The sequence below is a fragment of the Lemur catta genome, chromosome 1 (genome assembly GCF_020740605.2).
Source record: "Lemur catta isolate mLemCat1 chromosome 1, mLemCat1.pri, whole genome shotgun sequence".
In the NCBI taxonomy this organism is placed as follows: Eukaryota; Metazoa; Chordata; class Mammalia; order Primates; family Lemuridae; genus Lemur; species Lemur catta.
Window position 1 is genome coordinate 106,649,070 of NC_059128.1, and position 122,964 is coordinate 106,772,033.

At 58.3% G+C, this 122,964-nt stretch overlaps 8 protein-coding genes across 11 annotated transcripts in view; 6 read left to right on the top strand and 2 right to left on the bottom strand.

Moving 5' to 3' along the window:
- TPGS1 (tubulin polyglutamylase complex subunit 1) overlaps nt 1-5,638 on the top strand; it is a 7,514-nt gene extending 1,876 nt beyond the window's left edge. The window contains exon 2 of the mRNA XM_045542231.1: nt 3,810-5,638. Coding sequence (XP_045398187.1) covers nt 3,810-4,347 — 538 coding nt within the window. The 3' untranslated portion in view covers nt 4,348-5,638. The remainder of the gene's footprint in view (nt 1-3,809) is intronic.
- Nucleotides 5,639-10,404: 4,766 nt separating this feature from the next.
- On the top strand, nt 10,405-21,415 carry CDC34 (cell division cycle 34, ubiqiutin conjugating enzyme). Its single transcript, XM_045542239.1, has 5 exons — nt 10,405-10,800; nt 13,652-13,738; nt 13,864-13,961; nt 14,604-14,738; nt 20,702-21,415. The coding sequence occupies exons 1-5, from the start codon at nt 10,624-10,626 to the stop codon at nt 20,910-20,912; spliced, it is 708 nt and encodes a 235-aa protein (XP_045398195.1). The 5' UTR covers nt 10,405-10,623; the 3' UTR covers nt 20,913-21,415.
- Nucleotides 21,416-25,313: 3,898 nt separating this feature from the next.
- Nucleotides 25,314-29,926, top strand: GZMM (granzyme M). Of its 2 annotated transcripts, none has more exons than XM_045542246.1 (5): nt 25,314-25,442; nt 27,673-27,832; nt 28,646-28,787; nt 28,931-29,191; nt 29,607-29,926. In XM_045542246.1, the coding sequence occupies exons 1-5, from the start codon at nt 25,388-25,390 to the stop codon at nt 29,781-29,783; spliced, it is 795 nt and encodes a 264-aa protein (XP_045398202.1). In that variant the 5' UTR covers nt 25,314-25,387; the 3' UTR covers nt 29,784-29,926. The 2 variants fall into 2 exon arrangements, with proteins under 2 accessions (XP_045398202.1, XP_045398204.1); XM_045542248.1 differs by having other exon boundaries at nt 27,676-27,832.
- A 12,798-nt stretch (nt 29,927-42,724) lies between these two features.
- On the top strand, nt 42,725-52,487 carry BSG (basigin (Ok blood group)). Of its 2 annotated transcripts, XM_045542266.1 has the most exons (9): nt 42,725-42,865; nt 47,506-47,853; nt 49,047-49,203; nt 49,762-49,844; nt 50,015-50,151; nt 50,266-50,542; nt 51,272-51,296; nt 51,529-51,597; nt 51,691-52,487. In XM_045542266.1, the coding sequence occupies exons 1-8, from the start codon at nt 42,799-42,801 to the stop codon at nt 51,590-51,592; spliced, it is 1,158 nt and encodes a 385-aa protein (XP_045398222.1). In that variant the 5' UTR covers nt 42,725-42,798; the 3' UTR covers nt 51,593-51,597; nt 51,691-52,487. The 2 variants fall into 2 exon arrangements, with proteins under 2 accessions (XP_045398222.1, XP_045398215.1); XM_045542259.1 differs by lacking the exon at nt 47,506-47,853 and having other exon boundaries at nt 42,730-42,865.
- A 5,881-nt stretch (nt 52,488-58,368) lies between these two features.
- HCN2 (hyperpolarization activated cyclic nucleotide gated potassium and sodium channel 2) lies at nt 58,369-80,101 on the top strand. The gene is made up of 8 exons (XM_045542271.1): nt 58,369-59,086; nt 68,464-68,887; nt 69,713-69,874; nt 71,056-71,274; nt 73,299-73,445; nt 76,285-76,525; nt 76,784-76,948; nt 78,752-80,101. The coding sequence occupies exons 1-8, from the start codon at nt 58,434-58,436 to the stop codon at nt 79,435-79,437; spliced, it is 2,697 nt and encodes an 898-aa protein (XP_045398227.1). The 5' UTR covers nt 58,369-58,433; the 3' UTR covers nt 79,438-80,101.
- Nucleotides 80,102-80,177: 76 nt separating this feature from the next.
- On the bottom strand, nt 80,178-94,560 carry POLRMT (RNA polymerase mitochondrial). Its single transcript, XM_045542280.1, has 21 exons — nt 94,420-94,560; nt 93,815-93,913; nt 90,999-91,627; nt 87,779-87,909; nt 87,473-87,659; nt 86,026-86,175; nt 85,571-85,735; nt 85,317-85,487; nt 84,849-85,073; nt 83,750-84,538; nt 83,253-83,375; nt 82,700-82,822; nt 82,310-82,489; nt 81,999-82,085; nt 81,782-81,895; nt 81,656-81,708; nt 81,482-81,580; nt 80,720-80,792; nt 80,516-80,607; nt 80,362-80,438; nt 80,178-80,278 (listed from the first exon to the last, which is right to left on the bottom strand). The coding sequence occupies exons 1-21, from the start codon at nt 94,505-94,507 to the stop codon at nt 80,229-80,231; spliced, it is 3,705 nt and encodes a 1,234-aa protein (XP_045398236.1). The 5' UTR covers nt 94,508-94,560; the 3' UTR covers nt 80,178-80,228.
- A 6,286-nt stretch (nt 94,561-100,846) lies between these two features.
- FGF22 (fibroblast growth factor 22) lies at nt 100,847-104,141 on the top strand. The gene is made up of 3 exons (XM_045542286.1): nt 100,847-101,087; nt 103,602-103,705; nt 103,782-104,141. Exons 1-3 carry the CDS (start codon nt 100,868-100,870, stop codon nt 103,974-103,976), a joined length of 519 nt encoding a protein of 172 aa, XP_045398242.1. The 5' UTR covers nt 100,847-100,867; the 3' UTR covers nt 103,977-104,141.
- Nucleotides 104,142-107,180: 3,039 nt separating this feature from the next.
- RNF126 (ring finger protein 126) lies at nt 107,181-119,034 on the bottom strand. 2 transcript variants are annotated; one of them, XM_045542294.1, is made up of 9 exons: nt 118,806-119,034; nt 111,651-111,709; nt 110,874-110,937; nt 110,094-110,338; nt 109,136-109,204; nt 109,000-109,069; nt 108,529-108,622; nt 108,246-108,361; nt 107,181-107,900 (listed from the first exon to the last, which is right to left on the bottom strand). In XM_045542294.1, exons 1-9 carry the CDS (start codon nt 118,878-118,880, stop codon nt 107,751-107,753), a joined length of 942 nt encoding a protein of 313 aa, XP_045398250.1. In that variant the 5' UTR covers nt 118,881-119,034; the 3' UTR covers nt 107,181-107,750. The 2 variants fall into 2 exon arrangements, with proteins under 2 accessions (XP_045398250.1, XP_045398258.1); XM_045542302.1 differs by lacking the exon at nt 118,806-119,034 and adding an exon at nt 117,592-117,681.
- Between the last annotated feature and the right edge of the window lie 3,930 nt (nt 119,035-122,964).

Consider the following 122,964-nt stretch of genomic DNA (forward strand, 5'->3'; position numbering starts at 1 on the left):
CTCTGATGTGCCTCCGTCATCACATGGCCTGCTCTGTGTCCCTCTGTCCTCTCTTACAAGGACACCAGCCACTGGATCAGGGCTCGCCCCACTCCAGTGTGACTTCGTCTTAACTAGTGACATCTGCAAAGACCCTATTTCCAAATAAAGTCCCACTCTGAGGTTCTGGGTGGACATAAATTTGGGAGAACTCGTCATGTCAGGACAGGCCATTGGGGCTGTTGGCTGGAGGCAGTTCACAACAGCCGGGGAAGTCGGAGGAGTAGCAGGGCTAGCGGCGGTGCTGGCGGCAGACACGTCTGGGCCCCTGGGCTCATGGGTCTCCCCAGAGACGAAGCCAGGGGTGAACTCAGAAGACAGCCTCACCAGGCCTCAGCAGCATCTGGTTTTGTGCTCACGGGAGCCAGGCCAGCTCTTGTCCTCCCAGCGGGCAATCAGGAGCCCCTCACCGTCACCTGGCAGGCCAGGAGCAGAAGCCGAGAGCCAGGCAGCTTCACCGCCACTCTGCTGGGCATGTGCCCCCTGGTGCTGAGGGGTTGACTGAGGCTGCTCTTGGTCATCAGATTTGGGGAGAAGTTGCCCCAGATCCTCTCTGCCCGTGTGTCTGAGAAATGGAAAGTAATAGCCACATCCCTGTCAGCCTCTAAGGCCACCCCCCCCCAGCACAAACACAGATCTAAAGTGACATGCTGAAGGCCAGACAGCACCAAGGCACAGCCGGAGTCAGGCCCAAGAAGTGCAGTCCCCAAGGCCTCCTCCTGAGCCACCAAGTCGCTCTTGTAGCACCGATAGCTGCACTGTCCCTGTGCACACAGCACCAGCAGGCCTAGGCCAAGGTCCTCAGCCTCAGTCGCTCTCTGGGGCGGCGTCCTGGGCACTGCAGAGGGCTGAGCATCCCTGCCCCCACTCCATGCCCAGGGCACCCCCCAGCCCAGCAGTGACAACCACAGGTGTCCCCAGACATCACCCAGGGTGTCCTGGGGGCAATATCATCGCCCCTTGAGAACTGCTAGTCAGGTTAAAGGTTAAAAGCACGTCTCCCATGTCTTGTTCTGGAGACTTTCCATAAACATAATTTTTTTTTCCTTAACAAATGCTCACATGCTTCACAGACTGCTCTGTGTAGGCACTGACCCAGACGGAGCCCTCCCGAGTGCAGACAGGGGACCCAAGGCCCAGAGACCAGGGTCACATGGCAGAGCTGAGTTCAGGCCCAGGCTTGCGTGAGCCCAGAGCTCGCTGCCTTCCCCCGAGCACTCAGAGTGGAGCCCCCAGGCACAGATACTAGCAGCTTAGAAGTTACGTCTTCCAAAGTCCCTCTTCACGGGTCTGACCTCCCTGGCTATAATCAGCCCATGGGGCCAGGAGCAAATGACAAACAGCATTTGTACAGCTGGCTGACCCCAGCCCTGGTTACGGCGTGCAGTGCGCACAGGCACTGTCGTGGGCACCTGGCACAAACTCCGATCTTCCGTCCTCACGAGAATCCCAAGGTGCAGAGATCAGGACCCTCACCCCTGGGTGTGAAAGCTGGGCTCAGAGAGGCAGTGACTTGCCTGGAACTCAGCGAGGAGACAGGAAAGGGAAAGAGGGATGGTCGAAGGCAGGTCTGGGCCGGGTGCAGAGCCCTGCACACCCAGGTGCCGCCTGCAGAGCGAGTGAGTCAGTGCCCGGTCCTGGCAGGGAGGCCCAGGGCGCAGAGTTAGGTGAATCTTGGCCACACACAAATCAGTGAGGAGGGGCCACGTCACACCACAGTGACAGCCCCAAAGCCCCGGTGGCTGTATCACAGCCAAGGTTCTCTTCTTGCTCACACCACAGGGTCAGTGAGGGGCTCCGCTCCTGCTGTCCTGACTTGGGCTTACACAGCCTTGGCAACGAGGAATAATTCAATGGCTCTAGAAATTCCCACTGGGTGTGGACCACACTTCGCTGGCACTCACATTTCCATGGCAAAGGAAGTCCCATGGCTCAGCCCAACTTCTAAGGGGTGGAGAAGTTTGTGGGAAGACTTGGTGGGCAGTGCCATGGGTACCAGCCTTCAAGATACCCCCGGGAGCCTCACCTCCTAGGGTTCAGTCCCCGCCACGTTGAAGCCACCTGCCACAGCAGGACATCGTGGGCCTTGCTCGGGGCAGCCAGCCACATGGCCTAAGGAAGCCCGAGGGGATGGCCATGAGTGAGGAACTGAAGCTCCTGCCAAGAGTGGCCCCAGCTCAGCCTGCGTGTGAGTGAGCCACCCCAGAAGTCAGACTTCGGGGGACAGTAGCCACAGCTGATGTCCTGACTGCAGCCATATGAGAGGGACCCAGAAGCCGTGTGACAGGACATGTCTGTTGTGGTTTTCAGGGCGCTAGGTTTGGGGGTGTAATCGCAGCAATAAATCAGTGACTCAAGGCAGACATCCTGAAACATCCTTTTCCTGGCGGCATGGGTTAACAGTCCCAGCCCCTGAGAGGGTTGTGGAGAGGCGTCAGTGGGCTGCCTCGGGCAACCGCACTGGCGTCCACAAGTGCCCAGCACTGCATGAGGGCCGTGCGTGGGGCCTTTAATACTCGGGAAGAAAAAGGAGCCTGTAGCCAGCTGGTCCCGGAACTGAGTCCTGGCTGGGAGGGAGATACCCAGGCCCCTGCCCTGGGCTGCAGCAATGGTGACCTGAGTGGCAGTGTCCACCCAGCACCCACCTGGGTGGGCCGTGGAAGGTGGCACCTCGGTGTGAACCTGCCCTCCTCACCGTGGAGCTGGGCGCCTGGAAAGGATGAGTGCCCGCCTAGGGGTCGACCACTTCCTCACTGAGACCCATGGCCAGACCACAGCCTGCCCTGAGCCTCAGTTTCCCTGTATGTCATAGTGGAAATGACAGCAGGGCACTAGCACCGGACACTGTACAGTTAATGCGATGAGGGGAGTGAAGTAGCCCCCCACTAACCGCTGTGCTCCCTGCCACCCTCATGCCCTCCACAGGATGCCCACAGCACAGGTGTGGCACGCAGTAGCACCTCAGGGAGGCTCAGGTGCCCACCTTGGAGCTGGCAGCCGGGCTGATGGGCTTTTCAGTGGAGGGCTAGAAAGTAAACGTTTTCAGCTCAGTGGGTAATCTCCCTCGTGACCATGTGACTCTGCTGTCGTAGCGTGAAGCAGCCACAGGTGACACGTCAGTGAGCTGGCGTGGCTGTTCCAATAAAATTTTATTTACAAAAGCAGGCAGTGGCCGGATCTGACCCCCGGACTCCTGCCTGTGGGATGTGGGGAGAGAGAAACTGACCTATGATAAATGCTGAGCAGCCACTCCACATGTGCAGCATGGTTGCTGCAGGGGGCAGACACCCCAAACAGACGCCTGGTGGCGGATTCAGCAGGGGCTGATTGGGCACCCACTGTGTGCCGGGCAGGGTTCTAGACAGGAGGGCTGTGACAGTGACTGACAGATTAGTGCCCGGCCCTCATGGGGCTGACGATGCTAAGATTTAGCAAGTCAGATGGTGAGAACTGCTAGGAAGAAAAAGGCAGAAGGCCAGGGGCGTGGTGGCTCACGCCTGTGATCCCAGCACTTTAGGAGGCTGAGGCAGGAGGATCACTTGAGGTCAGGAGCTGAAGTCTGCAGTGAGCTGTGATACCACTGCACTCCAGCCTGGGCGACGGAGCAAGACCCTGTCTCAAGAAAAAAGAAAAGAAAAGGAGGGAAGGGGATTGGGGAAGGCAGCGAGCAGGGCAAGGGTTGGGAGGCTGGAGCGAAGGGCAGGAGGAGGAGGGGGTGGGAGGAGGAGGGATGCTGGCCCTGCAGCTGCCCAACACCCCCTCCCCTGCAGGACTGCCTTCAACAACAACGTTGGTGTGGCCTATGAGTGCCTGAGCGCCAGCGGGCGCAAGAAGAAGCCAGGGCTGGACGGGCGCACCTACAGCGAGCTGCTCAAGCGCATCTGCAGGGACGGCGAGGCCCCAGAGGAGGTTGTGGCACCCCTGCTGCGCAAGATCCAGTGCCGCGACCACGAGGCCGTGCCACTGGACGTGTTTCGAGCTGGCATGCTCACCTGCTTCGTGCTGCTGGAGTTTGTGGCGCGGGCCAGCGCCCTTTTCCAGCTGCTGGAGGGCCCAGCTGTGGCTGTGGCCGACCGCCGCGTGGGCCAGGCTGTGCTGGACACCCTGGAGGGCGCCCTGCAGGCCAGCGACAACAGCGCTGCGCCCGCCTGCTACCTGGAGGCCGGCTCACGCCTGGGGCCAGACAGCCTGGCACTGGCCATGGACCGTGCCATGTCGGGGCGGCGGCCCAGCTCCCCCATGACCCGCGAGGAGTTCCTGGAGAAGGCGGCTGCCCTCTTCATCGCCAAGGTCAAGCCGGTGGGCTAAGCCCTGCCTGGGCCCAGCTAGGCCCCTCCTGGGCAGAATATGGATTCGGGACCAGGGCTGGGGCGTCCCTGCAGGCAGGGGGTGCAGCGCCTCCCCCTCACCCAGATCAGGATGTGGGCCAATACCCAGCCCTGGGGAGGAGGCCGGGCTCCCAGGAACAGAAGCTCCCTCCCCACACAACTGCCTGCCTCCCCAGCCCCTCCACCCACGCAGGGCCCCTGCCCAGCAGTAACAAAATCCATTGCAGAGGCTGACCCTGGCGTGTGTGCACGTGCTCCCACCTCCCAGCCCCATCCTTGATGGCAGAGGACACCCCTCCACAGCAGCTGGAGGAGGCGCCAGGGTGCCCCAGCAAGGTCCTGCTGGGGGGCAAGGGCTGAGTGGCACCACCGGCTCCTCTGCAATACAGGACCTTGTCCCTCCAGGGACAGGACCCTTCCCAAGGGTCCTTCCTGGGCCTCAGTTTCCCCAGCTGTCAAACAAAGAGGTCAGCTTGACAGATGACAGCAACATTGATGACAGTAACAGCTCAGACACCTTCGGGCAACCACAGCATCTTGCCCGACTCTCACCACAGCCCCGTGGGGAAGGTAAATTGCTGCCTGCACTTGGCAGACTGGTGGAGGGTCACACCCCACCAGTGGCTGGGCAGGGATTTGAGCCTGGGGTCCAGAACACACACCCATGCTGCCTGCTGCTGGGCCCATTGGGACCCCCGTGACCCGTGGGAGCCCCCTGAGCCTCCACCAGGCACCCTGGGTGCACCCCCACCCAGTGGGACCACTTGGACAGAGAATTCTGTAGGGAGCAAGAAGGGCCAGTCCGGAATCGGATTCCCAGCTCGGAACAGTTCCTGGCAGATGACGTCACACTCTGCCTCAGTCTGCCCCTCTGTTACATGGGCTCATGACTGCCCCTATTCTGACTGAGGGAGACCCCAGGGAACACAACCTTTACAGTTTCCACAAGCTGCACAATGGCAGGGACCCCCCCCCAATATTCCTGTTCCCAGCACCAAGAAAAGGGAGGCAAAGTGTGGGCAGTCGATGAACCAATGCACGACTGGATCCTGGAGGATCTCGTTTCCCAAAAATAGCCATGATGATATTTCCATTACTGCTCTTCCACAGTCCAGAGGTAGAACTCGTTTCTCATCCTCTCGGCCGCCAGCGGCTTTGCCTGGCTTTGCCTCGGGACTCGTGTGCCGAGGAAGCCCCTGCACGGGCGCGTGTGCCAACCGGCAGCTCCTGCTTTGCAGATTAGTGAGCTAAATAAATGTTGTCGTAACTTACTAAGTTTCAGAGTGCTTTGTCACACAGCACTAGGTGAGTATGAGCAAAGAGCACCCACTCCCTAAGTGTCACCTGTTAGGACTGACATACTGAGCGCCTGCACACGGAAGAGCTGGGAACAACGTGGCCGATGTCCCTGCCCTCCTGGAACCACAGGCAGGCCGACTACAGTCAGCTCTCAGTACTGAACTGTTCTAGACACCAGGACAGGGACGCAGGGCCCAGGAGGCTCCATCCACCTCCTGGGGCAGACGGCAGACAAGAGTGGCTGGCCAGGGGATACACAAGTTGGTCCCACCCTGGTGCAGCTTCCCTGCACCACCTGTGGCACCTGGCCTCGGGGCCAGAAGTCCCCATTTGTGGTGATCCTGGCTTGGCCCTTGCCAGCACAACCGCAGGAAGCTGACCTGACCTCCCTGGCCTGGCCCGGCCTGACTGCAGCATTGAGCCCTGCAACCTGCTCTGGCAACACCATGTTCCCAGCCCCCCGAGGCCCCCTGGGAAGATTCCTCTCTCTTCCCAGCTTCTCTGGTGGAAGTTGCCCTCCAGGCTCTGTCTAGGGGCCCCTCCTCCCCTCACTCAGAGCTCACCAGCCTGTGGCCAAGAACTCTCAGATTCACGTCTAGGGCCGAGCGCTGATCTCCTTGAGAGCCTCCCCCCCGCAACCTCCTAGCTGTCTCCATGGGGAATCCCAGGCCCTCCCGGACCCTGGGGCTCCTCTGGAGTTTCTGGTCTCCATGGAAAACCCTGCCCGAGCCCACCACACACATCACACATCCCACATCGTAACTTCCTCCCACCTGCCCGGGCCCTGGAGGGTCCAGCCGGCACGCTAACCCTCCTGGACCATCATCACCCCCCTGGCCAGTTGGACATTCCGGGCCCCCAGCCTCAGTGGTGGGGACCCCAGCCACCCCGGGGCTCTTTCTGGGAACACAGTGCTGGGGCTGAGCTGGGAATACCTGGGCCTTGTCCCCACGAGGCCTGGGAGCAAGTTGGCACATGGGAAAATGGAGCTGAGAGACCACCCCCAGCCTGTTTGTGCCTCTGTCCCCCACCTGGTGTCCAGCCACACCAGCCTCCAGCAAGTCCAGCTCGTCCCTGCCACGTGGCCTTTGCACATACCGTTCCCTCTCCCCGTGACACTTCCCACAGACCCACACAGACCACTTCCGCACTCCATCAGGTCTCTGCTCAGATGTCACCTCCTGAGAGATGCCTTCCTGACTCCTACCCAAAATACCCTCCCTCCTGCACCCTCCCTACTGCTAACCCCTGGAATACTTCATTTTCCTTCACAGAAATTACTTGTTTCTGGCCTGTGTTCTGAGGACAGGGACTTGTTTATTCACTGCTGCATGCCCAGACCTAAATTGGCACGTGGAAGGCCAGGAAGGGAGGGAGGGAGGAATTTTCCAGAGGGATCTGAAACTCATTGAGGTGTGTTCAATCCCTATCGCTGCTGTAACTAATGCCACAAACTTATTATCTCACAGTCTGGAAGGCAGAAGTCCTGAAATCAGGGTGTGGCAGGGCTGGTCCCTCCTGGGGGCTCTAGAGGAGAACCCGTCTCCCACCTTTCCCAGTGTCAAGCAGCCCCCCAGCGTCCCTCAGCTCGGGGCCCTTCCTCCCCTTTCAGAGCCAGCAGCACAGCGTCTTTCAGTCTCTCTGCCTCTGACCCTCCTGTCCCCTCGTGGAAGGACCCTGTGCTGACACTGCCCCCGCCCCCAAAGTCCTTAATCCCATCGGCAAAGTCCTTTTTGCCATGCAATAACAATCACAGCTTTTGGGGATCAGGGCGTAGTCATCCTTGGGGCGTTATTCTCTCTTCCATGGCAAGTAATGCCCCCAGATTGCACAACAACAAGGGGCAGAGCAGGCCTTGAAGCCAGTTCTGTTGCATTCAGAGTACACGGGCCCCACGGCCTTTGTCTTTTTTTTTTTTTTGGAGACAGAGTCTCACTTTTACCCAGGCTGGAATGTAGTGGTGTCATCATAGCTCACTGCAGCCTCCAACTCCTGACCTCAGGTGATCCTCCCGCCTCAGCCTTCCAGAGTGCTGGGATTACAGGCATGAGCTGCCGTGCCCAGCCATAGCCTTTGTCTTCTGACTCTGTCATACGAGTCCCCTCTGCCTCCTGAGGCCATAGCTTTCTTCCCAACAGGGCACAATAACAGTAAGATGGTGTCCTGAAAGTCTCTATGACCACTTGGGCTTCACACTACACTTTTCACACACTATCTCATCTAATCCATTTTGTAGATAAAGAAAATGAAATTTGGTTTAGCATTTGAGGAATATTTCCACAGTCATAGTGAAAACTACATTTGAGTTTAGGGCTCTTCTGTGGCATGTGATGGCAGGCCCAGCTCAAACTGGCTTAATTAAAAAAATAAAGAATTTATAGACTTGCATCATTGGAACCTGCAGTGGAGCTCAGATGTGGCTGGATCCAGGAGCACAAACGAAATTATCAACATTTTCTCTCTCCTCAGTTGGCTCAGCCCTCCTGAGTGCTGACTTTGTTTAAGGCCTTGTGGTGAAAAGATGGCACCATAACTCCAGTCCCAGGTCCTCCCTGCTCAGCCACCCCAGCACTGCGATCCCAGAAAATGTCCCAGGGCCACATCTCCTCCGATGGTCAGGAGTTTCACCCGTGTTCCTTTAACCAACTACTGCAGCCCAGGGTAAGCAGGGCCAGGAACACTCCAATTAGATGACCCATCTGTGCAGCCAGGACTTGGGGTCAGTCCAGTTCAAACCTTTCAGACTGAGTAGGGAGTCCCCAAAAGAAAATTAAGTGCTGTGGCCAGAAAACTAGCAAGCAAAACCTCAGCTGTTCACCACTCCAGGTTGACCTAAAGCCAGAGAAACAGGCTTTCCTGGAGGCTGGGGCCCAAGCGGGACCAGTCGGAGGGACTAGTAAACCCGGTACTTTCCTCTTCCTACCCAGTACCTCCCAGGACCTGGGTGTACATAGGAAAGGCGATCTTGGGAGACCTCAGAGGAAGAATCATGATTAATTCTAATTACTATGTGTTGACAGCTGCTGCATGCCAGCTCTATGACATTGGCACTACTGACAGCCATGTGGTACAGAAGAGAATGAGGGTCAGAGGGCACCAAGAATACCTGGCGAATGGTGCCAGAGGGCCCCACAGATCTAGGCACACTCGTTTCACTCTGGGCCGGAGAGAGGAAGCCCAGAGCCTCCTTACGAACACAAAAGCCAAGGCCCTGGAGGTCACGGGAAGCAGCGGCTCTTTCTGAGACCCCTCAGTCCCTCCCCACCCTAGATGTTCTGTTTTCCTTTTGCTAGACAGGCCAACTTGCCTGTCCTTGGCTGGGACACTAGACTCCAGAGGCCAGGGGCCAGGTGTTGGGTGTCTGTGGGAAGCAGTCACCCTGGGCCCAGCCCAAAGGGTTGGTGCAGCTGTGGGCAGCCCAGGACGAGAGCCAGCAAGGCTGCAGGCACAGGGGCCACGCCCACCCCCGCTGGGGACACTCTGCTAAACTGTCCTCACTACATCCTGCTCTCCTGAGCCAGTGTCCAGGCGAGGGCCCAGTGGGTGTCTAGGCAGAGACTCAGCTGGGTGAGAGCCCAGGTGGGGTCATGGCGGAGCTCAGGTTCAGGGCTCAGCTGGGGTCAAGACTCAGGTGGGGACCAGGTGCGGTGGCTCACGCCTGTAATCCTAACACTCTGGGAGGCTGAGGTAGGTGGAGCGTTTGAGCTCAGGAGTTTGAGACCAGCCTGAGCAAGAGCAAGACCCTGCCTCTACTAAAAATAGAAAGAAATTAGCTGGACAACTAAATAAATATATATATATAGAAAAAATTAGCCGGGCATGGTGGTGCATGCCTGCAGTCCCAGCTACTCAGGAGGCTGAGGCGGGAGGATTGCTTGAGCCCAGGAGTTTGAGGTTGCTGTGAGCTACACTGACGCCAGGACACTCTAGCCTGGGCAACAGAGTGAGACTCTATCTCCAAAAAAAAAAAAGATTTAGGTGGGATCAGAGTTCAGCCTGAAGTGAGGACACAGCCAGCCACGTTCAAAGCTCAAGTTGGGGTGGGGGCTCAGAGTGGGGATTCTGGCTCCGTCAGGATGGGGACCTGTCCCGGGTCAAGTGCTGAATCGAGACTCATTTCCTTCCCAATTTCTCTGGAAGGAGCATCTTGCCAACCTCTCACGACTCCAGTGTCCAGCCGGCACGCCCGCCCCCTGGGGTCCCTCACTGACCCCGCCCTGACCTTGGCCCTGTTCTCAGCCCGGCTTCACGGGAAACTGAGGCACCGCCCGCTTTGTGGACAGGCCGAGCTCTCGGCCCACGTCCCGCTCTGCTTTTCCAGGGAGACCCACGAGAACAAATCGCCCTTTCCGGGCGGGGAAGCCAAGCGGGGACCAGTCGGCCGCCGCCACCCGGCGGGGACCCCACCCCGCCCGCGGCCCCCGGCCCCCGGCCCCGGTCCTTCCCCAATTCCCCGCCCGCGGCCCCGCCCCCGCGGGACGTCACAAAAAGGCCCCCAAAAGCCGGGCGGCCGGGCTGGGCGGCGCAGCCTAGCCCTGCCGGTCCCCGCGCACGGGCGTCCAGAGCAGTCGCAGCGCGGTGGCGGCGGCAGCTCGAAAGCGCCCGGTGCCCGCGGCCCCTCCCTGCCGGCGCGCAAGCGGGCGGGGCGGCGGCGGCACTTCCCGGCGTGCCCCGCGGGCGGGCGCGCAGGCGCAGTGGGGCCCGGCCGCGGCGCGCAGGCGCAGCGCGGGCGGGGCGCGCGGGCCCGGCCGAGGCAGCGCCGGCAGAGCGAGTGGAGCGCTCCGGGGCCCCGGGTGGCGGCGGCGGCGGCGGCGGCGGCGTCGAGGAGGAAGGCGGCGGCGGCCCCAGCGGCTCCCTCCCGGCCGGCGCGCGGCCCGGCCCGTCTCGCGAGCTCGCGGCTGCCCCGCGGCCCAGCGCGCCCCCGACCCCGGGCCCCTCCGCCGCCGCCGCCGCCGCCATGGCCAGGCCGCTTGTGCCCAGCTCGCAGAAGGCTCTGCTGCTCGAGCTCAAGGGGCTGCAGGAGGAGCCGGTCGAGGGCTTCCGCGTGACGCTGGTGGACGAGGGCGACCTGTACAACTGGGAGGTGGCCATCTTCGGGCCCCCCAACACCTATTACGAGGGCGGCTACTTCAAGGTGAGCCGGGCGGGCCCCGCAGCCTCCGGCGGGCGGCTCAGCTTCCCCGCTGGGGGCGGGGACTCTCCGTCGCTGCTGCAGTCTGGCCCCAGCACTCCACCAGAACCCCCAGTTCCTCCGGGCACCGAAGGCCTCGCTGTCTCCCGCTTAGTCCGCCGGCCCCGCCGGGACCCTGCCAGCTTTGTCCGGCTTTGGAGCTCTTGCTTACCTCGCCCCCGGGAGGGCTCGGGCCGCCACCCCTCCTTCGCCCAGCCCCTCGGGAGAGGCGAAGGGAGAGCCCGGGCAAACTCCAGCCTTTCAGCTGCTTCCCCGCCCCCTCCCCAGAGGAGACAAAGAGGCCTCCCCAGAACCGGCGAGTAGCTATTGTTGGGGAGCTCAGGGCCGGTGGAGAAGGGAGGGAGGCCAGCCAGGGGTGGCTGGCGCGGCCACTTGCTCGGGTTCCAACAAAGGCCCGGATGAGGCCTTGGCAGCCGCGACCTGCTTGGAAAGCGGCAACTCTTGCCGATAGTAGCTGGCCAGGCGCTCCGTCCTCATCCGCAGCTTTATGTAACCTGTTCTCCAGGGAAGGGTGAGGGGGGGGCGGTCCCTCCCACCCTGCTCCCTGGAGCTACCCTCCAGGCCCCTGCTAGCGTCCTGGACCCCGACCTCCAAAGCTTGGGGCTCCTCTTTCACTTCACCCCAGCTGGCGTTTCTCAGATTCCACTGAGCAGGGGGCTTCTTGGGACCCAAATCTCAGGTTCTGGGCCATTTCTTCTGCTCTCTGGTGATTTCGTTCTCAGCACTTCACTGTTTTAGTAAGTTGTTGGGAGCAGGGAGACTGTTTCTGTCTGATGTAGAAAGGACTTAGGCCAAAACCAGGGCAGTTTTCTCCATCTCACTGTCTGAGCCCAGCCATAGCCGTGGACTCCTCAGAGACACAGGACCTTCTTAGGGCCAGAGGGACAAGGCGAGGGGTCTCCCTGCGTGTAAGATGGGGAGCCAGCCCCCATGCAGGAGTCTGCTGCCATCACCGCTTGCCAAGAGCCCGGGCACAGCCTGCTTGTGCCTTGGCTGGAAGGCTGGGCGGCAGCAGAAACCACAGCCAGAGCAGGCTGAGGGGGTGGGGCTGAGGGGGGTGATGCTGCCTGGACAGATGTCTTTTTGCGCTCTGGGCTAATGTTTGAGCTGCGCCTCCTCAGTAGCTGTGAGGTCAGCAGCCTTGTCTGGGGGGCAATTGCTGGGCTGGTGCTGGGTTGCAGCTTGGAGTGGGATGGGACAGCCTTGGGTCCTGCATCTGGGACCCTGCCTCCCCAGGCAGGGAATGGGGTTCAGGGGATGTGGGCAGAGCTCTCTGGGCTGGCATGAGGGGATAATCCCATCTTCCTGGAGGAGAACAGCATGAGGGGCCTGCCAGACCTCAGCCACCTGTGCACTCTCCTCTGAAGCCAGTGTGGGACCCAGGGTGGCTCTGCCTGATCCGAGTGTGGTTGGGTGGGGAGAGGGGTGTAGAAACACAGTGCTATGCAGTGCCTGGGGCCACTGCTGCTTCCCAGCCACTTCTTCAGGCCTTGCTCTGGCAGCCAGGCCTCCCCCACTTCTCTTTGAGCCGAAGGAGCTGTGCTGTGTGCTGAAGGGTGCCCCAGAGATCCTCTCCACAGCTAGCTTGCTCTGTGCCCTCGGGCAAGGTGCTGTCATCTGAGACTCAGTGTGCTCAGCAGTGAAATCTCTGGGCTGCTTAAAACAAGAGACGTGGTGGGACTCGGTGCAACTGAGGCCACATCTCCCTGCTTTGCTGTTGAGGCCTTGGCTGTTCTCAAAGACCTCTGCTTAGAACCCAGCACTAGGCTCAGGGAACTTGCGGGCAGGTACTGAGACCCAAGTTTTAGGCTTGCTCTCTGTGGTCATGGGCAAGTTACTTGCCTCCCAGGGCCTCAGTGTGTTCAACCACAAACAGAAGCATGCCCCCTGAGTGCCCTCTCTGCCCAGGGGGGTTTCTCTAAAGAACAGCGTTTAGGAGGCTGCAGCAAAGGTGCCCCCCCTCAGCCCCTTGGAGCTCAAAGTACCACCAGGACCTCTGGACCAAACCCCCAGTGCCTGACACTGGGGCTCACCAAGTCTTCCTTGTTTACCTGCTGATAGTCCAGGAGGGCAGTGGGCGGGTATCACAGCCCAGGCCAGAAGCCAAGGAGCTCTGTCACCTGGGTAAGTGGCTCAGCTTGTGGCAGCCCTTGGCCCAAAGCCCTGAGCCCCCAGGGCCTGGTTAGCTGTCAGGGGAGGTGCCGATGTGGAACAGGTCCTGCCATACTTCTGTGACCTGTCGGTCTGCCTGCCTGACCCTCCAAGACCAGACACCTAAGGGCAGACAGCCCATGCTGAGTCACCTGCCAGGGCCTAGCCCATGGCAGGTGTTTGAAGTGTTTGCTGAGTGAGCACACATCTCTTCTAACCCTTCCCACAACCTGGATGCTGCAGCCCCAGAGGTGGAGCCCCTACCAGTCCGTTCAGCTGACTGCTGGGGCGTGCTTGCCGCCTTGGTCCCACGCACCTGGCCTGGGCTGCCAGGGGCTCAGAGCTGCTCCAGCAGCAGTGCCCCATTCCCTGGCAGGTGCGCTGGCCCAGCCCCTGGCCACCTGGACTGCTAGGGGCTGGGATCAGCTCCAGTGAATCCAAAAAAGCCTGAGGCAGCCTTTCGTGGACCTGACCCCAGACCCGTCCCTGCCATGGCCAGAATGGGGCATCTCTGTCACCCATACGCCCCAAACACCAGCGCTCAGAGAGTGATCAGCCCAGGTCATCCTGTGAAACGGGGCCCTGGCAGGGGAGGGGGCAGGCTCCAGCTGAGGCCCCCTGCTTTTTGCTCACCCCACCACAGGCACGCCTCAAGTTCCCCATCGACTACCCTTACTCCCCGCCAGCCTTTCGGTTCCTGACCAAGATGTGGCACCCTAACATCTACGAGGTGAGCCAGCCTCCCCCCACAGCCTGGGGTCTTTGTCTGCAGACCTGGGCAAGTGGGAACTGGGTGTGGGGGGAGCTGTCACAGGAGTTCAGAGGCCGGTGCTGACCTGTCCCCCTCTTGCACAGACAGGGGACGTGTGTATCTCCATCCTCCACCCCCCAGTTGATGACCCCCAGAGTGGGGAACTGCCCTCAGAGCGGTGGAACCCCACCCAGAATGTCAGGTAGGCTGGGCTCCCTGCCTCGGGGTGGGGAAGTCTGCCCCACTGTAATGTTTGCCCAGCAGGGTGCCCAGGACCCCTGGGGCCAGCCCCACCACCTCATCCTGGGATCTCCCTCCCTCTGGCCCTGTCTCCAGGAGTGGGCTCCCTCATACCACATGTGCTGCCCACAGCTAGGTCCCTGGGTGCAGGTATCTTGCATTGTTGCCTGCCCGGACTCAAGTTCAGCCCAGGCAGGACGTGCAGGGGATGAGGGCAGCACCTGGGTATGAAGGAGGTGGTCTGGGCTGACTGCCCCCACTCGTCTTGGCACAGGAGTCAAAGGTGGCGGGGAGACTCGTACAGGTCTGGCTGGAGCTCAGCCGCTCCCTGCTCCAGCTCCTACAGTCCTGGGGGCCTGGAACACAACCAGAAGCTGTGAGAAGGCCAGGCAGACATCTTCTGGTGGTGACGGGGGTAACGGTGCTCCTGGCCATGTCCACAAGTTCATGGTGCCTCTCAGGGCCTGAGAGAAGCCAGAGGCTCAGGTTCCCGGGGCCATGTTTGGCCTCCTGGCTCCCGTTTGCGACGTTGGATGTGAGCTGGGTGGTGCAGCCAAGGCAGAGCCCACGTGGGCCTTCCATGCCTGACTCAGTCTCTCCCCAGGACCATCCTCCTGAGCGTGATCTCCCTCCTGAATGAGCCCAACACCTTCTCGCCAGCCAACGTGGACGCCTCGGTGATGTACAGGAAATGGAAAGAGAGCAAAGGGAAGGACCGGGAGTACACAGACATCATCCGGTGAGGGCAGGCAGGCTCCCTGCAGACAGACTCCTGCACAGGGCGCAAGCCGGCCACCCGCTCCCTGCCACTGCTGCGGCACAACAGGCCTGGCCCAGAGGGGCTTCCTGGGTGCTGCCTCTTTATGGGGTCATGTCTGCCCACGGGGAAGCCAAGCCCACGGCAGGAAGGGTCCAGCCGGGTTCAAGCCCAGCTTCTGGTCTCTTTTCTTCTTTTTTTAGAAAATTAGGTGGTTTTTTTTCTTTTTTGTATTACAAAATTTTCCATTCGTACAATAGCATGGTGTAAACGTAGCCAGGTATGGTGGCACATGCCCGTAGTCCCAGCTACTCAGGAGACTGAGGTGAGAGGATCCGTTGAGCCCAGGAGTTGGAGGCTGCAGTGAGCTGTGATCGCACTGCTGCGCTCCAGCCTGGCACAGCGAGACCCTGTCTCTAAGAGATAAGCAAGTACACATAACAGGACGTGTACTGTACAGGTGTAGTAAGTGTAATGTGCATACACGTGTGTGTCCACATACCAGCAATGGCGTAGAGTAGGAGCAAGCGCCCACTGCCCGCCAGCTGCCAGCGAGGCTCTACCACCGTGTTTTGCTTCCTAACTAGACACCAGACATGCCTCGCCCTCCTGGTGTGCTGTGTGCCCCTCCTCACCCCCGCCCAGCTCATCCCCTGGTTTATGTTTGGGTCCTTGTACTGTGGTGGTGCCTGTCCGCTGTAAACCGGAAGTCTGTGTCCATCTGTGCGGGAGCCACCAGCTCCGTGGCTTTGTCAGTCAGCCTCGGTTTGGGGTATCGTTGAGATCATGCCTCACACACTGTCTTGGCAACTTGCTGTTGTGAACATAAACACGTTTTAATAGTTTGCTGCCTAAACATCTCTTATGTTTGTGATTTTGAAACTTAGAATCATTTTCCAAAGGCAGGAAAATACTCTTTTCCGGGTTATAAAAGCAGAGCATTGATTGTGGATTTCCAGAGTCAGCCCTTCCCCTTGTTTCTCTTTGAGTTGTTTCTGGTTTCTCCCTGTGTGAACACATGGGTGAGCATCCCTGGAAAGGGGCCTCCTTGGAAACAGGTGGGATTTTACTCCAGGCCTGGACTAGGGGTGGGTGCGTGCCCCAGCTGGCCCGCACCCACCCCCTGGCCCATCCCTGTCCTGTTCTCTCACACTCTGAGATGCTGTGTCCTTTGTCCATCGTCACTTTCAGCTAGGGCTTACTGATCCATTTAATGACAAACTTAACCCTTTAGTTGGTTTTTTTCCCAAATGTTTTCTCAGTTTGTCATTTACCTTTTAATCGAATAAATAAAAAGTTAGGCACACACCTGCCTGGGGGCCCAGCCATTCCATTCCTGAGTGTTTGAGAGAGATGGAGGCATGTGTCCACACCTTTAGGCACAGAAGGGTTTACAATGGCTTTGTTTCCAGAAACAGGCAACACCCCAAATACATATCAGTAGGTGAAGGTTGAGCAGACTGTGGCCAGCCTACATGGAGGCATGAACCAGTGATCCACACACCCACGTGGACTGTGCAGCGTTGTGTTGCTTGGACACCTCCAGGCAGAAGGGAATGCCAGTGCGGGTCCTGTTAACAGGGTGTCTGGGGTACAGGCGGTGCCGGGCAGCAGGGCAGGCAAGTGGTGGTTTGAGAAGAGTGGGACACCCTGGGGCAGCGGGGCTCCTGCTACAGGGTGGGAACTCTGCACGCCAGGCCTCAAACACAGCATCCCCAACCTTTTTGGCATCAGGGACTACTTTCATGGAAGACAGTTTTTCCACAGATTGGGGTGGGGAGGTGGTTTTGGGATGATTCAAGTGCATTCCATTTGTTGTGCACTTATTTTATTTTTTTATTATTATTTTTTTTTGAGACAGTCTTGCTCTGTTGCCTGGGCTAGAGTGCCATGGCGTCATCCTAGCTCACAGCAACCTCAAACTCCTAGGCTTAAGCAATCCTTCTGCCTCAGCCTCCCGAGTAGCTGGAAATACAGGCATGTGCCACCATGCCCAGCTAATTTTTTTCTATATATATTTTTAGTTGTCTAGCTAATTTTTTTCTATTTTTAGTAGAGACGGGATCTCACTCTTGCTCAGGCTGGTCTCGAACTCCTGACCTCGAACGATCCTCCTGCCTCGGCCTCCCAGAGTGCTAGGATTACAGGCGTGAGCCCCTGCATCTAGCCTGCTTCTATTGTTATTGCATTGTCACGTATAATGAAATAGTTATACAACTCAGCACAATGCAGAATCTAATGCGGCCGCTGATCTGGCAGGAAGCAGAGCTCAGGTGGTGGTGCAAGGGATGCGGAGCTGCTGTAAGTACAAACGAAGCTTCTCTTGCCGGCTTGCGTCCTGCTCAGCTCTTGTGCAGCCTGGTTCCTTCCTAACAGGCCAGGGCCGGGGAGTTGGGGACCACAGCTCAAACACATACAAAGCTGCAAGGACAGCACTTTGTCGAGAAATTAACGTGTTCGTGATAGAAAATTATTTTAAGGGCCAGGTGCAGTGAATCACTCCTGTGATCCTAGCACTTTGGGAGGCTGGGGCAGGGGGATCCCTTGAGGCCAGAAGTTGGCGTCTGCAGTGAGCTGTGATGACACCACTGCACTCCAGCCTGGGCGACACAGTGAGAGAGACCTTGTCTCAAAAATAAAAAATAGGCTGGGCGCAGTGGCTCACGCCTGTAATCCTAACACTCTGGGAGGCCGAGGCGGGCGGATTGTTTGAGCTCAGGAGTTTGAGACCAGCCTGAGCAAGAGCGAGACCCCGTCTCTACTAAAAATAGAAAGATTATATGGACAGCTAAAAATATATATAGAAAAACTAGCCGGGCATGGTGGCGCATACCTGTAGTCCCAGCTACTCGGGAGGCTGAGGCAGGAGGATTGCTTGAGCCCAGGAGTTTGAGGTTGCTGTGAGCTAGGCTGACGCCACAGCACTATAGCTCAGGCAACAGAGTGAGACTCTGTCTCAAAAAATAAAATTAAATTAAATTAAAATTAAAAAAGAGAAAATTATTTAGGTACAAATAGAAATGAAAATCATGTAGTCCTAATACCTAGTAGTGGATGTCTTGGTATCGTTTTCCACGCTTTTTTCAATTTATATGTGTATATGTATTTATCACAAAGTGGGTGTGTGCCATAAATGCTTCCTTGTGACCGACCTTCTAGTTAGGAGCATCTTGGTGTTTACATTTGGTGAGTTCATCCATCTCGCAGCCCCTAGCATGGGCAGAGCAGCGGCAACGCCCACCACAGCCACTGGGCTCACTGTGCTCCACGGACTGGGGCCTGCTGTGGCGGTTGCTCCTGCTCTATCTGAGGCTCTTGCATGTGTGGCCCACCCCACGCCTTTCCCTGTTAGGTGGGCTTCATTTCCCAGAGCCCCACAGCTCATCAACCTGGGCATTTGTGGTTTTTATGTGTGTGTATGTATGTGTACCTGTATCCCTGCCAGTTCCCGGATCTCAGAGCAAAGACACAGACTCTGTCTAGGAGGATTGACACCTATAGTTCCCGCTCTTGCTGTTACATAGTATCTCTTGCTGTTTGTTTCAATTTCCTTTTCTCTGAGTGAAATTATGCACGTAGTTTCCTCATCTAGGTCTCACCTATCTTTGTTGGTGGTTCTGTGATATTTCGTGTAAGCAGAATTTTAAAAACAACTTTTAAAATATTGCACACAGTGGCTCATGCCTGTAATCCCAGCACTCTGGGAGGCCGAGGCAGGAGGATCACTTGAGGTCAGGAGTTCCAGACCAGACTGAGTAAGATCAAGACCCGGTCTCTACTAAAAATAGAAAAATTAGCCAGGTGTGGCAGCACCTGTAGTCCCAACTACTTGGGAGGCTGACGCAGGAGGATTGCTTGAGCCCAGGAGTTGGAGGCTGCAGTGTGAGCTGTGATAACGCCATGGCACTCCAGCCTCGACAACAGAGCAGGGCCCTGTCTCAAATAAGTAAAAAATAAAATGTTGCTCACATAATCTGTGTGCCTTTCCCTTGCCCAGATCCCAAGGGGGGACCCGTGAGCAGATGGAGCAGTCTTGCCAGCTCTGCCAGCGTCCTCATGTCATCCTGGGCAGCAGCCCAGTGCCAGGCGGTCTCGGGCAGTGCTGTGCCCATGCCTGCCGACCCCTCCACCCTTGCTGAGCAGACGCCCTCACAGGCCATATCCCCTCACCCCCAAGATCCCAGTGCAGAAATAAAAGCCAGAGTATTTTTTTAAATTTTCACAGGTACATAATAGTGCTATGTTTTTATAGGGTGCCTGTGATGTTTTGATATAGGCATACACTGTGTAACAGGTCAGGGTCATTGGGGCACCCATCACCTCAAGCGTGTGTCATTTCTGTGTGTTGGGAACATTGCGATTCCCCTCTTAGCTATTTTAAAGTATACCCTGGCTTTTTGACTGCCACTTTGTTGTGCTGTCAAATACTGTTCACTCTAACTATAGTTTGTACACAGTAACCATTCCCACCTTATCCCCCCTCCCCACCACCCTTCCCAACCTCTGGTAACTGTCATTCTACTCTGTCTCCATGACATCAGTGATTTTAATATTTAGCTCCCACATGTGGGTGAGAACATGCGAGATTTGTCTTTCTGTGCCCGGCTTATTTCACATAACGTAATGTTGGGAATGGCAGGGTTTCGTTCTTGTTTATAGCCATGTAATATTCCATTGTGTACATGGTGCACGTTTTCTTTATCCTCACCCATTGGTGGACACGTCGGTTGACTCCAGTCCTGGCTGTTGTGAACAGTGCTGCAGCAACATGGACACAGTTATCTTTTTGATGTACTGATTTCTTTTGGACATATACCCAACAGTGCATTGCCAGGTCATATGGTACTTCTATTTTGAGCCCAGACTATTTTTATCCCTCAAAACTCCCTGTGGGCCGGCTCACATGTCCCATGTGGAAGGCTGGGGTCCTGCTGTCTGCCTGTTTTCGAGTCCGTGAATGCATGTTTTGACCTCGAAGCAGCCTGTGTGTCTCGCTCAGTTCTGTCGGGGCCTGGCTGGGTCAGGAGCCCAGGATCGGACGGCACTGCTGGGGTGATCAGAGGTCATCCCGGCTGGGGGCAGATGATCTGGAAAGCCCAGAGGAACCGGCTCATGCATGTGCTCTGCCATGGATGCCCCAGAGGCTGGAGGCAGCCCCTCTTACCGGTGGCACCCTGTTGCTGGGCACCCCTACTTGGTTCCTCACAAAAAGCTACTGGGCTGGGGTCGGTGTCCGTCTGTCCGTCCCCGCCCTAGGGCCTTGCTGTGCTGGTGAGTGGCTGTGTACTTCCGAGAGCTGCACCTCCTGGCCAGGTCAGGGCCCCAAGCCCCATCCCTGAGGCTGTGGCCTCGTTCTTGTTCCTGTCAAGCCGGTGCATTGCGCACAGCTGGCAGCAGCGATTCGGCCTGGCGTGGTGCACGTGTCCCTGGTAGGCACGGCCTGGCAGCCTCACCCTGCTGTGCTGACACCAGGGTGTTCGTGACATATCCTGGAGATGGAGTTGGGGACAGGCCCTTTTTAGGGCCTTCAGGGTATGGTGCCCTCTGGACGCTTGTGCTGACTTGGCCTCCCTTCCTCCCAGAGGTGCAGACAGCCCAGCCCAACTAGATCTTAAAATCCTAACGAGTGCTCAGAGGTTTCCTCCCTTGCCCTTGGCCTTCTCTGCCCTCGCAGGCGCTGAGCTGCCTTCCCTGCTCCTACGTGCTGGAAAGCCTGCCTGTGGGGCGAGGGCAGGTGTGGCTCAGCATGGCTCCAGCGTCCATGCTTCCCCACCTGGGCTTCTTGCCTCTGCTGAGTCCTCGCCCCTGGCGTTTCCCCCTGGGTTCCCACCATGGCAGGGTGTTATGCTGCCCCCTTAAGAGGGCCCTGAGCATTGGGCACGAGCGTGCCGTGGGGTGGGGTGGGGTGGGTGTGAGCGGCACCCTCACCTACCCTGTCCCCCCAGGAAGCAGGTCCTAGGGACCAAGGTGGACGCAGAGCGCGACGGTGTGAAGGTGCCCACCACGCTGGCCGAGTACTGCGTGAAGACCAAGGCGCCCGCACCTGACGAGGGCTCAGACCTCTTCTATGATGACTACTACGAGGACGGCGATGGGGAGGAGGCGGACAGCTGCTTCGGGGACGAGGAGGACGACTCTGGCAATGAGGGGTCCTGACAGCGCGCGCCCCACCGAAATAAACTTACAGAGTTTTACCTCACTGGGACTGGACCGAATGGGCTTCTTAGGTGGCAGACTCTACCTCACGGGAGGTGTTGTGTTGGATCCCACCCCTCTGGTTGTTTCAGTTTAGGTCTTTTTTCCTTCCCTGTATTTGTTCTGGGTTTTCCTCTGCTTCAGAGAAGAGGGGCCGCCTGCCTTGCTCTGGGACCCTGGTCCGGCTGTGGCCACTGTCTCCCCTCGGGAGGGCAGCATGGCCCTGACTGCTGCTTGGACGCCTTGACTTCGGGGACTGGCCACAGCCCAGAGGAGCCACATGGAGCCACAGATGGGAACGTGTGGGCGCCAGCTCCCTGCCGCCACTGAGGGCCAGGCAGCTCCATGGCCTGGAGCCAAAGACTTGGTGTGTTTCCCAGCTCATGAGTGGACGGATTAGCTGTGGCCGCCTCTTCTCTCTGCTTTGGTTTGTTTGAAATCTAAATAAAACTACTTTATGAGAAGACAGAGAACCTCTCCTTGGGAGGGAGAGGCAGCCATGAGGTCCACATGTGACCAAGTGCTACTGGCGCCTAGCCTTGGGGCAGGGTGGCCAGTGCATTCGAGGAAGGGGCCGCATCCTCAGATCTGCGGGGTCTGAGCAGGAGGCGGCTGGTTTGCTTTGCGTGTGTTGAATGAACTGCTGCCATGGGCTGGTTCTTGTGGTCCAGGGTCCGCAGGGCAGAAATGACCCCCAGCCTCGGCTGCCTACCCATCCAGGCTGGGGTCACCGCAGCCCTGGGTGCACACAGTCTGGCCTTGTTTGTGCAACTGGAAAGTCCAGGAATGGCTGGACTTCAGATCCTGGTGCCATCAGGACCAGGTTCCCCCGAGCATCAGGCTCTCCTGCCTCTGGGCTTCCAAGACAGTCCGCACCCTTCAGCCTGGAGGCCTCCAGTTGCCCAGGGGTGGTTGTGTCACCGCTGCCACAAGACCTTGGGCTGCGTATGGGTGGAGGTAGGGCAGGGCAGGGTCCAGAGGTGAGGGTGGGGTTGGGGTGGCCAGTGCTGAGAGGGCTGTGTGCCCTCCTCCCAGATCCTGGCGGCACCCAACATCTTCTGCTGGCTTTTCCTACATGCACAGGGCCCTGGCCCGGCCAGTCTCGCCTGGATAGCCGTGTGCCCTCTGCCACCTCCTTCCCCATTGCCAGCCGCTCTGAATGAGGAGCTCGACAGTGTCCCAGCCCTCACAGCATCTGGGGGGTCCCGGGCCCCTGCATGGAGAGCCCCTCCAGACACTCAGCAGGTGCCAGCTCCCTCAGTCGCCGCAGCAGTGACCCAGCAGGCAGAGTGGGATTCAGGGTGCCCGTGTTGTATGTAAAGTTTGTCAGCACAGTCACACCTTTGCTTCACATGCTGTCCCAAGGGCAGAACTGAGCCACTGCAACAGTGTCTGGCCCTTTGCAGAAGTTTGCCCGCCCACCCGCTCTCCCCAGGGCCTCTTCTCCCTGTTCCCACAACTGCCTAGTGGCTCCTGCCGGTCAGGAGCTAGTTGGGCCCAGTGGGGGCTTTTCTCACACCCCTGGGGTGATGCAGACCTGGGGTGCTAAAGTCACGGGAGGTGTTGGGCTCCTGGGCTGGGGACACTCCCAGGCTGTGCCCCGCATGGCTGCCAGCCAACGCACCCCCATGTGGCCTCCCCACGGCACTTGGGCTTCTGGGTGGCATAGGCCAGTCAGGCTCCAAGCTGAGCGGCCAGGAGCTAGGCCATTTCCAACCAGCCTCAAGCCACACGGTTTCCACCCAGATTTGAGGGGAGGGGACACAGGCCCCACCTCTCAAGTGGTGCCCCTGGAAGGGCCAGTGGCCAGGATGTAAAACCGCCACTCTGGCCTCCCCCTCCCCTCAGACTATGCCCAAGATGACTCCCAAAGGACCGTTGGGACACAGAGCTGACACCCTGATCTGCCGCCAACTGTAATTACTGCAGTTGGCCACTAAGTTGAATTTCAGATAGACAACAAATGACTTTTACTCTGTGTATATCCTGTGCTGTATTTGGGACGCATAGTAAAAAACTGTTGTCTATCTGAAATTCAGATCTAACTGGGCACCCTGTTTTCAGTTGCTTAATGTGGCCACCCCGATACTGATGGAACTGCCTGCTGGGGTGGTTAGGATTGAAGGAGATAGAACACGAACCCACTCTGTAGAGTTAGTGTTGCTTAAGCTCAGCCCTGGCCTCACCCTCTGGATAAAGACGGAACTTCAGAGTGTGACTGCAGGACAGGAGCCATCCCGTGAACAGGTGGGGGTTTCTCCAGAGCCCCCAGCACGCAGCAGGTGAGTTCAGCGCCTTTTGTGATCAGTTTTTCCAACCTTCTGTAATTTATGTAATTTACGTTGGACCCTTCCAACTGCAAGTGACAGGGCCCAATGCAAACCAACACGAGCAAACTGGGATTTGTTTGGCTTCCATGACTGACAAGGCCAGAGAGGGGTTTCAGGCATAGCTGGATCCAAACACTGGCTCTGTCCAGACTTGTCTCCCCACACCTGTGGCCAACAGAATAACAGCTCCCTCAAAGATGTCCACAGCCTACTCCCGGGAATGTGTGAATGTGTTACCTTACTGGCAGAAGGGACTGTGCAGATGGGGTTGAGGACCTATGAGACAGGTCACCCTGGATGACCCGGGGGCCCAGTGTCTGCACAGGGTCCTCCCAACGAGGAGGTGGAAGGGTCAGAGGCAGAGAGACTGGAAGACGCTTCGCTCCTGGCTCTGAAGGTGGAGGAAGGGCCCCAAACCAAGGGATGCGATGCCGGCAGCCACTAGATGCTGGGAAAGGCGGGAGACAAGCTTTTACCCTGGAGTTCCCAGGAGGGACCAGCCCTGCCACACCTTGATTTTAGCCCAGTGAGGCCAGCCCCCAACTTCTGACCTCCAGGACTGTGAGAGAGTAAGGTTAGGTCACCATATATATAATACTTTGCTACAGCAGCAAGAGGAAGCTAATACACCCCCAGCTCCACTTCCTGTGTGGGCCTTATTCTCAGGTGGGCTCCTCTCTCCCTGGGAGCACCCCCAGACATCCTTACGGCTCCAAGTCCAACGGAGGGTGAGGGCTTCTTTAGAAAAGTTTGGGCAATCTGAGCCATGGTTTTCATGAAGCCAGCTCAAGTCAGATCCTCTTTCACCCCAACCCTAAGATGGGGGCATGGGGCACTCTGATTGGCTGGTCTAGGTCATGTGGCATGAGGAGGGGGTGGAGCCAGGGGATGGCCCCCCCAGAACTTGTGAACACCTGCCCAGGGCAGACATCACCAACCAATCACACTGCATGCACAGAGCCTGCTGTGACCCCCTAGTGTGCAGCACCTGCAAGTGCCCACAGCACAGGCGTCTCAAGTGTCCACAGCATCTTCACTCATGATAACCAAACACTAGAAACGGCCCAATCACCCATCAGCTGAAGAATGGACAAACATGTGGTCCATCCACACGTGGAATATCACTCAGCCATGAAAAGGGATGAGGCTGTGACACAAGCCACAGCGTGGATGGACCTTGAGGACATCGTGCTCGTGAGAGACACCAGGCCGGGCACAGTGGCTCACGCCTGTAATCCTAGCACTCTGGGAGGCCCAGGCGGGTGGATCGTTGGAAGCTCAGGAGTTCAAGACCAGCCTGAGCAAGAGCGAGATCCCGTTTCTACTAAAAATAAAAAGAAATTATATGGACAACTAAAAATATATATAGAAAAATTAGCCAGACATGGTGGCGCATGCCTGTAGTCCCAGCTACTCGGGAGGCTGAGGTAGGAGGATTGCTTGAGCCCAGGAGTTTGAGGTTGCTGTGAGCTAGGCTGACGCCACGGCACTCTAGCCTGGACAACACAGTGAGAGACTGTCTCAAAAAAAAAAGGAAAAAAAAATGGAAAGTGAGAGACAACAGACACAGAAGGGCACATCCTGTGTGATTCCACTCACAGGAGTTCCGTGGAGTTGTCAGATTCACAGAGACAGAAAGTAGGATGGGTGCTAGGGGGGAGGGGGTGGGGAGAGAGTGTTTTATGGGGACAGAGCATTAGTTTGGAAAGATGAGAAAGTTCTGGAAACGGAGGGTGGTGATGGTTTCACAACCACGTTCATGTACTTCATGCGGCCGAGCAGTGCACTTAAAAATGGTTAAGACAGTGACTTTTATCTGTGTTTTGTCATAATAAGAAAAAGGGGCAAAAAAACAATTACACTGAAACCACATGAAATATATGATATGAGGATTTGAACACTGTATATTAGGTGAAAATTTTTGTCACATTTTCAGGTGTGATCATGGTGACATGGTTTTATCTGACAAGTTATCTTTCAGAACCACTTTTGAGAATGTTTGTGGGTGAGAAAGCCGTGGGGCGGAGCCTCAAGCTGCCTCCCCCACAGGAAGCACCAGCGGGGATCTGCAGCGGTGGCCACCCTGTGCTCTGCACCCGCGGCAGGATGGAGGCCCGCCAGTGCACGCTGCTAGCGCTGGCCCTCGGGGCCCTGTGTGCAGGTGAGTGGGTGCCAGGGCACAGGGGAAACAGGTCAAGAGCCCTCAGGGGGTCCACAGATGCCAGCATCCTGGGCAAGAAAGCAGAAGACGGGGGTGGGGGGTGGGGGATGGGAAATAGGTGAGTTTTCCTTTTGTTGCTGTTGTGAGGGGCGACCCTGAGACCAGAGGGCGTCCTGAGCTCCCCGGACATCCCAGGACATGGGGAAGATGCAGGCTGCCCACCTGGGCTGTCCACCTGCTCACTCTTCCATCCTCCCAGCTGGATGCCCAGGATTCTGGGTGGGCCAAGTGAGAGTAGCTCCCGAGGGATCAGGGACCCGAGAAGATGGGCACATGAAGGGGCCCCGCCATGCCCCTCATCCTCCCGTCCATCCACCTGCGTTTGCTGAGCCTACAGTATCCTAGGCCCGTTCTAAACACGACAGGCCTGGGCCCACCCTGGTGCTGCGGGTGGACTGTATGGAGAGCCAGCAGGGCGAGTCTGTTTGCCATGCTGCCTGGGGGGACGGGTTGGGGGCAGTGCTGGGAAGAAAATGGAGCAGAGGAGGGGCAGAGGCTGGGAGAGGCGGTTGAGCAGATTCCTAGTAGGAGGTCAGGCTCAGGAATGTCTGGGGGAAGGGCACTTCGGCAGTCCCTAGCACGTGCAAAGACCCTGTGGTGGAGTGAGGAGAGGGAAGGAGGCCACTAGGCCATGTGTGTCTTGGAGGTTGTGGGGAGTCTGGATTTTTTTTTTTTTTTTTTTTGAGACAGAGTCTCTCACTCTGTTGCCCAGGCTAGAGTGCCCTGGCGTCAGCCTAGCTCACAGCAACCTCAAACCCCTGGGCTCAAGCCATCCTCCTGCCTCAGCCTCCCGAGTAGCTGGGACTACAGGTACCACCACGCCTGGCTAATTTTTTCTATCTTTAGTAGAGATGAGGTCTTGCTCTTGTTCAGGCTGGTCTCAAACTCTTGACCTCAAGCGATCCTCCCACCTCGGCCTCCCAGAGTGCTGGGATTACAGGCATGAACCACCTCACCTGGCCCATGTTCCAGAACATTCTTACCACCCAAAAGGAAGCCAACCCCAACAGCAGTGACTCCCCATCCTCCTCCCCAGCCCCTGGGGACCACAAATCCACATCCTATCTCTGTGGAGCTGCCTGTTCTAGACCTTTCATGTAAATGGAGTCACACACTGTGTATTCTTCTGTGTCTGGCGTCTGTCACTGTGCACGATGTCCTCGGATGTCCTCAAGGTCCATCCACGCTGTGGCCTGTGTCAGAGCCTCGTTCCTTTTCGTGGCTGAGTGATATTCCAGTGTGTGGATTCACCACACTTTGTTTATCCACTCGTGTGGATGGACGTTGGGTTTTCTCCACCCTTTGCTGATTGTTATGAGTCATGCCACTGTGGACATTGGTATGTGAGTTTCTGTGTAGAGATATGTTTTCATTACTCTTGGGTGTGTACCAGAGTGGAATTCCCAAATCATACAGTGACTGTGGACTACATTTAACATCTGGGGAACCCCTGCAGTGGCTGTGCCCCCTTACACCCCCACCTGCAGAGTGTGAGGGTCGGTTTCTTGGCTGATTTACATTTTATTTTATTTTATTTATTTTTTTTTTTTGAGACAGAGTGTCACTTTGTTGCCCGGGCTAGAGTGAGTGCCGTGGCATTAGCCTAGCTCACAGCAACCTCAAACTCCTGGGCTTAAGCAATCCCACTGCCTCAGCCTCCCAAGTAGCTGGGACTACAGGCATGCGCCACCATGCCCGGCTAATTTTTTCTATGTATATATTTTAGTTGGCCAGATAATTTCTTTCTATTTTTTTAGTAGAGACGGGGTCTCGCTCTTGCTGAGGCTGGTCTCGAACTCCTGACCTCGAGCGATCCACCCGCCTCGGCCTCCCAGAGGGCTAGGATTACAGGCATGAGCCACCACGCCCGGCCTGATTTACATTTTAAACAACTCCTCTGGCTGCTGAGTAGAGTCTGGGCTGTGGTGCCCAGTGGGGCTTAGGGTAGGGGTAGGGGAGAGAGGAGGGAGGGTCATTTGCTGGGACCCGGGGTCAAGGGACAGGAGGGATCCAGGGAGACCCCCACGTGCCAACCTTAAAGTTTCAAGGAGCACCAGGGACTTTATTAGGATGGCAAGTTGGGGTCCAGGGCCTCTGAGCTGCAGAAGGAAGACCATGGTGGGGGTGGGGGACACCTAGCCCTAAGCGGGCTCTCTGTCCCCCTCCCCAGTAGGCAGCACATTTGGGGCCCAAATCATCGGAGGTAAGGAGGCTGCCCCCCACTCCCGCCCATACATGGCCTCACTGCAGAAAAATGGCTCCCACAGGTGTGGGGGGGTCCTCGTGCACCCACAGTGGGTGTTGACAGCTGCCCACTGCCTGAGCACAAGGTGAGTCACCCTGCCCTCCATCACCCCAGGAGTCCCAAGAACCTATCACATGGTTCCCATTTTCACCAGGGGGTGGGTTCTGCAGGATTTACATCAGCCATGGGGGCCCTTGCCCCTCACTAATAACCGTGGGGATCCCTGGGGAAGGTTTACTTTCTGCAAGAGGCACAGGAAGGGCTGGGTCCTTCTAAGGGGCCAGGTGGGGCCGCTGTGACATTTAGGGATGCATTTGCTGCCTGTGGCTATGAGGATACAGATGGCCTCCCAGGGCAGCAGCCAACACAAACCTAGCCCCTTCCAGAAGCCACTGATAAGCCCATCCTGGAGCTGCCCTACCTCTGGACTGGCAGCAATGGAGACCAAGAGCAGACTGGTTGAAGTAACCAAGGGCATCTGTCGGCTCATGTAACTGAAGGGGTCTGGCTTTGGATGCAGCTCGATCCAGGCACCCACGTGAAGCACCCAGGAGCCCACCTGTCTCCTGGCTGTGCCACCTTCCTGTTGGCCATGTTCTTGCATCCTCAGGAAAGCTTCCACGTGGTGGCAAGGGCGGACCCCTCAGTCCTGCATGAGAGGGCTTGGTTCTCTGTCATCTGGGCAAAGTTAGGAGGGCTGGTGCGTGCCAACCTCTGGACAAATCACCGTGGTTGAGGGAAGTTCCCAGGGCTGGTCCTGCCCTGGGGGTCGGCATGTCTGGACACAGCCCTGGGGCAGGAGTCTGGGTCGGGGCATGAGAATAGGGAGGGCTTCCTGGGGGGTGTTGGGAAGACACAAGGAAGGACAGACTGTGCCCGACCCCCCTGCTGCCCGCAGGCCACAGCTGCTGAGGCTGAGGCTGGTGCTGGGGCTGCACACCTTGGGCCAACCCAGCCTCGCATTCCGCATCCGGGCGGCCGTGCAGCACCCCAACTACAGGCCTGCGCCAGCCCTGAAGAACGACCTCCTGCTGCTTCAGGTGCTGGGGGGGAGGGTGATGGGGGGACCAAGAGCCCCACCCCCACTGCCCTCCCCCTTCCCCACCCTCCCCATACCCCTCCCTCGCCACCCCTCCCAGCCCCCCTTCACCAGCCTCCTCCCGGCCCTCCCTGCACCTTGTAGCTGGAGGGGAAAGTGAAGCCCAGCAAGACCATCCAGCCCCTGCACTTGCCCAGAAGTCACCAGGTGGTGGCAGCAGGAGCTCGGTGCAGCGTGGCCGGCTGGGGGGTGACCCACCAGGGTGGGCAGCTGGCCCGGGCACTGCAGGAGCTGGATGTCCAAGTGCTAGACTCCCGGATGTGCAACAACAGTCGCTTCTGGCAGGGTACCCTCACCCCCTACATGGTCTGCCTGGCTGCTGACAAGAACAAAGCCCCCTGCAAGGTGAAGGGGTGAGGGGGATGGGGAGGGATAGGGCCTGGCAGGAGGGCCCGGCTGTCCACCTCCAACAGCCCACAGCCAGGGTAGGGAGTCCTGGAGGGTGGTACTAGCATTAACCCCACTTCTCAGATGCAGCAACTGAGGCACAAAGAGGTTAAGCACCTTGCCCAAGGCCACACAGGAAGTGGGAGAGCTGTGGTTCAAATTCTAGCAAAGATGACATGGCATGCAGTATGGCTTGTGCAAAGGCCCTGGGGTGGGGAGGAGGAGCAAAGAGTGTTAGAACAGGAAGGGAGCAGGGATGGGGGTATGTGGCTGGGAGGGGCCCCAGGGTCTCACTGAGCCCCAGGGGTGACAGGCTGGGCTGGGGCCTGCCCCTTCAGTGGGCACAGAGGCTGACCTGTGGGTTGCCCTACAGGGTGACTCCGGCGGGCCCCTGGTGTGCGGCAAAGGCTGGCTGGCTGGAATCCTGTCCTTCAGCTCCAAGGTCTGCACCGATGTCTTCAAGCCCACCGTGGCCACCACTGTGGCGCCCTATGTGTCCTGGATCAAGAAGGTCATCCGCCACTGGCAGTCTCCACCTCCAGCCCAATGAGCCACCGGGTGCCTGGGACCTGCCCCCCAACACAGCTGGGCAGAACCTGCCCTCCAGGGCTCCAGGGAGGGTCAGGGCAGGGAGCAGGAGGGGACTGGGCATGTCTTGGAGGACCAATAAATCCTGATGGAGAAACCCTCTGAGCTGCTGGACTCTGACCCCGCCTCTGTCCATGCTGGCCTCAGTTTCCTCCCTTATAAAATAGAGGTTACACCTCCAAAGACTTCTCCCAGGAGGGGCTCCAGGGCCAGGAGAGCCAGGGTGTCGGCGGGGGCGGCATTGGCGGCCGGCAGAGGGCGTGCGGGGCGTCTTCCCACTCAGCGAGCACCAGCGTTTCAACTGTGCACCGGCCAAGGGTAGACACTGAATACGCCTCCCGGAATGAATCATCTTCTTTTTCAGTAACACCTTTACTGAGATATAATTCATACTCCATGCAATTCACCTGTTTAAAGTGTGCAGTTCAGACTTTGGAGGCTGAAGCAGGAAGGTCCTTGAGCCCAGGAGTTGGAGGCTGCAGTGAGCTGTGATGATGCCACTGCACTCCAGGCTGGGTGACAGAGGGAAACCCTATCTAAAAAATAAACAAGGCCAGACACTGTGGCTCATGCCTGTAATCCTAACACTATGGGAGGCCGAGGCAGGAGGATCGCTCAATGTCTGGAGTTCAAAATAAGCCTGAGCAAGAGCAAGACCCCCTCTCTACTAAAAATAGAAAGAAATTAGCTGGCCAACTAAAAATATATAGAAAAAATTAGCCAGGCATGGTGGCGCTTGCCTGTAGTCCCAGCTACTCGGGAGGCTGAGGCAGAAGGATTGCTTGAGGCCAGGAATTGGAGACCAGCTTGAGCAACATAGGGAGACCCCATCTCTATAAAAAATAGAAAAATCAGCCAGGTGTGGTGGTGGCACATGCCTGTAGTCCCAGCTACTTGGGAGGCTGAGGCAGGAGGATCACTTGAGCCTGGGAGTTTGAGGCTGCAGTGAGCTGTGATGATGCCACTGCACTCCAGCCTGGGTGACAGAGCAAGACCCTGTCTCAAAAGTAAATAAATAAATTAATATGTGCAGTTCACTGGGCTTTAGTACTTTCACAGAGTTGTGCAACCATCACCACAGTCAATTTTAGAACATTTTATTGCCTTGGGAAGAAAGCACATCCCTATTAGAAGTCAGCCCTCATCCCTCCCCAAGCCTGTGGCACCCACAAATCCATGTCCGGTCTCTGTGGATCTGCCTGTTCTGGACATTTCATATAAATGGAGTCACACACTGTGTGTCCTTCTGTGTCTGACATCTCTCATTGAGCATGACATCTTCAAGGTCCATCCACGCTGTGGCCTGTATCGGAGCCTCATCCCTATCACGGCCGAGTGATATTCCACATGTCGATGGATGGACCATCCTGGGTGTGTCCATCCATCCATCTGTGATGGATTCTCGGGCTGTCTACACATTGTGTCTATTATGAGTTGTGCCACTGTGAACGTTCCAGTGCGTGTTTCTGTGTGGATGTGCGTTTTCCTTCCCCTAGGTTGCAGACTTGGGAGTGGAGTTGCTGGGTTGCATGGTACCTCTATGTTTTTCTTTTTTTTTTTCTTTCTTTTTTTTTTTTTTTTGAGACAGAGTCTCGCTCTGTTGCCCGGGCTAGAGTGAGTGCCGTGGCGTCACCCTAGCTCACAGCAACCTCAAACTCCTGGGCTTAAGCGATCCTCCTGCCTCAGCCTCCCGAGTAGCTGGGACTACAGGCATGCGCCACCATGCCTGGCTAATTTTTTTTCTATATATATTTTTTAGTTGGCCAGATAATTTCTTTCTATTTTTAGTAGAGACGGGGTCTCGCTCTTGCTCAGGCTGGTCTCGAACTCCTGAGCTCAAGCAATCCACCCGCCTCGGCCTTCCAGAGTGCTAGGATTACAGGCGTGAGCCACCGCGCCCAGCCACCTCTATGTTTTTCATTTTTTGTTTTTAATTTTTTTTGTAGAGACAGGTTCTCACTATGTTGCCCAGGCTGGTCTTGAACTCCTGGCCGCAAACGATCCTCCCCCTCAGCTTCCCAAAGTGCTGGGATTAGGTGGCTTTGGATTTGTTTAGCATTCCCATTCTTTCTCTCTCTCTCTTTTGGACACACAGTGAAAACACACAAATCGAAGTGTGTGCCTTGCTGTGTTCCAACAAGTGCAGACACGTGTGTAACTCAAGCCCCTGCCAAAGCCTCCGGCGTGACAGTCTCCCCAGGAGGCTCCCTCAAGCCCAATCACAATTGCGTCCAAAGTCAATTTTTTTTTTTTTTTTTTTTTTTTTTAGACAGTCTTGCTCTGTTGCCCGGGCTAGAGTGAGTGCCGTGGCGTCAGCCTAGCTCACAGCAACCTCCAACTCCTGGGCTCAAGCAATCCTCCTGCCTCAGCCTCCCCAGTAGCTGGGACTACAGGCATGCGCCACCATGCCCGGCTAATTTTTTCTATATATATTTTTAGCTGTCCATATAATTTCTATTTTTAGTAGAGACAGGGTCTTACTCTTGCTCAAGCTGGTCTCGAACTCCTGAGCTCAAACCATCTGCCCGCCTCGGCCTCCCAGAGTGCTAGGATTACAGGCGTGAGCCACCACGCCCAACCCAAAGTCAGTTTTTTGCACAGTTATTACTGCACACAACAGAGACGTTAAAGGGTCAAAAGGCTGCCCAAGGGGAAGAATGTTCCTGCCTCACCCTAGGAAGCGATCCTCCCTCCTCAGCCTCCCCAAGTGCTGGGATTGCAGGCGTGAGCCACCGCGCCCAGGCATAGTCAGGATTTATTGTAGGACACCCCTCAACTGGGCTCTGGCTGATGTTTTTCTCATGACTGGACGGGGGTGATAGGTTTTTGGGAGGGGCAGGTGCCTTTTTAATCTTTAACTTTTTATGGGGGCATCAGCTACAAACAGAACATTCCGAGGTCACCAGGGAACGGCCTGACCACTTTTCACAGGCAGCACCTGTCGCCAATGTCAAGTCAAGAGACAGGACAGGTGCACGCCCCGAGGCCCCCCCATGCAGGTGCCCACCCCAAGTCCCCTGTCCTGCAGACCAGGAGTCTCACCCGAAGGAGGCAGTTCCACCCCCAGGGGACACTGTGTGATGTCTGGGAACCTCTGTGGTTGTCACCAGTGGGGGAGCTCCTGGCATGGGGTGGGTGGGGGCAGGGAGGCTGCTCAGCACCTGCAGTGCCCAGGACGGCCCCTCCCCAGAGAACTACCCTGCCCCAGATGTCTACAGTCCCCAGGAGGAGACCCTGCGGCAGAACGACATTCTGCTTGTTTCTGAAGTTTGAGGCTCTTACAAAGGCCTGAGCTGGGCCCTCAGAGGTGACCGACATTTCCCAAGTCCGCTCCCGAGAGCGGAGGACTAGAGAGCCTGGCCCCACAGGCACCGACACCCCGTTGTTCCTCAACATTTCAGCGTCGCATTTTCAAATATGCAGAAAAGTCAGAGATTGTATAGAAAACAACTGCACGTCCTGCCTCCAGGTCCATAAGTGTTAATGTGCGACATTTGCCCAATCCGCCGTGTGTGTCTATAATGTTGAGGCTGAAACACTCAAGAGTAAGTTGCAGACCCTTCACCTTCCACTATTGCCAAGCTTCCCAGGAAGGAGGTCACCCCTGCATCACCCCCGGTGGCTTCCCTATGTGCCTGCACCTGGAACCCACCTCTAATTTCCCGGGGACTTTTCTCTTTTCAGTCTCTTAAAAATTGTGGCGAAATTCACATACCATTCAATTTACCCATTTAAAGTGAACAATTCAGTGCTAATTAATGCGTTCACAACATTGTGCAACCACCACCTCTAATTCCAGAATGTTCCATCACTCCAAAAGGAAGTCCCGTCCCCATCAGCAGTCACTCCCCACCCCCTCCCCAATCCCTGGTGACCACAAATCCACGTCCTGTCTCTGTGGCTCTGCCTATTCTGGACATTTCATATAAACAGAGTTACACACTGTGTGTCCTTCTGTGTCTGGCATCTCTCACTGAGCACAATGTCCTCAAGGTCCATCCTCGCTGTGGCCTGTGTCACGACAGCCAAGTCAACCTCAGTGTCCAAGGACAGATGAATAGATAAAGAAACCATGGCATATGCACATGATGGAATACTACTCAGCTGTAAAAAAGAAATCCTGTGGTTCACAGCAACGTGGATGGGACTGGAGCACATTGTGTTAAGTGAAACAAGCTAGGGCCGGGCGCGGTGGCTCACGCCTGTAATCCTGGCACTTTGGGAGGCCGAGGCAGGTGGTTTGTTTGAGCTCAGGAGTTCGAGACCAGCCTGAGCAAGAGCAAGACCCCATCTCTACCAAAAATCGAAAGAAATTATATGGAAAACTAAAAATATATATAGACAAAATTGGCCGGGCATGGTGGCGCATGCCTGTAGTCCCAGCTACTTGGGAGGCTGAGGCAGGAGGATCGCTTGAGCCCAGGAGTTTGAGGTTGCCGTGAGCTAGGCTGACGCCAGGGCACTCTAGCCCAGGCAACAGAGTGAGACTCTGCCTCAAAAAAAAAAAAAAGAAGAAGAAGAAACAAGCTAGAACAGGAAGTTAAACCCCTCCCAAGTTCTTACTCTTGTGTGGAAGTTTAAAAAGGTTGATATCATAGAAGTGAAAAGTAGAACAGAGGCTACTAGAGGCTGGGGAGGATGGGATGAAGAGAAGGCTGGGGAGAGATTTGTTAAATGATTCAAGATTACATCCAAATATCAGCTTTTGATTTAAAGTGAGAAAAAAAGAAGGAAAAAGACTACAGCCAGACAGGAGGAACAAGTTCTATTGTTCTACCACTGTAGGATGAGTATAGCTACCATATAATAATATTGAGTTTCAAATAGCTAGAAGGAGGATATTGAATGTTCCCAACACAAAGAAATGATAAATGTTTGAGATGATGGATATGCCAATTACCCTGATATGATCACTTTACCTTATATGTATCGAAACATCACCACATACGCCGTGAATATGGACAATTACGTGTCAGCTACAAAAAGAGGCTCAGCGCAGTGTCTCATGCCTGTAATCACAGGCCTTTGGGAGGCCAAGGTGGGAGGATCACTTGAACCCAGGAGTTTGAGACCAGCCTGGGCATCATAGCAAGACCCCATCTCTAAAAAAAATTTAAAAATTTTATGGCTAGGCCAGGTGGCTCACGCCTATAATCCCAGCACTTTGGGAGGCTGAGGTGGGTGGATTGCTTGAGGTCAGGAGTTCAAGACCAGCCTGAGCAACATACTACACCCGTCTCTATTAAAAATAGAAAAATTAGCCAGGCATGGTGGTGCACACCTGTAATCCCAGCTACTCAGGAGGCTGAGGCAGGAGGATTGCTTGAGCCCAGGAATTGGAGGCTGTACTGACCTGTGATGATGCCACTGCACTCCAGCCTGGCGACAGAGCGAGACCCCCTCTGAAAGGAAAGAAGGAAGAAAGGAAGGAAGGGACAAAGGGGAAAAAAGTATCCCAGGGAAGAAAAATTGGGCAGCCGTCTTCCTGGTACAGATGTTTTGCTAATGTAGACTTACTTTATAGATGTGCATTTCTTTTCCAAAGGGACAGCTTTTCGGAGGTAGTCCTGTGTCCACAGTTTCTCAGAATAACCAGCCTGAAATATACCAAGCAGCACATTTTGGGGAGGCACATTCTGGTCACATCTTGGGGTGCTGCGTCCTGAGCCCCATCGTAGAGAGGGGCCGTTGTGTTTGTCCCTCACCCTGCAGGGACGTTGGGGCTGTTTCCGCCTCTGCCTGCTATGCACTGCCGCTCTTTGTGTTGCTTCCTGCAGGAGGGAGCTCCCCTCACCATGTCCCAGCCACAGCCAGCCCTGGCTTCAAAGGAGCTGCAGTTTTTGTTGTTCTTTGACATCTTCAAGGGAGACCTTGATTCAGAGGCGGTGAGTCTGGGAGGAGGGGGTCAGAGGTGGCCCCGCCCCCTCAGCAGGGTCCTGGGGTGGGTCCAGCTGGCCTGGATCAGAGAGGCCAGGCCTGCAGGGTGGAGCTGCCCTCAGGGAGGAAGCTTATCTCCAGGCCACAGATGCTCCTTTCTGGACCAGGGCCTCCCCACCCCACTCCAGCCTGTGACCCCAGCAGCCTTTGCCTGGGACCTCAACACCCTGGTGTAAAAGGAGGACAACTGCAGGCAGCAGAGCAGACTGCGCTCTGGTCATTGGACCGAGATGATGACACTGGATGAGGTGTCCCCCATGTCCAGGCTCCCCCTGACAAATGACCACAAACTGGCAGTCCTGGAGGCCAGAAGTCTGAGATGAGTGTGGGTGGGCAGGGCTGCTCCAGGGAAGGGTCCCGCCTGCCTCTTCCAGCTCCTAGGGGCTCCAGGTGTCCTTGGCTTGTGGCCTCCTACATTCCAGCCTCTGCCTCCCTCTCCACGCGTCTTCCCTGTGTCGGCGTCCAAACTTCCCCCTTCTCATAAAGACACCAGCCACTGGGTAATGACCTCATCTTAACTGACTCCATCCGCAAATGCCGTTTCTCCAAATAAGGTCACGTTCTCAGGTGGCTGTGAGTTTTGGGGGGACACTGTCCCCCACAGGACAGACACAGAGGCTTACTGTCAGCCCCGTTGGAACACCAAACAAGTCCCAGCCCAGCCTACAAGCACCCTAGATGGGGATGCAGCTGTCCTAGTCCCCAGACACGTCCCGAGAGGGTGTTGGATTCAGGGCCTAACCCCGACGTCATACCCAGGAAACGTCAGACAACAGGATGCCCGCCCCCCTCCATTGCCGAGCAGCCTGGCGTCCATCTGGAATGTCAGGCACAGCAGGTGCAGGGCCACTGCACCCAGGCTGGCTCCAGGATCTGCAAGGAAAAGTTCCTAAACGTTGAGACAACCGGGACCTCTGACAGGAACATAGATTCAATAGAAGTCTGTGGCCATACATCCTTCTCAAATTTGATTGTTTTCTCTGATATCTTAGGAGTATTTAGGGTTGAAGAGTCATGATGCCTGCAGTTCACTCCCAAGTAGTTCTGGAAGAAAAATTGGCCAGGTGCAGTGGCTCATACCTGTGAACCCAGCACTCTGGGAGGCCGAGTCGGGAGGGTCACTTGAGGCCAGGAGTTCAAGACCAGCCTGAGCAAGAGCGAGACTCCCCGGCCCCCTACTAAAAATAGAAAAATTAGCCGGGCCTGGTGGTGCACATCTGTAGTCCCAGCTACTGGGGAGGCTGAGGCAGGAGGACTGCTTGAGCCCAGGAGTTGGAGGCTGCAGTGAGCTATGATGATGCCACCGCACTCCAGCCTGGGTGACAGAACAAGTCCCTGTCTCAAAAAAAAAGAAGAAAGAGACAAAGGCAGAGACACAGAGAGCACGAATGTGGCAAAACCCTCCCACTTGGAGAATCCAGGCGAGGGGTTGTTGGGTGTTCAGGGTGTTTCCCTTACAACTTCTCTGTAGTTTGAGGATTTTCCAAAATAAATAGTTGAAAAAGGAAAAGAACCCTCCCATTATTTCAGCATGGCAAAGTCACAAACACAGGAGTGACTAAGCCTTGAAACACCAGGAGATCTTAACGCCCAGCTCGCCAGAGGCTGGTGGAGGTTCCCCCACTGACAACGGCCCCCCAGAGGTTCCCGACATTGCAAATAACCACGGGTGAAGCTAAAAGACACTTTTCTAAGTCATCGGTGGCAACAGCAACAACACATGGGGGCGGATGGAGCTAGGGGGAGGCTGACTGACCTCTCTTTACATATTTGTATTTTAGTTTTGATTTATTTCCTGTACTATCTACTGGCGCACAGGAAAGATCACGCACTTGTGGTCCCACGGAGAGAGAACCCCCGCGTCCGCAGCCAAAGGTCCAGGGATTACGAAGGTGTCAAGTCCATTTGCAGCAACCATCTGTCCTTTTTCTGGGAAAATATCAGTTTGGTGAGGGAGGAGTGAATGGGGGTGAGAGGGCAGCTGCTCCCGTGAAAGCCTCCCGGGGTGGCTCTGGGAAGACAGCCCGATGCCAGCTCCACCCGCTGGGCCGAGCCAGCTGTAAAGCCCGGCGCCCGTTGGCTGGCCAGGCGGCTTCCGTTCACCGCGCAGCGGGCACAGGTGCCGCTGGGGCCCACCCAGTTCCCAGCCTGCCACGGAGAAGGGTCGCTGCCCACCCACAGCCCCCACACCCACACCCCTCTGCCCCACCAACCCAGTCAGCAGAATCCTGCTCCTGCCCCAGTATGAGTCTCCTGGGCTGCAGAACAAATACCCACAAACTGGCTTCAAACAGCAGGAATCGGTTCTCTCCAAAATCAAGGTGTCTCAGGGCCGTGCTCCTGAGAAAGGCTCCAGGGGAGGGTCCTAACCGCCTCTCCCAGCCCCTGTTGGCTCCAGGCGCCCGTGGCTTGTGGCTACTTCGCTCCAGTCTCTGCCTGTCTCCTCTTCTGTCTCTTAGGACACTTGTTATCGGATTTAGGGACCACCCTAATGCGGGGTGATCTCATCTCAAGACCCTAACTTATTCACATCCGCAAAGACCCTTGTTTCAAACAGGGTCAGAGTCACAGGTTCTGAGGGACGTAGCTTCGGGGTCCCATTCCACCCACCACACCCCTCTCTGTGTCCACCGCTGTCTCTCCTGCCTGGGCCTGGGTGTTCTCCGCACCTGGACTCTTGACCCTGGCGGTCTCTGGTGTTTGCTCAGCCTTCTCGACACACCTCTCATGGGGCGATTACCCTGGACTGCTCAAAGGCCTCCCAGGGCTCCCAGCACCCTTAGCAGTGAATCCACACTCCTCCCCACCCATCACTTGAAATTGCCTCAACCGCCTGGAAAGGGGCTGGAATTCAAAGGCCCCACCTGTCAGAAAAATGCACACAAAGGAGTCCTTCAGGGATGGACAGACCGGCGTGGCACAGTGTGAAACACAGTCACAAAGCCACAGGATGGGCCTGGCATCTCCTGTCTCCTTATGTGTGCGTCTGAAAGGTTTTATAAGAAAAAGCAGAAAGCAAACCAACTGAGACTGACACCTCGTGATGTGTCCCTGACTGTGAGGCCCCCAAGACAGGACAGAGCAGCCTGTGCCAGGAGAGGCGGCGCCAGGCAGCCGCCGGGGCAAGAGTGAGCCTGGCACAGGCACTGCTTACCGGGTCAGCAGGGCCGAGCCTGAGGGAAGCTGGGAGGACTTTGGCTGCCGGAACAAAGAAGGAAAGGTTTTGGGCTCCCCTCCAGGAAGCCTGTGAGTCTCCTTAAACGCTGGCTCTAACCTGGGGAGGCCATCTCCTACACAGAGCAAAGCTGGGGAGAGGCCAGAGAAGAGTGGCTTTCCTTGCACTTCTGTTTGAGAAGGATGTCCAGCCCTGAAATCTGGGGGCCCCCCACAGAGCCTGCAAGCCTGAGGCCAGGGTGGGAGAACCAGTTGACAATCCCAGGCGATCACCCACCCCACAGCTCGTTAAGGGCCCCAACAGCAAAGCTGGAGTGACCACCACAAGGAGGGGAATTATACGGGGTGGTGGGCAAGGAGAGCCAGCTGGGTGCCCAGTTAATGAGAGTTTCAAATAGACTACAGATAATTTTTAGTCTAAGTATATCCCAAATACTGCATGGGATACACTTATGCTAAAACGTAAGCTATCTTTGTAAAATCTGAAATTTAAATTTTATCGTGTGCTATTTCTACTTGATAAATCTGGCCACCCTCCACGAGTGGCCCTGGAAGGCCTCTCCTTGGAAGTAGAAGGAGACTGGAGGCTCATGCCATGGGGCCAGGACTGAGCACAGCCGGGATTGGGGAGGCTGCCTGCCAGTTGAGAAGGCTCTCCAAGGAAAGGACCAGAAAACTGGGTCTTCAAGGCAGCCAGCCTTTATTCTGTAAATATAAACCAAGGTCTCCTTGGGGCCCTGAAATTTCCCACCGGCCTGCTCTCAGCCCACCCTCAGGGATTTGCCAGGGCGGGACTGGGCAGGGGCAGGAATTCTGCCGGTCCTGTGGTTGTTTACCACCCTGAGAGGGGCTCTGAAGACAGATGGGGAGGGGGCCTCATCTCCTGCCCTCGTTCTGCACTCTGCACATAGCTTCCACCACCCTCCATGGGGACTTTTCAAACCCGATGGCCCCTGGGGTTGGGGTTCTTTGGCTCTGGGCATTTCTGAGTCTCCAAGGGTCCTGATGCCAACTGTTCCTGCAAGTGGGTCTCCCAGAGTGAAGCCTTCAGCCCCACAGCTGTTTTGTTTTGTTTTATGTATGTATGTGTGTATTTATTTATTTTAAGAGCCTGAGTCTCACTCTGTCACCTGGGCTGGAGTGGAATGAGTGGCATCATCATCACAGCTCACTGCAGCTTCCAACTCCTGGGCTCAAGTGATCCTCCTGCCTTGCCCTCTGGAGTAGCTGGGACTACAGGCATGAGACACTGAGCACAGCTACCTTTTTTTTTTTTTTGAGACAAAGTCTCACTCTGTTGCCAGGGCTAGAGTGCCATGGCATAAGCCTAGCTCACAGCAACCTCAAACTCCTGAGCCCAAGCGATCCTACTGCCTCAGCTTCCCGAGTAGTTGGGACTACAGGCACGTGACACCATGCCCAGCTACCTATATATATATATATATTTTTTTTTTTTTAGTTGTCCATATAATTTCTTTTGTTTTCTTTTTCTTTTTTAAAAAATTTCTTAACTATTTCTGCTTTTATTTATTTATTTTTTTAAGTCGAAGAGTCTTTAAACCCATGTCCATATAATTTCTTTCTATTTTTAGTACAGACGGGGTTTTGCTCTTGCTCAGGCTGGTCTCGAACTCCTGAGCTCAAAGGATCCATCTGCCTCGGCCTCCCAGAGTGTTAGGATTACAGGCGTGAGCCACCACGCCCAGCCTATTTTTTAATTGAGGTATAATTCACATGTCATACACCCACTCATTTAAAGTGTACAGTTTAGTGGTTTTAAGTATCTACACAGAGTTTCGCAACCACCACCATGGTCAATTTTAGAACATTCTTATCAACCCGAAAGGAAGCCTTGTCCCTATCAGCAGTCACCACCCCCTTCCCCAGCCCCTGGTTCTGGACACTTCATATAAATGGAGTCACACACTGTATGCCCCGCTGTGTCTGGCATCTCTCACTGAGCACGATGTCCTCAAGGTTTGACCACGCTGTGGCCTGTGTCAGAGCCTCCTCCCTTGTCATAGCTGAGTAATTGTCCATTGTATGAATGCATCACATTTTGTTTATCTTTTCATCGGCTGAAAGACATTTGGGTTGTCCAACTTTTTTTTTTTAAGGGCTGCCCTGAGTTGTCTAACTTTTTAGCCATTGTGAATCTGCTGCCGTGAACATTTGTGAACAGATTTTTGTGCAGACATTAGTTTTCATTTTTCTTGAGTGGAATTGCTGGATTAAATAATGACTCTGTGTTCAAGGAACTTTTGAGGAACGGCTGGCCCTCGTTCCCAGCTGCCCCAACATTTTACATCCCCAGCAGCCATTTCAAATTCTCACCAAGGCTTGCTATTACTTCCCTTTTTCTAGCCCACTTCAGGGTGTGAAGGAGTGTCTGATTTGCATCTCCCTGAGGGCTAATGATGTTGAGATCGTTTCCTGGGCTTGTTGGCCAGTTTGTGTATCTTCTTTGGAAAGATTCGTATTCAGATCCTTTGTCCACAGCTAAATGGGGTTATGTCTTTTTATTATTGAATTTTAAGTGTTCTGTATATATTCCAGATGTAAGTCCCTTGTCAGATATGGGATTTGCGAATATTTCCTCCCGTGCAATGGACTCTTTTCACTTCCTTTTTGGACAAAAGTTTTTAATTTTGATGAAGTGCAATTTTTTTCTTTTGTTGCTTGTGCTTTTGGGGTCAGAGCTAAGAAAGCATCATCCAACCCAAAGTCAAGAAGAGGACACCATGCCCCTGTTTTTGCATTTATCGCTCCTTGAGATTATTTCATCATTTGTTTAATTATTCGTTGTAAAATGTGGGAACCCCGAGGTGGGGCTGCCAGACAAGATGCGGGGCTGACACCCAGTGAGCCCCACTTTCAGGTAAACAGGGAAGGCTGTCCCTGTGCAACGGCATCCAGGCACTACACAGGGCACTTACACTCAAATTATTTGTTCTTCGAAATTGAAATTCAACTGCCCTCCAGGTGTTTTTTCTGGAACAGGGGAAACAGGGGAAGTAACTAGCTTTAGCCTTACTTAATACTCTTTTATTGTGATAAAATTTACATAATATAGAATCTACCATTTTAATTGCTTTTTTTTCTTCTTCGAGACAGAGTCTCACTGTGTTGCCCAGGCTAGAGTGCCGTGGTGTCAGCCTAGCTCACAGCAACCTCAAACTCCTGGGCTCAAACAATCCTCCTGCCTCAGGCTCCCAAGTAGCTGGGACTACAGGCATGTGCCACCATGCCCGGCTAATTTTTTCTATATATATTTTTTAGTTGTCCACATAATTTCTTTCTATTTTTAGTAGAGACGGGGGTCTCGCTCTTGCTCAGGCTGGTCTCGAACTGCTGAGCTCAGATGATCGGGCCGCCTCGGCCTCCCAGAGTGCTAGGATTACAGGCTTGAGCCACCGCACCCGGCCTTCTTCTTCTGTTATTCCCAGGCTCTAGAATAACCAGCTATTTCTTCTTCTTTTTTTTTTTTTTGCCTTTTTTCTTTCCTGATCAGACCACCAAAGCCACGTTTTAATTACTGCTAAGCGCTCAGTAACTTCGAAACAAACCGCGGGCTGCAGCCCCGGCCTCTCACGCCCCGCCCCCGTTTTCTAGCAACGTCAGACACTCCGCCCAGGCCAGGAGCGTGTCCCAGCGCAGTCACCTGCCGCCGCCGCCCAGCTTCCGTAGCGCGAGCTCGCGTGCGCCTGCGCGTGCGTGCGTGCGCAGGCGGGGAGTCCGGCGTGCCCCCGCGCGCGCCCGGCCCCCCCGTCACCGCCCTTCGTGCGCGCGCCCGGCCCGCGTCCCCGCCAGTTATTATAGCGGCCGCGGGCGGCGACTGTTGCTTCGGGGTCGGCGCGGAGGGCGACATGGCGGCTGTGCTGCTCGCGCTGCTGGGCTTCGCGCTGCTGGGCGTCCAGGGCGCCGCCGGGGCTGGTGAGGACCGGGCTGGGGTCGCGGGGCCCCCAGCCGGGGCTCTGGGCCGCGGAGCCGGAGCAGGGGCTGAGGCCGGCGGGCTCCAGGGAGAGTCAGGAGGCCGGGACGGGGGAGAGCCGCCGGCTGTGGGATCGCGACCCTGAGGGCGCCTGGGGGCGAGGAGACCCCGACCCGGGGGCCCTCCGGGGGCGAGGGGGACCCCGGCCCGGGGAGCGGCTGGGGGCGAGGAGACCCCGGACCCTGGGGGCGCCTGGGGGCGAGTGGACCCCGACCTGGGGGGCGGCTGGGGGCGAGGGGGACCCCGCCTGGGTGGGCGGCTGGGAGCGAGGAGTTCCCGACCCGTGGGGGGGGGTGGCTGGGGGGCGACCAGACCTGAAAGGTGCATGGGGGCCAGGGGACCCCAACCCAGGGGAAACCTAAGGGCCTTCCAGGCCGGGGTGGCGCCTGGAGGTGAAAGCAGGAAGCTGAGGTGTTGTGAGCAGCGACATTGTTTGGGGGTAAAGTCCCTGAAGTTTTGGGGGTTCTGGGGGTCCCGGAATTCCCAGAGGTGTCTGTGCTCTGGTGTGTGTGAACGTGAAGCCCCAGGCTTGGGGAGCAAGAACTGACGGGTCCCAACCAGGACGGTGTTGGAGGTGAACATCCTGATTTTGGGTGGCCTGGGGAGGTGTCCCTGGCTCAGAGGAAGGATCTAGCTGTCCCCTGGGTGAGGGCGTCTGGGGAGCAGGTTGGAGGTGGCCCACCTGCCCTGCCCACTGACCCTAAGCCTGGCTCTGTAACTATCCCCTGTGGACTGCAGCTGGGTTGGGGGCTGGTCTGGTGCCTGTCCAGCTCTTCCACGGACTGGACCCTGAAGGGCTGGGGAGGTGGCCTGAGAATGGGGCCTTGAGTGTGGCCCACTCTTCCTGGGGAGTATTAGGGCAAGAAACCCCCCACTGCAAGACTCCCTGGAGCCCCTATGTGGCCTGTGCTGCCCGAAACGGTGACCTTGGCACTCTCATCTGGAAAATGGGCTGTTGTCCTCAGTGGACACGAGACCAGGCACACATGAATGGCCCTGAAGTGGGTCAGCTCCCTGGCTCTGGATGGGATTATCATTCTTCACAGGATTTGGCCCAGGCGTCTCACCCGGCTGTGCACCTGCTCCCTGGTGTCTCCGGGGCACTAAGCCCTGGTCAGGCTCTCCCTGGGGAGCCCTGCCTGGGAGGGAGGCAAGAGCTCCCTCAGGGTTAGCCTGCACTGCTCTCTGAGTTTGCTGGGTTTCAGGGCACAGAGTGAGATGGAATCCAGTACCCCTCCTGCTGTGTAAGTGAGGAAACTCCAAGGAGGGGGGTGGACATAGCCCAAGTTTGCCTTGGTCATGTCCTTTCTCAGCAGAGTCACGCGGCATTCAGTTCTCAGCAGCATTCAGTTCTCAGCGCCATTTGCTGGGGGGTGGGGGGGAGGATGTGTTTTGGGGGTGGGCAAGTGGTGAGAAAAATGCTCGCCAGAAATGGATTGAGGGGTGTTTTTCCAAGAGAAGAGCAAGACAGCCTTTCTTGCTCGGTAGAGAGACATTTTCTTTCCTGATTGGGAACCTCTGTTCTATTCTGGGTTAAAATTTACAGTGACTGTCACATAGGGAACAAGGAGCAGAAGCAAAGGGTCTGGGCTCTCGGAGGGGTGGGAGCAGGGGCCACAGGGCGAGGTAGGGCTGGGGAGGGGGCACCTCTTGTACAAGCTTCAGCAAGTTATTCCTGGCCCACTTGTAAGATTGCCTCTTCCCGAAACACCAGGTGGCCCTTACTGAGCACCTCCCAGGTAAGGGTCTTGGCCCAGCTCCGGGAAGACACAGATAGGAGCCTCCGGCAAGGTGAACACAGCAGATAAGCTTCTGTCTCTGAGCTGTCTAGAAATAGCCCTGACTGCCCAGAGTTGGCCGCCCTGTCTGGGTTCCAGGAGCAACACTGAGGTGATTGGGACAGCCAAATGGGTGAGGGACCTTTGGTCTCCCCTGCTTGGTGGCACTGGTCACAGTTTTGTTCTTATGTGGGAGACTGAGCAGGGTTCCTGTTAAGCAGAGAGCTTAGCACTGGGTTTAATCGCCAGAGGCCAAGCCTAGGAAGTAAGTGGAGCCTGCCATGCACCTCTGGGGCTGTCCTTGCACCGTGTAGCAAAGCGTGCGCACTGGGATTTGTGTCTGAGTTCACATGGGCAGGTGTTTGTGCTTTGTTTTTCTTTTTCTCTTTTAATAGCTCCACCTTTTCTAGGGACTCTTACAAAAATCTGAAAGTCTGGGTCATAGGGCCGTGTCCTACATGGCACGGACACTCCAGTTTTCCCTGTGGGTTAGTGACCATGTTGGCCTCTCCTGGCCAGGATGGCTCTCCAGAAACTCACTTCAGGGGCTCCTGCTGGAGGTGGATGCTCCCCAGCTTGGCTTGCCAGGGGCAGGATAGCGCCTGGCTGGGGGTGGGGGGGAGGTTAGAGCAGGGGCGGGGGCCACGGTCTGGGTAGGGGCTGCCTGTGGCCTTCTCCGGTAGGGCTCCTAGCGTAGGATTCCTAGCGAGGCTTGTTTACCATGCGGCCCTGCCTGGCCCCATGCCCTGGCCTGGCTGCCGAGTGGGCAAGGAGGAGGGGTGGCTGTTTTTAGATGAAGGTGACTTTACTTGAGAACTCTGAGAATGTGGGTGACTGATCACATGGCCAGAATCGAATTTTAACTTTTTTGAGGTGGCAGGCAGGGGTCAGGCCTTCACTCCGTGCTCTTGGGTGGAAGCTCTTGGTGCAGGGGTGTTGCCGGGGTCACTGGAGGGCAGGGCTATCCACCATTGCCCCCTGAGAAGCTTCTGGAGACCCTGCTTCCCTAGTGGCCCACCCTAGCAAAATTTTAATACACAGACGTTAACATCCCCTGCGACTACAGAGGGCCACCATTGTTATGTCTGAGACCAAGTTTGTCCCCTTGGGAGTGACACTGCCCCATTGAGAACATGTGCCAGGACACACAGGTGGTCTTGAGACTGAGTCGAATGGGCTTCCCCCAGGGCCAGGCCTGGTCCCTGCTGTGCGGCCCTCGGGCCTGGGGTAGGGGGTGTCCTGCCCGTGGGTCCTCAGAAACGTGAACATGGACATGGGCATGTTAGCCAGGTCCCAGGGACAGGCATCCACACTCTCCTCCTCCGAACCCTGGGCTGGGGGTGGGTCAGCAACAGGGCCTGCCTCGGGCCTTCCCTCTGTGGCCCTGAGAGCTGAGTCCTGACCCCCTGCTCCCACCTGGAGCTGGCGTGTGGAGACCTGGGTGCAACCTCTCTTCTGGCACTCTTGGGTGAAGAGGATGCTAGGCCCAGACAGGGTCCCCAGGCTCCAGGATGGGGTAGCCTGCCACCCAGGCCCAGGGAGAGGAGCCGCAGCAGGGCAGGAAGGAGCTTGCTGCTGGGCCACCTGGGCTTCACTTCCTGCCCTGACTCACTGCTCCCAGCTCCGCACGTAGCTGCTGGTTTTGCAACCTGGGAAATCTTGACTCCCGAGGAATGTAGGTTACCAGGAGGAATCCCTCTGTGAAAGTGGCACTGCCAAAACTGGTAGGGGTGCCTGCCCCTAGCCATCGGTCCTCTGAGCCACCTTGGGTGGTCAATATGAATGTCCCCAGGACCCTGGGGCCTGTGACTTGTGCTCTGCTACATGGCCTTGGAGCCATGAGTATGTGTGTGTGCACATGTATGTGCTGTGCAGGCGTGTGTACAGACGCATGTCCTCAAATGCAGGTGTTGGAGCAGTGCCCGAGGTGCCTGCCCTCAGGATGTTTGGGGGGTGGCTGTGAAGCCCAGGCTGGGGGAAGAGGAGCACCTGGTCCCGCACCGCCCCTGGGCCTGGTCATTGCAGGCCTCCTGGGTTTGGAGTTCTGAGACCTTCTGTTTCATCTAGGGCAAGAAGCAGCGGGTGGCCAGGGGTGAGGGGCAGTGAGGCCCCCTGGCCCAGCTCCCTCGTCTGCGCAGGGGCCAGGTGGCTGTTTTCAGAGGCATATCAAGAAGACGGTTTTCTACATGTGGGCTGTGCTCATAGCAGTAGTGCTATGAGGTTCCCAGATGAAGGCTGCCTACCCTTTGGGTTTTGAGGTTTATTTTCTTGGTGACTGACCAGGTCTCTAGTGTGGACAAAAAGAGTCACACACACAGGACTCCATGGTGTCAGGTGTTTTCCTGGGTGGGGAATCAAGTGGAAGTCGGGACACTGCCCCCGGGGTGAATGTTCCAGGCATTAGGGTGACTGCAGGCTGGGGCTTCTGGCAGCAGTTCTGGGCAGCCCTCAGGCGGGGGTCGTGACCTCTGATTATTCTGCCCACTTCCACTGTTTTGTTTTGAAACCGTGTGTGGTTTCACAGTTGTGCTGTCGGAAGTCACTGTGGCCGCAGAGAGTACCAGGGGTCCGGGGCAGGGGACACCCATCACTGCCTGGAGCCGCCTGCTTGGCCCCTACCTCCCCAAAGCTGGGCACATGGCCTTTTTCATGTCCTGACCTCACACTGCCACCCTCCCACAGACTGAGAGGAAGACAGCTCACCGGCCAGCCCTGGGCCAGGAGTCCTGTGGGGAGACCTTCCCCCGGGGCACCCCATCTCCTCTCCGGGGCACTGACAAGGGCACTGACCCTCTCCCCTACAGCTGGCTTTGTAAGGTCGCCCCTGTCGCAGGAGAGGTGGGCAGGGGGCAGCGTGGAGCTGCACTGTGAGGCTGTGGGCAGGCCTGTCCCCGAGATCCAGTGGTGGTTTGAAGGGAGTGGTCCCAACGACACCTGCTCCCAGCTCTGGGACGGCGCCCGGCTGGACCGCGTCCACATCCACGCCACCTACCGCCAGCACGCGGCCAGCACCATCTCCATCCACAAGCTCACTGCAGAGGACGCAGGCACCTACGAGTGCCGGGCCAGCAACGACCCGGACCGTAACCACCTGACCCGGGCACCTAGGGTCAAGTGGGTCCGAGCCCAGGCGATCGTGCTAGTCCTGGAACGTGAGTGGTGGGCGCCTCCCTCAGTTTCCCTCTTGTGTCGCTCACTGCCTGGCTTCCGCTCGGTAGAACCCGGACACTCCTGCCCAACTCCCTCCCACTCTTCCCCCACTGGGGACCCTCCTGCCTGGACAGAGGGGCTCGGGTCTGGACACGGGTGGGCTAGGTGTCCGCGTGGCTCTGTCCCTTAGCAGTTGGGCCCTTTGTTCTCCCCTCGGCCCCCCTCATTTCCGTCCATCCGGTCCTTGGTCCAATCTGTTCAATCCGTTCCTTCACCCAATCCAGTCGTTCGTCGTATGCGTTCGATCCGGTCTTTCACCCAATCCGATCCTTTATGCAAGCCGTTCGATCCGTTCTTTCACCTGATCCAGTCCTTCATCCAGTCCGTGTGATCTGGTCCTTCGTCCGACCCAGTCCTTCCTCCAGTCCATCTCCACTCCTGCTCCCCTGAGTGCCTGCCCTGTCCCCCTGTGTGCGCTTGTCCGGTGGGTCTGGGGTCCACACAGCAAGCCTGAGGACCCCCTAGCTCAGCCCAGGCGTGCAGCTCTCTAGAGGCTTCCTGTGCTGCTCAGTGTCTATTTCTAAATGAGTTCTGAGTTTGGATTCCTAAAGGGAACACGGAGAACTAGCCGAGAGGTCTGTGCTGTTGGGAACTGGTGAGAGAACCCAGCAGCTCCCTGGGCTACTGGGGGTCCTTTGGGAAGCCGGTGCCTCCTAGGAAAGGGGGGCCCCCTAAAGGGGCTGCCTGTCCCCCCAGAGAGAGACTCTGAAAGACCATTGAATGAGGGCGCAGTGCCTGGGTGGTACAGTACTTGTTTTTTACAAAGGAATTCCTGGTGTGTGGTGGGGCTTCCTCCAGCAGGTGGATGCCTTGACTCCTGTTCAAGGACTTGGGGTGGGGTTTATCTGTCTGTTCCCACAGCCAGCCCCGAGGCAGTTAGACACATCTGCGGGGAAGCACCAGGCCCTGGCCCAGCGGCGTAGTTGGGCCTAGCCCAAGGCCTGCCTGCCCTGTCAGGGAAGGGTTCCTTCCAGCAGGGACTCACTGGAAGGCTGTGGCCTCCCTCTTCCAGGAGGGGCTGGTCAGAAGTTCTCCATGTGGCCTCAGTTCTCAGGATGTCTGGGGAGGAGTGGGCTGTGGGGAGTGGTCCTCCCTCTCCCCTGGGCCTGACCTCGGCTTGTGGGGGGGTCTGCAGCCGGTGCAGTGACTACTTCTGTGGATGAGGCGGATTCCAAGACTGTCCTCAGCTGCTTCCTAAACCACAGCGCCACAGAGATTGCTGGCCACCGCTGGGTGAAGGCGGGCAAGGTGCTGAAGGAGGACTCGCAGCCCAGCCTGATGACCCAGTTTGAGTGAGTGACCTGGAGTGGCGGGTGGGCAGGTGCCCACCACACATTGGTTCTGTGAGAACAGACCAGTCCTCGGGCTGGATTCAGGCAGAAGTTGGAAACAAGCTCTGCTTAGAACCCCGACCACCGGAGGTCTGCCAGCCCTGACCTGGAGCCCCTGGCCCACTTGTTAGGGTCCCAAGCGCATGTGGAGGCCTCGGCAGCTTTGTGTTCCTGACACAAAAGAACTCGGACTCCGATGCCCAAGTGGTCAAAGCCTTGTCCTAATTGGGGCTCAGGCTGGCTCTGAGCACAGAGCCCTTTTGTTTCTAGGCTGACTGGGCAGGTGGTTCACAGGGTGAGGGGTGCAGAGCGGGTGGCCAGAGGTGGGAGGTTCCTCAGTACAGGCAGGGGCTCTCGCACATCCTGCAGGGTGACGGGTTCCGTCAAGGTTTGAACTCAACTTGGGACAGTCTCCCTTTTTCCCTGCGCCGTGGTTGGAGCCCTGGAGAACCCTGGTTCCTCTGAGGTGAGACTGCCCTATCCTGCGGCTCACCCAGCTCCCTACTGCTCTCGCTGCAGGGTGGACCCGGATGACTACTCAGGAGAATACTCGTGCATCTTCCTCCCCGAGCCAACGGGCAGGGCCAACATCCCGCTGATCGGTGAGTCCTGCAAGCTGGGCACAGGCGGGCGCAGCACACAGCCAGAGCCAGGGTGTGGTGGGGGCAGAGAAGGGCCCCGGGAGCCCTGGCCTGTCTGCTCTCGGAGTGAAACAGGTTCCCCTGCGGGGCCCTGTAGTTTTAGGCTCCTCCCTTGTTTGGTTTCCCCTTAGGGCACCCCAAGGTTAAGGCCGTGAAGAAGTCGGAGCATGCCACCGAGGGGGAGTCGGTCACGCTGGCCTGCAAGTCCGATTCCTTCCCCTCCATCACAGAATGGAGCTGGTTCAAGACAGCCGAATCCGGAGACCAGGTGAGCCCCGTGGCTGGGTACAGCCTCTGTCCTCCAGGGACCAGGTGGGGACAGGTGAGGCCCATGGCCGGGGGGCACAGGCTCCACTCTCCAGTCACAGACAACCCCCTCCAGGTCATTGTGAACGGCTCCCAGAGCAAGTTCTTTGTGAGCTCCTCTGGGGCCAAGTCAGAGCTGCGCATCGACAACCTGGACATGAGCTCCGACCCTGGCAAGTACGTGTGCAACGGCAGCAGCACACAGGGCTCCGACCAGGCCGAGATCACGCTGCGCGTCCGCAGCCGCTTCGCCGCGCTCTGGCCCTTCCTGGGCATCGTGGCTGAGGTGCTGGTGCTGGTCACCATCATCTTCATCTATGAGAAACGCCGGAAGCCTGACGATGTTGCAGACGGTGAGCTGCCCACATGCCCTTTTCTTGGGGTGGCTGTGGCAACAGGGCCAGGAGCTCAGGGAGAGTGTGGGAGCCCCGAGGGAGAGTGTGGGGTTATGGTCTCCGGGAGCTTGGGGCTGAGCCCCGATTGCTCCCAGCCCCTTCCTGTGAGCAGGCTGGGGGGATGCTGCCCGCACACAGCCTCACCACATTCCCTCCTCCCCTACTTGGCTGCAAGCTGGTGTCTTCCACGGTAAGCGCCACCCTCTGCTGTGGGGGCCTGGGCCGTGGGCGCCACACGGGCCTGACTGCATGACAGGCCCAGGGAACTTCAGGACCCACCTTGGCAGCCGCTCTGGCCCCTGGCTGGCCCTGGGGCCCAGCTCCAGACCTGCATGTATCCAGCGTGGCTGGTCTGCCCTGTGGGGCCTGCATGAGCCAGGTGTGTGGCCTGCAGCGCGTGGCCTGTGGTGGCAACTCCTTGAACACTGGCAGGGCAGGGACAAGACCCTCAAGGCTGTGGCTCCAGACAGCTCATTCTGGGGTGCACACCCATGGGGAGGCCAGTTTCCCCTGCATTGCTCTGCCTCAGAAGACAGGGCAGGGCAGGGTTGGTCGGTGGCACTGAGCCTCCCCCTTGGGGAAGCTGAGGCAGGGCAAGCAGAACAGATGCCCCCTGCATGCGGCCTCATCCAAGGACAGCGATGATGGTCTGTTCTCCTCTCTTCCATGCTGGCTGTCCGTCTCCAGACGACGATGCGGGTTCCGCACCCCTGTAAGTCCTTCTGGGGGGTTTCAGGGGTCCAAGGAGCTGCCCACTGCCCTGAGGCCTTTAAAACACAAAGGCCAGGACTCAGGGCTTCCCTGAGCCTTAGTGCTCACGTGTCCACGGGGCGGGCCAGGGACTTGTGGGGTGGGGAGCGCTGGGTGTGGCTCGCTGTGGTTGGGGCCCAGGCCCAGGCTGCTGCGGCCTCCTGAGCACTGACTGCTGCCCCTCGTGCCCCCAGGAAGGGCAGCTCGCAGCACATGAACGACAAGGATAAGAACATCCGCCAGAGGAACTCCACCTGAGCCAGGTTCTCTGCTGCAGGCTTGGGGGGGCGGGGGGGGGAGCCGGGCCGGGTGCCCCAGTGGGGGCTGTCTTCTGAGCGTCCCTCCCTTGTCTCCAGGTGGACTTGGGCTGAGCTCCCCGCCATCATCTGTCTGCGGCATCACCTCCTGCCAGCATCCATTCCCAGCGTTTGCAAAGTTCTAAATTCTCTCACCCCTTAAAGAAAATCCACCCCAAGAGCAAACCAATTGTAGATTCAAATCATATATTTTTCTTTCTTTCTTTCTTTTTTTTTAAACTAAACTAGGGTTTTCTATGTATAGAATTCTGTTCCTTAGGGTTTTTTTTTCCTTTTTAAATGTTTCACGAGAGCCCCAGGGAGTTGCTGTGGTCCTCGAGGCCTTCGAGCCATCCCTGTGGCTTTTAGCCACCGGGTCTGAGTCACGGTGGGGGCAGGGGCAGCCCTCTCCGCTGGCCCAAGTCAGTGCCAAGTCCCTGCCCTTTGCGGAAGGTCACAGGTCATGCGAGGTGTCCAGCATCCTGCCTGTCTGAAGCCAATGCTGTCTAGTCGTGCCCTGCCTTTTGTTTTATTTTTATTTTCTGAAGGCCACAGGCCTGGTGGCTCTGACCTCTTGGCTGCAGAGGATGCACCCACCCGCACTCAGGGTGACCCCTTCACAGCTCCCAAGTGACACCCAGGTCCCCTTCCATGGCTGTGCATCCGGTGGCGGGGCTGTCGGGGCAACTCTCGGGGTTTGCCGGGGAACTGGTGCTGCAGCCAGGGCTCCACAACTGCAGGAACCTCCTCCCAGCTTGGCCCACAGAGGACAGCTCTCTCTTCACTGTGTCAGGGCTCATGTGGGAACCCCCTTCTCCTGCCGACCCCTCACCAATAAATACTGACCCTACCTTGTCCTCTCCTGTCTCCTGTCCATGCCTGGGTGGGGCCGGGTTTCCCAGGAGAGCTCGTGTCCACCCTTCGCTGGGATGGCTGCAGCGGGGCCTTGGGGTGTGTCCTGGTGCTAGGACCCCATGTGTCTACTGGGACCCCACGTGGGGTGGCCACAGCAGAGTGTGAGTGTTGGGGCACCGGCTGGGGAAGGCATGGGGCTGACAGCTGGGCCGGGAACTCCTTTCTCAGGGTACAGTGGGGACTAGGGATGGGCCCTGAGAGGAGGGACTGGGAGACCACCCCTGCCTGAGAGCCATGGAGGGCAGATGCTGACCTGCTGGTCCTCTCTGAGCCTTTCTGTTTTTTGTTTTCAGCGTGTTTTGGGCCTGGCAAAGCTGAGGTGTCCTGCCCACAGGAAGGGCTTGGTGGCACCTCACTGCTGCCCAGCCAGTGCCCACCCTTCCTGGGCAGGATGCTCAGTGCCACCTGCTGAGGTTTGAGTGGTCCACCGGGACAAGGTGGGCAGAGGAGGGCAGCACGGCCACTCCAGAGGCCTCATGTGCGCCTGTCTCCACTCCTTTAGGCTTCTGGAGCCCGAGGTCTGATCATGGAACTTTGGTTCCAGCCAAGAAGAAACTGAGCCTTGGAGGAGGGGGTCGCTTGCCATCTCTGCACCCAGCACAGCCTGGGCCCTGACAGCTGGAGCAGATGGGGTGGGGGGAGTCCTGGGGAGCAGGCATAGGAGGGTGGAGGTTACCAGAGGGTGGGCAGGAGGGGAATGAGACAGCCCGTAGCCCTCACTGGACGTCAGGAACAGGGGCCCAGACCTGGACCCCTGAGCAGGCCTCCTGCTGGTCTGGGTGAGGTTCTGGGATGGTACCTGCACCTCAGGAGGAGGCAGGGGGCTTGGGGAGCCTTGGGCCAGCTCTTCTCAAGTTCCCCAAGGAGCCAGAAACCCAGGGTCAATTTTCAATCTTGTGGAGAAATCCAGCATTTTAAACAATGCAACAGAACCTAAAAACACACATGACCCCTGGGCCACCAGTTTGGGACACAGCGGAATTGAGTCAAGCATGTCGGGACTGAGGTCGGACTCAGTCCAAGGACCTGGCCGGCCCGCTCCCTCCCCTGTGCCCCCGTCCTCGTTCCCGGCTGTGCACCCGGCAGGGGCGCTGGGAGTGTGGCCCCCGCTCCCCAGGGGAGCGCAGAGGACAGCGGGGGATGCGCAGTGCACCGTCCAAAGCCGCCGCCTGCCTCTGCTCTGCGGCCCGGGGAGCTGCCCGCCCAGTGCTCAGGGAGGGGCCGAGGCCAGCTCGGGTCCCGCGGAAGCGCAGCCGGGCTAGGGTGGGGGGTTGGGGGCTGCAGCCCGCCCTTCCCGGAGGCCGCCACCAGAGGGCGCCATCCCCCCACCGTGGAGCACGCCGAGCCCGGGGTGCCTTCGGGGAGCCCTTCACCTGCAGGCAGGCTGCCATGGGGCGGCCTCTCTCCCGGGACACCTGGCGCGAACGTGGGGCACCCTCCCTCCCAGGACGCCTGGCAGCGCCATGGGCTGCACCTGCACTGGGACACGCTTGGGTTGGGTTCTCCCCGGCTGTGACCCTGGGTGGGCAAGACAGGACACCTCCCTGCAGTCCTGAGGGCACCACCCACCCAAATATTTACTCAGTGACATTCATTCAAAGACACTGATTAGGCGCCTGTGTATACTTGGCGCTTGGGATTCTGCATGAACAGACGGAGATGCCCATGGGGCTCCTCGAGAAGGACGCGTCCTGGGTAGGAGTGGCCTGGGCACACGGAGGTGGGCCCATCCTCCCAACTTGCCCCCGCCCATGGTGACAGCTTGGCCCTCTCTCCTCCCGGGGGCTGGGCACAGGCACGCTGAGGCTCGCACTCTACCAGGGGGAAAGTGGGGCTGCAGGGCAGGTAGGCAAGGGCTTCCTAGCAGGTGAGAGGGCAGGGTCTGGGTCCCCAGAGACCTGATAAGCAAAAGATCCCTCTACATGTAGCTGTGTACACCTTCCTGCAGCGCTAAGTGTTCTTGTTCACCCAGCAAGCATTTAGTGAGGGGCTGCAGTATGCAGCCCTGTGCCCAGTGCAATGGTCACTATGTTCTCGGTGGCAGCTGGCTGAAGCCTGCCTCGGTTTCCCTAGAGGTGAGATGGGGCAGCCATAGCTGCTGAGTCTCAGGTTTGGTGAGATCATCTTTGTCAAGTGTCTGGAACATTCAGGAAATGGCTGCCAGCCTCCCCTGGGAACCTTGGGGTCTCGGGAGTCCCAGCCCCCAGCGGGTAGAGGGGCAGGGCTGGGACAGCTGTCAGAGGAAGGGCTCATTCCTGGGCTGAAGCTTGGTGGCCAGGCTGCACTCACCTCTAAATTGGCCCCTCCTCTTCCTTACCCACCCCCTGCCCCGGGGGTGCCGTGGGGCGGCCCGCAGGGGCCAGCTGCTGGGACTCTAGGCAGCACCTCCCACTTTATGGGCCCAGAGCAGGGACAGTGACACCCAAGTTCCCACCATGTTTGGGAACAGAAGGCCTTGAAATGGAATTGGCCAGGGTTGGGGACCATCAGACTTTGGTCTTCCCACCAGGGTGCTGGGGCAGACTCCGCAGGGAAAAGAAAATCCGTGGGGATCCCAGTCAGCAGGACTGAAGGCCCCACTCTCATTGTAGACACAGAAACAGGCCAGGGAAGAGCTGCTCAGGTTGTGCCCCTGTGAGGATGGCATCTGTGTATGTAGCTGAGACCCAGGATGAGTCACCCCCTTTCTCTAAGCCTCAGTTTCCCCAGCAGTAAATGTGGGGTCCTGGTCCTGCCATGCATGGCTGATACCCCCACTTTTTTTGAGGCAGGGTCTTGATATGCTGCCCAGGCCGGAGTGCAGCAGCTATTCACAGCCGCGATCATAGCTCACTGCAGCCTTGAACTCCAGGCTCAAGGGAGCAGCTGGGCCCACAGGCGTGTGCTACCACGCCCGGCTCGGACATTCAGTATTTATTTCATGCAGCAGTGGATTTTCCAGTCTAGCTCAGTGCCTGCCCTGGCCTAATTTTGTCTTCCTGGTCTTAAACTGTTTTTCACTCAGAAGGCCCCCAAATTATGTAAGCTTCAGGGCTTCTGACGTGGACCTGCCCCTGACCAAGTGGGAAATGTGGGTCTGTGGCTGGCCAGTGCTGTAAGGGATGCCTGCAGTGAGGCGGGAGGCGGGAAGTTGGGAAAAACCCTGCCGGAGGGGGCACCACCAGGGCACAGGCCTGAGCTGGAGCAGGGCTGGTGGGGGGGGGGGACTCAGCTGGAGGGGTCTGCGTGCCCAGAGCCCAGGGAAGGGGCACAGTGTGCAAAGTGGGGATGGCAGGGAGGGCTGGGATTTTCTTCCAAAGGTAATGGGGAGCCATGGGTGGTTTTAGGCAGCAGATATAAACTGACTAGAGAGGGTTTTGGGTTTTTTTTTTTTTTTTTGAGACAGAGTCTCACTCTGTCACCCAGGCTTGAGTGCCGTGGCGTCAGCCTAGCTCACAGCAACCTCCAACTCCTAGGCTCAAGAGATTCTCCTGCCTCAGCCTCCCGAGTAGCTGGGACTGCAGGTGCCACCACCATGCCCAGCTAATTTTTTCTACTTTAGTAGAGACAGGGGTGGTCTTGAACTCCTGAGCTCAAGCGATCCTCCTGCCTGGGCCACCCAGAGTGCTGGGATTACAAGCATGAGCCACCTGCCTGACTGGAGACTTTTTATGTCTGTCCCCTGCCCCCTGCCCCAACTCTCTGCTCTCCTTCCTCATCTCCTGCCCCCATCCCCTGGGCCCTAGATTGAGATGCTCCTCCCACAAGTCAGGTGTAGTCCTACCTCCAGGCCTTTACCCGGACTATACAGCCTGTCCAGAATGCTCTTCCTGCAGAAGTCCCCAACATGGTTCCTCCCCTCCCTCAGGCCTTCCCTAGGACATCACCTCCTCCCCTCACCACCTTCCTCATCCCTCTCCCTGCTCCAGGTTTTTGTACAGCACCTACCACCTTCTAGCAGACATATCATATTTGCTAGATGTGATGTCTGTCTGTCTCCTCTGCCTGGTTCTCAGCCCCTGGATCAGGTGCTTAATCAGTATTTTTAAAACAAATATAATAGACAAATGCAAAGAGTGCTGTGGCCTGGGCAGGTGGCCGAGTCAGTGTGGTGACACCAGGGAGGCTGGGGCTGGTGCCTGTGCACACTGATGGTGGCCTGGTCTGGGTGGGGGATGTGGGCTGGTGAGGAGTGGCCAGGAACCGGTGACAAGGAGCCCCAGGCTCAGAGAGGGGCTGGGACCCTCCCTGAACCAGGATTGCCTTTCTGCCTCTCCTGCTGCTGGGCATGGTGGGTCCTCAGGCTGGGTATGGGTCCCACCTCCTGCCTGCTCTCAGCCACAAGCCCCAGGGCTCTGGCGACCTGCCCAGCCTGACATCTTCCCAGGGTGAACATAAAAGGTCCCCCTTCAGCTGGAACATGCATCTGCCCTCGGGGCGGGCTGCAGCCTGGCACGGCCCCCTCTGCTGAACCCCATCTCCCGCACCACCTCAGGACAGCTGCTCTGCCTACCTGCAAGGAGGTGGCAGGTGGCGTTGGGGCTGGCGTGTGGGCACAAGGGTCCCAGGGTATGGGGCAGTCTGGCAGGGGTGAGAGATGCTGGGCTCAGCCCTCCATTGTCAGATGAGAGCAGGTAGCCAGGTGGACCCATCCACAGACACTGCCAAGTGCCTACTGTGTACAGGGGTCTCCACACACATCTCCACCTCATAGCCCTGACATCCGGGTGGGCGGAGGGCACCCCACACACTCAGCATTAATGACCAATGTGATGTCAGGTCCCAAACTGCTATGGAGCTAGGGCCCAGGAGGGCCCAGGAGGGTGGCCTGAGGCCTGCCTCCTGCCTCCTGCCTCCCAGGTGGGAGTGTTCTTCCCGCTGTTTTTGAGCCCCGTTTCTTTGTGTGGGTGTCTTTCTGCCTCTCTGTCCTGCCCTCCTCCCCCATGCTTGCTGCTGGAGCAGGATGGGGATGGGGGCTAGGGCTAGGCCCGTGCGTCACCCAGTGCCAAGCAGCACCTACCCCAGCCTGGCTCCAGCCATGAAAGAGCCTCAGGCTGCCTCTGGGGTAGGAAGAGCCTGTGTCCCCAAAGCTGGGGGGCTCAGGGACGGGGGGACAGTTGGGCAGGGGCCAAGGGGACAGGGAAACAGCCTGTGGGGCTCCTGGTGGGCACTGGTGGGAAGGAGGTGGCAGGCTCTGGGTCTCCCTATGACCTCAACCTGAAGCCCACCAGACTACAGGAGACTCCAGCCCCCGACACCCTGGGGCACTGTTTGAGGGGTGGGAGTCCCCAACACCTGTTTTCCTCATCTTGCGGGCATGGCCTCAGAGTCCTCATACGCAGGCCAGGGAGAGGTGGTGACAAGACCCCAGACTCTCACACACACATGAAGAAGGGTCTTTGTCCAAGTCCCACAAGGGACAAAGCAGGGGCTCTTGTGACCTTTAAAAACACCCTTTTATTATGGAAATCTTAAAACCTCTAGAAAGAGGCTGCCACTGGCCAGGGCCCTCCCCGTGCTGCCCTTCAGACAGAGGCGAAAACTGAGGCTCGGAAGAGAAGGCCCCTGCCCGCAGCTGGGCTCGGTGACCTTGGGCGCGTCCTTGCACTTTGCGGGCCTCAGTTTCCCCTCCTGGGAAGAGGGCGGCGTGGATCTCCAAGGCCTCAGGCCCCATGACCTTGAGCTGCCCCCGACCCGGCGGCCCGAGCTTCTTCCGCGCCAGGCCCAGGCGGGGCGCGCGGGAAGGGGGCGCAGGCGGAGGCGGGGCTCCCGCCCCCACCCCTCCCCCGCAGCCGAGGCTCCGCCCCCCGCGGCTCCGCCCCGCCCCGCCCCCGCCTACCCCCTCCCTCGGGCTCCGGCCGGCGGCGGCGGCGGCGGCTCCGCTCCGCACTGCCCGGCGCCGCCTCGCCATGGACGCGCGCGGGGGCGGCGGGCGGCCCGGGGAGAGCCCGGGCGCGACCCCCGCGCCGGGGCCGCCGCCGCCGCCGCCGCCGCCCGCGCCCCCCCAACAGCAGCCGCCCCAGCCGCCGCCGCCCGCTCCCCCTCCGGGCCCCGGGCCCGCGCCCCCTCAGCAGCCGTCCCGAGCAGAGGCGGCGCCCCCCGAGGCGGCGGATGAGGGCGGCCCGCGGGCCCGGCTCCGCAGCCGCGACAGCTCGTGCGGCCGCCCCGGCACCCCGGGCGCGGCGAGCACGGCCAAGGGCAGCCCGAACGGCGAGTGCGGGCGCGGCGAGCCGCAGTGCAGCCCCGCGGGGCTGGAGGGCCCGGCGCGGGGGCCCAAGGTGTCGTTCTCGTGCCGCGGTGCGGCCGCGGGGCCACCGCCGGGGCCCGGCGCAGGGCCGGGGCCGGGGCCGGCAGATGAGGCGGGCAGCGAGGAGGCGGGCCCGGCCGGGGAGCCGCGCGGCAGCCAGGCCAGCTTCATGCAGCGCCAGTTCGGCGCGCTCCTGCAGCCGGGCGTCAACAAGTTCTCGCTGCGGATGTTCGGTAGCCAGAAGGCCGTGGAGCGCGAGCAGGAGCGCGTTAAGTCAGCGGGGGCCTGGATCATCCATCCGTACAGCGACTTCAGGTACCGCCTCCGGGAGGGGCCGGCCAGCGCGGAGGGGGCCCGGCGAGCGGACGCGCGCGCGGGGGCTGTCCTTGGAGCGCCTTGGGGAGGGCGGGGCGGCGCGCCCGGCCGGTGACCTCGGGGGCTCCTCGGTGACCTCGGGAGTGCCCGGGACCCGCCCCAAAGTGACCCTGGCTCGCGAGGCTCCTCCCTTTGGGGATTCTGGGGGGCGCGCGCTGGCTCCCAGGGTGACCCCGGCGGGCCCCCTCCCACGCACCCTGACATCCCCGGCCCTGCAGCGCGGCGGCTGGGGTGGGCGCACGTCGAAGCCCGCAGGGCCAGGGTCTGAGCACTGGGGGGCGGAGAGGACGAATAGAGGGGAACGTGGGCACCAGGGAGCAGCGGCGCAGGAGCTAGGAGGAAAGAAGGGCGCCCCGGAGGACGCGGCCGAGAGAGGCCGACGGAGAAGGGGTTAAGCGAATTCGGGACGCTCTCACGGTCTCCATCTGAGCCCCGCGCCAGGAGGAGGCATGTCCGGGGTCCGCGGGCCTGGGTTGCGTGCGAAGAGGAGGCGCTGAGCGCGTGGGGTACCCAGGCTGTGTGTTCTATGAGCCCCTCAACTCGAGCCGGTGGGTGGTGCGCCCATGTGTCGGTGGGTGTGTAGATGTCAATATGGATTAAACTGGTTAATGCCTGGAAAGGCTTAGAGCAAGGCCTGGCGCAGAGCCACGGCCTCATGTTTGGGGTTCTGGTTCCTGGGAGTGCGTTGTGTGGCTAGTGAGAGTGAACAGGAGCATGTGACTGCGGGGGGCAGGGGTTCTGGGGGCCTGGCGATCTGGGGGGAGGCGTGTCCCCAGGGGTGTGTCTGTGTGATGGGTCACTGGTATGTGTTCCAGTGGTGTGTGTGCGTGCATGTGCGCACCCGTGTGCAGGGTGTGCCTGTGTCGGTGGGTATGTGTATGTTGGTAGGACGTCTGATTTGTGTGTATTGGGGAGAGGTGGTGTGTGTGTGTGTGTGTGTGTGTGTGTGTGTGCACGTGAGTCAGTGGGCAGTGGTGTGAGCTGTGTGCAGGTGTCAGACGTGGAAACATAGAATTCTGCGTGACCGGGTGAGCCAGAGGGTGTGTGTGTGTTTGTGTCTGGGAGTGGGGTGTGAGTTGGGTGTTGAGGGTGTGGGTGGGACGTGCGTTTCCGCCAAACCCGGGCACTTGGGGCAAGCGCTGTTTCAGCACCGCGGACAGCGCCCCGGCCTTGGAGATCCTGCCGGCTCTTTTCCCGCCCTGGTCTCTCCTCCCCCCAGGCCTGAGCACCCAAGATGGGGCCCCGTTTGCCCCTGGATCCCCAGAGCTGGACAAGGGGGCTGTGGAATCTCCCTTTCCCTGGCCCCTCTGCAACTCCCATGCTTGACTGGGGACCAGGCCCAGGGGCACACAAGTCGGACAAAGCCTGGAAGAAACCCCCAGATTCCAACTCCCCATCCCTGAGGGCTTCCTGAGAGGTAACCACTGGTCCTTCAAGAGAGGCCAGGGATGGAGGGACCTCATGAGGGGCCTAGAAGGATTGCCTCTGGGCCCTCCCACCCTGCATGTGAGGGCTCAGCATTTCCCTGTGGGTGGCCAGGCTGAAAGGGCTCTGGTCAGTGTCTGGGCTCAGTGTTCCAGTCTGTGAAGTGGGGACAGTGGGGAAGGGTGGACTGTGTTTCCAGGGCCCCCTGGTCTGCTTGGCCCCACTGTGAAGGGGGTGCTAGTGCCAGTTTGCCAGAGGGACATAGGGGACCTGGTTGGCAGGGGCCTGCTTGGTCCCCTCCAGCATGTCTGCCAGCAGTACCTCCCCACCCCCACGCTAGCAGCCCACAAGGGGTGGGTGCAAGGCTGGTGCTGGGAGCTGGCAGCTCTGGGCTTCTGCTTGGCTGCAGAGGGGCAGTGTGAGGCTTGGGGGGCAGGTGGGCCAATCCTGGGGTGGATGGGGGGAGAAGGCTTGTAGGAGGAGTGACGCTTGGTCAGCCTTATGCTCCACCATGGGCCTTGTCCCATGCTCTGAGATACAGAGGGGCCATGGGGGCTGTGAGGTCCCAGCTGGGCAGAGAAATTGAAAGATGGAGGGTTGGCAAGTAGGGAGGGGACAAGTGTGGCCTGTTGTCAGGACTAGGGGAGCAAGTGGTTAGATTTTATTTATTTATTTATTTATTTATTCTGAGACAATGTCTCACTATGTCACCGAGGCTGGAGCACAGTGGCCCCATCATAGCTCACTGCAGCCTCCAACTCCTGGCCTCAAGTGATCCTCCTGTTTCAGCCTCCCAAAGTGCTGGGATAACAAGCATGAGCCACTGCACCTGGCCTTAGAATTTTAAAAAGGACTTAGATGTTGCCAATCTGGGGTGCAGTGGGGCCTCTACCAGCCTCCCGTGCTTTGGGACCTGTGCCCCTTCTAGACCGTTCTAATTCAATACAGAGACAGACCCCAAGTATATCATAAGAGCAATGCTTCCTGAGCCCCCGCCCCCCCAAGGACAGGGGCTGTTGGAAACACCTTACGAGTATTGATTTAATATTATTAATTATTACAATGGTGAGGGGGATGCTGTCCCATTTTACACAGGAGGAAAGGGAGGCTCAGAGAGGTGAAGTCACTTTCTCAAAGCCACACAGCTAGTCGGGCAAATCTGGGATTCCCATCTGGACAGGCTGGCCAGGTGTCCCCACTCTTGGCCGCAGGCAGCCCAGCCTCTGCCTGAGTCCCCTCGAAGCCAAGGAGAAATGGGAGACACAAGGCATTCTGGGGACTGTTGAAGATGTTGGGGGTCCCCAGGGTGGGCAGTGGGTAATATTAATATATGTATCTGTGTTAATTTCCTAAAACCACGTGTGTGGAGTGTGGGAAGACTTCTCTGTGCCCACTCTCTGCCTTTGCCCCTTCTGTTCTCACAGCCTGAAGGTGTGGAAACTGGCCCCACTGATGCAATGCACAGGCACCATTTAAAAGGAAAAGGGAGAAGGAGCCTCCCCTGGCCCCTGGCCCCCAGCCCCACTTCCTGACCCAGAGGCTGGAGGTTCCCCCACCTCCTTGGTTTGCTTCTTGCTGGGGGACCTGCACCGGCTGGCACTGAGGACAGGACAGTTAATGTTTGAACTGGAACAGCTTCACCCTGCCCAGACTGCAGAGGAGGGGCACTGAGGTTGCCCTGGGCCACCAGAACGGCTGGGCAGAGCCAGGAGCAGGAACGTGGACTGTCTGGGGGCCGGGCCCCACTGCAGAGGTTGTCTCAGAGCAGCTTGCAGCAAGCAAGGGAAGCCTCTGCGTCCATTCGCAGCTGGCTCTGGAGTCAGAGCCCAGACCGGGGCCCAGTGCCTCCCATGAGGCCGGGTCCGTTGGGTCCTCTCTGGGCCCCTCTGCCTCAGTTTCCTCAGATGTGAGGTAGTGGTGGTAGGAGGGAAGAGGGGGCGGGTGTCCACCTTTCACAATCAGGCCAACATCTTGTGGGCCTCACACGCCTCTCCTCCCGTTCCTGCTGCGGGGCAAGCCTCTGCCCCGCCCTGTTCATCCTCAGCTCCAGCTCCTACGGCGCCTCCCCGGGGCCCCACCCTCCCTGCCCGAGGGGCCCGTTCTCTCGATCCTGCTTCAAGTTCCTCCTGCTTCAAGTTCTGTGCTGCTCGCTTGCTAGGAAGTGGCCTCCTCCACTTGTCACATCCCAGGCTCTGGCACACCATGGGTGCCACATTTTTGCTGAATTCGCCAAGAGACAGATGCAGGTCCGATCTTCACTAGTTTCCTCGGCAACCTGGGTGGGTCCTGAAGCCCAGTGGGTTCACTTAGGAGGCAGGGCCGTGGGGCTGTGGTCAGCTCTGGCCCCAGCGCTTGGCACGGACAGGCCCCGAGAGATGTTCCAGGAGCTCCCTGGGGGGGATTTGGCAAACAAGCAAGTTCGAGGAACACAGGGACAGATTTTGGGTTTAGGGGTTTGATTTTCCCTCTTTGCACATTATTAAGATTCGTGCCTGAATTGGAACAGGTGCGAAAACCAGAGCAAGGGAGGGATTTGGCCTCACGGAATTCCCGGGGCCTTGGCAGGGTCTCTGTCCCTGCCCTGAATAAAACTATTTTAACAATAAATACAGTTAATTCCTACTCCTTTCGCAACAACCACTCAGGTTCAAACATGGAAAACCCCAGACGTGCAAAGGAGGAAATCTCTGGCACGGAGACAGTCCCAGTGGGGCCGGCTGCGACCCTGTCTCCCACTGTGGGCTGGTGACTTTCTCTGCCACTTGCTGCCACCTCCAAGGATGGCCTGGTGGGCGGAGGCCTGAGCGAGTCAGGGCTTTGTCCTTGGGAACTCTGGCCTGGCAGGCAGAGGGCAGGTCCCTGGCAGTGGAACCCTCATCTCCTGAGAGTGAGTGGTCGTGCCAGTAGCTTCCGTACTGCCCTTCGTCAGCTCTCATGTCTGTAAGTGCCTCTGAGGTCTGACTTTAGTCTCTCCTGCTGCTGCTGGTTTTCAATGTTCCTGAGTTGTCTCTCGTCTGGGAGGCCTTGTGTGAGAGGAGAGAGATGAGTTGGTCCCTGGTGCCGACTCTGTGTCTGTTACATCCCCTGGGGTCCCCCAGGGGGCTGGTGGGGGAGGGCTGGCTCTAAGAACCTGGCAGGACTGGATGCCGGCCCCCACCCCAGATGGCCCAGTGGATCAGCGAGAGATCAGGATGGGGTGCCGCTCTGCAAATCCATGGGTGCTGAATCCCTGCATTAGGGTGCCAGGATAAACCCCACACAGGGGGCGGGAGTGAGGGTTTCTCTGGCTCCCACCAAGCAGGAAGGTTGGCATCGGCCCAGGCCTGTGGGGGTGAGGGAGGGACAGGAACACCCCATTTCCCAGCTGAGAAAGGGTCTGCACCGAGGAGCCGGGGGTTGGGGTGGCCGAGGCCTCCCTCCTCTCCAGGCCTTCCCTAAACTCCCTGCAAGGCCACAAGCCCTTTGCACCTGCCTCTCCCTCTGCATGATGGCCCCTCTGGCACCTTCCCCTCATCTGCCCAAACGCCACTGCCGTCTCTGAGAAGCCCTCTCTATCCGCCCTGGGCTGAAGTGCCCCCTGATTGGCCTCTGTAGCACCCCTGAAGCATCCTGCCCATCTGTCCTGGTGTGGACGGGCCGGGAGCCCACAGGGGGCTGTGCTGTCTGGCCAATGCCTGCCCTGTCTTGGGATCGCCCAGAAGCCTGGCAGTCCTCCCCCGCCAGAGTCTCCCTTTCTTAATCCCTGACACCTGCCACAGATCCTGACTCCACATCCAGGGCTCAGGCTCCTAATCTTCCATTCCGCGGCTCACCCTTAATCCCGACCTCCGGCCCCTAATCCCCTCCTGGATTTCCCATCTGTAATTCCTGGACAGCCTCCCAGCTGAGTCTCGACTCCCTCGGGGAGGGGCCCGGCTTCCCCTGACCTCCGGATCCTAGAACGCCTCTGTTCCAGTGGGGGCTAAACAGCCCTGGGGCAGACTCTCCCTACCACACATGGGGCTGAGGGCCCCACAGGGAGGGGGAAGCCCACCACTTCAGCTCGATGGGCCTCAGTTTCCCCATCTGTCACCCAAGTGGATCAGAAGCCTTGTCTGCCACTTCCCACCCCAGCCGGCCCTGGAGAGATAGGGCCACTCCCAGAGCAGGAACTTGGAAGGGCCCTGAGCTGGGGGCAGGAGGATGGGGCTGGGCTGCGGTCTGCCTGCCTGGGTTCCAGTCCACTCTGTCACTCGCTGCTGGAGGAGCCTCAGTTTCCCCATCTGAGCCGAGATGAGAGAACGGCTGGGCAGCTGCCAGATAATGGACTGAGCTCAGCCTGTGTCAGCTGCTGGGGGCCCCCTGAAGTCACCACCTGACTGGGAGGAGGTTCCAGGCTTCCTCTGGTCTCCGGTGCAGATGCAGAGTGTCTCCCTGGGGGACCTGCCTCACCTCGTGCTGTAGCTGCAGGAATCTGCGTGTTTCTGCAGGAGCAGGGTCCTCCTTGGGGGCTCATTGCTATTCGTTGGGGACTATTTTTAAAATACAGGATTTCATTATGGTGGTTAACGTTCTTGCTGCGAAATCCCCCCTTGACAGCCCAGCGGTTTGTCCCTGGTCAGCGCTGGGGCCCGACCAGGAAAGCAGTCGGTGGCCATGGGCTGCCCGCACCGTGGGCCACAGAGGCTGATGGGAAAGGGGCCACCCAGACTGGCCACGTTGGGCAGTGAGGCTCAGAGAGGGAAAGTGGCTAGCCCCAGGCTGCACAGCCCAAGGGTAGCGAGCGGTAGGCTCTGGGCCTCCCCGACCCTAGGGACATGGGAACTGAAGGCTGGGGGTTCGAGGCCCATGGGAGAAGGTCCCCACACAGTGAGGGCAGCAGAGTTCAGGCCCTGTGGGCCAACGGGCCTGGGTCTCTTCCTGCACCCCCACTTCCTGGCTGGGAAACCTTCGTGGTCTGTCAGTAGGGAGATGCGGTGTCTGCCTGCACCCCCACCCCAAGAATAGAGGAGAGCATGTTACCTGTACAGTCACCTGTACAGGAGGCCCTCATGTCATGTGGCTGTTTAGACTGTTTCTAGGTCCCCAGGGTAGTTTCTAGGCCTCCCTGGGGTTTCTGGGCACCCTTGGTGGTTTCTGGAGCCCTGCTGGGGGTTTCTAGGCCCCTGGCCTTCTCAATTGGTCTTTCCTACTTGTTTTGTTGTGCCCCAAAGGTGGGGGGCAGTCTCAGACCAGAGAGGGTGAGGCTGGGACTCAGAGCTCTACAGTGGACTCTGGGGGCTAAGGGGTGGGCAGGCAGGTGGGGCCCCCCCTAATCCCATGGGTGTCAGGGCTCTGGGGGTCTTGTCGATGAGCAGATGCCCCAGATCAGGGGTCTGAAGTCGTACACAGTGTTGAGATTCAGGCAAAGGAAGGTCTTGAATTTCGAACAGAGTCATTTGATTTTGCCCTTAAAGTTCTGAGGGGGACCTCTCCCCAACCCCAGTGGTGTCAACCCTTGTTAGGTCTCTCAAGGTCTTATTCCCACCCCAGGCAGGTTTGTGAGGGGCTTCCCAAAGGCCCAGCACCCCTCCCCATCATGACTGGAGTCTCCCATGTCCTTTTAAAGATTACAACACATGTGGACTGACGGATAGAAGAAGAGATTGAGGTTCCGAGGGGCTGGAGGAACTCGCCCAAGGTCACTAGTGCCAGTGGGCAGATGCCAACCCATGCCTGGCTAACGCTACCAGGATGTGAGATGTTGGGTCCCTTCCAGCCTTTGGCTCTCGCAGACTGAGCTGCTGTGAACATCTTGGTACAAATCACTTTTTAATTTTTTTCCATTCCTTTTGGATGATTTCCTTGGGATCAATTCCCCAAAGTGGAACGTCTGGGTCACCCAGGAGGCGTGGTGTTAATAGCTCTTCTCCTGAGGTACCGTCCTGAAAGGAGCCAATTTATGGCAGCTCCTGAGACAGGGAGCTCACCAAGGCCATGCAGTGCCCGAGCTGACGGAGCTTTGTTTGTGCTCACTGGGGGAACCAATCTTCTCTAGGAGGACATGGGGGCTCCGGCCATGATGGGGAGTGGGCGGGGCCTACAGGAAGCCCCCTACAAACCCATGAGGGGAGGGACAAGACCTCAAGAGACCGAAAGAGGGCTGACGCTGACTCCATCTGGGGGTAGGGAGGGGTCCCCCAGTGTGAAGGGGAAAACCAAATAAATGACTGCTTGAAATTCAAGACACAGGGTATGGGGGCTCAGACCCCCCATCTGAGGCATCTGTTCCTCAGCGAGAGCCCCTGGACCCAGAGGCTTTTATTTATTTATTTGTTTTTATTTATTTTTCCCCTCAAGCCTTTGGGAAGAATCTTTTATAGTATATATGTATATATATTTGTTTGTTTTTTCCATTTATTGAAAGCTTCAGTCATGAGAATCTTTTATAGTATATATTTTTTATCATAAAATTTGGCATTGAACCATTTTAAATGTAAAATTCAGTGACATTATGTATATTCACATTGGTATGCAAGCACCTACCACTATCTATTGCCAGAACTTTCTCATTATCCCAAACAGAAATTCTGCGCCCATTAACCAATAACTCCTGCTTTCCACCCCCAGCCCCTGACAACCACGAATCCACGTCCTGTCTCTGTGGATCTGCTTGTTCTGGACATTTCATATAAATGGAGTCACACACTGTGTGTCCTTCTGTGTCTGGCATCTCTCACTGAGCACGATGTCCTCAAGGTCCATCCACGCTGTGGCCTGTGTCAAAGCCTCCTTCCTTGTCATGGATGAACAATATTTCATTGTGTGGATAGACCACGTTGTGTGTGTCCACTCATCTATCGGTGGACATGTGCATTGCGTCCACCTTTTGTCTGTTGTGAATCGTGCTGCAGTGAACATGGGTGTGCAAGTTTCTGTTTGAGTCTTTGATTTCAATTCTTTGGGCATATACTCAGGAGTGGAATTGCTGGGTCATACGGTAATTCTACTAATATATTTAACTTTTTAAGGCGCCACCAAACAGTTCTCCTTTGGAGTGGTTTTGATTTGCATTTTCTCGACAGCTGAGGGGCCGGGCATCTGTCCATGTGGCCATCTGTGGAGTCTGTATGACCTCATGGGTAGACGCTTCAGTCACAGCACTGTGCCTAGCCCATCAATAGATATTCCTTGAATGGATGGGCCTTTTCCTGCCAGTGCCTCCCAGGTGGAATTTCGGGATTGACCTTGAGGACTTGCGCCCAGTCTGGGTGTATGGGAGGGAAGCAGCTCATCATCTCCTCTCCACGCGTGTGTGTTATATTCAAGGCCTGAACAGTGCTAAGTCCTGGGATTCTCATCCCTCCCACCCCCTGGGGCCCTCCACTCTGGCACTGCCCAGCCCCTGCCTTGGCCTGTCTCTGCCTCCTGGATGGGTGCCCTGCTTCCTCCCTGTCTCCTGTCACACATCCAGGGATGTTTCCTGAAATGAAGTTGAGGCTTTCCAGTGGCCCACGCAGGGGCTCCCACTCCTCGGGAGGGTTTGGGGGCCCGGCGGCTCCAGGTCCCACGCAGCAGTTGGCCACACGGTGCCTGCCACCACACGCTCCCCTGTCTGCACCCCGGTCCTCTCTGCCTGTCTGCTTTTTTCTCTTCCCACAATGTTTTCTAACGCCAACCTTGTGCCAGGCACATTGTCCCTTTTTGGTCATGTGAAACAGTCTATTTTGGGCATCCTCCTGGGCTTGGCTGGGGCTCCTGCCTCTTCCAGGAGGGAAGGTCAGACTGGGCCACAGGGAGGGACCTGGGCTGCAGGAGCCTTCCTGGAGGTGGGGTTCATGCGGCCATGACCTCGTGCAGGAGGGGGACAGGTGGGGACGGCTCCCCGGCGAGGGTGCGGTGGGGACCGGAGGCTGAACGGCCCCTTCCCCCAGGTTCTACTGGGACTTCACCATGCTGCTGTTCATGGTGGGAAACCTCATCATCATCCCCGTGGGCATCACCTTCTTCAAGGACGAGACCACGGCCCCGTGGATCGTGTTCAACGTGGTCTCGGACACCTTCTTTCTCATGGACCTGGTGCTGAACTTCCGCACGGGCATCGTGATCGAGGACAACACGGAGATCATACTGGACCCCGAGAAGATCAAGAAGAAGTACCTGCGCACGTGGTTCGTGGTGGACTTCGTGTCCTCCATCCCCGTGGACTACATCTTCCTCATTGTGGAGAAGGGCATCGACTCCGAGGTCTACAAGACGGCGCGCGCCCTGCGCATTGTGCGTTTCACCAAGATCCTCAGCCTCCTGCGGCTGCTGCGCCTGTCGCGCCTCATCCGCTACATCCACCAGTGGGAGGAGGTGCGGCGGGGCGTGGGCGTGGGCCACGAAGGTGCTGGGGCGGGGCCGAGGATGCAGGGGCAGGGCCAGAAGAGGGTGGCGGCTGGACTATGGCTGAGGGGCGGGGCCCCGGGGCGTGGGGGCGGGACCGTGGCTGCGGGGGCGGGGCGACGGAGGCTCTGGGGCAGGTGGGCGGTACTACAGGTGCGGGGGTGGGGGGTTTCGGGCCCTGATGGGAGGCACCCGGCAAGGGATACGGGATACGCGGGTCCAGGGGCTGGGCCACGGGGAAAAGACAGGGCCGGACTCTGGGTTCAGGGCGGGCCCCAGGCTGCCAGGGGCGGAGCCAGGGTGAGGGGCCAGGAGTTAGGATGGGGCCCCAGTAGGCCACCGGCCGAGCCCGGGGGTGGAGTCCCAGGGACTGCAGGGAGGGGTCATGGGAGCCACAGGGGCAGAGCCTGGGGGCGCTCACCCGAGCGCTACGGGGCGGAGCCGCGGGCGGGGTCCTGCACATCCACAGCCCCCTCGACCATGGGGAAACTGAGGCTCTGAGAAGCAAAGCCACGCCCCCTCCCCCAAGTCCAGACCCGTCCCCCCATCCTGCCTCCGGACTGAGGCTGCCGGGACTCCAGCGGCGCTAGTCGTCCTGGCGGGGGACGGCGCCCAGCCGGGCGTGGGTGGTGGTCTCTGGAGGGGACTCCGGCGCCTGGTGGGGCAGACTGGGCAGGGGCCACGTGCTGCCGCGGTCGGGAACGGAAGGAACGGGGGTCCCTCTGGGGGCTGCTTCCTCCGCCGTCCGGGCGGGCAGGGGTCCGCGGGACCCTCACAGCCGCCCCCTCTGCACAGATCTTCCACATGACCTACGACCTGGCGAGCGCCGTCATGCGCATCTGCAACCTCATCAGCATGATGCTGCTGCTGTGTCACTGGGACGGCTGCCTGCAGTTCCTGGTGCCCATGCTCCAGGACTTCCCGCGCAACTGCTGGGTCTCCATCAACGGCATGGTGGTGAGCGCCGGACGGGGGCGACCCCAGCAGTGCCTAGTCCCCCCATTGACCGCCCCACCCCCCAGTGGCTGAAGGCGACTTCAGCCTTTCAGACCTGGGGCCATCCAGAGGCAACCAGTTTCCATCGTTCCAGGGCGACTGTGACCATTTTGATCACCCAGACATCTGCTTAGTGATTTTCCCAATTGATTCGCCTTTTTAATGTACATACACTTAACTTTAAGGCGCACACCTGTAGTCCCAGCTACTAGGGAGGCTGAGGCAGGAGGATCGCTTGAGGCCAGGAATTCGAGGCTGCAGTGAGCTGTGATTGTGCCTGTGAACAAGCCACTGTGCTCCAACCTGGGCAACACATTGAGACCCCATCTATAAAAATTTTTTTTAATTAAAAAAAAAATCCTTTCCCATATTGGCCTAAAAGAAAATAAAAGAAAAAAAATTTACATCATAACTCTCGAATGGGAAAGTGGTTTTATGAGCTCTAAGAAATAATAAGTGTCCAGAACTAAACAATTCATAAGAAAAAAATAATAATAATTGAAGGAAGTCCCGGGCACCTGTTGCTTCCTGGTTGACTGTTAAAAATTAGGGCATGTCTTGGGCGCTGCAGGAGTGAACGTCGGGTTCGCGCCCAGTGAGCCTTTCTTCCAGCCTGGGGATTGCTGTGCACGGCCTGCGGGCGCATATGGGACTTGGGATGTTTTTGGTTTGGACACAGAGCAGGTGGGCATGGATGGGTCGGGAGCTGCAGAGGGGAAGCCCACAGGCGCCTCTTCCCGGCGTCTGGCACAGCTGCTCGGGCTGAGGCAGCCCATTGTCTGACGGCCACTTGTGCATGTGGGCCGTTTCCTGAACAGGGCCCGCTGCCCCCCTTCCCCGGCCGGGTCAACTGAGGACTCGGTGGGGGGCACCTCCCAGGCCAGCCTGGTGCCTCTGCCCTCTCTGCCCCTCGGGCCTGACTCTGGGGCCCCCTGGAATTTTCATGGCCTCACAGTCTGATCAGAGGCTGCAAAGGCATAGGGGCCAGACTCTGGCCTTCTGGGTCTTAGTTCCCCTTGGTTACCTCTGAGCATGGGGAGCTCACCTCCTCCGGTGCCTGGGGGAGGGCAGTGGGTGGACTCTCAGGGGCCAGGGCTCCCTGGGATGTGAGCGCCCACCGCCCTCCCCCTGCGGCCTTGCAGAACCACTCCTGGAGCGAGCTCTACTCCTTCGCACTCTTCAAGGCCATGAGCCACATGCTGTGCATTGGGTATGGCCGGCAGGCACCTGAGAGCATGACTGACATCTGGCTGACCATGCTCAGCATGATCGTGGGCGCCACCTGCTACGCCATGTTCATCGGCCACGCCACCGCCCTCATCCAGTCGCTGGATTCCTCGCGGCGCCAGTACCAGGAGAAGGTGAGGGGTTAGGCCCGCCCTGGGGTCTGAGTGGGGAGGCAGGGTCCACCCTGGGTCCGAGCGAGGAGGCCCAGCCAGCTCTGGGGTCTGGGGGGAGACCCACCCGACCCCCCCTCACAGCCCTGCGTGGTGTGTGTGCTCAGGGCAGAAACAGAGGAGGGGCCCAGGTGGGGTCTGGCGGCAGTGTGGTGGGAGGCAGGGACCAGGGACCCGGTGGTCCGTGGAAGGATCAAGAGGAGAAAGAAAGCCCCGGGGCAGAGGGAGCACCTCCTGGGAAGCGCTTTAGGAGCAGTCCTTGGTCAGGCAGCTTCCTGGGACTGGGGGCTGCAGGGGAACCCCAGAGGGAGAACTGGAGAGCCGGCATCTTGGAGGCTGGGCCGCATGGGGGTCAGTGGGCTAGCTCAGGACCGGCTGGGGTGGGGAGGGTACCCAGTGGAGTCCAAGAGGCCTGGGTCACTCAGGGCGCAGCTTCAGGGAAGAGCAGGGCTGTCTGGCTGCTCAGATGTGGCCTCCTACTGGGAAGAGTGTCCTCAGGGCTAGTCCTAGGGTCAGCCATGGGTGCCTCTTGGGGGCTGGGAAGGGTGGAGGGAGTTGGGCCTCACTCTCCACTCTGTGCCTCAGTTTCTCCTCTCTGGGGCTGCCCTGTCTGTCCTGCTGCCCTGATGGCTGGCTTGGCCAGGAGCTGCAATCCCCCAGCAGGGCCAGCCGGGTCAGCTGGGCCCTGTGCCAGGCGCCCGGCTGTCCGGAAGCCGTGGGCCTCACACCCAAACACGAGCTGGTGCCACCACCCGCCCGCCGTCACGGGTTCCACTGAGCTCAGGACAGCTGCGGCTGGGCGGGATTGGGGCGGAAGTGGGGCAGGGGCACCCCTGGGGGCACCATCCTGGGGACAGCAGGGCCTGGCACCTCTGCCTGGCCCCACACCCCTGCCCTGATGGCTGACCCGCAGCTTCTAGAAAGATCACCCAGAGGGAAACAAGGGCCACCAGCATGTGGGGGGACCTGGGGAATTCAGTCTGGCCTCCCAAAAGAAACCCTCCCCTCAGCCAGTGAGGTGGCTCACAACTGAAGTCCCAGCTACTTGGGAGGCCGAGGCGGGAGGATCACTTGAGCCCAGGAGTCGGAGGCTGCAGTGAGCTGTGATCTCGCCACTGCACTATAGCCTGGGCGACAGAGCGAGATTCTGTCTCAAAAAACAAAAACAAAACAAAATACCAAGTGGAGATATTCACCCATTTCTCAGGGTAGAGTTGCCAGATAAAATTCAGGATACCTAGTTGAATTTGAATTTCACATAAACAGCAAGTTTTCTTAGTATAAGTGTGGTCAAATATTGCATGGCATATATTGAGATGAAATATTTTTGTTTATCTGACATTCTGCTTTAACTGGGAATCCTGAATTTTATCTGGCAACCCTACCCCTGAGAATTAATTCAATGTCATTTTGGAATTATTATTTAGAATGTTAGTCAAGATAGATTATTCAGAATATTAATGAAGAATTAACTTACTATTTAAATTTAAATGTAGAAATCAGTATTTGTTTTTTTGTTTGTTTGGGTTTTTTTTGTTTGTTTTTTTTTTTTTGAGAGAGAGTCTTGCTCTGTTGCCCGGGCTAGAGTGAGTGCCGTGACGTCAGCCTAGCTCACAGCAACCTCAAACTCCTGGGCTTAAGCGATCCTCCTGCCTCAGCCTCCCGAGTAGCTGGGACTACAGGCATGCGCCACCATGCCCGGCTAATTTTTTCTGTATATATTTTTAGCTGTCCAGATCATTTCTTCCTATTTTTTTTAGTAGAGACAGGGTCTCGCTCTTGCTCAGGCTGGTCTCGAACTCCTAAGCTCAAGCAATCCTCCCGCCTCGGCCTCCCAGAGTGCTAGGATTACAGGTGTGAGCCACTGCGCCCGGCCAGAAATCAATATTTGTTGTTGTTAAGTGTGGGGCAGGAAGATCCAGCGGGTCCCCTGGGCTGGGCCTGGCCTCCTGGCGGTGGCACCTGACCCGGCCCTCTGCCCCATACAGTACAAGCAGGTGGAGCAGTACATGTCCTTCCACAAGCTGCCAGCTGACTTCCGCCAGAAGATCCATGACTACTACGAGCACCGCTACCAGGGCAAGATGTTCGACGAGGACAGCATCCTGGGCGAGCTCAATGGGCCCTTGCGGGAGGTGAGATGGGCGCCGGGGGCAGGGGGTGGCTGCAGGACTCAGGGTCAGCCACACTCTGCCCAGCTGCCAGGCTCTGGGTCCTGGAGGGCAGGGGTGGCCAGCTGAGCTGCAGCATGAAGGACTTAAGCTAGACTTGCACACACACCCTCCCTACACCAGACACCTTTCCGTGAAGCCTCACCGCTGCCTCCCTGAACACCCCAGACACCACCTGCCTGGTTCCACTCCCCTGTAAGCAGACCTACCGAGGTCTGTGCCACGCAGAAGCGGGGAGGCTGCAGTGGGGACCTTGCTCCAGGGCGGGTTGTCCAGCCCTGATGAGCACCAGGGCCTGAGCAGCTGGTTTAAATTCCAGCTGTGGCCCCTGTAGCCTATGCAACCCTTGGGTAAGTTTCCTGGGGCTGCTGTAAAAGACACCTACACTCTTAAAAAACAGATTTATTCTCTCACAGTCTGGAGGCCAGAAGTCCAAAATCAAGGTTTCACAGGGCCATGCTCCCCACAAAGGCTCCAGGGGAGGATCCTTCCTGCCTCTTCCAGTTTCCAGGGGCCCCAGGCGTCCCTTGGCTTGTGGACACAGCCCTCCAATCTTGGCTTCCATCTTGCAGCCTTCTCCCCCACGTTTCTCTCCCAGGGCCCACCCCCTCCAGCGCGGGCCCATCTTGATTACATACACCTCCAAAGACTACTTCCTCCCAAGGTCCCATTCACGGGTACCAGCGGTCCGCACTTCCCACAACACTTGCCCAGCAGTTACTGAGTGCCGACTGTGCGCCCTGCCCTGTGCATGGTGGTGGGGCAGGGGGACAGAGGACAGTGACACAGAAGGTGTTGGAGAGAGAAGCCCTGAGAGAACCAGAGCAGGGAGGGGCACGATGGGGCGGGGACGTCCGCACAAGGGGAGGCGCGAGCTGCGCTGGTGTCCCAGGCAGAGGGCCCGGCAAGGGCAAAGGCCCCCAGGAGGCAATGATGACGTGGGCTTGGAGACAGGCCTGACACTCAGGGCCTGGGGGGCCGGGGGGGGGGGCATTTACACACACTGCCTCCCAGGAGGCAGGCGCGGTGGTTAACTTTATTGGAAATGTTTAATTGCATTTGATGATTATTTTCATTCATTCATTTAATAGAGACAGAACTCGCCACAAAATGCATGAAATTCCGTGGTTTTTAGTATCTTCACAGAGTTGTGCAGCCATCACCACTCTCAGCCCAAAAGGAAACCTGGGCTGTTAGCCATCACTTCCCTGGCCCTGGCAACCTGTACTTAATAATTATCTAGGCATTGGCAAGTTCCAAAGTGAAGTCTACAAAGCCATGTATGTTCAGAAAAGTCCAGCTTCTGTCCTGTCCCAGTCTCCCTGCCTAGTTTCCACTGCCTGTGCCCTTCCACTTGCTTTTTATTAATACAGTATGTGCTCAATACCTGATTGCTGTGGAGTTTACTACCTATTTTTTACATACTGCAGGTGCTCAATACATACTTCCTGTATAGTAGGTCCCTGATACCTGTTTGCTATATACAGCAGGTGCACAATGCATGCTTGCTGTACACACCCAGGTTATAGAGGGATTCACTTACATTTTCTTCTGGTTCTTGTATTGTTTTGCTTTTCACTTTTAGACCCCCGAGACCCCTTTGGAACTTGTCCCGGTACGTGGCATGGGGATGTGTTCGCCTGCCATGCGGCCAAGCGCCCCCTCTCTGCCCCGAGACTCGAGGGGTCACTTTCGCTTTATGCTAAAATTCCATATGTGCTCAGTTCTATTTCTGGACTTTTAATCCATCCCCTGCAAGTGCCAACCCCACGTGGTTGGATCACAGAGGCTTTACAGTGTGTTTTGAAACCTTGCCGGGCAGCCCCGCCTCCCTGCTCTTGTTTTTCTTGGGTTCCCTGTGGTTTTTTGCTCATTTGTGCTTCTAAATGAGCTTGAGGAGCGTCAGTGACTAGACAAGCAAACTCGATGGTGTTTTCACTGGGATCACGTCAAACGTGTACATGAGCAGTGAGAACGGGCACTGTACAATGGAGAGGATTCTATCTAAGAAGTCCAAGCCCCTTCCGTGCCTTCGGAGGTTTCTTCATGTAGGTTTGGACTTGCCTTGCTAAACGCACTTTACTTAACTCTTCATGCGGATGCAAATGGTGGCTTCTTGACCATTGCCTCTTCTTTGAAGTGGTTTTTGTTTATATATATTAATACAAAGACTGTCAGTTTTTTCTTTAAGGTAAGGTTTTCTTTCTATTGAAACGTATCTTACAGAAAAGTGCCCATGTCATGAGGGCACAGCTCATTAGATATCCCATAAAGTGAACACTGTGTAACCACCACCTGGATCAAATACAGAACATTTCCATGCCCGGAAGCTTCCTTGCCAAGGGCAACTGTCACCCTGACTTCCACCACCATCAGTTGATTTTAAGGTCCTTGGTTTTTATGTTGTTGTTTTTTTTTTTTAATCACCTGCTATCTTGCCTAAGTTCCCTTACGTTGTAGTTTTCCATTGATTCTTTCGGGCTTTCTAGGTAGTCATATTGTCTGCAAAGAGAATTTTTGTTTTTCCCTTCCAAGTCTTAAATCTCTAATTGCTTTTTCTTGTCTGACTGCATTTGCCACTCCAAAACAGTGTTAAGTTGTAGGGTTTCCTTGCTCTTGTCTTTGGTGGCAAAACCTCCAGTGTTTGCCTGTTAAGAAAGATGCTGGCTGTCACGCTGCAGTGTTAAACCCATTTCACAGACAAGGAAGCCGAAGCTCCCAGGGATGAAACGGTCCCAAAGGTAGAATGAGAAAGAAGAGCCAGAGCCACACTCTGATGCCACCTCTGCCTCCACCCTTGCAGGAGATTGTCAACTTCAACTGCCGGAAGCTGGTGGCTTCGATGCCACTGTTCGCCAACGCTGACCCCAACTTTGTCACGGCCATGCTGACCAAACTCAAGTTTGAGGTCTTCCAGCCAGGTGACTACATCATCCGCGAGGGCACCATCGGCAAGAAGATGTACTTCATCCAGCACGGTGTGGTCAGCGTGCTCACCAAGGGCAACAAGGAGATGAAGTTGTCCGATGGCTCCTATTTCGGGGGTGAGCCCGTGGGCAGCAGAGCTGCACCCTTCCCAGGGACACAAAGGGGAAGGCGGGGACCTGGCCTCACTGGGTGTGGGCCTGTGGGGGCGTGAGCCGTGGTTGGGACAGGCGTCAGGAGGAGCCTCTGGTGGAAGGGCCAGCACCCGCCCAGGCGCAGAGGTTGGACTGTGCTCTTGGGGCGGGGCCGATCCTGGCGGTGGGTGAGGGCAGTGGGCGTTGCCTGGCAGCTGAGATGCCTCTCTCCGCCACATGCAGAGATCTGCCTGCTCACGCGGGGCCGGCGCACAGCCAGCGTGCGGGCTGACACCTACTGCCGCCTCTACTCACTGAGCGTGGACAACTTCAATGAGGTGCTGGAGGAGTACCCCATGATGCGACGTGCCTTCGAAACCGTCGCCATCGACCGCCTGGACCGCATTGGTGAGTGGGCTGGCCATTGCTGGAGGGAATCGGGCTGCCACAGGAGGAGTGTGGCTGGCGGCCCTCCAAGTCCTTTTGGATCCTTGCTGATGCTCTGACCTGCTGTCTCACTCTGGCCAGATGCAGCCTCAGTTTCCCAAAGAAGAGAAAGTATGGGGTGTTTGCAGTTGTGCACAGCTTCTGCTCATTTGGCAAATGTTGGGCACCTAGAGTGTGCTGGGGGGCAGATATGAGCCATGAGGCTGACTCAAGGGCTGCCTTTATAAGGCTTATGGTCTGGTGGTCAAATCACTCAGCCCAGCTGTGTGCCAGGAGGGGATGGGGGTGGGGGCTTCACTGAGGAGGGAATGCTGAGCAGAGACCAGGATGAGTAAGCAATGCCATGTAGAAAGGGGGAAGATGCGTTTCTGGAGTGGGCATAGCACGTGCAAAGGCCCTGAGGTGGGAAGGAGGCCTAAGGTCTAGAGCCACGGAAGCGGGGAGGAGGGAGGCTGGGGAGGAAGGTGGGGGCCAAACACACAGAGTCTCCTGTAAATCAGCACCAGAGTCCTGGCAGGTTCTAGGTGGGGGACGACCTGATCAGACTTGCTTTCTACGAGGGGGGCAGTGTCCAGGAGAGAGATGGTGGTCTGAGGAGGTAGCCTCAGGGCAGGGAGAGGTGGGGGACCCCAGATGTGGCTGAGAGGTGTGCCCTCAGGACTTGCTTACAACTGGATGCAGGAGCCAGGGAGATGGTGGCCCTGGTGCTGTTTGGGGGAATGGAGAGGTGTCAGGGAATTCCCTAGTATACAGAAGGCACTCAACATGTTTGTATGTGATAGGCACTCAATGATTTGCTCCAAGCAATAGGTGTTCAACACATTTCTGAATGGCAGGTGCATAGATATACTTGCTGTATACAGTAGGCATTCAGCCTGTGTATAGCCACGTGTTCTGGGTGTGCTTGTTGCACACTGTAGGCACTCAGTACATGATTACTGTATACAGGAGATGCACATACATGTATACTTGGTTTAGAGTGATACCTGCCCCATGTAAACAGCAGGTACTCAATACATGATTGCTGTATGCAGAAGGTGCTCCATGTTTAGTGGCTGTACAGTACTCAATACTTGTTTTCTTGTATATAGCAAGGTTTTCAGCCTATATACAACAGGGACTCAATACCTGCTTGTTCTGCATAGCAGGTACTCCATACCTAGTCCCTATAGGCAGAAGGGGCTACATTGTTCTTGTATACAATAGGAGCTCAATACCTGTTTGCTGTATACAATAGGTGCTACAATATACATGCTCTACACAGTAGGTGCTCAGCCTATACACAGTGGGCAGGCATTTCATGCATACTGGCTATACACAGTAGGTGCTCAATACCTGCTTATATACAGCAGGCACTCAATATGCTTGTTCTACACAGCAGGTGCTCCTTGTGTACTTGTTATATACAGCAGCCACCCACACCTGCTTGCTCTAGATAGCAGGTGCTCAGCCAATACACAGCAGGCATTCCACATGTGCTTGTTGTATGCAGCAGGCACACACACCTGCTTGCCTTACTCAGCAATGGCTCAGCCTATACACAGCGGGCATTCCACATGTGCTTGTTGTATACAGCAGGCACACACACCTGCTTGCCCTACCCGGCAGGTGCTCAGCCTGTACACAGCGGGCATTCCATGCGTACTAGCTGTGCACTGCAGACGCTTGACCCCTGCTTGCTGTACACAGCAGGTGCTCACTCCTTGTGAGCTGCTGTACACAGCAGGCGCCGAAGGAGTGCTCACCGCTGGCACCCTCCCGCAGGCAAGAAGAACTCGATCCTGCTGCACAAGGTGCAGCACGACCTCAACTCGGGCGTGTTCAACAACCAGGAGAACGCGATCATCCAGGAGATCGTCAAGTACGACCGCGAGATGGTGCAGCAGGCCGAGCTGGGCCAGCGCGTTGGCCTCTTCCCGCCGCCGCCGCCGCCACAGGTCACCTCGGCCATCGCCACGCTGCAGCAGGCCGTGGCCATGAGCTTCTGTCCGCAGGTGGCGCGCCCGCTTGTGGGGCCGCTGGCGCTCGGCTCGCCTCGTCTCCTGCGCCGCCTGCCCCCCGGGCCCGCGCCAGCCGCCGCCTCGCCGGGGCCCCCGCCCTCTGCCAGCCCCCCGGGCGCGCCCGCCAGCCCCCGGGCGCCGCGGACCTCGCCCTACGGCGGCGCGCCCGGCTCACCCGCCGCCCCCCGCGCCGGGCCCGCGCTGCCCGCGCGCCGCCTGAGTCGCGCGTCACGCCCACTGTCCGCCTCGCAGCCCTCGCTGCCCCACGGGGCCCCCGGCCCCGCGGCCTCGGCGCGCCCGGCCAGCAGTTCCACGCCGCGCCTGGGGCCCGCGCCCGCCGCCCGGGCCGCCGCGCCCAGCCCGGACCGCAGGGACTCGGCCTCGCCCGGCGCTGCCGGCGGCCTCGACCCGCTGGACTCCGCGCGCTCGCGCCTCTCGTCCAATTTGTGACCCTCGCCGTGCCGCCCCGCGGGCCCGGGCTGGCCGGGGGCGGGCCGTCATCCAGACCAAAGCCATGCCATTGCGCGCTGCCCCGGCGCCCGCCCGCCCCAGAAGCCATAGAGAAGAGGTAGGTAGTTGTAGTCTGACGGGCGGGCTAGGCTGGCGGGGCAGCCGCCTTCGCGCCCCCGGCCGTCCCCCCTCACCGCCCTGCGCCCACCCCCATCGCCCCTGCCCCCGGCGGCGGCCTGGTGTGCGTGCGAGGGGCTCTCTTCACCTCGGTGCCTCAGTTCCCCCAACTGTAAGGCGGGGACGGGGCGGCCCGTGGCCAGGAGGAGATGGCTGTGCAGTCCCGCCCGCCCCCACCCTCGTAGGTGGCTCGCCGTCTGATGAGGATTGTTTTTTAAGTGCAATACTTGGCCTGCCGGCTTCCCGCTGCCCCCATCGCGCTCACGCAATAACCGGCCCATCCCCACGTGCCCCGCGGTGCCCTCCCCGGAGCGGGCACGCCCGGCTCCCAGCACTGCATCAGGGCCCGGGCATGGGGCAAGGCCGGGGGTCCCGCCGTCATGATGAATGTACTGACGAGCCGAGGCAGCAGCGCCCCCACCGCGGCCCCCATGCCCCATTAACCCCCACACCCCCATTCCGCGCAATAAACGACAGCATTGGCGCCCACCCTGCCATGTCTGATTGCTTGGGGCCGGCCCCAGGCGGCAGGGCGCGCGCCCTCCAGAAAGCAGCGGCTCCAGTGGGTGGTGACTGAACTTTATTTACACTATGGTACAGGGCGCCTGGGGACCTCAGCTGAAGAAGTAGGTAGACCGCTTCACCTGCTCCAGGTCGAAGGTCCCTGAGGAGGGAGCAGAGGGGTGGTGGGTGGGAGCAGCGCCAGGCAGGGAGGCCCCGCCCCCTGGGCGAGCGCCTCGACCCTACCTGTCTTGGGCACGGACTGCAGCGTCTCCATCAGCTTGGCCATCTGCGTGCGCCGAGACACACTCTTGGACTGGAAGCTAAAGGCAGGTGGCCGTGAGGCAGGACGGGGTCAGGGAGGGGGCGACCGGGTACGCTGACAGCGGAGGACCCTCACCTGGGACTGGAGCAGAAGCGCTTCACCAGGAACGCGGACAGGTCCTGCAGGATGGGCTGGCTGTGCAGACGCACGAACTGCTCGCGGCACACCTGCGGTTGGAGGCATCCCAGGTCAGGCGGGGCCTAGCGCCACCCGCCCCCACACCCCAGTGCGGCCCACTGGTGAGTGGACACGCTCAGGCCACCACAGGGCCAGGAGCACCTGGTTCATGATGGCAATGTCAGCCGCGTGGGTCCAGAAGCAGTCGTGGACAGAGACGAAGGTGAGGCCCTTCCTGCAGCAGAGGGGCATGGTGAGGAGGGGCCCATCCCACTGGGGCTCAGACCCACTCGGCCCAGGGACACCCACCCTCCCATGAGCCTCCCCGTCACACCAACCGTCCCCCAGCAAGCCTGGGCCTGGCCTGTGCAGAGCTGTTCCTGGAGGCCTTTGCCCCTTGCCCCACCAGGTACTGCAGGTGTCCAGCTCCTCCAGGGGGTGGGTGCACTGCCCCTCCAGCCCTCACACCAAGCTGCATCTGCCTTGAACCCCGTGTAGCCTGGCTGTCACCTGCACAGCTGAGGACATCCCTGCAGGACCGTCCACACCCCTCCCCCTCTGGCTCCTCCACCCAGATCTATCCCACCCTCCACACGGCCTACGGATCCCACCAGAACTAAGTCCAGGCGTCTCAGAACCTGCTGTGCCACGCCTGGAAGGAGCAGAGCCCGCACCCTGGTCTCCCCACGTGAACACAGGGACCCTGTTGTGTGGGAACTTCAAGGGCCACCTTCACCCCTGTGCCACGCTCACGCCCCGCTGCCTCAGGGCCCTTGCACAGGCTGTTCCTTTTCTGGGCACCAGGCCAAAGACATAGCCAGAGTCCTCACCTCCCCCAGACTCCGCCCCATCCCTCTGGACACCATTCCGGGATCTGCGTGGGCCTGGCACACAGCAATCAGGCCCGCATAGCGGGGTTCCCACCTGTAGCAGTGCAGGGCCGTGAGCATCATGTGTGAGGAGTCCAGTGAGTGGATGAAGTTGGGCGGGAACCCATTCTTCTGCTTCTGTGTGTTGGGCTTCCTGGGGGACAGGGAGGGGCTGAGAGCCCAGCACATGCCCTGTCCCTGCCCCCACCCAACCCAGGCCCCCACTCACTGGCTGCTGTCCCAGACTTTGCTGCAGGTGATGCTCTGAATCCCTCCTTTGACCTACAGGTGGGGCAGAGGCCGTGAGTCCTGAAGCAGGCCCAACCCGCTGTGGGGAGCTGGGGGGCCCACATACCATGAACTTGGCTTCCTGGTGGTAGGGCTGGATGACGGGGATGCCCAGTGGTGTGACCCACTCCACTGCTGAGCCCGCCTGAGAGATGAGGCGGGCGCTCTCGGTCAGCCAGTGCTGTGGGCGGGGGACAGCTCAGACCAGGGCCTCCAGGAACCAGCCGCCCCCTCGGGGAGCCGTGGCCCTCGGCCCCAGCAGGGAGCTGGGGGGATGGGCTCACCTGGATGGCCCGGGTGCTCGAGAACATCTCCTGCAGGCTGTTGAACACCTGGCGCACCAGGTAGTTGGAGGCCTCCCACAAGAGTTCCTGGGGAGGGGAGGCAGGGCAGGGAGTTGACAGGGGGCCCACGTGGACCCACCACCCCTACAGGGGTGGCCCAATCACACCCGCTAGGGCACAGGGTTCTGGAGGTGGACGAGAGCAGGGGAGCCGACGTGCAGGCGGGCCGGGGGGAGACGAGCCCCAGCCCAAGAGCAGCCAGTGGTCTAGGGTGAAATCACAGTGTTTCCCAATGCCACAGGCCCGCATACCTGGGGGAAGTCACTGAGCTCCCTGAGGCGCTTCTCGATCTGCAGGCGCCCGCCATAGCGGGTGACCCCATACACCACGGTCATTACGGTCTGCTTGACCACCTTGCGGCTGATGAAGCCCTCTAGCACCTGGGCCACCTGTAAGCCCTGGTCTGCGTCCTGCCTGCGGAACACCTCCACCTGCACCGGCACCGGCGCGTCAGGCACCTGGAGACCACCCAGCCCTTGACATCTCCCCAGGGAGCCCCCCTCACACCCCAGGGGACAGGCCAAGGATGGGGTCACTGTGGGGTCACCGTGGGGCTGCGGCACTGACTTGAGGGCCCGTGTCCCTGCCGCACCCTAGACCTCGGGTGGGCAGCAGGGTAGGGAGGGGCCCACAGCACCCACCTGCGCAGCCACCCCGCTGTACACATCTTGTGGCAGGTCCAAGGGCATCAGGTTGACCGAGGCGGCGCCCACACTGTCACGGCCCAGGGCAGCATAGTGCTGCAAACCATTACAGGAGCCATCCTGGGGTGGCAGGGGGGACACAGTGGGGGTGAGGCATCCACAAGCCATGAGACCACGGCTCGGTGCCTCCCCAGGGCTCTGCGCACACCACGAGCTCGCTGGCCCCTACCACAGAAGGGAAAGGGCTCAGTGAGGCAGGGTTGTAGGGGGCCCCAAGTGACCCCCCAGGCTCGGCCGTCCCTAGAGCCATACACCCCAAAGCCGAGCTGCAGTGGGGCAGCTGCCCCTGGACCCTGCACCCTGCCAGCAGGGAGGGGAGGACATGCCTGCCCAAGGCCACACAGCAAGGCCACTGGAACCCACTGTGGCCGTCCACGAAAGCCACCCAGGTTTCAAGATGCAATGTCAGACTGTGCACCTTGGGACTTGGGATACTGTAAACCCAACTCCGACTGTCGGGGCACAACTAGGGGCCCCACCCATGGCTCACCTGGTGAACAGGGAGGTGGGAGACGTAGGTGGCGGGGTCGGGGGTGCGCACGGCCCTAGCGATCTCCATGCAGCAAGCCAAGGCTTGCCAGGGCTCATCTGCTTCCATCCACCACTTCCGGCCCTGTGGAGGGCAGGCAGGCGGCACCAGGTGAAGCCAGGGGTCCTCGAGCCCCAGAGAACATGGGGACACACGCACAAATGCTGGCGCAGACAGGACCCAATGGGCGGAACATAGGAGGGGTGCCCTGGACAGAAGTGTGGAACAGCCACAGGGTGGGGGAGGCTGTGGACAGAGGTCAGAGCTGCTGTGGACAGGGGCGGGAAGCAAGACCAGGAGAAAAGCACTCAAGGGCAGCTTGTCCTGAGGCTCTGAGAGAACAGGGAAGACAGAGTACAGAGTCTGAGGCCTGTGGGGCGGGGGCAGCAGGAGCCAGAGGCCAGTGGCAGGAGCCACGGACATTGGGTGGGGCTGCAGTGCTGTGGCTGGGGCCCTACCGCCAAGGGCTGGTCCGCGGAGTCCAGGATGTCCTCCATCACCTCGTTGGCGAAGGCCAGGCGTGCCCGCAGCGACTCACGCTTCTTGAGCCCCGTGAGGTTGACCAGGTGGATCTTGAGCCAGTCAAGGCCATGGGGTCCAAGCGGGCGGCCCTCTGCAAACTCAAGCAGGGCCCGTGCCAGGTCGCTGCCCAGGTGGTTGAAGTGCGGTGGGCAGGGGTAGGTGCGGCCTCGGAAATCCATGTTGTGGGGCAGCCAGAAGATGCGGTGCCGCAGGTGCTGGGCCAGTGAGAGGCGGTACAGGGCGTCCGTGCGCAAGCTGTGCATCTCACGGGCCACCTTGAGGCAGCGGGCCAGCTCCCGCCGCAGCTCAGCCTTTCGGGCAGGTGGGGTGTCCCGTGGCAGGCGACCCTCCGGTGGCTGGGGTGCCTCAGAGGGTGGGGGTGGCACACCAAGGCGGGAGCAGCCCTTGTCCCTGAAGAGCTCCAGCACCAGGTCCAGCACGTGCCCGTTGACACGCCAGGCGCAGTTGCCCAGCTGGGTGAGTGTGTCCAGGGCGCCATGCAGCTCAGCGGGCGGGCAGCGCTCCAGTAGCCGCTGGTGCTGTGTCGTGCCCTCGACCGAGCGCATCAGCTTGGTGGGGCTTAGCAGGAAGGCGCCAGAGTGCGGGGAGGTCCAGGGCAGGGGCGGGCACAGCATGGGCACATCCACCGTCTCGAAGGTCAGCGTGGGCTCCGCCGCGGTCTCCAGCAGCTGCATGTAGGCCGGGTGTGGCTTCAGGATGCCGATCTGGAGGCACAGGCAGGCAGGTGGTCAGGGCCTGCCCCAGGGGCTTGTTGCTGCTCCTCCCTGAATTTGGCCAGGAGGGCTCCCTCCTTCCCTCTAACAGAAGCCAACTTTAAAAATAACCCTGAAGGCCATGGCAGACCTCTGCCGGGCGTGTTCCGAGTCCTCGGAGGCAGGGCCAACAGGCAAAGACCCACCACAGCAATGCACAGCGTTGCCACCCACTTGGGGCGACCCCAGGACTCAGCCCAGGGCGGGGAGACGGGGTCCCACACCACCCAGAATCCCCAGCCACCCCCGACCTGGGCCGCACCTGGCGGAAGCTGCGGAAGGAGTACACGTGGTAGAGCACGGGGATGAGCCTGCAGGAGCCCGGAGGCGAGGCCGGACCGCGCGGCATCTGCACAGCCTGCACCAGCACCTCCGCCAGCTGCCTGCCCAGCTGCAGCAGCACCGGCAGCGGACACGGCTTCTCCTGCGGTGCTTCCGGTGGCCCCAGCGCCTCCCAGTACTGCCGCGGCAGGCGGGGCTCAGCCACCTGCAGGGAAGGGTCAGTTGGGAGGGGGCTGGGGCTTCAGCACCGGACACCCCCACCCCACCCAGCTGGTCGGGCAACTGCGCCCCCCATCCTACAGATGGGACAGGCTAGGACGGAGAGGGGCAGAGCCGGGGGACAAATGGCCTGCCCCAGGCAGGGAGGGCACCCATTCCGCTGCGTGGCCCCATGGCTGGGGCCTGTTTCCCCACCAGGAAGCCCACCTGGCTCCCAGATGGCACTCACCTGGGTGTCGGAGGCCAGCAGGTGCAGATACTGTGTGTACCGCTGCTCCAGCGCCTGCACCTGGTTGTTGAGCTGCTGCTTCTGCACCATGTGCCGGCTGAAGGCCCGCCGGCCCAGCTCCTGGGCCACGCAGACGAGGGACTCTCCCTGGGCGGGCAGCGCCTGCAGGGTCTGGGGGAGGCAGCTGTGAGCCCACCACCCGCCACCACCCCCCCCCCCGCCCCCGGGCCATGTCCACGGGAAGCCAGGCCCACCTGCATGAGCAGCCGCACAAACTCACGCTCGCTGAGCAGGCACATGAAGGGGTAGAGCGTGGGGTGGCCCTCCTGCGCCTGGCGGGCTAGGCTGGCCTTGGTCTCCTGCAGCGCTCGGTGCAGTGCCGCCTCCCACTGAACGCGCAGGTTCTTCAGGGTCTTCCGCTGCGGGGGGCAGGACGTGGGCCGTGGTCACCATGGCAGCAGCTGCAGGCCCCAGGAGTCCTGCCCCAGAGGCATCACCCTGCAGAGACCTTGTAGGGACCTCGGTGTGTTTGAGGAGGCTCAGTGCCCACCTCAGGGCTGTGCAGGGCAGCGGGGACCGAGACCCACCCTCAGGACTCCTCCAGTCGCTACCGAGCTCCGGCCTTGCAAGACCCCAGGACCCTGCCCCCTGCCACACACCCAGACCAGAGGACAGCCCATTCAGTGCGGTGCAAGTCTGAGCCCCTCACCGCATGCATGACCTCCTTGGTCAACACCGCAGCCTTCTCCACGGACTCCACGTAGACACTGGTGGTCAGCTCCATGTGGAGCTGCTCCTGGAAGAGGCCCTGCAGGGTCTTCAGGGGCAGGTGCAGCTTCGGGTAGGACACAGGGCCGTCCTGGGGGAAGAGCTGGGTGGTGAGGGCCCGGGCACCTGACCAAGGGAGGCCTGTGACCTGTGTCCTCTACCCAGCACCCAGCACGTCCACCTGCCCTGCTCGGGAGCCCCCTTCAAGTCTCCTGAGAGCTACCCACCTCCCCTGCTTACAATGCAGAGAGCAGTGGCACAGTGTGTGAAGTAGGCGCCACTGGTGACAAAGGGACAAGGGGTGCCCATCTGGGAGGGGGACTGGGCAGTGCAGGGTGGGGACCAGCAGAGCCTAGGAGACAGTTCACTGCATCCCTGGACGTTTGCTGTTTTATTCTCAAATTTGGAACCATGTGAACGTGTGACCAGACCAAAAATAGACAATAGATAAATTAATAATAGCAACTAAACCCAACACTTTGAGAACCGAAAGCACACATCCACACAAAAATTTGTACACAAACATTCACAGCAGCATCATTCAGAGTAGCTGAAAGGTTGAAACAGCTCAAATGCCCATCGATGGATGAATGGACGATGTGGTCCACCCACACATGGAATATCACTCAGCCACGAAAAGGGACAAGGCTCTGACACAGGCCACAGTGTGGATGGACCTTGAGAATGTCGTGTTCAGTGAGAGAAGCCAGACACAGAAGGACACACAGTGTGTGACCCCATTTGTGTGAAATGTCCAGAACACGCAGATCCACAGAGACAGGACGTGGATTACTGGTCGCGAGGGGCTGGGGAGTGGGGTTGGGGAGTGACTGCTGATAGGGACGAGGTTTTTTGGGGGGGGGTGATGAGAATGTTCCAGAAAGAGATGCTGGTGGTAGTTGCACAACTCTGAATATACTAAAAACACCGAATTATACTCTCTACAAGGGTGAATTTTGTGGCAGGTGAATTACACCTCAGTAAAAGACAAACCCAAGGCATCTATGAGGTGGCTCTGTCCACCCCTCACACTCCCCTCCTGTCCTGGGAGAGGGGATCGTGCCCCCCCTCCCGCCTGGTTCTGCCAGCAGCTGAGTCCCAATGCCAGTCTTAGGCCATGGCAGGGCCATCCTTGTAGTGCCCCGGCGCCCTGTCCCCTCCAAGCCTCTGATGGCCTCATCTTAGCACCTGCCACCCCCAGGCCAAGGCCCTCTGGCGCCCTGCAGGGCAGGGCACTTCCAGCTCTGCTGTTCCATCTTCTCAGAGCAGGAAAGAGAGGGATAAGAGCCTGTGTGACGGCCGCCAGGTGCCGAGCTGAGGCTCCCAGGACAAGCCCAGCACTGCTAAAGGGCGGAGACACCTGCCTGTCAGTGCCAGGCCCCACTCACCTTGGCGTAGATCTCCCTGAGCAGCGTTGAGGTGTTGACCTGGGGCGGGGACCGTGGCGGGGGGCTGAAGGTAGGCTGAGCCTTGACTATGGCCCTCAGGAGCACGGCCCGCTCCTCCTCAGACAGGGGCACGGCCGTGAAGATGTCCTGCAGCTGCAGCCCGTCCCAGGCCATCTGCTCCAGACACCTGTGGGGCAGCCCCAGACTCAGCCCCCACACAGCTCACCCCGAGGACACCTCCAGGCAGGTCTCAGTGCAGGGGTCCCAGCCCACAGCCTGGGTTGGGGTTCGCCCAACACCACCTACCTTTGGATGGTCCTGGCATGTTGGTCCAGCCGCCCCATGCACTGGAGAGCGGCCGCGTAGGACAGCAGGTCCGGGGAGAAGCCAGCGTCTTTCACCATGATGAATACGTATACCAGCTCCTTGAAGGAGCCCTGGGGGAACAAGCCGGGGTGAGGGTCTGGGGGCCACCCTGGCTTCCTTATGCCCTCTGCTCAGTCGAGACCCCTTCTCTGCAGCCAGCAGCTCAGGGAGGAGCGGGGAATGGTGTCCCCATCACCAGCCACGAGTGGCCAGCTGGGTGGATGGAGACTGGTCCACTTGTTCCTGTGTGCAGGCTTAACTAAAATATATATAGAAAAAATTAGCCGGGCATGGTGGCACATGCCTGTAGTCCCAGCTACTGGGGAGGCTGAGGCAGTAGGATTGCTTAAGCCCAGGAGTTTGAGGTTGCTGTGAGCTAGGCTGACGCCACAGCACTCACTCTAGCCAGGGCAACAAAGTGACACTGTCTCAAAAAAAAAAAAAAAAAATTGATCCCTCTTCAGGTCAGGCAATTCTGTCAACCTTTTCACAGGACCAACTTGGTTTTGTTGATTTTCTATTTCTCTCTTCTCTGTTTCAATCTTTATTACTTCCTTTTGTCTGCTTGCTTTGGGTTTAGTGAGAGCTTCTCTTTCTAGTTTCCTGAGGTGAAAGGTTATGTACTGGATTTGAGATGTTCACCTTTCTTAATGTAGCCATTACAGCTATAAATTTTCTTCTGAGCACTGTTTTAGCTGCATCCCAGAACCTCTGGTAGGTGGTGTTTCCATTTTCATTCATCTCCAAGTATTTTTTAACTTCCCTTGCAATTTTTTCTTTGACCCAGCAGCTACTTAAGAGTGCTGGTCTGTAGCCTGAGCAAGAGTGAGACCCTGTCTCTACTAAAAAAAAGAAAAAAATGAGCCAGGCGCAATGGTGCACACCTGTAGTCCCAGCTACCTGGGAGGCTGGGGCAGGAGGATCACTGGAGCCCAGGAGTTGGAGGCTGCAGTGGGCTATGATGACACCACTGCACTCCAGCCTGGGAGACAGTCTTGCTCTCTCTCAAAAAAAAAAAAAAAAAAAAAAAAAAGAGTGCTGGTCTGTAACTTTTACAGACCCTTTCAAAGGGAAGAAAAATTCCCCAACATCCTCCCACCCTATGGTCCACCAGCCCTAATTTGAGAAAGGCTGTCACATGAGGTGCCAGAGACCTGGGTTTAGGGTAGTTATCTGAATGACCTCAGCTGGGATGACCAGCAGTCACTAGCCACGCAGAGTCATTTAATTTAAATTTAAATGCTCAGTTCTCCTGTCACACCAGCCTCATTCCAAGTGCTCACAGGCACATCACACCTGGCTGGTGCCAGAGACCAAACGTTTCCAATGTCACAATGTTCTACGGAAGGGGCTTATCAGAATACGTGTCTACCCTACCTACCTTATGTATTTGGTTTTTTTTAGTAATATCAGCAATAAAATGAAAACACACGTTCTAAAACGTCATACGCTTTCTCAGCCCCTCTCCTAAACACGTCCATGGAGGTTGGAAAGCCCTAAATTAGGTCTCCCCCTCCTCCCAAGAATCCAGCAATCTCCCCATTTTATGGATGGGAAAACCAAGGCTCAGGGAGGTGACTGGCTGTGAGCCACCTAGGGAGCGAGTGGCAAAGACAGACTCAGACTCACATCTGGCTGCCAAGCCCCACCCCACACGTCAGTCACCCAAAACAACTCCTTAAGAAGCAAATGGTGCCCATGAAGAGCACTCAATTCAGCACAGTACGCAAGGTGGGTTCACCAGTGTCCCCCTGAAATTCATGTTCACTGGTAACCATGGAACGTGGTCTCATTTGGAAACGGATGTCAGCTAAGGTGGGCTCACGCTGGATGAAGTAGGCTCTACATCATGACCAGTGTCCTCGTACGAAGAGAGGACACCCAGATGTGCAGGGAAGACACCACTTGAAGACGGAGACAGAGATCAAAGGGACGTGTGCACAACCCCAGGGACTGCGAGGAGTGCCCCCCACCCCAGAGGCTGGAGGGGCAGGAAGGACCCTCCCCTGGAGCCTTTGGAGGGAGCAGGTGCTGCCCACACCTTGATTTCACATTTCTGGGCCCCAGAACTAAAAGTGAATAGATTCTGTTTTTCTAAGCTACCAAGTTTTTGACACTTTGTTAGAGCCCCAGGAAACTCACACAGGGGCTGATCACAAAAACCTCCTGTGATAACGGGATCTTCACTGAGGGAATGTAGAGGGTTTGTGACCTGGGATGGGAAAAAACACAACTCTTATGCTCAGCATTCCTGGACTGCAGTGCATGCCCAGCAACGATGAACACAGGGAACAAATCAGCTCACGTTAAGGGTCGTTAACTACAGACTTAGAATTTACAGGAGTTACCAGAGCTGCTCCTGGACCTTGTTGTTTAATGCATTAATAAAGCAGCACATAAAATCCTCTGTCGGGAGTTTATCTTAATATTTTGACAACTATATTTTAATAATCAGCTTCCTTTGTTTACCTAAGTATTAAACAAGCTTCTACTGCTGTTTCTCAAATTAGAGCTTCAGGATCATGGGGTGGGAGAATGTTGAGGATTTTTTCTCCCTTGTAAGGGTCTGTAAACAACATTCTCCTGAACAACCAATGGGTCAAAGAATTTGCAAGGGAAATTAGAAAATACTCTAGATGAACAAAACCGCAAAGACATGGGTGGGATGTAGCTAAAGCAGCGTTCAGAGGGAAACTGATAGCCGTAAACACCTATAGTAACAAAGAAGGATCTCCAAACAAAAGCCCAACCTTCCACTATAAGGAACTAGAAAAAGAAGTGCAAACTAGACCTAAAGCACTGAAGTCATCTTCCTGAGGAGGGGTCTGGAGGCTGCCCTAGAAGCCAAAAGTACCCCTTGCCCAGGCAACTTTAGAAGCCCTGTTGAGAAGGACCAGAAGGTAATGTACTAAAAGGTTAGCAGAATTTCTCCCTTCTTTTTCGGTCACTTTCAAAATTTCCTTTGAGGGTAACATGTGATTTCTATTTGAAAGCCTAAAAGAATTATTAAAATAAAAAACAAAGGACTCTAATTTCAGGACTGTTAGACAAGGGTTTGAATCTAAGTGAGGACAAGTTCCTGTCTCCAGGCCTCAGCTTCCCCCTTCGACTAAAAGGGCTGTGGCCCTCGGGGTGGCCCGTTCCCCCGGCTGCTGCTCACCTGTCGAGCCCAGCCGAGCATGATGGTGTTGTACATGGCGAGTGTGAGCAGCTGCTGCTTGTGGGGATTGCTGTGGTGGGCCACCAGCACATGGTGGGCAAGGCGCAGGTTGTCGGTGAGCAGGCAACACTCGAAGAAGGCCAGGAGCTTCTGCTGCTGACCGGTGAGCTGCGCCCCTACCTCCCTGTCCGCGAGGGTCTGCTCCTCTTTGAGGCTCAGCTTCTGAGGGACCTTCTGCAGCGCCTGGGCCAGCTGCTCCTCCAAGGGGCTCTCGGGGGTCCCCTGTGCCCAGCACTGCAGAGAGTCAGCCAGCTGCCTGCTCACCAGCTGGGGCTCCATCTGCAGGGGCTTGGGCTTCAGCTTCTGGGCCAACCTCTGCGCCCGCACCTGCAGCTTCGCCTCCAGCTGCTGCTTGCGCTTCTGCAGGGTCTGCTTCTCCTTGTCCAGTTTCTCTGCCCAGCGGCCAGAGGGCTGAGGGGCAGCACCCTTGGCCCCCACCTGGGCCTTCCGGGGAGTCTGGAAGCTGCCGCCCCCACCACCACGTTCTGGGAGCCGAGCCACATCCACTTTGTTGACGGTCACCTCCGACACACTCTCAGCCTGTAGCTGCCGCACCCGTGCCTCGAGCACTGTGTGGGGGCAAAGGGTGAGGGTGTCAGAGGGACCCTGTCCAAGCACCCATCTTTCCAGACCCTGTGCTGGGCTGGGAGGTAGAGGCAACTGATCTTCCCTGGTCGTGAGGCCTCAACCCCACGGATCTGCTGGCTGCTGCCCTGACTTCCAGACACATAACCCCCACCACCTTCTCTGCACTCCACCCATGCCTCTCAACATTCAGCATCCCACACAAGCTCTGGTGTCCCCAAAACCTGCTCCTCCACGTCTCCCCCATCACTGGCAGCTCTGTCCCTCCAGGTGCTCAGGCAGAAAGCCCTGGGGTGGCCGACAACTCTCTCTCCCTCCACATGCCCTGAGTTCCACGTTCAAAATCCATCCAGGTGACCTGTCACGTCCCCACCCTCACCTCCCCCTGTTCTTCTGCTCACTGGTGCCAGCCCTCCCATCTTCACGGTGCCACCCTGACAGTGCAATGCCCATTTCCCATCTCAAGAAGCGCCTGAGAGTTCACAGCCCCGCCTCCTGCCCTCTTCCTGCTCAGCACTCCCTGTGGCAACAGAGGCCACTCCACGCATGCTCGACTCTGGGTATTTACGCTGGTTATGATCTACAAAGTCGCTGCTGACACGAAGTCAGTGCAAACTGAACCCTGCTCCTAGGGAAAATACAGGGTTACGGTCCTGTGGCCTCCGGTCACGTTTTTCTCAACCAATCAGTAGGTAACTCTGTTTTACGTGTTTTTGTTGACACCTTATTGAAAACCTACTGCTGATTTACTGCCATCGAACTCACAGCCCACAGTTCACTCAGGCCTGAATGAAGCTCTCCTAATGGGCATCACTGCCCTACACACGGGGGCCACTTCAAACAGCAAAATCACCAACCACAAAAAGCACAAAGATGGGAAAAGCAGGACACTAAACAAACCACAGAAAGGACCCTTGTCTGTGAGATGAGCTAAATGAGAAGGCAAGGCATTAAGGCATCAAGCTGGGCGTCGTGGTCACACCTATGGTCCCAGCTACTCCGCAGGCTGAGGCAGGAGGTTCACTTGAGCCCAGGAGTTGGAGGCTGCAGTGAGCTGTGATGATGCCACTGCACTCCAGCCTGGGTGACAGAGCCAGACTCTGTCTCTAAAATAATTAATTAATTAAAAATAAATAACTAGGTGGGCAAGACAGAAAGCAAGGTTACTGCTGAAGCTGGTTGTTCACTGTATTTGTAGCTTTACTTTGATCCTTTCTAAAGGCTCCCCTCCTACCCACCCCCCTGCCAGCTGTGGGACACAAGCAATGAGGGGTGAGCCAGAGACATGGACAGGGTAGGGGAAAGCACAGAGACACCCCCACCTCCCTACGACACCGCCAGCCAGGCCAGGCTGGAGGTCTGGGACCACTCGCGCCTGGGCCATCGTTCCCAAGTTATGTGGTCTACTGGACTCCATCAGGTGCCCAACTCGAGAACTGAGACAAGAAAACACGTCAGTTTGGGGTTCAAATTCTGGGTCTAGGCCAGGCGCGGTGGCTCACACCTGTTAATCCTAGCACTCTGGGAGGCTGAGACGGGTGGATCATTTGAGCTCAGGAGTTCGAGACCAGCCTGAGCAAGAGCAAGAGCAAGACCCCGTCTCTACTAAAAATAGAAAGAAAATTAGGACAACTAAAAATATATATAGAAAAAATTAGCCAGGCATGGTGGCACATGCCTGTAGTCCCAGCTACTCAGGAGGCTGAGGTAGTAGAACTGCTTGAGCCCAGGAGGATGCTGTGAGCTAGGCTGACGCCACAGCACTCTAGCCAGGGCAACAGAGTAAGACTCTGTCTCCAAAAAAAAAAAAAAAAGGAAACAAATTCTGACTCTGCATGTGCAGCCTCTCACAGCCTTGGGAGTCTCTCCAGACAGAACTGTGGGCCTCAACGTTCTCCCTGGGAATCAGGAGCAGCTGGTGGGTTCTGGGAAAGGGGGATTACCAGAGCTGGCAGAGCCCCCAGCGCGGGACAGGGGCCCAAGAGCTGTGCAGGGGACACAGAACTCGCTGAGCAACACCACATGGTCCCTGTCCTCCCTTCAGCTGCTCCTTGGAACCACTAGAGAGGCAGGCACTGCCGATTCCCCCGTCTTAAGGTCCTCTCCACACCACAGGAAACCGCTCCCCTCTCTGGGTCACGGGGGGGGGGGGGGGGGGGGGTCTGGCTCACCCTCCAGTAGCTCCGCATGGCCCCAGTCCTTCCGGAGGTCTTGCTCACGAGGGCTGGCGGACGAGCTCCTCCTGGGGCCCAGGCCAACACCAAGGGTCCCTGTGGGAGAAATGAGGGAGACTGAAGGGGGCCGGGTGGCAGGGGGGCTGAGGAGGGGGTCTTCACATGGACTGAAATCGCAGGGTCATAGGGCATAGAAGCCCTAAGTTCAGCGGAAACTCCGTTGTCCTGGGCCTTTCATCGGAAAGAAACCAACAGAACCAACAGATCAAAGGGGGAAGGGGCCCCATACACTGCGAAAATTAGGATACAGGGTCGAGCATAACTAAAGTACAGGGGGTTCAAAGGTCAAGAGCTCTAAATCCCGAACACGAGATCAGGACACTCTATAAGAAACCAAGAGTCAAAGGTCAAACTGTCCTGTCGACCCCCGAGAGCAGGGCAAAGGCGAGTGAAAAGCGGGTCCGCGCCAGTGGGGTCCTCAGAGCTACAAAGGGCAAAGGTCGGGGATAGCTGGATCCCAGGGGCGCCAAAAGCCAAAGGTCACGGCCGCGGGGGAGGAACGGCAGCCGCGCCGTCGTCCCCGGGCCGTCCCCCCACGTTACCTTCCTCAGCCGGGAGGCCGCGGCGGCCACAGGACTGCAGGACTCTTCCAAGCCCCGCAGCGCCGCGGCCCCAGCGCAGTGCCGACATGCCGCACGCTGACCCCCAGGCCGCCGCCACAGCCCGCCAAATTTGCGCATGCGCTCGCGCCGCCTGCCGGGAGTTGTAGTTCTCTGGCCGAAGGCGCACGCCAAGGGAACGACCCTGCCGGAAGTGCGCCTCCGGAACCACAATTCCCAGGGGGCAGCGGGACCCGGGAGGCTGCAGGGCATGCGCCGGTGGAACCCTCTGATTGGTTCTTCTCTCAGTCCTCAAGGAGGGGCGGGACAGAGCAACTAGGCAACTTGGGCTGACCGAAAGGCGGTCTTTGAGGGGACCTGGAACCTGGAATTTTTTTTTTTTTTTTTTTTTTTTTAAAGAATATTCACCTAATAGGCCCGGCGCGGTGGCTCACGCCTGTAATCCTAGCACTCTGGGAGGCCAAGGCAGGCGGATCACTCGAGGTCAGGAGTTCGAGACCAGCCTGAGCAAGAGTGAGGACCCCCCCCCCCCACTAAAAATAGAAACAAAAAAATTAGCCGGGCATGGTGGCGCATGCCTGTAGTCCCAGCTGCTCGGGAGGCTGAGGCAGGAGGATCGCTTAAGCCCAGGAGTTTGAGGTTGCTGTGAGCTAGGCTGATGCCACGGCAGTCACTCTAACCAGGGCAACAGAGCGAGACTCTGTCTCAAAAAAAAAAAAAAAAAAAGAATATTCACCTAATAATTCACAGCGTTCTGCAGAAGCCGAGGTGGGAGGATCGCTCGAGGTCAGGAGTTCGAGACCAGCCTGAACAAGAGCAAGACCCCCCCCCCATCTCTACTAAAAAATAGAAAGAAATTAACCGGAAAACTAAAAATATGTAGAAAAAGTTAGCCGGGCATGGTGGCACATGCCTGTAGTCCCAGCTACTCGGGAGGCTGAGGCTGTAGGATTGCTTGAGCCCAGGAGTTTGAGGTTGCTGTGAGCTATGATGATGCCACAGCACTCTAGCCAGGGCAACAGAGACTCTGTCTCAAAAATAAAATAAAATAAAATAAAATAAAGATTCCTGTCCACAGTCTTCATTGATCAAATGACAAATTTAGGGTGGAAACAATTAGCACCACCAGTTTATTGTGGAGGAAGCAGAGGTTCAGAGAGGTCAACCAAGTTGCTCAAAGACACCCAGCATGATACTAGGGAGACTGGAAGGAAAGCCCAAGTCTGTGATTCCCAGAGGAAGAGCCAAGGCGATCTGGGGCGACATGTTTCCTGGACATCTTCCTCACCCACAAATCCCCAGACCCCCGAGGACAGAGGCAGAATGGAATAGGGAGTCTGGATCCATCCCTGGCCTCTGGGTGATTTCGCTCAGGAGCAGTCAAGGACAGAGCTTTAGAATCAAACGTGGAAGGCATGCCCACCAACCATTCAGCTGGGGAAACTGAGGCCTGGTCTGGGACCAGCTGACACGTGACAGAGGAGACTATGAACATCTGGGGTAACGACACTCCAGACAGATGTCAGCAAGTACAGAGGCCCAGAGGCAGGAACATTTGTCGGGATAGTTGGAGGAACTTGAGCAGAGTGGGGTTGGGGAGAGGAAGCCAAGAGGAACTGGAGGGGCTAAGGGACCCCCATGCAAGCTGCCATCAGTCCCCAAATGCTTAGATTTTGGTTTCCCCATCAGGCCGGAGTGAGGACTGGACCTGTGCTCTGGTAGGTGCAGCCACCAGGGTCTGGTAGGTGCAGCCACCAGGGTCTGGTGGCCTCTTAACAGCACATTCCAGACGCAGCTGCCCACGCGGGTCTGGGCACAGTGATGCCACCGGCGGGGAATGTTTTCAGCGATAGCAGCATCCTCCCTAACCTGGCTCAGCCCACCCCAGATGCCCCCGGGGGCTGTGACCTCAGACCTGACTCACTCCTGGGGTCAGCTTCCTGGCCCCAGGGGGCTGAATCAGCTGGGCCTGATCCCCGAAGACCTAGAGGCACCCCCTCAAATCCCTGCATTCTGACAGAGCCAGGAACCTAGGTGGAAACCAAGACTTCTGAATTCTTTCACCCACCATTCCTCATACCTCTGTTTCCTCTTATATTGATTTCCTGAGACATCAGACTCCCTGAACCAGAATTTCCCCGAGAACCAGGTTCCTGAATCTTATCGGGGAGAAAGTCATTCTCCTTTCAATTCCCGTTCAAACCTGCTGATGTCCCCTGGGAAGCGTCATCTAGCGCCCTCCATGTTTAACACCAGTCTCCATATCCTGTTTGTGATTATACTGATCTCAGAGTTCTCACATTCTTCTTTCTCCTTTGTATTTCTTTTTATGTCTTACTGTCAGCTTGTCAGCGTATGGCACCTGTTTTCCACTTCTGACAGTGACGCTAAGTTTCCTTGTAAAACGTAAGCAAGAAAAATATTAATAACATGCAAGACTGGTGGAGACAGATACAGTTAAAATGGACAATACAGTGCTAAGAGGCTGGAATTCAGGCAACACTGTGTTTCTGAAACTGTCGTCTTGTTCTATGTCACCTAGGGTGCCTTCTCACCCAAAACATCTCGTCCTAATCCAGCCACAAAGTGTTCAGATGCGTCTGGGTTGTGGACGCTGTATGAGACTTCAGAAGTGTCCATGCTTTAAAAAGGGCAAAGAAAGTCAGGAATCGCTAGATGGAAGGAAATGTTATTAGGTTCCTGTGGCTGCTGGGACAAAAGACCACAAACTTGGTGCCTTAAAACAACAGGAATTCATTTTCTCACATTTCTGGAGAAGAAGTCCAAAATCAATTTCACAGGGCTGAAATAAAGGTGTCATCAGGACTGTGCTCCCTACCATGGCTCCAGGGGAGGGTCATCCTGCCTCTCCCAGCTCCTGGGAGCTCCAGGAGTCCTTTGCTTGTGGCCATGTCACTCCAGTCTGTGTGATCACATTGTCTCCTCCTCTGTGTCTGTGCCAAAGCTACCTGTCTCTCTCACGAGGGCACCAGTCACCGCATTTAGAACCCATCAGGATAACCTCCTGAAGATCTTAACCGCATCTATCAAGACTTGCCGGGTGTGGTGGCTCATGCCTGTAATCCCAGCACTCTGGGAGGCCAAGGTGGAAGGATCGCTTGAGCCCAGGAGTTTGAGGTTGCTGTGAGCTAGGCTGACACCACGGCACTCTACTGAGGGCAACAGAGTGAGGCTCTGTCTCACAAACAGAAAAAAAAGAGACTTATTTTTTCCAAATGAGTCAAACTTCACAGGTTCTGGGGATTAGGATGTGGTCATATCGTCGGGGCCAACCACAGAGGCTAAATAAAGAGAGGAAGAGAATACTGAATGCACAGCATTAGCCCAGCCCCAATTTTTTCAGGAAAAAAAAATATATTAAAGGGGACAGACACCAGGGAATATCTGAGCATGGATGGTAGATTAACTTGCAGCTCTGTTAGGAGGAGAAGGAATTCTCTATTAGGAGATGTGAGCTGTGCTGGTGCATCTCTCACATCTCTCCTAGAGGGAAGTGGCACCACAGTGTGGCTCACTCTCGAATATTCACTTACATAAAAAGATTGCATACATGTACTGTTTCAGGTCTAACAAGCCTGCAGAGAAGTGCACACATTGAGAATACAGCCCAGTTAATGTTCACAAACCAAATACACCTAGGAACAGGCATTCCAAAGAACAGGAACAGAACCTGCCAGCCCCCAAAGCCCCCTCCTGCCCCCTCCCAGCCTCTACCCCCCAGCAGAGTAGCACCCTATCTTGACGTCTGACACCATAGGTTGATTTTGCCTGTCTTAGAATGGCACATACATGGACTTCTTTTGTGTCTGTTTTAACTCAGCATTATTTTTGAGAGATTCATCCAACTCGTGTGTTTCAGGAGTTTACTCTTTTTCACGGCCGTGGAGCATTCCACTGTGTGAATTTGCCACTATGCATTTACTGATTCTCCTGCTGACGGAGGGCAGAAAGAATATAGAATTTAGGAATCCAGGAATAGGGTGTGCAGGTGTTCATTCACCATTCTTAAGACTTTTCTGTAGGCTTCAAGTCTTCTAAGAAACCACAGTGAGATACTACTGTAACTCCACTAGCGTGGCTCTAATCAAAACGACGTACAGTAACAAATATTGGTGAAAATGTGGAGAAGTCAGAAGCCTCGTGTATTGCTGATGGGAACGTGAAGTGGTATAGTTGCTGTGGAAACAGTTTGGCAGTTCCTCAAAAAGCTAAACATGCAGTTACCGTGTGACCCAGCAATTCCACTCGTTGATGTGTGCCCAAGAGAAATGAAAACATACATCCACACAAACATTTGTGTGCAATGTTCACAGCACCATTATTCACAACAGCCAAAAGGTGAAAACAGTCCATCAGCGATGAGTGGATAAACACAATGTGGTGCATCCACACACTGGAATATCACTCAGCCATGAAAAGGGACGAGGCTCTGACACAGACCACAGCATGGATGGACCTTGAGGACATCATGCTCAGTGAGAGACGCCAGACACAGAAGGGCACACAGTGTGAGATTCCATTTATATGAAATGTCCAGAACAGGCAGATCCACAGAGACGGGACGTGGATTCGTGGTCACCAGGGACTAGGGAGGGGATGGGGAGTGACTGCTGATGGGGACAGGGCTTCCTTTGGAAATGATAAAAATATTCCGGAAGGAGACAGTGGTGATGGTTGCACAACTTGGTGAATGTACTAAAAACAATGTATTGTATACTTTAAATGGGTGAATTGTATGGTATGCAAATTATATTTCAATAAAGCTGTTATTAAACAAACTCAGCTTCCCAGGTGTGCGTCCCATCTTCTCACAGGGGCCCCCAGAATATCCTTCTTGGGGGGTCACTCTATGGTGGGAAGATTTGCAGCTGGCCAAGCAGGTGGAGGATACTTACCCAGTGTCCATGTGCTGCGCTGTCTGGCCAGCATGTTATATGGATTGTCATTTTATCCTTCCAGACATCCCTTTACTGGCCTATTTTACAGAGGAGAAACCGAGGCAGTCATGGGGTCCTGAGACTGGGGCACCTGCCACACCCACCGTGTGACTGTCTGGCCCAGGAAGACAGAGTCGGGGAATCCCTGAGCCACCAGGAAAGCATCCTGGCATCTGGCCGGACCGGTTGTCCCTCCAGCGGGCTCCCAGTGGGGGCAGGCTGGTCACCATGTCTTCACTGTGGTGCTATTTAAAGGTGCCACCTGGGGCTGTGGCCGGCCACAGGGTTGGGCTGTTGGGAGCAGAAGGCAGGGATTGGAATCGGGGCTGTGCCTTGTGTTCCCACAATGGAAGTCAATGCTCCTCTCTGAGCCTCGGTTTCCTCTGGGCTCTGAGTCTGTGAAGGTCACTTGGAGCCCAGGGCATGGGGCAGGCAGGTGAGGGATGGGGCCAGCCACCTTGCTGGGAGGTTCCCCGTGGGGCCTGGGGTGTGGCTGTAAGTGGGGAGTGGGTGTGGGTGTGAATGGGGCTGCCCCATTGTTGTAGCCTCTGACACGCAGCACTGGTGGGCACTGGGGCCTGGGTATCCTACCAGCCGGCCATCAACATGCCTGCGTGGCCATCCTCCCCACGGCTGCCTCCCACCCACCTGCCCAAACACACATCCCCACACCCTCCCCTGCCACGAAGCTCCCTGTCCCCAGGAAGCTCCATTTGGAGGGGGCGTTGAGTCCCACCTGGGCATGCCCAGTCCTGGGGCCCAGCTGGCAGGGACTAATGCACATGCCAGAACCTTCCCTCTCAATCCCCGTGCATCCCCATGTCTCTGTCTCTCTCTGTCTCTTCCATATCTCGCTGTCCTCGTGTCTCACAGTCTCTCTCTGACTTAATCCCTGTCGCTCCCTGTAGCCTCTGTTTCTGTCTGCCCTTCAGTCTCTCCAGTTTCTGTCTCTCCCTATAGCTGTCTCTGTCTCTCAGTCTCTGTCTCATACACTTTCTCCCTGCCTCTCCTTGCCTCTGCATCTCACAGCCTCTATATCTCAGTCTCTCTCTCTGGTCTCGTTCTCCTTTGTCTCTATCTTGTGTCTCTGGTCTGTGTCTCTGGTCTCTGTCTCTTGTCTCTGTCTCTGTGTCTCTGGTCTTTGTGTCCCTGTCTCCCTCCAGGTCTCTGCGGCCCGTCTCTCTACCCCGCAGCCCCCGCAGCCCCCGCAGCAGCCCCGCCGCCCACGGTCCGGACCTGCCGGCGACTGTGGGGAATCTGGGACTCAGGGACCCGCCCCACGGGGCTAACACGTGCGGAGGCCGCTAGGACCCGATTGGGCCCCGCCCCCCGGCCGTGATGGGCCAGTCCCGACGCCCCATTGGCCGCGCCGGCCGCCGCCCTGCCCCGGCCCCGCCCCCGTGGGCCCCGCGTTATGGTAGAGCCGCGGCCGCGCAGGGAGGCGAGAGCGGCCGGCAAGCGGGGCGCGGGCCATGCGCAGCCGCCTGTGGCTGGGCCTGGCCTGGCTGCTGCTGGCGCGGGAGCCGGGCGCCGCGGGAGCCCAGAGCGCGAGCGCGCCGCGCAGGGCGCGCAGCTACCCGCACCTGGAGGGCGACGTGCGCTGGCGGCGCCTCTTCTCCTCCACGCACTTCTTCCTGCGCGTGGACCCCGCGGGTCGTGTGCGAGGCACCCGCTGGCGCCACGGCCCGGACAGTGAGTCTCCGGGGAGAGCTGCGCGGGCCAGTTGCTTGGGGGGCGAGGGCGGAGGAGGGGTTGAACTCTGGACCCCCAATGCCCCAAAACCAAAGACACCCAACTGGCAGATGAGGAAACTGAGGCATAGAGAGAGCAAGTGACCCGCCCAGGATCGCACCGACGGGGGGTGGTAGAGCCGGGCTCCGCAGTGCCAGGACCTCATTCATGGAGCTGAAGTCGCGTCCCTTCTGCCCTGCTGTGTCCCCAGGGCCCCACCCAGCAAACAGTAGGCAGTCCATAAGCGCGTGTGGAATGCTGGTGCAAGAGGAGAGGCAGAGGGGAGGGAGGGGAGCACAGGGAGCTGGGGAGGGGGCCGGTAATCGCTGGCCCCTGAATCACCGTCATTAGGGCAGATAATCACCCCCTGCCCTCCCCGCCGCTTTCATCTGGCTCCCAAGGCTCTCATTAGGCGGCATGCGACCAGGGCCAGGATGGGGACTGGCTGGGCCGGTCCACGGGCGGTGGGCACGGCCAGGCGGTGGGTGGCCTCGGGAGGGGGCAGAGGCCTGGCTCAGCCTGGTGACCTGGGACAGTCGCTACTTCTCTCTGAGCCTCGGTTTCCCCACTGGATGGGGATGGTGATGATGATTGACGGCTGTGTGGGCGGGGCTGGGAGCTCTCCTTCATTCGTTGGTGGTTATTATTAATAATTGGGCACCGCCTGTGTGCCGTGCTGGGCGTGAGGACCCAGTAGTGACCAAGCTGGCCCACCCTCCTAGGGCTTCCAGAGCAGGGAGGAGAAGTAAACAAGCGAAGGAGAAATGTCATAATTTCCGAGGGGACCGGGTGGGGTGCACAGAAGTGGGACAGCTGATGCTGGGAGGTTGACCTGAAGCCCCTTCTCCTGGGGGAACTGAAGGCTGCTCTGGGGGGCTGTGGCTTGGGTTGGGCCAGGGTAGGGCAGGGAGCTGGCCAGGCACAGGAGGAGCTGGGTGTCTGGCCGAGTAATGGTCTAGGTGAGCAAGGTGGGGAGGGCACATGGCTGGCCACCCCGGGCTTGGGGCACCAGGTCCAGGCTGAAGGTCAGAGGGCAAGACCTGGACTGCAGAAGAGGCCCCAGTGCCCGGGGAGCAGAGGGTGCTTGCTGGATGGGAAACTGTGTTCTCCAGGAGGGGCAGAGCTCTCCCAGGGCTGCCCATGGACATGTGGGGTCCAGATCTGGCTCTGACACTCCCAGGCCTCAGCTTGCCCCTCTGAAAAGTGGGCGTAGGCAGCGCCTCCCACCTGGGGCTGCTGCGTGGGCTCGGTGAGTGCAGAGGGTGTGGAATGCCCTCCAGCACACTAGTTGTCACCAATGACCCAAATGTGCTGTTTGTGAACACCCTATAACTGCGCATGGTGGGGGCCTGTGTGCCCACTGCCGGGTTGAACGGCTATTGTCCTGTCTTTACTTTTTTTTTTTTTTTTTTTGAGGCAGAGTCTCACTCTGTTGCCCAGGCTAGAATGCCGTGGCATCAGCCTAGCTCACAGCAACCTCAAACTCCTGGGCTCAAGCAATCCTCCTGCCTCAGCCTCCCAAGTAGCTGGGACTACAGGCATGCACCACCATGCCTGGCTAATTTTTTATATATATATTTTTAGCTGTCCATATAATTTCTTTCTATTTTTTTTTTTTAGTAGAGACGAGGTCTCGCTCTTGCTCAGGCTGGTCTCGAACTCCTGAGCTCAAACAATCCTCCAACCTTGGCCTCCCAGAGCGCTAGGATTACAGGCGTGAGTCACCACGCCCAGCCTTTTTTTTTTTTTTTTTTTTTGAGACAGAGTCTCACTCTGTCACCCAGGCTGGAGTGCAGTGGTGTCATCACAGCTCGCTGCAGCTTCCAACTCCTGGGCTCCAGCGATCCTCCTGCCTCAGGCTTCCAAGTAGCTGGAACTGTCAGTGAATCACCATGCCCGGCTAATTTTTCTATTCTTTGTAGAGACGGGGTCTCGCTCTTGCTCAGGCTGGTCTCCAACTCCTGCTGTGGTTACTTCTCCTTGTTATTAGAGCTTGTCCGCGGCAGGCACCCACCACCTCTTGCACCTGCAGTTTGAACCCTTTGGGCCTGAACTTTGGCTCAGTTTTCTTGCCCCTGGTGGGTCCTACTGGGTGTCTGGGGCCCCTGACCCCTGGTTTGGACGCTGTGCATGGGTTGAATTGTGTGGATGAAGACACTGATGTAATTAGGGGCCTCCCCTGCTCCAAACTGTGCCTCAGCTCCCCAGTGTCCTCCAGCCATAGCAGCGAGTCCTCCTTCTCAGGCTTTGCACTGGCTGTTCCCCCTAGAGTCCTCCTTCTCAGGCTTTGCACTGGCTGTTCCCCCTACCGTGGCCTGGGGGAGGCTCCTGGGTGTCTGTCCTGGCCCCTGAGGGTCCTGCAGGCAGCACAGCGGCCACCAGCAGGTGCCCAGGGATGAACCAAGGGCAGCAGCCAGTGGGGGGGCCCCAGGAGCCGAGGCCCTGCCCTGACCAGTCCCTGCCCCTGCCCAGCAGGCATCATCGAGATCCGTTCTGTCTACGTGGGTGTTGTGGTTATCAAGGCCGTACACTCAGGCTTCTACGTGGCCATGGACCGCCGGGGCCACCTCTATGGGTCGGTGAGTACCAGGCAAGCAGGGGACTGGGGTTGGCGGGTGGCGGGAGGGTCTGCTGGCCTCACGCCCCGCCCCACAGCGGGTCTACACTGTCGACTGCAGGTTCCAGGAGCGCATTGAGGAGAACGGCTACAACACCTATGCAGCACTCCGCTGGCGCCACCATGGCCAGCCCATGTTCTTGGCACTGGACAGGAAGGGGTCCCCCCGGCCTGGCGGCCGGACGAGGCGGCACCACCTGTCCACCCACTTCCTGCCCGTCCTGGTTTCCTGAGGCCCCACGAGGCCGGGAGGGGCCTCTGACAGACTCTCGAGGCGCAGGCTTGAACTGGCGCCTGTTCTTTCATTGAGTGCTTGCTGCTGGGACACAGCGGGGCCCACACGTGAGGCTGGCTCCTAGGGAGCCCCCAGTCAGCATCCCTGTGTCTAGTCACGAGTTGGGGGGTGAGGACCCCGCAAGGCACCCCGAGTGGAAGGATGCAGTTGTCAGAGGCGTGGGAAGGGCATTCCAGGTGGGGCCCAGACAGCCCAAGGCACGGAGGTGGGAACACGTGGAGGGGAAGTTGGGGCTGAGGTCACATGTGAAGTGGGTGGAGGAGGAGGGTGGGCAAGGGCGGAGCAGGCAGAGATGGTGACGCAGGCTCCACACAGGCAGGGCAACAGCCCACAGACGTCCCCGTCCTGATCCTGGGACCTGCAGGTATGTTACCTCCTGCAGACACAGGGACTTTGCCGATGGGATTAAGGACCTTGAGACGGGAGGTCACCCTGGGTGACCCGGGGGCCCAGTGTCAGCACAGGGTCCTCCCACGAGGAGGCAGGAGGGTCGGAGGCAGAGAGACTGGGAGACGCTGCGCTGCTGGCTCTGAATGGGGAGGAAAGGCCCAGAGCCGCGGGATGCGGGCGGCCGCTAGATCCTGGGAAAGGCTGGAGAGGGGTCCTCCCCTGGAGCCCCCAGGAGGGATAGGCCCTGCCACGCCTTGATTTTAGCCCAGTGAGGCCCATGTCAGATTTCTGACTCCAGAACTGTCAGACAATAAATGTTTTAAGCCATCGAGTTTGTGGTCATTTTGTTACAGCAGCAGCAGGACACACACACACACACAAGGCCTGCAACTGTTTTAACGACAAAATGGTCCTCAGAGCTCCTGGGTTCTCCTGGGACGGGCGGAGGCTGGGGAGTGGGGGGCAGGAACCATGTGCTGAGTACCCTCCTCTCCCTGCAGCCCCCGGGCTCCAACTCCAGCCAGAAGGAAGAGGGAGCTGAGGGCCTGGGCTCCTCCTGCACAAGTGGAGTGATGAAGCCATCTGCCCCTGGGGCAGGGGAGGGCTGACCTGGTGAGATGACAGCCCCTGGGGACAAGTGGAGCTCCCCCTGCTATCCAGCCACCACCCCCGCTTACAATGCAGAAAGCAGAGTGCGGCTGAGGCACCTGCTGGAAGGGCACTGGGCAGCCTGGGGTGGGGAAAAGCCCCAGGCTCACTCTGCAGAGACTGGGGGTCCTGCCCCAGGGGATCCTCTGAAACATCGGGGACACCTGTGGTTGTCAGGGCTGCGGCTCAGCCCCCACAGGGCCCCAGACGGCCCGAGGTCCACAGTGCCCAGGGTGACCCTGCCTTAGTGGTACCCCCAGACTCCGCCCTGCATGGAGTGGGGAAGGGGTGTTGCCACTGAAGGTCTGCGGTCTGGGGCTGCACAGCGCCAGAGCAGCTAAAATAAAACTGCTGACACTGCCGCTGCTGCTGTGGACGTGGAGAAACTGGATCCCTCACATGGCCCAGGCGGAACACGACGCAGTGCCGGATCTGACTAACTAAACACGCAGCTACCGTCGAACCCAGCAGTGGCACTTCTGGGTATTTATATCCCAGAGAAATGGACTCTGTTCATACAAACACCTGGACACACACATTCTTGGCAGCTTCTCCCACCACAGCCAAGAACTGGGAGCCCCCAGCGTCCTTCTGAGGTGGAGGTCACAGACCGCCGCCCATACACGCCAGGAACGCCACCCGGTGGCAAGGAGGTGCACGCAGGACTCGGTGCCTCCCAGGAAATTACACGGAGTGAGGAAAAGCCAACCGGGAAAGGTTACAAACTGTGCTTCCACTCTAGAGACGACAGCCTAGCAGTGGAGGGCCCTGTGGGGACCCTGTGGTGCAGCAGGCCACAACACGGGTCCCTGCAGTCCTGGGTCCAAGGCTTGTGCACAGCTGGGTGTAACTGTTAGAATCCTGCTCTCCTGCCCTCCCCATGGGAGGGACACACACGCCCTGTGGCCACACACCCCCGGCCCCTTCCCGAGAACCCGCAGAATGGGAGCCTCGATTGCTTAACACTGCACGACTCAAAGCAGCCACTCTCCAGTGGGAAATGGGCCCAGCGTGGGTCATCTGCTCTGTGGCAGTGGCCCGAGTGGCCTCTGCTGGCTGCTGGAACAAGTCACCACAGACTCAGTAGCTTAAAACACATGACTCTCTCACAGTCCTGGAAATCAGATGTCCCCAAGCCAAGGATAACCCCAGGTAACCGAATCTCAATGTCTTCACCTTAGTCTCATCTGCAGGGCCAGGTGCCCACAGGTTGTGAGGACGAGGATGTGGACATCTTTGGGGGCCAACGCTCTGAGGGCCACAGCCCTGGAGGTGGCCCTGGCTGCAGTCATCAACGTCACAGATGCTTCTCTCCAGCTCTGCGGCCCCAACGGCGTCCCCCAGAATGGTTTGCTGGGGCCTCGTCTCAGTAGCAAAAGCCCAGAAACAACTGAGTACAGGGCCAGGGATGGGTGGGACCCAGGTCACCAGTGGAGTGGGTGGAGCAGACACTTCCAAGGTGCGGACACAACCTGGTGCGGAGCAGACGCTGTGAACCTGCGCACAGCAGGAGCGCGCCAGGGCGTGGGAGCAGGTGCACTGTGCCTGCTGCAGACAAAGGTGGCCCCTGAGAGGGGCGAGCTGCGGACAGGGCTGGCAGCGGGGGTGGGGTCTCCTTTATCCCTCTAGAGCATCTGACATCCGGGCCACAGGAGACAAACCCACCGCCCAGCCCCGTGCAGGTCCCTACGCCTGCCAGCTTTGTCTGGGGTTGGCTTGTGCCCACGGCCAGCGTCCGCCCACCCTGGCTGCAGAGCTGCACTGTGCAGACCCAGCTGGGGACGCCCCCGAGACGTGACGCGAGAGGTGGGGGTGGCTGCCTGTTCAGTGCAGCCTCATTTTCTTTGTTTGAAATTGTGCGACCTGGTGACATGTTGCCATCTCCTTGTTGGATGTTGCCAGTTCAGACTTCCAAGGTTTAAGTTTGTCATCGTGGGCGTGACGGTGCCTGGGCCTCCCCAGCTGAGCCCAGGTGGGGCATAGCTCGGCTCCTGGGCCCACAGCAGGCACAGACCCCTCCGGGGACACACAGACCCCCAGTGAGCTGGGCAGCTCAGCCCCCTCAGGACACAGTGGCGCAGAAGGAAGACGCCAAGTCACCTGCTTCTCTTTTTAAGTGGTGTATTTTAAATAGCTTCCGTGAGATACACATTTTCTCCTTTAAAAAACGTCTGTCCGAGCAGTTTTGTTCTTGGGTTTTGCCGGTCATCCTCGTGGTCCAAGGCCCCCAAACTCCGGGTGATGGAGGCAGCCTGGGGACCCATGCGGCCTGTCCTGGTGGCATCGCGGCCCTGGTGGAGCAGCTGTACCCGTCCGTTCACAGATCATGCATGGCCGCGTGTGAGCTACAATGTCCATTTATTTCAGAGCAGTAATAATTTAAAATTATAAAAACCTTTCCGCCGTCGAGCGTTTAGAGGATTAGAGACAGGGGAGGGGGAGGCTGAGGGCGCCCCTGGGGGGCCGTGTGGCCCACACCCTCTGGGCTGGGAGCGGCCAGCGAGTGGGACATCCCCCGGGCTGGGGGCTGGGGCGCTGAGCCCGTCTCACCCTGGCCCATCCCACCCTGGCCCGCTGGTGCTGACCAACAAGGTGAGTCCCAGCATCCCAGCACCCGTGGTGACCAAGCCAGGGGAGGGGCTGCAGCTCTCCCAGCAGCTCTGGCAAAGGTGGCTCAGGAGTTACTCGCCGCGTTCTCGTTGCCTGGCGAGCTAGAGGAGGATGAGGAGGACGAAGAAGAGAAGCTCACCCCCGTCAGGCCCGGGGGGTTCGTGGCTGTGTTCTGTCCTGTGAGGCTTTTTCGGCAGACGGGGCAGCTGTCGTGCTTTGTGGGGACATAGGCGGGCAGGGAGAAGATCTGGTTAGAGACAGGGGTGGGCAAGAGCCCGAAAGGCACCCCAAGGGGGCCAGGGGGTGGGCAGGGGTGGGCCGGTGGGAGAAGGAGGAGGGGCAGGCTGCAGATGCAGGTGGCGGGTGGACAGAGGGGGCGGCCAGGGCGAACCACAGGGGCGGGCGGGCAGGCGGGCAGAAGAGCTGATTAGAGACCAGGGGCTGGGCTGCGGGTAGGGGGCGGGCCAGGGGCAGGGAGAGGTCAGGTGGGGGTGGACTGGGGTGGGCCTGCGGGTGCAGGTGGAGGGCGGACCGGCACATAGGGGCAGGTGCTGCTCACCTGCTCCAGCCAGGGCACGATGCAGCCATCGTGGAACAGGTGGTTGCAGGGCAGCTGCCGCACGCTCTCACCCAGCGCGTAGTCGTCCTTGCACACGGGGCACTCGAGCCCGGAGCCTGTGGAGCAGGGTGAAGCCAGAGGGAAGACCACAGCTGCCTCTCCTGCCCCTGGCAGCAAGAGCACCATGGGGAGTTGCCCTGGACACTCAGCCCCAGGCGCAAGGAGGCAGAGGGGACCTGGACAGAACCCTCCCTAAACCTAACACAGAGCATGCAGGCCGTACCTACGTGCTCCTCAGTGACGGGGACAGTGGGAAGGGCCTGGATTTTCTCCTTGTCTGCGGGCGGGGGGCCCGTGTTTTCAAACTGATTGAGAAGCTGAAAGACAGGGGAGAGAGGGAGCTCCTGGGGGAGGGGCAGCCCCTCCGCCCAGCCAGGGGCTCTGAAGAGCGGGCTGCGAGACCCGCAAAAGCACGGAGGCCTTGTTTGTCCCAGGCCAGACCCCTGGGAGCCCGCCCTGGTGGGGTCAGAGGTCACTGTGGCACCCCGAGCCCCTGCCTGGCGAGCAACTGGAGGGTCCGCGTCCCACTGCGCTTGGGACCAGCCAGTGACAAGACTTTCCACTGCTTACTGGCAGGTGGCGTTGCCACAACAGGAGGGTATGGCCTGGGTATGGCCTGGAGACGCAGGGACAGCAGGAGGTGGGAGACGCCCCAGAGCCTTTGCATGCAGCACGCCAGGCGCCAGCCCTGTACCTGTGTGATGATGGCGTCCAGGCCATTGGCACCCCAGGCGTAGTCCATCGGGTTCGAGTGCAGGACACCCCTGGGGGGAGAGGTCGGGGTTCGAGTGGCCGTGGCTGAGCAGGGGCAGCCCCCCCCTTCTACTCACCAGGGGCCCAGACCCAGGTTGGGGATGGTGGCGGGCGTGATGATGCCGTTGACCAGCTGCTGAATGATCCTGGAACAGAGCGAGGGGTGGGTCAGCGTCCAGCCACCAAGTGGCTTCTGTCAGTTTTTTTTTAAACTTTTTTTTGTTTTTGAGACAGGGTGTCACTCTGTTGCCCAGGCTGGAGTGCAGTGGTGTCACCATAGCTCGCTGTGGCCTCCAACTCCTGTGCTCAAGCGATCCTCCCGCCTCAGCCTCCCCAGTAGCTGAGACTACAGGTGCGTGCCGTGACACCCGGCTAATTTTTCTATTTTTAGTAGAGACAGGGTCTCGCTCTTGCTCAGGCTGGTCTCGAACTCCTGAGCTCAAGTGATCTTCCTGCCTCGGCCTCCAGAGCGCTAGGCAGTGTGAGCCACTGCGCCCGGCCCCTATAGTTTTTTTCAAGACAAGGTCTGCTCTGTTGCCCAGGCTGGAGTGCTGTAGCATGATCATAGCTCACTGTGGCCTCCAACTCCTGGGCTCACCCGATTCTCCTGCCTCGGCCTCCCAAAGTGCTGGGTTTACAGGCGGGTGATGCCATGCCTGGCTAAACCAGCTTTTACAGATTCTTTTCAGCAAGAGAGACACAACCACAGAAGGGATCAACCGCCACGAGAGGAATCTAGTGATCCTCCCTCCTCCTGCCCAGTTCTGGTATAGGCCGGAGGCCGGGAGAGCACCCGGCAACGTGCAGACACGTAACCACCGGCAAAGCCGTGTCTAAAACCCAGTGGGAGGAAACTGCTCCTGGCTCTGGGTGCTGCCCTCCCCTCTAACCCCAGCAACTGGACTGGGCCAGCCAGCCTTTCCTGAGAGCTTGGCAGCAAACTCAGGTTTCGGTGCAAACCATGCCCATTTTTAAGCGTCAGAACTTCCGATCTTACCAAGCGGGGACCTCTTGGCCACCCCCAGGCCCCCTCACCCTTCCAGCGTGGGGACGCCTTCCTGCCGGCCAGTGGTCCTCCGCGCGGTGAGGCGGGCACGGGGCTGGCGGGCACCATACCGGTGCCGGGACGGGTGCTCTCTCTCCCGCCGGCTCTCGGGGTCCCTGCCATCGTCAGCCTGCGCCCCAGGAGGGAATGTGGGGATCTCGAAGCTGTCGTCAAAGATGCCGAAAGCAAACTGTCCATAGCCCTGCGGCAGCGTGAAGAGGTGCTGGTCCACGTTCTAGGGAGAGGAGGCAGGGTGACCACAGAGCAGGGCCTGGTGCTGGGAGTAGGGGGCGGCCGCAGCCTGCAAGGTCTGCCAGAGAGAAAAGGCAAAGGGACACAAGGAAGGAAGGCCCCAGGGAATACCGGGCAGACAGAGGTGGGAGGGGCAGAGCTGGCCACGGACATGAGGCGGGCAGGGAGAGTGGCTGGGAGGCCCTGACAGCCCAAAAAGCACCATATCTGCCAAGCAGCATCAGGACCACACGCTCAGCCTCCACAGCAGTCGGCTTCCATGTTCTCTAGAGGAGACCCCAGGAAGGTCCAGAACAGAGCTTGTGAAATGCAGAGGAAACGAGACGAGAGAGTGGTGTGGCAGGAGAGGCATAGTGGCAGGGGCACAGGAAGATGAGCATAGGGATGGGCCAAGGGCCTAGGGGCGGGATGGGTTCATTGCTGCCCCAGCTAGGCAGCAGGGGCAGAACAGCAGAGAGCCGCCAGGCCCTGGGGCAGGTAACTGGCAGCAGGACGAGGGGGCACAGGCCCCAACTCACTTCGAACGGCTGTCGGCTCTGGTCCGTGGGGGCTGTGGAGGGGGCAGAACCGTTTTCTGTATTCCTGGAGAGAGAAGGACACGTCAGCAGGCTCCACGAGCCCCCACAGGTGCGGGGTGCTCTCTGTACCCTGCAACCCTGTTTCTTAGCCTGTGCATCAGGAGAGTGAGACTCATACAATCTATCGCCACCCCAGGATGCAAACCGTGTGGTCACTGCAGAAACTGCAAACCCCCAGGACCTCCCACTCACACCGAAGAGGAACCTTCCAGACTCTGGCATGCCCAGATGTGTCCACACCTGCCTTCTGGTGTCACCAACTTTTTTCTGCCCTAAGTAAACCAGGAGTGGCTTTATAAATTGACACAGATGCCCCCAAATTCATGCATGTGTGGATACTGGCAGGGGCCACAAGGCTGCTACTATTCTCTGACTTCTGTGTCCTGGCCTGAGGACCCCCTGCCCCGGAGGAAGTGTCCTCAGATCCGGGAGGCAAGGCCTGGGGAGGAGAGTGATGGCTGGAGGTCACCAGCCCTACCCTCTGGCCCCACCCCCCCATGTCACCACAGAAGGGAACCTTGTGCTGCTATCCATGAGGAGGGACGTGCCCCAGGGCCACCAGCAGCTGCTTCCTGACCCAGCTGGATGGCACCCAGGGATGCCAGGCCCTGCCAGCCGTGCACCAGGCAGGCCCTGGACGGCATAGCCCCTGCCTGGCCACCTGCACCTAGGGCCCTGCCAGCTCTTCCAGCCGCTATGACCAAGGGATTGGGTTACCTGGTCTCTTCCGGAAGCTCCTCGATAAAGCCAGACTCGCATCTTGGGCAGATGTAATCCTGCAGGAGAGCAGGAGCCTAGGGTCAGGTGGTGCCCCAACCCCCACAAGCCACAGGGGCACCTCAGGGCCTGTCTGTGAACCCTTAAGGACGAGGGCAGAGGGGCTCCCCCTGCCTGGCCTGGCACGTTTGGGCCCTCCCGACTCCTTGAGTCCTAGAGGACAGACAGACGGACAAGGGAGGCCGAGAGGACCTGCTTGCTCCTGCCAGCCTCGGGCGTCGAGAACATCAACCCAGTCCTCGCTGACCTGGTCCTCCTGAAGGTGTCCTTCCCCACCCCTGCCCAGTCCCAGGGCTGGACCCAGACTTAAAGAGTGTCCCCACAGCAATGGGGAAGTCACCACAGGCTCAGAGCTCACAGCCCTGGCACTGTGGCAGTCCCGGCACTTGGCCCGAGCCCCCGGCTGCAGCATGGCCCCACTCTGGGGACAGCAAGTGTGTGAGCCCCCAAACCACGCCATAGCTCCTTAACCATGCCTCAAGCCACAGCTGTGCTGAGCAAGCCCATGTCATCAAACGTGCAGGTCGGGGCTCTCACAGGTGTTCTGAAGTTGCCTCTGGGAAACGTGGACACAGACAAGACACGTATGAGACATATGAGCACAAGGCCTCCTGGTGTGTCAGCATGCGAACACCCAGGACATATGCTGTGGGCCCTGAGAGCCACACGCTCCATGTGGCTGTTCACAGTCCTCCTCGAGGCAGCGCACAGCCAGGCTCCGCTGCGGGGCGCAGTCTTGCCGGAGGTGGGTGGGCTGACCTGCATCCCCAGCCTCATCTGCTGACTCTGGGGAGGGCTGCACCGCGCCGGGCCGCCTCACCTGCTCCCAATGCCAGTGGCAAAGGCTGGGGCCAGGGCAAGCAGATGGTGTCCCCACACGACCCCGAAACACAAGAACCCACTGGACGGGAGCAGGCTGGCCTGTGTGTGAAGGGACTCGCACTGAAAGTATTAATATGTAAAGAACACTTACAACTCATTGAAAAGACAAATAACCCAGTTTCAGAAATAGACAAAGGATCTGCATAGATATTCCTCCAAAAAATATAAATAACCAATAAGCACACAAAAAGATACCCCAAACCATCAGTCGTCAGAGAGATGCAGTGAGACACTGTCACCCCATGAGGTAGGCCAGGCCCAAAGCCAGACAGTGCCGGTGAGCCTTGGACACAGCTAGCGGGAAGTAAAAGTGGGGCAGCTGTGAAGGACAACAGCCCAGAAGTTCCTCAAATGGTTAAACATGGAATCATGTGACCCGGCAGAAATGACAACACCCAAGAGAAACGAAAACACACGCCCGCAGAGCCCGTGTGTGAGCGTCCACAGCAGCACAACGCGTAATAATCACAGGGTACAAACAGCCCAGGTGCCCGTCAACAGGTGAGAGGATGAACACAGCGTGGCCCATCCACACTGGAATGTCACTTGGCCATGAGAAGGAAGGAGGTTCAGACACAGGCCATAGCGTGGATGGACCCTGAGGACATGGTGCTCAGTGAGAGACGCCAGACACAGGACACACACAAGTGGACGTGTGGTATGAAATACAATTCGATAAAGCTGTTCCGAGAATCACACAACCACAATAGCAGCCCTTGGCTCAGCGCACAGACGGGGCAGCTCTGCCACAGCGAGCAACAGTGGCAACTGTCACCAGGCAAGGGATTCTTGGGGGGCGGTGGGGGTGTGGCTGGACTGCCAGGAATGAGACATCCCACTTAGACACAGCAGATTTCACAGATAAACCTGAATTTCTGCCTCCTGTTGACATCAGGGGTCCACTCCCATCGCCCGGGTCTCTGCCTGGAGGGCTGGGGCTTGGTTCCAGGCTCTCACCAAGTCCTGGTGGCCCCCAGTGCCAGCATGGCTTGGTGGACCTGGAACAGCCACCCAGGCCCCAGGACATAATCACACATGCACCGCCCTCTCTGAGCCTCTCCACTGCTGGCCGCATCCAACCAGGGCCTGTGGGAAAAGCCTCTCCCTCTCAGGACCCCAGCTTGCCACCCAGGCCTCCACCCTCTCCTGAGCAAGCGTACGGTCCCAGACACACATGTGTGACCTAGCCATGCTGACAAGGGGCCCTGCCCACTAGGCTTGGCCTCTAGAAACCGGGCAACCTGTCTGCCCGCAGCAACCGTGGGACCTCACGTCACAGCCCTACTGAGAGCCCTGAAGTCCAGCAGCCACCCAAGGATGCTCACCTCCTGGCCGTGGGCAGGCTGAGCTCTGGCTCTGCCCCTTGGCCGTGATGCCCCCACCCTGACCAGCCCTGCAGAAGGGGCCCAACACCTGGATCACACAGGCAAGTGCCAGGAAGATCCAGGATGCCCAGAGTCAGGGGCTTGAGCCTCTGCACCCAGGCAGTGGGAAGGGGCTGCACTGGGTAGTCTCCAGATGCTTCCCTCCTCCAAGGACACGTCCCAGAGACTGTTTTGTGGCCACAGCACAAACTCACGCAGAAGCAGGGATCTGGGATGGAAAGGGCTGTCTCACCCTACTGCACAGCGCCCTTGCTCCTGGAGTGTCCAGCACCAGCTGCTGGTCCTTGTTGTGACTCCCCCACCCCAAGGACAGATGGAGGCAAGGTGGCCACACAGCATTCTCACTGTAGCAGCAGCTCACCCAGGCAGCAGGGACAGACCCAACACTGTGCCCCACCCACGAGGCCCCCAGGACGTGCCATCACGTCATTCGCAGTCCCCGTGGAAGGACCTGCCCAGGCAGCAGGGATTCCCTGGGGATATGTCCTATGCACGACACAAACACTGAGGGCCCCAGCCTGGCATGTACAGGCAAGTAGGAGAAACTGAGGCCATAGCTAGAGAAAGTGCTGTCCCCAAGTGACCACGCAGCTACAGTGACGCCTGCCTCCGCGGGCTACAGGCTCCTTGGGGAACTGTGTGCTTAAGAAGACCTGGGGGGGGGGGGCGGGCAGTGGTCTGTCCTTGTCCTCTGCTGGAGCCCTTCATGCCGGCCACTGCTCTCTACAGAGGATGCCGCAGCCTTCTCAGCTGACCTGGGACACGTGGACCCTACAGCCCCCTAGAGTGCACGTGCTGCTGCCCACCCCTTCCTTCCTGGTTTCAGCCGCGGACACCAGGCCCACAGCTCCACCCTGCCTGGCCCCCAACCACTTGCGAGCCTCACACCTGAGCTGTGCGCTTCTGGATGGACGGTCAGTGAGCTAAGTTGCTGCTGAGGGCCAGGCCCTGTCACCTAAGGCTTCTGTGTGAGAGAGAGATAGACAGACAGATAGATACACACACACACACACACACACACACACACACACACACACACACACACACACGTGCAAGCGAGGGTGTATACACCGCCACACACTCCAGCAGCACTTCAACCTAGGGGCACCTGACTCCACCTTCTTCACTCTTCCCAGGCTGCTTCAGGCTCCGTTGCTAGGGCTGGGACCCCCACCAGGGCCCACTCTGTGCTGGCCGTGCTGGGGTACACTATGCCTGGCCTGAGGCTCAGAGGTGCAGGTGCCCTGGATGCCCCGAATCAAGTTCTCTCTCCTGAGACAGCAGGAAGATCCTCATGGGGGCAGAGTCCCGAGCAGGAAGAAATTCAGCACCCGCCCCTGCCCAGCATGGACCCCTGCGCCACCAGGAGGTATCCTGGTGCTGGATCCCAAGGTGGGCTCTGTGCTACTGGGAACTGGCTCCAGACTCAGCCTCCCTGGAGGCCAGCTCTGCCGCTGCAAACCACTCCAAGTCACTGGGCGGACACTCATGAAGGGGGGCAGGTTGTCACCATCACAGCATCTAGCTTAACATGGGACATACAGAGCAGGCCAGTGGCCAGAAGGTTGGCACCTACACAGCGTGGCATGTGAACCCCGCCTGGGGAGGACTTTGGACTTTATTCTGCCAAAGACCAGGGACCAGGGCTGTGCAGGAAACAGTGTGAGCAAGGCCACTCCAGGGTGGGCTGAGGGCCACGAGTGACAATGGCAGCATCAGCCCTGGCTGCCAGAGGGCTCCCACCAGCACTCACTCTGCACCCCACCCACGCTCGGGACAGGTGCCCAGGCACCTGTGCTGTCCTGTCCTACCACTCAGGGACTCTTCTGAGAGGGAAAAGCAGACACTCCCAAAGAGGACTACAGGCATAAACAGGGCCACCCCAGGCATCACCCTAAGATGACGATGTGGACAGCACTCTGGCCAGTGGGAGGGCAGGTGTGTGGATGGAACCTGTAACGGTCTGTGCTGCCCTCTGGGAGGGGCTGTGCATTCTCAGGCTGTGAGCCCCACGGCCACTTCCCCCAGCGCTTGCCAGGCTCACAGGCACTCAATGCCCTCAAGGTGACAGCACAGCATGCAAGACCCCCAGGGCACAAGCGGCTCCTCCACCCACACCTGCCCACACTGGCTCAGCCCTGCCAGGCACCGAGGCAGAGGATGCCAGCACTCAGCAGGCCCCATCCACAGGGCGCTCCACGTCCACACACCTGCACACCACACCACCCAAACCAACGCATCCTAAGGAGAGTCGAGTCTGGGCCTGTGCGCCAGCTTGCAAGGCCTCGAGCTCCAGCCGGCCTGTCTGGTTCCTGCTCCCACATGCCTCATGCCAGCTAAGCCTTCCTTCCCTGGAATATCCAGACACCCTCGTCACTGCCTTTGATGCAGACAGCCAAGTCCCCAACTGTGAGCACTGGGCCCTGGGGAGAGTGCCTTCACTGGCAAGGCATTGGGTGAGAGCCTCCATGTACTCAGCACTCTGCACACACGTGCTTGGGGGGCTGAGTGCCCTGCCCCAAAGCCATGCAGCTGAGAAGTGGGACAGCTGCATGTGGCCTCAGCCTGGTCCCAGAGCCCAAGTAGCAATGGTGGCCTGGGACGGCCCAGCTGCCTCAGAGGTGCCCCCATGAGCAGGCATGTGGCCCCACAGCAATCCAGGTGCCTGAGAGGGAACCACTTCAACAGGTCAGTTCCTTTCATGGTCTGAAGCAGAAACGTCATAAAAACCAGCCCAGGTGTCTCAGCAGTAGCACATCCGACAAAAGTGCAGGTCAAGTCTCTCACGAGCAGAAATCCCGTTTCAAGGGTGCTAGCAGTGGGCTAGGACTTTCTCCAGCTTGGCTGATACCCGATCAGAGCCAATCTTCCCTCCCCAGAATACCAGGCGTGCCCCGTTCCCAGCACAAAGATGCTCTGGTATACAGCCACCCTGTCTACCAGTGCCTCACTGAATCCTGCTCCAAACTCGCAACCAGGCACCCCAGGATCATTTACAGGGTGGAGACAGGGGCTCTCGCCAACACACCCTCCCTGCCATTATTTGCTCTTACAGAATCTACCAACGTTTGTGACTAAATGTTTGTCAATCACTGTCCAATGCTGGCTCCCTGGCCAACCTGTTTGTGAGGGTGGAGACCACGCCTACCTTGTCACCACTGGGTTCCTATGACTAGGAGGAAGGTCCTCACCAGGCCCAGTGACAGTTGGAGGAGGTCAGGGTCCTCCTCATCCAAGGCCACAGGGCCAGGAAGTGGCTATGCCATGCCCAGACCCAGCCCTGTGCCAGTCCCAGGAAAGGTGGCCAAGAGCAGCCACTTGCACAGCCTTGCAGACTGCCCCACTGGCCGGTCCTGCCACAGAGCCACAACCCCAAGCTTACCCAGGGCCTACACCAGGCCCAAGGGGCTGCACTGCAACTAACCCAGACAGGCATACTGTCAGGCGACCAGCCCTTTCCTGCCACAGGAAAAAATAAACCCACACATTTGGTCACAGAAGTCTTTTGTCTTGAACGTGTCTCCCACACCTGAGCTTTGACTGTACTTGTCCCTCCTGCTGGGAAGGGGGATGCCCTGGCCTCTGAAGCCGCACCCCCACTACCCCTTCTGTACCTCCAGCTTCCTTTCCAGGGAGTCCCACGGCCCCCGCTGCATCCAGACGGCCTGGGCCCGGATTACAGGTCATGGCGCAACCACCAGCAAGGGGAAACCTACAAAGAGCACACACATGATGGGTGCCCCACGAGCCTCGCTGCCTGCAGTCCTTCCCTGGGTCACAGGGTGGGGAGTCCAGATGCCCCTCCGCCCCGGCCTCCCTCGCTGCTCCAATCCAGCCAGCTCCCCCACTTCTCTGCTGAGCCTCCCCGGGCTTCAGTTCTCCCACCTGCACGGCGGGAGTGGGCTGGTCTAAATCACCATTTCCACGTCAGCCTGGGGAAGGGGGACGCTAGCTAAAAATGCAGGATCACCCAGCCCATTCCAGACCTACTGACTCAGAACCCCCGTGACCAGGGGCCTGGAAAATGGCACCTTCAACAAGCATTACCCCCCCGCCAAGGTGACATCAGGTCAGTTTGGGAAACACTGGCTTAAACGGGCAGGAAGCAACACTTTCGATACCGGGGCAGCCGGCTCTCGACAGTTTGATGAGGGAGGGCGCGCCCCGGTCCGAGGCAGGCGCTCCGTACGGGAAGGGTCTGGTCCCAAAGGCCAGCTCCTGGCTGCTGCTAGACCCCTCGGCCTGCCTGCCTAAGAAACCAGCCACCCCGGACCTGCCTGCGAAGGCGACGCCAGGGACTCCACGAGGCCGGCACGCAGCAGGGAGCCAGTGCAAGTGGCACAGACCACGCGCCCAGCGGACCTCCCCTACCGTTATTTTCGGGGTCTGGTCCCCCCACGCCTCCCTCCTCCCGAGCGCGCCTCTTCCCTGCAGCGCGCCCCCGAGAGAGTCACTTGGTCTCTCTGGGCCTCAGTTTCTCCAACTGCAAACCCAGGCTCGCTGGACTCCGGGGACTGGTCTGGCGGGTCCGCGGCCTCAGGGGGCGGGAAGGTCGCGGATGTGGGGTCACCCGGCCCCGACCCCCAATATGCCCCGTGCGCCAAGCCCCGTCTCCTGGCCCGGCCTCAGTTTCCCACACTGGAGGACGGGCTTCACGCCCGCACTGCTCGGGCTCTCCGCCGAGCGACCTTGGGCCGCCACTGCCCCAGGCCTCAGTTTCCCCGCAGGGGCCAGCTAGCACCGAGCGGCGGGCGCCGGCGACCCCCGCCCGGCCTCGCCTCAGGCCTGCGGGAAGAGGCCCCGCCGCCGCTCCCGGCCCGGGCCTCACCGGCAGGCGCGGGACGATCTCGACGGAGCAGCAGTGGCAGAAATACCGTCCGGGCTGTGGCGACGCCTCGGCCATGGCCACCGCCGCCTCCTCCGCGCCGCCCGCCCCCCGCGCGGCGCCCGCCGCCGGCCGTTTGCTGCTCCCTCGCCGGCCGACGCGCACGCTCACGCACGGCACGCACGGCGTAGGGCGGGGCGGGCGCGCGCGAGAGACGCAGGCGGCGCGCTCGGCGGGCCTCGGTGCAGACGACGGTGGCCGCTGAGGGGCAAACTACGTACAGTGGCTGGGCTGGACGTCGAGCAGGGAGCGGGGCCAGATCCGAGGGCTGTGGAGGAGGCCAAGGGGCGGGGCCTGCGAGAGGCGAGGCCGAGTCTCCTTGGCAACCCGGATCCGGCGCTGGGCGGGACCAGGCCCAGAGGATGCCGTAGGCCCGAGGGGCGGGGCCTGCATGGGGCGGGGCGGAGTCTCCTTGGCAACCTGGACCCAGCGAGGGGCGGGATCCGGCCCGGAGGATTCGGAAGGAGGCCGAGCCCCTCCTCGTCCCCCAAACCTGCGACAGCCTCACCTCGCCCGCTTCCCCACCTGCCCACCTCTCGCTCCGCTGTGCTCCAGCCCACGGTAGTCGCTGTCCCTGGGACTCGCCAGGCGCGCCGTCACCTCCGGGCGTCTGCACCTCCCGTGCCTGCGCCGGGTGCAGCGTCCTCCCAGACACCTGTGCGGCTTCTTCTCCCGCCTTTCAAGTCTGCGCTCAAATGTCACCTTCCTGCGAGCCCCCTAACGTCGTCCTGCTCGGGGCACCTGTGAGTCCAGCTTCTTCCCGCCGGGACCTCAGGGGGCATCTCCTGAAGCCTGTGCAAGGAATGCGGGCCCAGGACCCACTCCTGAGCGGAGAGAGGACCCTCCGAGCCTGAGTCGCGTTGTGTCTCGGTGGGACCCGCAGGATAAGAGTCTGAGACCCGCCAGGCCGTGGCCTTGTCTCCATGACGCTCTGGGCTGAGGATGGGCTAGGAAACCTAAACCCCCTTCCCTTAAAAACCAATCATCAGAAACCGTGTCATCTCCCAGCGCAGGCCAGGACCATGTCTGCATTTATTTCTTTATTCACTCAACAAACATTCACCGAGCACCTACTGCATACAAGACCCTATGCTGGAGGAATGCAGATACCCCCAGCCCCGTGAGGGTGGGGCAGGGGATGGGGCTCTAGGATGGCTCTGGCTCTGCCTGGGGAGACAGGGAGGGCTGCCTGGGAGAGGAGGCACGGGAACCAGGGCTTTGAGGAATGAATAGGAGTTGGCTGGAGCTGGATTTCCTGAAGAAGGGGGCGTTGGAGCCAGGGTGTTGAGGAATTAAGAATTGGACCCTGTGTGTGAAGGGTTTGGAATGCCAAGAGGTGATGGACAGGGACTTGCCAGCTGGCCACCTTGTCGGTTCGTTTCAGTGGCAATTTCAAGCCATTCCTGCTCTGACCACCAGAGAGCGCACTGGCCCCATCGCCGGGAATCCAGGACACACAGCCGCCCCAGGTCGGGGAGGGGCAGGGCTGAGACTAGAGACACAAAACCAGGCCTCTTGGGCTCGGCCTCTTTGTGGACATTCATTATGCAGAAATTCATGAGGTGCATGCGGCAGTCTAGGGTAGTTAAGAGGCCTGGAGCAGCAGGCCTGGGTTCAAATCCCACCAAGCCACACACTGGCTGTGTGACCCTGGGCAAATTGCTTAACCTCTCTGAGCAGGTGGCAGAACCTATCTCCCAGGGTTTTAGGTTGGATCAGGCTTGGGGCAGACATGAGTACCCTGGGCACCTCCTTTGTCCCCACTGGCCCCTTGGGTGGCCCATGTAGCTTCTTATCTCAGGGCCTTTGCACGGCCATGCCCTCTGCTGGAGGTGCCCTTCTCACACTCCCTTTTCTTTCCCCTGCTTCGTAGGAGGCTGTGCCAACCCCCTTCATGGGGGAACCCCAATCATTGGGCCTCTGGGCACCTCATCTGCTGGCCGCCCCAGGCTGAGCCTCAGACTATGGCGTAGGGACCCAAGTGCTCAGGCCAGCACCTGCATGTGACCCGTGGCCCTGAGGTTCTGAGGCCCTCAGGTGTCCATTTGTGACCCGGGTGGCTACCTTCTTGCTGCTGCCAGCGGGACAGAGCTGGGCCCCATGGTTGAACCTAAACCAATGACCAGGAGGAGGAATGACTGACATCACTGTGGCCCTTTTCGTCCAATCAGCATCCACCTCTGGTGCTGGGGCAGGGCCCTGCCTTCTGTTACCTGCTGGGCTGCCTGATGCCCACACAAAAGCAGGTCCCTTGTCAGGCAACGGGAGCAGCCAGCTGTGGGGGGGATGCCTGGGGGCCAGCATGGAAGAGCCATGCTGTGGGGAGGGCCCCAGAACCCAGGCCAACAAACCTGAACTGAGTCCTATGGCCTCAGGGAGCCATGGGTGGTGTTTGAGCTGGGAAGGGCACAACTGCTGGGGTGTTGTCAGGCCCAGGTGTCTTCAGGGTGCTCCCACGTCCTCTGCCACAGCCAAGTCCTCAGGCCTCTGCTGTGGTTTTCAGCATCACGGGCCCCATCAGAGAACCAGCAAGGCCTTGCTGCCGAGAGCCCGGAGGTTTCAGGTTCTAGACAACAGGCAATAAGCTGATGTGGAGTCCACCACATATCTTCTGGCTCAAGGGATGTGGGACCAGGTGACCCTGAGGGTTCTGTACCAAGCTATGACCCACATCCTGGAAGTAGAGGTTGGCACATTGGGGTGTGATTCCTGTGGCCCCTGTAGAACCTGCTGCTGCTCTGGGTCCTATAAGCTCTGCTTGAATAAAACTGGCTTATTGGAAAGGTTGTTTTGCCCGCCTCAAGTGACAGAAACTCAATTTAAATTGGCTTCATCTCATAGGGGAGAGGAGTTCAGGCATAGCCGGATCCAGGGACCTCCAACATCACAGGGAATCACTGCTGCCCCTCTTGGCTCTGTGTCGCACTGCATTGGCCTCTCCCTGGCCCTCAGCAAGAGTCCACTGCAGCTTCAGCCTCACACCCTTCCAGCCCAGGCAGGAAAGGGGTGTCCCTTTCCTCAAAAAAGTCCCAGAAGGGCTGGGCGCGGTGGCTCACACCTGTAATCCTAGCACTTGGGAGGCCGAGGCAGGTGGATCGTTTGAGCTCAGGAGTTCGAGACCAGCCTGAGCAAGAGTGAGACCCTGTCTCTACTAAAAAAATAGAAAGAAATTATATGGACAACTAAAAATATATATATAGAAAAAATTAGCCGGGCATGGTGGCACATGCCTGTAGTCCCAGCTGCTCAGGAGGCTGAGGCAGGAGGATTGCTTGAGCCCAGGAGTTTGAGGTTGCTGTGAGCTAGGCTGACGCCACGGCACTCTAGCCAGGGTGACAGAGCAGGACTCTGCCTAAATAAGTAAATAAATAAATAAAAAGGTCCCAGAGCCCATTTCTCCTGTTTTGCAGAGTGTCAGATGATCCTCACTAATAGGCCAGCAGGCCTGGGTCAGTGCCTGTTCCAGGGGTCACAAGGGCTGGAAGTGTAGGAGGTGATTCTCCAAAGGAATCTATGTTGCTGGGACCAGAAGGAGGGATGCCAGCCACAAGCAGGGGCTGCCTTCATTGTCCAGTCCAGAGAAGGCAGGGCCCTGCCCCACTGCTCAGCACACAGGCCCTGGAACCTTGCCAACCTGGCACTGAGTCCCAACACTGTGGGGCTACATGACCCTGAGAAAGTCACTTCCTGTCCTCCAGCCTCACAGCATCATAACAGGCAGCCAAGAAGACTCCTCATGCACCCATCCTGGGCTACCACCTGTTACACATTGAGAATCTGTGCACGCATGTCATAGCCCACTGTGTGCCAGGCCCTGTCCTCCACATCCTGGCTGGAATCTGTTGAACTAAGGTCTGTGCCCATTTGACAGATAAGAAAACAGAGGCACGGAGAGGTCATAGGACCTGGCACATGGGGTGCTTATGTACTGGTTGCCTATTTCTGCTGTAACAAGTTGGCACAAACTGGGTGGCTTAAAACAACACAAGTTGTTGTTTTGTTTTTGTTTTTTGAGACGGGGTCTCGCTATGTTTCCCTGGCTGGACCGGAACCCCTGGGCTCAAGTGATCTTCCTGCTTCCACCTCCCGAGTTGCTGGGACT

Excerpts from the sequence above, each read along its gene's own strand:
- CDC34 (XM_045542239.1), top strand. The coding sequence starts at position 10,624 with ATGGCCAGGCCGCTTGTGCCCAGCTCGCAGAAGGCTCTGCTGCTCGAG. Across the intron at positions 13,739-13,863 it reads GGCACCCTAACATCTACGAG|ACAGGGGACGTGTGTATCTC; the intron begins GTGAGCCAGCCT and ends CCTCTTGCACAG. Across the intron at positions 14,739-20,701 it reads GAGTACACAGACATCATCCG|GAAGCAGGTCCTAGGGACCA; the intron begins GTGAGGGCAGGC and ends CTGTCCCCCCAG.
- GZMM (XM_045542246.1), top strand. The coding sequence starts at position 25,388 with ATGGAGGCCCGCCAGTGCACGCTGCTAGCGCTGGCCCTCGGGGCCCTG. Across the intron at positions 25,443-27,672 it reads CCTCGGGGCCCTGTGTGCAG|TAGGCAGCACATTTGGGGCC; the intron begins GTGAGTGGGTGC and ends CCCCCTCCCCAG. Across the intron at positions 27,833-28,645 it reads GCCCACTGCCTGAGCACAAG|GCCACAGCTGCTGAGGCTGA; the intron begins GTGAGTCACCCT and ends TGCTGCCCGCAG.
- BSG (XM_045542266.1), top strand. The coding sequence starts at position 42,799 with ATGGCGGCTGTGCTGCTCGCGCTGCTGGGCTTCGCGCTGCTGGGCGTC. Across the intron at positions 47,854-49,046 it reads GATCGTGCTAGTCCTGGAAC|CCGGTGCAGTGACTACTTCT; the intron begins GTGAGTGGTGGG and ends GGGGGTCTGCAG. Across the intron at positions 50,543-51,271 it reads GCCTGACGATGTTGCAGACG|ACGACGATGCGGGTTCCGCA; the intron begins GTGAGCTGCCCA and ends GTCCGTCTCCAG.
- HCN2 (XM_045542271.1), top strand. The coding sequence starts at position 58,434 with ATGGACGCGCGCGGGGGCGGCGGGCGGCCCGGGGAGAGCCCGGGCGCG. Across the intron at positions 71,275-73,298 it reads GGCGCCAGTACCAGGAGAAG|TACAAGCAGGTGGAGCAGTA; the intron begins GTGAGGGGTTAG and ends TGCCCCATACAG. Across the intron at positions 76,526-76,783 it reads CGATGGCTCCTATTTCGGGG|AGATCTGCCTGCTCACGCGG; the intron begins GTGAGCCCGTGG and ends CGCCACATGCAG.
- POLRMT (XM_045542280.1), bottom strand. The coding sequence starts at position 94,507 with ATGTCGGCACTGCGCTGGGGCCGCGGCGCTGCGGGGCTTGGAAGAGTC. Across the intron at positions 84,539-84,848 it reads CCTTCCGCAGCTTCCGCCAG|ATCGGCATCCTGAAGCCACA; the intron begins GTGCGGCCCAGG and ends CTGTGCCTCCAG. Across the intron at positions 82,490-82,699 it reads ACAGCGGGGTGGCTGCGCAG|GTGGAGGTGTTCCGCAGGCA; the intron begins GTGGGTGCTGTG and ends GTGCCGGTGCAG.
- FGF22 (XM_045542286.1), top strand. The coding sequence starts at position 100,868 with ATGCGCAGCCGCCTGTGGCTGGGCCTGGCCTGGCTGCTGCTGGCGCGG. Across the intron at positions 101,088-103,601 it reads CTGGCGCCACGGCCCGGACA|GCATCATCGAGATCCGTTCT; the intron begins GTGAGTCTCCGG and ends CCTGCCCAGCAG. Across the intron at positions 103,706-103,781 it reads GGGGCCACCTCTATGGGTCG|CGGGTCTACACTGTCGACTG; the intron begins GTGAGTACCAGG and ends CCCGCCCCACAG.
- RNF126 (XM_045542294.1), bottom strand. The coding sequence starts at position 118,880 with ATGGCCGAGGCGTCGCCACAGCCCGGACGGTATTTCTGCCACTGCTGC. Across the intron at positions 108,362-108,528 it reads CGTCACTGAGGAGCACGTAG|GCTCCGGGCTCGAGTGCCCC; the intron begins GTACGGCCTGCA and ends CCTGCTCCACAG. Across the intron at positions 107,901-108,245 it reads TCGTGCCCTGGCTGGAGCAG|CACGACAGCTGCCCCGTCTG; the intron begins GTGAGCAGCACC and ends GTCCCCACAAAG.